Source organism: Diceros bicornis, chromosome 31, assembly GCF_020826845.1.
Source record: "Diceros bicornis minor isolate mBicDic1 chromosome 31, mDicBic1.mat.cur, whole genome shotgun sequence".
In the NCBI taxonomy this organism is placed as follows: Eukaryota; Metazoa; Chordata; class Mammalia; order Perissodactyla; family Rhinocerotidae; genus Diceros; species Diceros bicornis.
This window is the reverse complement of record NC_080770.1, coordinates 7,909,970-8,021,685: the sequence shown is the minus strand read 5'-3', so window position 1 is coordinate 8,021,685 and position 111,716 is coordinate 7,909,970. Positions and strand designations below refer to the sequence as shown.

At 47.4% G+C, this 111,716-nt stretch overlaps 3 protein-coding genes across 5 annotated transcripts; all 3 read left to right on the top strand.

Moving 5' to 3' along the window:
- Positions 1-38,018: 38,018 nt before the first annotated feature.
- SPDYC (speedy/RINGO cell cycle regulator family member C) lies at positions 38,019-41,364 on the top strand. Of its 2 annotated transcripts, XM_058527366.1 has the most exons (6): positions 38,019-38,160; positions 38,431-38,489; positions 38,746-38,831; positions 38,937-39,108; positions 39,199-39,541; positions 39,734-41,364. In XM_058527366.1, the coding sequence occupies exons 1-6, from the start codon at positions 38,019-38,021 to the stop codon at positions 39,766-39,768; spliced, it is 837 nt and encodes a 278-aa protein (XP_058383349.1). In that variant the 3' UTR covers positions 39,769-41,364. The 2 variants fall into 2 exon arrangements, with proteins under 2 accessions (XP_058383349.1, XP_058383347.1); XM_058527364.1 differs by having other exon boundaries at positions 39,199-41,364.
- Positions 41,365-43,400: 2,036 nt separating this feature from the next.
- CAPN1 (calpain 1) lies at positions 43,401-68,642 on the top strand. Of its 2 annotated transcripts, none has more exons than XM_058526444.1 (22): positions 43,401-43,631; positions 45,387-45,654; positions 45,814-45,883; positions 46,136-46,254; positions 47,738-47,871; positions 47,960-48,128; positions 49,024-49,107; positions 49,447-49,532; positions 49,874-49,948; positions 50,082-50,242; positions 61,666-61,844; positions 62,742-62,753; positions 63,499-63,710; positions 63,799-63,838; positions 64,426-64,491; positions 64,573-64,630; positions 65,480-65,544; positions 65,987-66,055; positions 66,303-66,381; positions 66,991-67,107; positions 67,450-67,508; positions 67,862-68,642. In XM_058526444.1, the coding sequence occupies exons 2-22, from the start codon at positions 45,388-45,390 to the stop codon at positions 67,886-67,888; spliced, it is 2,148 nt and encodes a 715-aa protein (XP_058382427.1). In that variant the 5' UTR covers positions 43,401-43,631; position 45,387; the 3' UTR covers positions 67,889-68,642. The 2 variants fall into 2 exon arrangements, with proteins under 2 accessions (XP_058382427.1, XP_058382426.1); XM_058526443.1 differs by lacking the exon at positions 43,401-43,631 and adding an exon at positions 44,606-44,707.
- Positions 68,643-70,470: 1,828 nt separating this feature from the next.
- Positions 70,471-87,028, top strand: LOC131395502 (solute carrier family 22 member 20). Its single transcript, XM_058527363.1, has 10 exons — positions 70,471-70,845; positions 70,919-71,022; positions 72,514-72,668; positions 75,207-75,375; positions 75,968-76,091; positions 76,975-77,090; positions 81,427-81,641; positions 83,322-83,430; positions 83,593-83,796; positions 86,870-87,028. The coding sequence occupies exons 1-10, from the start codon at positions 70,471-70,473 to the stop codon at positions 86,964-86,966; spliced, it is 1,668 nt and encodes a 555-aa protein (XP_058383346.1). The 3' UTR covers positions 86,967-87,028.
- The last annotated feature ends 24,688 nt before the right edge of the window (positions 87,029-111,716 follow it).

The following is a 111,716-nucleotide window of genomic DNA, read 5'->3' as shown; positions in this document are numbered from 1 at the left end:
AATGTTTAACTTTTTAAGTTATTTAATATTTGAACTTATTTAATATTTAACAAAAATATTAAATGTTTTTATTAAATTATAAAATTTAGTAAAAAATACGCAAGACTTGTACACTGAAAAGTACAAAACATTGCTAAGAGAAATTAAATAGCTAAATAAATGGAGAGATATACCACGTTCATGGATCAGACCACTTAATACTTCTATGATGTCAGTTTTCCCTAAATTGATCTATAGATTCAATGCCATCCCAATCAAAATCCCCATAGGCATTTTGTGGAAATTGACAACTGATTCCAAAATATATATGAAAATTCAAAAGACCTAGAATAGCCAAAGCAACCTTGGAAAGGTTGAACAAAGTTGGAGGACTTATGCTACCTGATTTCAAGATTCACTATAAGGCTACAGTAATTAAGACTGTGGCATTGGTGTAAAGATGGCCATATAGATCAGTGAAACAGGATATAATCCAGATATAGGATGATATATTTACATTGATTTTAAATAGAGGTACCCAGGCATTTCAGTGGTGAAAGATAATCTTTTCAAAAGATGGTGCTAGAATGACTGGATATCCACATGTGCAAAAACAAAACAAAACCGAAACCTCATCTGCTGCCTTGTATCCTATAAAAAATTTAACTTGAAATGTGTCACAGGCCTAAATATAAAACCTAAAACTATAAAACTTCTAGAAGAAAGCGTAGGAAAAAATCTTAGTGATGTTGAGTTAGGCAAAAAATTCTTAAATAGACACAAATAGCATGAACTATCAAAGGAAATAAACTGATAAATTGGACTTAATCCAAATTACACTTTGGCTCTTCAAAAGCCACTATTAAGAGAAAAGGTGGGGGCCAGCCCGGTGGCACAAGCAGTTAAGTGCGCGCGCTCCGCTGCGGTGGCCCCGGGTTCGCCGGTTCAGATCTCAGGCGCACACAGACGCACCACTTGTCAAACCATGCTGCAGTGGCATCCCACATAAAGTGGAGGAAGATGGGCACGGATGTTAGTCCAGGGCCAGTCTTCCTCAGCTAAAAAAAAAAGGGGGGTGGATTGGCATGGATGTTAGGTCAGGGCTGATCTTCCTCATAAAAAAAAAAGAAAATGAAAAGGTAAGAGCACAGTTTGGGAGAAAATATTTGCAAAATATATCTGGCAAAAGACTTGTATCTAGAATACATAAAGAATTCTTACAATTCAGTATTAAGACATAAGATATAAAGCTAAGAAGCTATAAAAGGGATAAAGGCTAGTACAGAAGTGGGCAAAAATTTTGTACAGACATTTTACCAAAAAAGTATCAAGATGGCCGATAATCCCATGAAAAGATGCTCAACACCATTAATCATTAGATAAATGCAAATGAAAGCAATGAGATCCTACTACCACTAGAATGGCTAAAATTAAAAAGACCGACCACACCAAGTAGTGGTGAGGATGTGGAGCATTTAGATCTCTTGTACACTGATGGTGGGAATGCAAAATAGTACAGCTATGTTGGAAAAACAGTTCAGCAGTTTCTTATAAAGTTAAACATACATTTACCATGTGACCCAGCAATTCCATTTTAGGTAACCCGAGAGAAATGAATATATATATATATGTTTGCAAAACTAGTGATGGAGAGCGTCTCAGGTGGTTGCTAGAGGCAGGAGGTGAAGGAGGCGGATGGATTGCACAGTGGCACAAGCAAAATTTTGGGGTGATGGAAGCATTATATGTCATGATAGTGTTGGTAACTACATAACTATACACATTTGTCAAGTACGCCAAACTGTATATTTAAAACTGGTAAATCTTATTGTATGTTAATTATACCTCAATGAAGTTGATGCACAAAATTGTTGTGAAGTGAATATATGTTTTGACCTAGACCTTTCATTTTCGGGAGTCTATCCTGCTTAAGAGCATGTACATGGGCCCAAAGATGTAAGCCTAATGATGATTGCTACAGCGTTGTTTGAAATAGTAAAATAAAACAATAAAACCGCATGTCCAGTAGGAAGAGAATGCTTAGAACCATTTTATCCAATAATATCCCATCCTTTAAAAAGGCAGATTTAAAAGAATATCAGACCCTTTCATGATAAAAATAACCAGGACTAGGAATATATTGGAACTTCCTGATAAAATGGCATCTATGAAAAACACAGAGCTAACGTCATACTTAAAGGTGAAAGACTGAATGCTTTCCCTCTAAGATCAGATACAAGAAAAGAATGTCCACTCTTGCCACTTCTATTCAACATTATACCGGAAGTTCTAGACAGGGCAATTAGGCAAGAGAAGAAATAAGAGGTCTCTAATTGGAAAGGAAGAAATAAAACTATCTCTATTTGCAAATGTGAGGATCTTGTATATAGCAAATCTTAAGGAATCCATACCACCCACCAACAAAAAAACTATTAGAGTTAATAAAGGAGTTCAGCAGGGTTGCAGGATAGAAGATCAGTATGCAAAAATCAATTGTATTTTGGGGCCTGGCCTGGTGGTGTAGTGGTTAGGTTCGTGTGCTCTGCTTCGGCGGCCTGGTGTTTGCAGGTTCGGATCCCAGGCATGGACATATGCACCACTTGTCAAGCCATGCTGTGGTGGCATACCAAATAAAGTAGAGGAAGATGGGCACGGATGTTAGCCCAGGGCCAACCTTCCTCAGCAAAAAGAGGAGGATTGGCAACGGACGTTAGCTCAGGGCTAATCTTCCTCACACACACACAAAAAAGCAATTGTATTTTTATACACTAACAATGAACAATCCAAAAATGAAATCAAGAAAACAATTCCATTTACAATGCACAAAAAAATTCTTAGGAATAAATTTAACAAAAGAAGTATAAGACTGGTACAGGGAATATTACAAAACATCGTTGAAAAAAATTGAAGATCTAAATAAATGGAAAGATATCTCGTATGTATGGATTCAAAGACTTAATATTGTTAGATGGCAATACTCCCCAAAATTAATCTAAAGATTCAACAGTCCCTATCAAAATCCCAGCTGCCTGTGTTGCAGAAATTGAAAAGGTGATCCTAAACTTCATGTGGAAATGCATGAGACCCAGAATAGAGAAAGCAGTCTTGAAAAGGAAGAACAAAGTTGGAGTACTCACACTTCCTGATTTTAAAACTTACTACAAAGCCACAATAATCAAGATTATGTAGTATTGACATAAGGATAGACAAATAAATCAGTGGACTAGAAGTAAGAGTCCAGAAATAAACCCATACATTTATGGTCAACTCATTATCAACAAGGGTACCAAGACAATGCAATCGGGGAAAGAATAGTCTTGTCAACAAATGATGCTGGGGCGCCTACCTTACACTGTACACAAAAAATTAACTCAAAAGGGATCAAAGACCTAAATGTAAGACCTAAAACTATTAAAGTCTTAGAAGAAAACTTGGGCATACATTGTCATGACCTTGGGTTAGATAATGGTTTCTTGGATATGACACCAAAAGGACAACCAAAGAAAAACTAGATAAATTGGACTTCATCAAAATGTAAAACTTTTGTGCTTCAAAGGACACCATCAAGAAATTGAAAAGAAAACCCACAAAATGGGAGAAAATATTTGCAAATCACATGTTTGATAAGGGATTTGTATTTAGAATATATAAAGAACTCTTACAACTCAATAATAAAAAGACAAATAACCCAACTTAAAAATGGGCAAAGGATTTGAATAGAAACTTTTTCAAAGAAGATATAAAAATGGCCAATATGCACATTAGGGATATGCAAATCAAAACCACAATGAGTGCCACTTCACACCCACCAGGATCGTTATCATAAAAAAAGACCAACAATAATAACTCAGTAAGTTAAACATAGAGTTATCATATGACCTAGAAATTGCACTCCTAGGTACATACCCAAGAGAATTGAAAACATCTGTTCACACAAACACTCATGCACGAATGTTCATAGCAGCATTATTCATAAAAGCCAAAAAGTGGAAACAACCCAAATGTCCATGAATGGATAAACAAAAGGTAATATATCCATACAATGGAATATTATTCAGCTATAAACAGGAATTAAGTACGGATACACGATACAACATTGTCAGACCTTGAAAACATTATGCTCAGTGAAAGAAGCCAGACACAAAAGGCCACATGTTATTCCATTTATGTTAAATATCCAGCATAGTCAAATCCATATAGACAGAAAATAGTTAGTGGGTGCCAGAGGCTGGTTGAGGGGGCTGGGGAGTGACTGCTAATGAGCATGGAGTTTCTTTCTGGAGTGATGGAGATGTGCTGGAATAGACGGTGGTGAGGATTGCACCACTTTGTGAATATACTTAAAATCACTGAATTGTACACTTAAAAATGGTGAATATTATGGTATATGAATTGTATCCATAAAAAAGACAAGGAAATAACAAAGACAAAATAGAAATTAATAAAATAGGTAAAGCTAAGATAGAGAAGACTAACAAGGTTGAAAGCTGGCCCTTTGAATAAGCTAATAAGATAGACAAACCTCTGGCAAGACTGATCAAAAAAAATTAAGTTAAGGTGCAAATAAACAATATAATGAATGAAAAAAGGAAATAACCCCAGACACAGCAGAGATTTTTAAGTAATAAGTATGTAATAGGTGCAATTTTATGGCAATAAATTTGAAAACTTAGGTGAAATGGACAATTTCCTAGAAAATAAAAGATGTGCTAAAACTGATCCAACATGAAATAGAAAACATGAATAGACCAATAAATATTTTTAAGATGACTCAGTAGGTAACTATCTCCATCCCTCCCTCCTATATACAGACAACAAAAGACTTCATCAGGCCCAGACCGTTAACACACTCAGGATTGTAAGAATCTGAATTCCCCCCCAAATTGACCTAAAATCTCAATCTAGATCAAAAAAGTTTTTCATGGAACTTAAGAGTTTATTTTTAAATGTATATAAAAGATCAAAGAATCAAAACAATTTTTAAGAAGAAACGCAGGATGGAGGACTTCTCCTCCATAGCAAGTATAATCATATCTATTGTACCTAAGACATTCTAATATTGTCCTGGTGATATATAATTCAATCCATGAATAACATAGAATACTCAGAAATTGACCCAGGCTGATGTAGAAAGCAGATATATGACAGAGATAGTAATGCAGATCACTGGGGAAAAGATGGACTGCTCAATAAATGGTGCATGGGCGATTGATTATCCATATGGAAATAACTGGGTTCCATTTCACACCATGCACGAAAATCAATTCTGGGAAGAACTGATTCACTTAAATGCTAAAAAGCAAAATTTAAAACTTTCAGAAGAAAATCGGAGAATATAGGGTAGGGAAGGATTTCTTTAAAAAGACACACAAAAAGCACAAACCATAAAGGAAAAGATGGGTAAATTTGACTACATTAAAATAGAAAATTTCTGTGCAATGAAGATTCCATAAACAGGATTATGTTAGTGGACATGAAGGATCACATTGGGATGATGGAAACGTTCTCAAACTGATTTATGGTGATGGTTGCACAACTTGGTAAGTTTACTAAAAATTCATTGAATTGTACACTTGAAGTGGACAAATGATATATGTACACTATGCCTCAAAAAAGTTATATATTTAGGGGCTGGCCTGGTGGCACAAGTGGTTAAGTGTGCGCGCTCTGCTTTGGTGGCCCAGGGTTCGCTCGTTTGGATCCCAGGCACGCACCGACACACCACTTGTCAGGCCATGCTGTGGTGGCATCCCATGTAAAGTGGAGGAAGATGGGCATAGATGTTAGCCAGGGGCCAGTCTTCCTCAGCAAAAAACAAACAAACAGGAGGATTGGCGTGGATGTTAGCTCAGGGCCGATCTTCCTCACACACACACACAAAAGTTATATATATATATATATTTTTTAATAATTTTATTTATTTACTTTTTTCCCCCAAAGCCCCAGTAGGTAGTTGTATGTCATAGGTGCACATCTCTCTAGTTGCTGTATGTGGGACGCGGCCTCAGCATGGCCAGAGAAGCGGTGTGTTGGTGCGCGCCCGGGATCCGAACCCCGGGCCGCCAGTAGCAGAGCGCGCGCACTTAACTGCTAAGCCACCGGGCCGGCCCCAAAAAAGTTATATATTTAAAAAAAAATTATAAGATTCCATAAACAAAGCAAAACAACAAGTGACAGACTGGGAGAAGACTAAGGATTAGTATCCAGAATACAAAAAGAACTCCTCCAAATCATGAGAAAAGATAACCCAAAAGAAAAGTGGTCAAAGGCTATACACAGGTAAATAGGAACTTGTACGGCAAAAAAACTTGAAAAGATGCTCAACCTCACCAATAATTAGGGAAATGAATATTCAAACAAGAATGAGATATAATTTTTCATTCATAGAGTTGGCAGAAAGTAAAAAGTCTTTTTTGTGTGTGTGTGTGAGGAAGATCAGCCCTGAGCTAACATCCATGCTAATCCTCTTCTTTTTGCTGAGGAAGACCGGCTCTGAGCTAACATCTATTGCCAATCCTCCTCCTTTTTTTTTTCCCCCAAAGCCCCAGTAGATAGTTGTGTGTCATAGTTCCACATCCTTCTAGCTGCTGTATGTGGGACGTGGCCTCAGCATGGCCGGAGAAGTGGTGCGTTGGTGCGCGCCCGGGATCCGAACCCGGGCCGCCAGTAGCGGAGCGTGAGTACCGCTAAGCCACGGGGCCGGCCCAAAGGTAAGTCTTAACATCCCGATATGTTAAGAATGTGAAGCAAGGGCCGGCCCGGTGGCGTAGCGGTTAAGTGCGTGCATGCCGCTGCAGTGGCCCAGGGTTCGCAGGTTTGGATCCTGGGTGTGCACTGACGCACCTCTTGTCAGGCCATGCTGTGGCAGCGTCCCATGTAAAGTGGAGGAAGATGGACACGGATGTTAGCCCAGGGCCAGTCTTCCTCAGCAAAAAAAAAAAAAAAAAAGAGGAGGATTGGCGACAGATGTTAGCTCAGAGCTAATCTTCCTCACAAAAGAAAAAAAAAAGAATGTGAAGCAAAATAACTCTTAACGGAGGCAGGGTAAAGGAGAGTGATTTAAAAATATCTAGTAAATTTGAACATGTGTGTACCCTTCAACCTAGCAATTTCACTCCTAGACAAATTCCCCACATGTACCGAAGGAACACACACAGAGAATATTCTTTGCAGCACCGTTCATAAGCAGAGGAGAATTGTAAACACCTAAATATGCATCCTTAGAAGAGAATACATAAATAAGTTGTGATTTAATCATGCAATGGAATACTGTATAGTGAAAATGAATGAAGAGATTCAACATGGAGAAATCTCTAGAACATAATGTCAATCAAAATAACAAGTTGTGGGCCAGCCCCATGGCATAGCGGTTAAGTGCACGGGCTCTGCTGCTGGCAACCCAGGTTCGGATCCGGGGCGCACACCGATGCACCCCTTGTCAAGCCATGCTGTGGCGGTGTCCCATGTAAATTAGAGGAAGATGGGCATGGATGTTAGCTCTGGGCCAGTCTTCCTCAGCAAAAAGAGGAGGATTGGCATGAATGTTAGCTCAGGGCTGATCTTCCTCACAAAAATAAATAAGTAAAAATAACAGGTTGCTAGAAGAATACATATGGTATGATACCATTTACTCTATTTTGTTTACGTATAGAGATATACTAGTAAAACTATAAAGAAATACACCAAATTTACGATGGGGGGTGGTGAGGCATAAGAAAAACAATCTGATGGAGATGCAGGAGGGATTCAGCTGTATTATAATGTTTCCTTTCCTAAACTGGGTAGGGAGTACATAGATGTGTCTATATTTTTCTCTTGTTATAATCTGAAATATTTCTTTAAGTAATAACAATGAGGTAGATCTGGGCCAGCCCCAGTGGCATAGTGGTTAAATTCGGCGTGCACCACTTCAGTGGCCCGCGTTAGGATCCTGGGCATGGACCTACACCACTTGTCTGTCACTGGCTATGCTGTGGCGGCAGCTCCCATATAAAAAGAGGAAGATTGGCAGCGGATGTTAGCTCAGGGCAAATCTTCCTCAGCAAAAAAATAAATTAAAAAAATAAAAATAAATAAAAAGAATGAGGTAAATCTATATGTCCTGATGTAGAAAGATTTCTAAGACAGTTTGTTAAGTTAAAAAAGTAATTTCAGAATAATGTTATAGGGGCTAGCCCGGTGGCGCAGTGGTTAAGTGTGTGTGCTCCACTGCAGCGTCCAGGGTTCGCAGGTTCGGATCCCGGGCGCGCACCGACACACCGCTTGAATAGAGGAAGATGGGCACGGATGTTAGCCCAGGGCCAATCTTCCTTGGCAAAAAGAGGAGGATTGGCATTGGATGTTAGCTCAGGGCTGATCTTCCTCACACACACAAAAAAGAAGAATGTTATAAGTATGATCTCATTCATGTAAAGAAAAATGACTGTGTGTGTATATTTAACACATATTATGCATTATATGCACCTATTAAGAAAGAATACACTGTTAACCGTGGACATCTGTAGGGAAAAGAGAAAGGTGGAGGAGTGTTGTGAAGGGAGACTGCTGTGTTTTACCCTGTATACTTCTGAGCAGCTTAAAACCATAAGAAAGAGAATGTATTCATCTATTACTTGTGTGATAATTTATAAAATGATTTTGAAGATTTCAATGAGTCGGAAAGTGCAGATACCCCACGACGGAGCAATTTCAGTTCTACGAATCTGACAAAGAATTCATTGAAGCACAGTTCCTAATAGAGAAAATTTAGAAACCATCTATATGCCCATAATAGGCAAATGGTGAAATTATATATCCATATGGTGGAATGCTATAATAATAACTAAAGTTTATTAAATGCTTAGTATGTGCTAGACTCTACACTCATGTGTTCGTTTAATCTTTACAACGAGGTAGACACCATTATTTCTCTCATTTTACAGAGGAGGAAACTGAGGCTCAGAGAGGTTGAGCATCTGGCCAAAGTCACTCAGAATGTAAGCGGCAGACACAGGATTTGAACCCCGGTCTATCTGATTCCACAATCACCCTGGTTCACCACCATGCCTCCTAAACTCAGGCATTAAAAAGGATGAGTTGTGTTCTAACTGCCATGGAAAGTTGTCCATGCTATGTTATTATGAAAAAAAAATTGTGAAATGGTTATACTGTAAGATTCCAATTTTGTGAACTGAAAACAAAAGTTTTAAAAGTAAATAGCTGGAGGAATATTCAACCACGTTACTGTGGTTATATGGGTGGAACAGGGTAGAGATAGGATTAGGTGTATGTTTATGGGTTATATTAGAAATTTCTGTAAGGTTTGAATTTTTCGCCAAGAAAGGGAATTCCTTTCATAAACAGAAAAAGAAATAAGGATTTAGAAATAAAGGCAGCAACAATTCTGGCTTGCTGGGAGCCATGGCAGGGTAAGCGTGAAGCTTCATGGAGAGGGGCGCCATTGACATTCTGGAGGACAAGCAGCCTTCTGATCAGAGACGTGAGCTGCCTGCCCAGGGGCACATCTGACTCATGGTTGAGTTTTGTTTGACCTGCACAGTGTTTACAGTTTTTATAAATTAGTTGCCATTGCTTAAAATGGATAAGATTTCACATAAGAAGTGAGGATTTCTGGCTTCTCCGGCAGACTTGGCCGTCTGGCCCCACTGGGCCCACCTTCCTGAGTAGAGACGTTTGGATGGGGCCAGTGCTCTCCGGTCCCCTCTGGCCCAGGTCACTCTTGCACATTACCTATCCCAGCTCTGTGGGCCCTGGCTTTGCTACCTGCTTGGGGAGGGCAATGAAATGGAGACATGCTTGTCACTCCTTGACCAGCAATGCCCACTCCTCAACCTAGCTGAATATCACCTCCAGGGGCACACACACCAGGGATCTCTTTCATCATTCATTAAACACACATTTATTAAATTCTGTTTCTTCTCTAGACTGAGCCCATGCTGGGCACACTGGAGACAGAGACAAGAACACACAGTCCTCGCTTTCCAGAAGGGCACAGTCTAGAAGGGGAGACAGCTAGAAACGACTACATTCTTTTTTGTGTGTGTGAGGAAGATCAGCCCTGAGCTATCATCTGATGCCAATCCTCCTCTTTTTTTGCCAAGGAAGATTGGCCCTGGGCTAACATCCGTGCCCATCTTCCTCTACTTTATACGGGATGCCGCCACAGCATGGCTTGACAAGCAGTGCGTTGGTGCGCACCCAGGATCCGGACCTGCGAACCCTGGGCTGCTGAAGCAGAGCGTGCGCACTTAACCACTGCGCCACCGGGCCGGCCCCAGAGAAACGACTACATTCAAGTGTGATGAATGTGGTGGCAGAATTGCAGATAAAGTATAGTGTGTGTGGTGAGAGCGTGCCCCTGAAGGATGTGTGTGTGTGTGTGGTTGGTGAGGATGGGGAACAGTACCTCAGTGGAGACAAGCCCAGGATGCCTGGGAAGTGGCTGTCCCTTGACAATCATCTCTGGATTCTCACATTCTCTTCCATGAAAGAGAAAAGAGGATCCCTCCTTCTACTTCCTTGATGGAATGCTCCCAGGTACTCCCAGCCCCTCTGGCTTTTCCAGAATGACTGCCAAGAACTGCATCATGTGTGGGACTGACCACACATGAGAGCTAGCCTGTGTGCAGCCTGTGTGCAGGGCCCATGCCAGGTGCTAGGGACACTGTGGAGAGCAATACACAGCCCCCAACTTCATGGAGCTTTCGATCTCATGGTGGAGAGATGTACTAAACAATCGCAGGGTATCTGACCATCTGGTCCTGTGGCTGGTACATAGGATGTTCTCAGCAAACATCTGTGGAATGAATGAATGAATGAGTAAATGCAACATGGTACAAATTCCTATCCTGTCAGAATTAATGTCAACATTCTTTTAATTGACATTCAACACATTTTTATTGAGCACCAACTATGTATAGGCTTAGAGCTGGGGTCTTTGGAGGACTCATGACATAACACCCCATCCCTCCCTGCTCAAGTTCAAGTTCAGAACCAACTGAGAAAGAGATGCAGAGGACAGAGATCAAAATGTTACTTTTGTTACCAATAAAGTAGTTGGGAAAATGCCACTTCAGGTCTGTCCACACCTCCTTGAGTTGGACAGACTTACCCACTCTGCTCCTCCAAGTTTCCCCTCCTTTGGGCCTCTTACTCTGTGACAAAAGGCAGAGCAGAACACACGTAGCCTGCAGGCAGGCAGGTCCCAAGAAGGAAGAAAGAGGAAAGGGCTGCACAGAGCATGCCCAGTTTCTTCTACCAACCTCACCAACTGGCGAGTCTCTCCCCTTCTTGGGAGGAGTGAGTGAGGGCAAGTGGGACAAGGCCAGGAGTGTTAGTTACTCTGGAAAAGGCCCCCATGTGGCAACAAGAGGAATGGGAGATAATCTTTAAGGCCTATCAATCAAACCAAAACAATCAATTATCCAACCAGTCAGTCCACTGATCAGTCTCAGTGTTTAACGTAATCTAAGCAGCAAAAGACTGTGCACTCCATATAGGCTTGTGCATTACAGATGGTCATAAGTTCTTTATCACTTTTCCCAGAGAGGTAGGGTTATTTCTCCACCCCTTTTGTAAATGAACATATGTGAGGCCATCTTGTTACACTAAAATAACCCTTTCCTAGTTGAAACCTTTCTCGCATGTGATCGTTATAAATTGCTGCACACTGTCATGATTTTCTGGCCCTGATCCTGTGCACATACCCCTGCTGAGGTATTCTGATAGCTTTATGCTTAACAATTTTATTTTTTTATTTTTTTTAATTTATTTATTTTTCCCCCAAAGCCGCAGTAGATAGTTGCATGTCACAGTTGCACATCCTTCCAGCTGCTGTATGTGGGACGCGGTCTCAGCATGGCCGGAGAAGCGGTGTGTCGGTGTGCACCCGGGATCCGAACCCGGGCCGCCAGCAGCAGAGCGCGCACACCCAACTGCCAAGCCATGGGGCCGGCCCTATGCTTAACAATTTTAATGAATTTTCCCAAGGAGTAAGAACGCCTCCAGGAAGAAAGAACACCTGTAGAATATTCATCATCATTGACAGAAGAAAAGAACAATGAGAGATCCTAGCGTCCATCATGTACATTTCTGAACCCCCTCCTTACTGCCCATTTTCCCTATAGAACTGCCTCAAGATTCTGTAATCCTTGAAGATGGGTTTTTTGAGACATTAGTCACCCCTCTTCCAATTTGCTGGCTAATCTAATCTAATTAAACTTCCTTTCTTGATCCCTAACTTGTGATTGATTGGCTCAGATCGCAGCGAGCAGAGCGAGCCCATTGCTCGGTATCACTTTGATTCTGCCTTGGCCTGTGACTTGCTTTGAACTGATAGAACATGGTAGAAATGATGCCATGCCAACTCTGGGCTTACCCTTTAAGAGAACTGGCAGGGGCCGGCCCGTGGCTTAGCGGTTAAGTGCGTGCGCTCCACTACTGGCGACCAGGGTTCGGATCCCGGTGCGCACAGACGCATGGCTCCTCCGGCTGTGCTGAGGCCGTGTCCCACGTACAACAACTAGAAGGATGTGCAGCTATGACAGACAACTATCTACTGGGACTTTGGGGGAAAATAAATAAATAAAATCTTTAAAAAAAAAAAGAGAACTGGCAGCTTCCATTTCCTTTTCTTGGAACCCAGCCACCACGCTGTAAGGAAGCCCAAGCAGTCCTGTGGGGAGGTCCATGTAGAGGAGAATCGAGGCCCCAGCCAACAGCCAGCACCAACTTACCAGCTGTGTGAGTGAGCCACCTTGGAAGTGGATACTCCAGTGCCCGTTGAGCTATTCCAGATGACGCCACAAGGAGGAGACAAGGCATTGCCTAAATTGCAAAATGGTAAGGAAATAAATGATTGTTATTGTTGCAAGCCTCTAAGTTTTAGAGTGGTTTGTTTCACAGCAATAAATAACCAAAACAATGGGCATCATATCTGGTTTGTCTTCCTGTTCCCAGCCCCAGGTCCAGGGCCTGGTACAAAATAAGAGCTCAGAGAGTATTGAAAGAGTGAATAAACAAAGGGACGGACAGATGGATGGATGGATAAGTGCTTTGTCTTGGGCCTGACAGCCCTGGGGTGGTAGGTTCTGGCAGAATCAGGGACCCAGAGGGCAGCAGCTTCATGGAGGGGACAGTCTCTGCTGGGATTGTTATAAATCATTTTCTGGGCAGGGTCCCTGTCAGATCTACTTGAGGTGGGATATCACCTGCAGTGCATCCACAGCTGTTCAAGAGAGATGATGACTGCAATCCAGGGACCCAGAAGCCTCCACAGTGCAGTGGTTCCAGAGCCACAGCATACCTGCTGAAACCACATCCGCAGGAGGGGTGCCTCAAGTGCCGCCATTTCACGCCCCCCCCCATTTCACTCAGTTCCAAATTTACATGTCACATGATTGCAACTGTGGAGGAACACCTGGAACACATGGTTTTTACGTTCCAGCCTCTGTAGTCCAGGAAGGCAGCAGGGAGGAGGCTGGAACAGATGCTGAGCGAGCCAGTCGGCTACCCCTGCTTCCACTCACTGCTCTGCCCAAGGCCTTCCTAACTGGGCCTGTGGATTCCTGCATCATCTGCTTCCAGCCTCTCCCCACCACTCCCCATCAGGCACATTGTCTTGTGGCCACACTTAACTTGTCCCCATTCCTAGGACTCTGCTTGTCTCTTCTACCTAACTTTTTCCTCCTTTGCTCCTCCTTTGTGCAAGATGCTTTCTCTCTCCTGTTTGCTGGGAAAATCCTTAGCGCACACGCAAAGACTCTTCCAAGCATCAGCCATGAACCTGAGTGAGTCTCCCCTCCTCTTGGTGCCCATGGCATTTGACCCAATGCAAACACAGCCTCCTATGACCCTATGTTGTAATTGCTCCTGTGTCTGTGACCTCCATCCAGGCAGGCTTCAGAATAATAGAACTACTACATACGTGCTGTAAATTGTAAGGATAATCACACAGCCCTTGTGTAATGAGCTCTGACAGTATGCCAGGCATGGTTTTAATCCTCACAACAATCCTAAGAGCCCGGTACTATTATCATGCCTGTTTCACGGATGAGGAAACTGAGGCACAGAAAGCTGAAGTTACTTGCCTGAGGTTTGCACAGCTTTGGGAAAGGCAAAGTCAGGATTTAAACCAGGCAGCATGACCCCACAGCCCCACTCCCACCCTCTGTACTTTGCAACATGTCCATTTTCTCAATCCCTATGACAACTTGCCGTTTTATTGATGAGAAAGCAGAGGCTCAGAGAGGCTCTGGAACTTAGCCTGAGTCACCCTGCTGGAGAGTGACCAAGCCTGGACTCCAACTGGTTCCCCAAAACACCACAGCATTTCTCATAAGCCACCAGGTCCCACCTTCTGGACTCAGTTCCCCCAGGGCCCATGGTGGGTTGTATCCCCAGCCTAAGCAGTGTCTGGGGGCTAAGTCATTCCCAAAAGTCTCTGGAAAAAGCCAGGGAACAGCCCCCACTAGGCTAAACAGCCTGAGTGTCCTCAGAGACCCTAGAGCAGGGACAGGAAGCCCAAGCCTCTGTCCACTGCAGGGGCAGGCAGCCAGATGTGAGGCCGTGTTAGGACTCTTAACTGAGGCCAGTGTGGGCATCTGTGAAAGGGACATGAATAAGGGGCAAGCTGAAGACAGGTCCAGGGACAGCACCTATCACGCAGGTCTGGCACAGACAAAGAAAGGTGTTGGGGGCAATAGGCGTGGGCTTGGGCAATCAGCTGGCACCCAGCCAATCAACACCATTTTACGGGACCTGTTATGTGCCAGGCATGGGGCTGGGTGCTGGGGACTCAGTGGTGAGCAAAAAGACACCTTCTTCCTCATGAACCTTCTTGCCCAGTGCAAGAAATTCGAGGCACACACCTTTCCTCCTATCTCTTGCACTAGCTTCTGCCTCCTTCCCATTAGAATGGATGGAGTTTCCCTCTTCCCACTGATTCAGTTGTTCATTCATCCAACACGTATTTCCTGAGCGCCCACCAGAAGCCAGGCCTTGTTCTAAGTGTAGAGAACTCAGCCGTGAGTGAAATAGGCAAAAACGCCTGCCCTGGTGGAGCTTACAGTCACTAAAAGACAACAAACAAACGAGGAAACACATAGAGAAGTGATGACTCTGGGAAATCCAGAAGAGAGGGGAGGTGGAGCAGATGAGGAGGGCCCAGAGGGTTTGCAGGGAGGAGAGATGGTTCTTCCATCCTAGCAGGAGCCAAGGCAGAGAAGGTGTGCACAGATGTGCATTCAGGTGGGTACAGGAGAGGAAAAGGGACAGAGTGTGGGAGGTTTGAGGAGTGAGAGGAAGTTGTGATTAGCTGTCTCCAGAAGAGGGAATGGGAACTTACTGGAGAACCGCAGTAGGACTGCTGGGAAGCGTCCTAGGAGTTCTGTGGCCCTGAGTTCAAGGTGAAACAACCATGGTTATCTGATTTGCTTTCTCCTCTGGTGCAGGTACCAAGTGGGTGGAGGGATGGGTTCAGCCAGGGTTGGAGTCTCCCAGGGGTAGTGGTTTTAGGATATGTTCATACATTCTTGATACTCCTCTTCCCAAGGGGTAGACGCTAGTCCCCCTCCCCTTGAGTATAAGCAGAACTCAGTGATTCATTTTAACTGAGTAGAATAAAACAAAAGTGATGGCGTGAGACTTCGGAGGCCTGGTCACAAAAGGCACGTTGGCTTCCTGCTTGCTCTCTGTCTTGGACCAATCGCCCCGCGGGAAGCCAGCTGCCACGGCATGCAGACATTCCAGCAGCCCGGTGGGCAGGTCCACACAGTGAGGCACTGAGGCCCCACGGCCAACAGCATGTGCCTGGCCCCCATGGGAAGGGATCCTCCCCCCCCAGCCGAGCCTTCAGATGACTGCGCCCTGGCCAACGTCATGACTGCTAACTTCATGAGAGACTGAGTCAGAGCCTTCCAGCTGTTCCACCTCCTGAGTTCCTGACCTGCAGAACTGTGAGATAGCAAGTTGTTTTTTTGATTTAAACTACAAAGTTCTGGGGTAATTTTTACACAACAGATAACTAATACACCAGGTGCTTTTGATAGAGAGAGGCGCAATGGCAGGGCAGGCTTCTAGAACCCAGGCTCCTTCTATCTGTGGCTCTGCCATCCCGTAGGGGCCCTTGGAGTTCCCTGCAGATCTTCGGCATATGGCTGGAAGTTAGGGATACAGAAAGTGAGACAGATGGTCAGAGAGGGAGGTTTTCAAAGGCCACGCCTGGTAATGAATGGTAAAAAGTAATGAAAAACGGGATGAGGAAGTTACATTTAAGATGAAACCGAAAGATGATTAGAGGGTAAGGTGGGTGGAAGGGAGAAAGGAATAAGGAACTGCGGGAAGACCCTCTGGCCTGAAAGTCTGGGTGTATCTTAGGAAACAAAGACAATCCCGGCGTGACTGGAGCTTGGGGTGTGACGTTGAGAATGGCCAAAAATGAGTCTGAAGAGGTGGGCGGAGCCAGATCACACAGGGCCTTGTAAACAGCCTCTTAGTGACTTTGGAGTTTATACTAGCGTCAGTGGGAAGATGCTGCAGGGTTTAAGCAAGAGATAGGGAGCAGATCTGCATTGGGAAATATCGTCATGGCCAAGGCAGAGCGAGGGAGGAGGGAACGACTGCAGGGGGGAGGGGAGCGCCAGTTGTAGCAGGAAGAGCGGCAGGAAGCAGAGGCAGCGGCTCAGGGAGAGAGAGAGACAGGCTGCTCTGGGCTGGGCAGGGTGGACCGAGATGCTGAAGGTGTGGGAGGGCCAGGATACAGTATTTGATTGAACGTGGGGGAGAGGGAAAGGGAGAAGCCGAGTGGCCCAGGCTTCCATGTGAAAGGTAGAATTATTCTCTAAGATGGAGAATCCCAGAGACAGCAAGTTTAGAGGCAGCATGTTGAGTTCGTTTTTTAAAATTATGAAATATTTGAAGGGCCCGCCTGGTGGCGCAAGCGGTTAAGTGCACGCGCTCCACTGCCGTGGCCCGGGTCTCCCCGGTTCGGATCCCAGGCGCCCACCGACGCACTGCTTGTCAAGCCATGCTGTGGCGGTGTCCCATATAAAGTGGAGGAAGATGGGCACGGATGTTAGCCCAGGGCCAGTCTTCCTCAGCAAAAACAGGAGGATTGGCAGATGTTAGCTCAGGGCTGATCTCCCTCACACAAAAAAAGAAAATTATGAAATATTTGATATGTATAAAATAATTGATTTCAAATGTACATAAGCAATGGAGTGAAATAATAAAATAAACATCCAACTTGAGAAACAGAACATTAGCAACATCGCTAAATTTCCCTGTTTCCTCCTCCCATCACATCTCCCTGTCTTTGCCCCAAGAGACCACATCCCCAATTTTATCATTTTTAAAGCATGACCTTGCTTTTATTTTTCTCATAAACTCAAGCGGTTATTTTATTATAACCGCTTACAAAAATGTTCCAGTTACGAATGGAAAGGATTTGCTTTTTCAGTGCAAAACTGACTGCACTCCAGATAAAGCTCCCAATATCTAGATCCCATCTCAACAACTGGCTGGAACTTTCTGCCCAGCCACTGCCTCTCCTGTTGCTCTTAGCCAAGTGTCCCCTGCTGTTGTGGTGTGCCCTGTGGGGTCTGTTTCACTGGGCATGGCAAGATGCACTCTCTGCTTTCATTGAGATGGTGCAATTTTTCTCCTCGAATGTATTAAAGGGGTGAATTACATTAATTACATTTCTCATCTCTAACCTTGCGTTTTTAGAATAAATCCGACTTGGGCACGGTATGTTATCTTTTCCGTACGTTACTAGATTCAGGTTACTGATAATTTGCTTAGGATTTTTACATCTATGTTTACGAGCCTGCAGTATTGCTTTCTTACGCAGTCCCTATTAGCTCTTGGTATCAAGTGTGCTACCGTTACCACACGTGTAGGGGAAAATCCCTCTTTTTTGTGTGTGTGAGGAAGATCAGCCCTAAGCTAACATCGGTTGCCAATCCTCCTCTTTTGGCTGAGGAAGATTGGCCCTGGGATAACACTAACATCCGTGCCCATCTTCCTCTACTTTACATCGGACGCTGCCCCAGCATGGCTTGACAAGCAGTGCATTGGTCCATGCCTGGGATCCAAACCTGCGAACCCTGGGCCGCCAAAGCGGAGCACGCGAACTTAACGGCTACGCCACTGGGCTGGCCCCCCCCAAAAAATCCCTCTTTTTTTAATACTCTAGAAGGATTTGTACATGATAGAATTATTTGATCTTTGAATGTTTCGTTAATCTCACTGGTATAGCCATATAGGCCTGGAGTTTTCTTTGTGATAAGATTTTGTCTACTGATTTACTTTGTTTAATGTTATAAGACTAGTCAGGATTTCTATTTCTACTTGTTTTAGTTTTGCTGAGTTATATTTTTTTATAGGGACTTGTCTATTTCCATATAAAATTAAATATAAATATATAAAATAAATATGTATTTCATATATAAAATATAAATATAAAAGTTGGCATAACATTGTTCATAATATCCTCATATTTTTATCTTCTAACATCTTTAGTTATATCTCCCTTTTCATTCCTGTTATTGTGTATTTGAGCCTTCTTTTTTAAAAATTATTCTGAATCAGGAGTGGCCTGGTGGCATACAGGTTAAGTTTGCACGCACTCTGCTTTGGCGGCCCGGAGTTTGCAGGTTCAGATCCTGGGCACGGACATATGCATGGCTTATCAAGCCATGCTGTGGCAGGCGTCCCACATATAAAGTAGAGGAAGATGGGCATGGATGTTAGCCCAGGGCTAATCTTCCTCAGCAAAAAGAAGAGGCTTGGCAACAGATGTTAGCTCAGGGCTAATCTTCCTCACACACACAAAAAATTATCCTGAGTCAATCTTGCTAGAGGTTTGTCAATTTTATTGGTATTATCAAAGAACCAAATTTTGACATTTCTGATTTTTTTCATTATATGTTTCCTATTTTATTAATTTCTGCTCTTAACTTTATGATTTTATGCCTTCTACTTTCATTAGGTATATTTTTTTGTTCTTTTTTTGTAAAGCTGTTTATTTTGAAATAATTTTAGGCTTACAAAAAATTGCAAAAACAGTACAGAGAGTTTCTATATACCCTTCACCAAACTTCTCTTAATGCTAACATCTTACACAACCATAGGACAGTTATTGAAACCAGGAAATTAACAGTGATATAATACTATTAGCTAATCTATAGGCCTTATTTTAATTATGCTAATAGTCCCACTAATGTCCTTTTCCTGGTCCAGGATCCAATCCAGGATTCCAAATGGCATATAATTGCTGTATTATTCATTGTTATATAAATTACCCTAAAAGCAGCTTGAAACAACGAACATTTATTATCTCATAGTTTCTGTGGGTCAGGAATTTGGGAGCCGCTTAGCTGGGTAGTTCTTGCTCATGGTCTCTGACAACATTGCCTTGATGATGCCAGCCAGGACTGAGGTCATCTGACATCTTAACCAGGACTGGGGGTCTGCTCTCAAGATGGTATAATCACATCACAGCAGGAGGCCTCAGATCCTGCCCATGTGGGTCTCTCCACAGTGCTGCTTGAGTGGCCTCATGACATGGCAGCTGGCTTCTCCCAGAGATAGTAACGTTGAAGTTGCAAAGTCTTTCATCACCTAGCTTTGAAATCACTGGTCATTTCCACAATATCCTATTGGTACACAGGTCAGCCCTCTTCCATGAATACCAGCATCACTTGGAGGCCATGTTGGAGGCTGGCCACCATGTTTTTCACTCTCCTTGGTCTCCTCCAATCTGGGACAATTTCTCAGATTTTTTTCTTCCATGAACTTGACACTTTTGAAGAGTACTGGCCAGTTATTTTGTAGAACATCCCTCAATTTGGATTTATCTGATGTTTTGTAATGATTACTTTGAGGTTATTCATTTTGGGCAAGAATACTGCAGAAGCAATGTGCCCTTCTCAGTGCATCATATTAGATGGTACCTGATGTTGGTACATCTTATTACTGGTCATGTTAACTTTGACCACTTGGTTAAGGTGGTGTCTGCCAGGTTTATCCACTGTAAAGTTACTCTTTTTCCCTTAGTGATTAGTAAATGTCTTGTGGGGAGATACTTTGAGTTTATGCAAATATCTTGTTCTCATGATACCTTTACTTATTAATGTTAGCATCCACCAGTGATTTATGCCTGCAACAATTATTATTATTGTGGTGTTTGCCTAATGGTGACTTGCTATTTCCATCATTCCTTCCACATTTACTTATTGGAATCCTACTACAAGGAAGAGCTGTCACTTCTCCCCCATGTATTATTTATTTATAGCAGTATAGACTTGTGGATATTTATTTTATTCCATGGGTAATAATCCATTACTATGTGTGATGGTTAATTTTATGTGTCAACTTGACTGGATCAACGAGTACCCAGATATTTGGCTAAATATTATTTCTGGGTGTGTCGGTGAGGGTGTTTCCAGATGAAACTAACATTTGAATCAGTGGAGTGAAGCAAATTGCCCTCCCTAATGTGAGTGGGCACTGTCCAATCTTTTGAGGGCCTGAATAGAACAACAGGGTGGAAGAAGGAAGAAGTCACCCCTTCCTGCCTGATTGCTTGAGCTGGACATTGATCTGCCCTTGGTGCTGCTGCTTCTCAGGCCTTCCGACTGAGACAGAATCACACCACTGGCTTTCCTGGGTCTCCAGCTTGCAGATGGCAGATTGTGGGACCTTTCAGTCTCCATAATTGCCTGACCCAATTCCTTTTAATGAATCTCTTCGTTTATATATCCTATTGGTTCTGTTTCTCCGGAGAACCCTAATACACTATCGTTATTTAATTGCTCAAATTGTCCCAGATTTGGCCCTTGGGAGCTCCTTCATGTTGACTCTTGTGTCCTTCTGAAATGCCCCCATCATGTTTTGAGCACTTCCTTACTTTCTGTCACTGCATGATGTTCCAGACTCATCTTGTGTTATCTCTGCCCCAGCCCTGAAATGAACCATTTCTCCAAAGAGCCCTGATTCCTTTTTATTGGAGAATGGAATTTAAGAACCAAGATCTGGGTATTGGCTGTGCTCACTGCTACTAGGGCATCATTGCCTCTAGGCCCTCTCAGTGGGTGGAGTAGGAAACATACGTATGCAAACACACATCTATTTATTTCTAGATCTTTCCACCTGTATATATATATTAAAACCATGAGTTTATACTAATGCCTTTGATTCCAATCCAACCTACAGGGCTCCTCTAGCCTTCCCCTTTTCCTTATTTGTAACTCCTTTCTCTGATGGTGAGAAATCTGGTTCTCATTATCCATGATATATTACTTATCTACTCAGTACAAGTACTGAGCACATTCAATAGTTTCAGAATTTCTAACCCATACTGCCTGAAAAACAAATTCACTAATCAGAGTGCAATACTTATGTTGTTCAGTTCTTTCTGTCTTGTGCCTTACAGTGTATAGTCAAAATACTGTTTTCCAAAGTGACTTAGGTGAGGTTTTTACGTCCCCACTCCCTTCAATGTGGTTATGTTCCTATTTTTAATACAGTTAGCTTCATTTCTTACTGTTTATTTTCATTTTTGTGTCCCCCTCCCAAGCCCGTTCTGGTTGGCTTTATTTATTTATTGTTTTTGGGGGTAGGTAAGACATTAACATGGGCCTAAGAGTCAGAACTATACAAAAACTATACTGAGAGAACTGTCACTCTTCCCTCACCCTGTCTGGGCCAGTCCCATTCCCAGATTCTTTCTATCCCAGTCCCACCTACTCCATATAGGCAACAAATGTCATTAGTTCTGGTTTATCCTTCCTGTATTTATTTTTGCGCAAATGAACAGATGTATGTATATTTTCTTATAATCTCTTTCTTCTTACATAAAAGATAGCATAAGATAGGCTCCTAGAAATGACTCCCTGGTGGTTCATAGAGATCGTCCTCATTCTTTTTTACAGTTGCATCCATTGTCTGGATGTACCAAATGTATTCACCCGTCTCCTATGTATGGTATAGTATGTAAAGGGTGTTTCAGTTATTTGCAATGATAAACAATGCTTCAATAAATAATCTTGTGCTTATGTATTTTCATATTATTGGAGGAATATCTTCAGGGTGAATTCCTAGAAGTGGCATTGCTGTTCCAAAAGGTAAATACATATGTAGCTTTGTTTGACATTGCCAAATTTCCCAACAGAAGGGTTGTACCAGTTTGCATTTCCATTGGCAACATATGAGAGGGTCTGTTTCCCCACAGCCTTGCCAATAGAATGTGTTGTCATGTTGTTTCATTTTTGACTGTCTGATAGGTGAGAAATGGTATTTCGGTATTGATTTAATTTGCATTTACGTAATTTTGTGTCTGAACATTTTTTCGTACATTTATTTATTTATTTATTTATTGTGAGGAAGATCAGCCCTGAGCTAACATCCATGCTAATCCTCCTCTTTTTGCTGAGGAAGACCGGCTCTGAGCTAACATCTATTGCTAATCCTCCTCCTTTTTTTTTCCCCCCAAAGCCCCAGTAGATAGTTGTATGTCATAGTTGCACATCCTTCTAGTTGCTGTATGTGGGACGCGGCCTCAGCATGGCCGGAGAAGCAGTGCGTCGGTGCGCGCCCGGGATCCGAACCCAGGCTACCAGTAGCAGAGCGCGTGCACTTAACCGCTAAGCCACGGGGCCGGCCCTTTTCATACATTTAAAGCAGCTTTTTATGTCTTATTTTCTGTGAATTTTCTGTTCATATCTTTTCTCCATTTTTTAAAATCAGAGTTTTGGTCCTTGGTCCCTCAATTTGTAATAGTTCTTTCTATATTAAGGATATATGTTGAAAAATTTTCTCCTAGTTTGTCAGATGTCTTTGTGTGTTTGTTTATTTATTTAGAAGTTGTGGGGAGCTTTTACTTTGTATTTTATATATAATGTTTCTATCTTTGGAGTGTTTTATAGTGATCAAATATTACATGGGATAATTTCAACTGCAAATAAAATGCTCCTCTTCTAAAGGCTTTAAAATAAAGGGCATTTATTATTTCATATAACAAGAAGTTCCGGTTGGTGGAGAATTCCTCTGATAATTAAATGGTTTAGTAATGTCATCAAAGACCTAGCATTTTCTTATCTTTCTTCTCTGACATTCTCTAGTGTTTCTGTTTTTAGTAAGATACTGGCATTAGGACTAAGATACACGTGTATAAGACTAAGATATATATATAAAACATATATGTTATATATAATATTGATATATTATATATACATATTAATTATATGATTATATATATAATCTTCCTCTATTTTGTATGTAGGTCGCTGCCACAGCATGGCCGACGAGTGGTAAAGGTCCACGCCCAGGATCCTAACTTGCAAACTCAGGCCACCAAAGTGGAGCACACTGAACTTAACTACTACACCATGGAGCTGGCCCTCTTTGCTGTTTTAATTTGCATTTCCCTGATGACATATGATGTGGAGCAACTTTTCATATGCTTATGTACCATCTATAGATCTTCTTTCACGAGATGTCTGTTAAGGTCTTTGGCCCATTTTTTTTTTTTTTTTTTTTTGTGAGGAGATCAGCCCTGAGCTAACATCCGCCAATTCTCCTCTTTTTTTGCTGAGGAAGACGGCCCTGGGCTAACATCTGTGCCTATCTTCCTCCACTTTATATGGGACGCCGCCACAGCATGGCTTACCAAGCAGTGCGTCGGTGCGCGCCCGGGATCCGAACCAGCGAACCCCGGGCCGCCGCAGCGGAGCGCGCGCACTTAACCGCTTGCGCCACCGGGCCGGCCCCGTGGCCCATTTTTTAATTGGGTTTTTTTGTTTTCTTATTGTTGAGTTTTAAGAGTTCTTTGTATATTTTGGATAACAATCCTTTATCAGGTGTGTCTTTTGCAAATATTTTCTTCCAGTCTGTGGCTTGTCTTCTCATTCTCTTGATATTGTCTTTTACAGAGCAGAAGATTTTCATTTTAATTAAGTCCAGCTTATCAATTCTTTCTTTCATGAGTCATGCCTTTGGCGTGATATTTAAAAAGTCACAGCCTTACTGCTTAAGTGAATACAATGTTATATGTCAATTATATCTCAATAAAAGTGGAGGAAAAAAAGTCATAGCCAAACCCAAGGTCATCTAGATTTTCTCTAATGTTATCTTCTAGGAGGTTTATAGTTTTGTGTTTTCATTTAGGTCTGTGATCCATTTTCAGTTAATTTTTTTGTGAAAAGTGTAAGGTCTGTGTCTAGATTCTTTTTTTTGCATGTGTGCAATATTTTGTTTCTTTGGATTCATGGTTGTTTTTTCCAGGGGGAATTTTCCTCAGTTGATATCCAGTTGTTCCAGCACCATTTGTTGAAAAGACTATCTTTTCTCCACTGTATTGCCTTTGTTCCTTTATTGAAAATCAGTTGACTATCTGTAGGTGTATTTCTAGGCTCTCTATTCTGTTTCATTGATCTATTTGTCTATTCTTTTGCCAATACTACACTGTCTTGATTACTTTTTAGTGAGTCCTGAAATCGGGTAGTGTCAGTCCTCCAACTTTGTTCTTGTCCTTCAATATTATATTGGCTATTCCGGGTCTTTTGCCTCTCCATATAAACTTTAGAATCAGCTTGTTGATATCCACAAAATAACTTGCTGCAATTTTGAATGGAATTGCACTGAATCTATAGATCAAGTTGAGGAAGAACTGATATCTTGACAATATTGAGTATTCCTATCCATGAACATGGAATCTCTCATTTATGTAGTTCTTTAATTTCTTTTATAAGAGTTTTATAGTTTTCCTTATATAGATCTTGTACATATTGTGTTAGATTTATACCTAAGTATTTCATTTCGGGGGATGCTAATGTAAATGATTTTGTGTTTTTAATTTCAAATTCCACTTGTTCATTGCTGGCATATAGGAAAGCAATTGACTTTTGTATATTAACTTTGTATCCTACAATCTTGCTATAATCACTTATTAGTTCCAGGATTTTTTTGTGAATTCTTTCAGATTTTCCTCATAGATGATCATAATCATTTGCAAACAAAGATGGTTTTATTTCTTCCTTCCAAATCTGTATCCTTATTTCCCTTTCTTGTCTTATTGCATTAGCTAGGACTTCCGGTACAGTGGTGAAAAGCAGTGGTGAGAGGGAACATCCTCGCCTTGTTCCTGATTATAATAGGAAAGCTTTGAGTTTCTCACCATTAAGTATGATGTTAGCTAGTTTTTTTGTGGATATTCTTTGTCAAGTGGAGGAAGTTTCCTTCTATTCCTAGTTTACTGAGAGTTTTAACCATGAATGGGTGTCGGATTTTGTCAAATGCTTTCTCTGCATCTACATGTGATTTTATTTTTAAGCCTGGCTTCCCAGGCGTTGCCCCTAAGTCAGGGGAGCCTATTGTTCAGCCACTGTTTGGTCAGAGGTTGTGTTTAGCCCCTGTGTTGGTGAGGCTCCTGCCCTGTGTTGATGGGTCTGTATGTGGTTTGAGGAATGTTTTCAAATCTGCCCCGTGTCCTGCTCTGACTGTTCTGAGTGGGTGCAGCTTAGCACCTGTGCACAGCCTTCCCAACCTCCAGGGTGGTCTGTGATCCAAGGAAGTTCTCTTCTTGGCTGTCTCCTTCTGATTCTCTCTGTTAAATTTCTGGTTACCCTGCCATTTTATTTGTTGCTACTAGTGTCAAGGAGTTGTGAATACCTTCTTAATTGCTCTCCACCAAGATCTCCACTGCGCTCAATAATGCTAAAAGATATTGTTCCAAATAAAGTTAATTCCTTCAGGCAGAGCTATGGAGCTCTTCACCCTCATGGCCTGCCTTTCCACCTGGGCAGAACCTCTGCCCCACCCTATAGAAACTGGAGGTGGGGAAAGCAGCTGATCATCTATGAGTAAGACCCCTGCTCTACAAGCTGGTAGGGGTGGGAGAACAGCCTCTGATCTTCTTGACTTTTCCTTTCTGGCATAGAATCTATGTCCTAAGAAAGAGGTGGCATATGAGCCATGGGAATCTGGTATTTTAGGCCTGTCTTGCCTGGAGTAGAGATTCTTCCCTACAGCTGTGGGTCACATGGGGGAAAAGATGACCAGTCTTCCTTTGCTGCACCTGCCTGGAATAGAGCTTCCAGGATGAGGGGCTGAGAAACATGGATAGCCTGCCCCTCCTGGGGTGAAACCTTAGCTCTACACTGGGAAATGGGAATTGGGGTGGGAGAGGGAAACCCCTGTTTTCTTGGCTGCACAGCCTGGAGTACAGTGCTTGGAGTGGAGCTTCTGTGAGACAGAAGGGGGAGTGGGAGGGAGGAGAAAGGAGTGGGTTGAGGCTCAAATGCCACAGACTCTCACTGTTCTTACCAAGCTTTCCTTGAATAAATGCTTCTGCATTTGCTGGATCTGCCTTTAGAATAATTTCCGGACTTTAAATAATTGTTTTTGGTTTTTTTGTGTGTGTGTGTGAGGAAGATCAGCCCTGAGCTAACATCTGTGCTAATCCTCCTCTTTTTGCTGAGGAAGACCGGCTCTGAGCCAACATCTACTGCCAATCCTCCTCCTTTTTTTTTTCCCCCAAAGCCCCGGTAGATAGTTGTATGTCATAGTTGCACATCCTTCTAGTTACTGTATGTGGGACGCGGCCTCAGCATGGCCGGAGAAGCGGTGCGTCGGTGCGCACCTGGGATCCGAACCCGGACTGCCAGTAGCGGAGCGTGCGCACTCAACTGCTAAGCCATGGGGCCGGCCCAATAATTGGGTTTTAAAAAATAATTTTTTCCAGTTAAATGGTTATTTTGTTGGAGATAGGTTCTACTGAGCTCCTCACTCTGTCATCTGAAAATTGAGCTTAAGATTTAAGAAAATATCTTTTTCCACTGGTTATTTTCCTCTTGCCATTTCTTATTTTTCTCTTGCCATTTCTTATTTGTTATATTTGTGCTTTCCTCCTTTTTTCTTGAACAAGTTAGCTAGTGGTTTGTCTATTTGTTAATTTTTCCAAAAATACAGGTCTAATTTCTATTCTCTACTGCATTAATCTTTGCTTTTAGCTTTATTCTTTCTCTCTTTGTACTTTCTTTTGGTTTATTTTATTCTTTTTCTAGTTTTATTTGAGCTGGGAATTAAATTCATTTCTTTTTATTCTTTTATTTTTAATGATAAGTGTTTAGTGCTATGAATTTTCCTCTGATCACTGCTTTAAATGTATCTCATAGAGTCTGATATGTAGTATTTTCACTATTATTATTTTTTAGAAATTTTGTATTCCAGTTTGTTTTCTTTTTCTTCTCTTTCTTTCTTTTTTTAAATTTTTTTAAAAATTTTATTTATTTATTTTTTCTCCCAAAGCCCCAGTAGATAGTTGTATGTCATAGCTGCACATCCTTCTAGTTGCTGTATGTGGGACGCGGCCTCAGCATGGAGAAGCAGTGCGTCGGTGTGCGCTGGGGATCCAAACACCGGCCACCAGCAGCGGAGTGTGCGCACTTAACCGCTAAGCCACAGGCCGGCCCTTTCTTTCTTTCTTTCTTTCTTTTTCTTTTTTTGTGAGGAAGATCAGCCCTGAGCTAACATCCAATGTCAATCCTCCTCCTTTTTTTTTTTTTTTTTTGCTGAGGAAGATTGGCCCTGGGCTAACATCTGTGCCCATCTTCCTCTACTTTGTGTGGGACACCGCCACAGCATGGCTTCACAAGTGGTGCGTCTGTGCGGCCCGGGATCCAAACCTGCTAACCCTGGGGCCACCGAAGGGGAGCACGTGCACTTAAACGCTGCACCACTGGCTGGCTCCCTCCAGTTGGTTTTCACCTAATTAATTTTGTTTTTGTCTCTGCTAATAATTTCTCATTTCATTACACTGTGCTCAGAGAATATCATTTATAATATTTCTACTTTATTGAACTTGCTGATCATTTCTTTGTGACCTCAGATATGATTAATTTTTTGTGGATATTTTGTTTCCTTGGATTCATGGTTGTTTTTTCCAGGGGGAATTTTCCTCAGTAGATGTATGTTGGATTTTATTTTCTGATTCTTTGTTCTTTAATAGTCGCTCCATATGGATCCATTAATCTTGTTCATTTTTGTGGTATTGGGATGTTTTACAAGATTCCTAGTTCAAGAGCACACTCTTACGTCAATATAGCAAAGTCCAGATATTTTAGTGGATTTTTATTTGTTTTTTTGGTGGAGGGGGCGGGGTTTGTGGCCTCCGATTTTCTTGTTTCTTTTTAGTCTTGCAAGACCCTAAATTATTCCCTTTTGCTTTTTCCCCCTTCATCAGTCAATTGCCAGGACGCCTCTCACTAATTTCGGCCCCCCCCCCCTCCCAGAATCTATGCATTTTAAAGACTGACCCTTCAAATCCCAGATACTTTCAAGTTCCTTCCTTGTACTCTAAGCTCTGCTCTCCAAGGGCCTTTTCCCAGGATTTTCAGACTGTGGAAGGACTTGGTCTTTCAGAGGGAGGTTCTAAATCAACCTTGGGCCCCACTGCCAAGTCCCCTCTTCCCTCTTCCCGGGTTTTCTCGGCACAGAGCCCGTGCAGGGCGGGGTGAGGCGGGGGCGAGGGAGGTCCGCGCTGTAATTCGGTGTGTTTTCTTTTTATTTACAGTTATTCTAAAGTTTGCAGTCTCTACTTTCAAGTTTTGTTGACGCTGTGGTTTTGGCAGAGTTATTTCCCAGTCTTGTTGTTCTGATTTGTTTTGGGGTGAAACCTCGGGAGATGGGGAACTAGGCAGCCGCTGTGGCCCTCGGTACCCGGAAGTCCCTCTACTCTTCCTTTGTAAGGTTTTAAGACGGAGCTTAGCTCGTCAGCTTGTATCCTTTCTTATTTTTAATACACGCATTGGAGGTCACAAATCCTCTCTAAGAATTATCAGCTGTCCTCAACTTTGACATATAATATTTTCATTATGATTGCAATCTAAAACAACAGTAATCTATCATGGATTTTCTAATTTCCGTCAAGGTATTTTACCTTGACCCATAAGTTTCAGAAAATGTTTCTTAATTTTAAAATACGTAGGATTTTTTTCTATTTATCTGTTTGTAGGCAATGTTTAACTTAATTGTATTGGGATCAAAAAACAGACTGAATGATTTTCATTTTTTGAAATTAGTTGAGTTGCCTTATGGTCTAGAATTTGATCAATTTATCGGAAAATGTTGTGTATGCTAGTCTGCATTTGTTAGGTGCAATGCTTCATAATTGTCCACTAGGTCAAATTTGTTAACTATATTCTTCGTATCTTTTATATCTTTGTCAATTTTTTTGCCTGCATGTGCCATCGAGTCTACAAATACAATTGTGATTTGTCTGTTTTTCTTTGTGGTTCTATCCACTTATATATATATTAATATATCTTTATTGCTTATTGATTTTATTTTTTCAGAGTAAATAACTTTAAATTGCTGTATAGTTTAAAAATCACCATGTAAGCACCCTGTTTCTCTCTAGTGATGCTTGTAGCCTGAAATTTATTTTTTCTAATACTAATATGGCTACTCCAGTTTTCTTTTAGTATTTGCCTGATATTTTTTCTATCCTTGTACTTCTAAACTTTTTATATCCTTTTGTTTTGTATGTATCTTTTATAAATAGCATGCGGTGCTAATACTATTTTACAAATAGTATTATTAGTTAGCATAGTATAAATTATGCTGTGATGAATGTGGTAGGCAGAATAATGACCTCCCAAAGATGTCTACATCTCAGTTCCTGGGACTTGGGAACATATTATCTCATGTGGCAAAAGGGACTTTGCAGATGTGATTAAATTAAGGATCCTGAGATGGGGAGATTATCCTGGATTATCTAGATGAGCCCAGTGTATTCTCAAGGGTCCTTAAACATAGAAGAGGGGTCAGAGGCAGAGATGTGAAGATGCTGTACTGCTGTCTTTGAAGATGGAGGAAGGAGGCCACGAGCCAAGGAATGCAGGTGCCCCCACATGGAGTGAAACCTTGCTGACACCTTGATTTTAGCAGAATGAGACCCATTTTGGATTTCTGACCTCCAGAACTGTAAGATAATAGATTTGTATTATTTTAAGCTGCTAAATTTGTGAGAATTTGTTATAGCAGCAAATAGAGATCCAATACAATAATAAACAACTCCCAAATTTCAGTGGCTTTCAAAAACCAGTTTATTTCTTGTTCATATTACATGCTCTTTACAGTTTCGCTTTGGATCTGCTCTATGTCTTCTTTATTCCAGACCCCTGGGGCACACCAGGCCCGGGGCAGATAGAAGAGAAGGGCAGAATGCCCTGGGAGCTCGGAAAGCTTCTGTGGCATAAACCATTCCTGCTCAAATTCCACTGACTGAAGCAACCACACGGGTAAACATAACACAGGGTAGGAAGTAGAATCATCCTAGAAGGAGGACCCCTTGTTTTATGCGGAGGGGCCAGCATGTATAAAGGCCTGGGGGAAGGGGGCGGGGTTGACAGAAGAACTGAAAGAAGCTGGTCTAGCTGGAGGGCAGTGTGGGAGAGTCAGGGCCAGGGATGTGGTTGGAGAGATGAGCAAGGGCAGCTGGTGCAGGGCCTTGTAAGCCATTTATTCATCCAGCACATGTGGCCAACATGACCTTACCGCTTACACAGGAGGCTCTGAGTCAGGGCTGGGGGTCTGGGGACAGACAAGGCTGATGAGGTCCCTGTTCTGAAGGCACTGACCTCGTGGGAAGAATGCAGGAGAAGTAAGGAAACAAGGAAGCAGGATGACTGCAGACAGTGATCAAATAAGTACCGCAGTTGAGGAGTCTGTATTTTATCAAAAGGACTATTTTTAAAAGATCATTGCAGCTCCAGCGAGGGCCAAGAGCCCAGGAACTTGGGAGACTGTTTAGGGGACCATTGAGGTAGACAGGCAGGAGATAATGCCGCCTTGGCCCAGGGAGGAGGCAGTGGGAGGAGAGGCGGGCATGGATTAGGGAGATAATTTTGAGCTAGAATCCACAAGATTTAGTGGATGTTAGGGGTGAGAAAGAAGGTAGAAATGCTTCCAGATATGCATCCAAGAGAACACTGCCCAGCAAGGGGAATGAAGGAGCAGCATGGCAGAATCTCACCTAAAAGGAGACCTACTGCAGGCTTCTATTTACATAAAGTCTAAAGCCAGGCAAAACTAACCTATGATGATAGAGTCCGGAACAGTGATTAACCTTGCAGGGAGAGGGCATGAGGGCCGCTGGTAACGTGCTGTTTCTTGACCTGGCTGTTGGCTACACGGGTGTGTTCTGAAAATTCATCCAGCTACTCATTTCTGATCTGTGCACTTTTCTGTCTAGCTGCTGTGCTACAATAAAAAGTTTACTTAAAAACAGTGACTCTCAGTTTTTTGTTGTTATTTTTGAGCAACTCTTGGTCAGTAGATGGGGAAACAGAGGAAGGAACAGGTTGGTGGGGGCAGATAATGAGGTGTCTGGAGAAAACAAGAGGAGATGTCCAAGAGGCAGCCAGAGGGATAAGTGTGGACTTGGAGCATCAGGGCTGGGAGGAACCTTTAGAGTCCCTGGAGGGATTTGAAGCCAGTGGAATAGACGAGGCAATGAAGGGAGCATGGCAGAGGAAAGGGGCCCAAAACAGGCCTGGAAGGTTGGCTGCCCTCGGGCTCCTGGATCCATGTTCTATGGCAACTTCTGGCCATGCCCACTCAGGGATCATCGCTATCTTTTCCATCCTCCCATCTCCTGCCCACCCCACTCCCCTCTGGACGTGGCCTCATACACATCCAGCCAGGGCAGCTTGGAAGCCCCAAGCCTCTGGCTCCTTCTTCTACTGTGGCCTGCCCTTGGCTGCGTCTCTCTGCTCTCGGTTTTGTCCACTCTCTGGGGCTTCTTGAGGCCTTCAGGGATGGGAGAATCCCTGCCTTTGAAATCCTTCCCACAATCCATACAAAAAAAATTTGATAATTGCACATCATCAAAATGCAAGACTGCTCTGTGAAAGACAATGTTAAGAGAATGAAAAGATGGGCTATCATTTGGGAGAAAATATTCACAAATCATACATCTGACAAAGGCTTCTATCTCGAATATGTAAAGAACTCTCTAAAACTCAACAGTAAAAAAACAAACATCCAGTTAACAAATAGGCAACAGGTTTGAAAAGACATATCGTTAGAGAAGATGCATGGATGGAAAATGTATGAGTGTCCTAGGGCTGCCATATAACAAAGTACCACAAACTGGGGGGCTTAAAACATCAGAAAGTTATTATCTCTCACAGTTCTGGAGACCAGAAGTTCAAAGTCAAGGTGTCAGTGGGGCCATGCCCTCTCTCTGGGAATCCTTGGCTTGCAGCTGCATCACTCCAGTCTCTGCCTCTGTTGTCACAGGCTGTCTTCACCTGGTGTTCTCCTCTCCGTATGTGTCTGTCTCTGGCTCTCCTCTCTTCTAAGGACACCAGTCATATTGGATTAGGACCCACCCTAATGGAGTATGACCTCATCTTCACTTGATAACATCTGCAAAGATCTTATTTCCAAGTAACATCACATTCACAGGTCACAGATGGGGGTGGGGAGGAGTGAATTCAACATCTTTTGGGGGGAAACAATTCAACCCACACGGAAAATAAGCATGTGGAAAGATATTCAATATCATTAGCTATTAGGGAATGCAAATTAAAGCCACTATTACAATGACTAAAATAAAGAATACTGACAATACCAAAATTACCACTCTGAAAAACAGTTTGGCAATCTCTTATAAAGTTAAACATACATTTACCGTAGGACCCCTCCTAGGTATTTACCCTAGAGAAATAAAAACTGATATAAAAACCATACACAAACATTCATAGCAGCTTTATTGGTAACAATCCATAATGGAAACAATCCATTCCATACCATGGAAAACTACTTGGTAATGAAAAGAAATGAACTATTGACACATGCAATAACGTGGATTGATCTCCAGGGCACTATGTTGAGTGAAAAAACCAACCTCAGAAGGTCACATACTGTATGATTCCACTTATATAACATTCTTAATGTGACAAAATTATAGAGATGGAGAATAGGTTAACGGTTGCCAGAGGCAGGGGTGGGGAGGAGACTGTGATACTCTAAAGGGATAACGTGAGGGAGGTCCTCTGGGGTGATGGAACTGCTCTGTGTCCTGACCGAGGTGGTGGATACACCAATCTATGCATACGATAAAAGTTATAGAACTAGACACACACAAAAATTTAAAAAGTGAGAGCTGGGCTGGCCTGTGGCTTGCGGTTAAGTGCGCACGCTCTGCTGCTGGCGGCCCGGGTTCGGATCCTGGGTGCGCACCAACGCACTGCTTCTCCAGCCATGCTGAGGCTGCGTCCCACATACAGCAACTAGAAGGATGTGCAGCTATGACACACAACTATCTACTGGGGCTTTGGGGAGAAAAAAGGAGGAGGATTGGCAATAGATGTTAGCTCAGAGCCGGTCTTCCTCAGCAAAAAGAGGAGGATTAGCATGGATGTTAGCTCAGGGCTGATCTTCCTCACACACACACAAAAAAGTGAGAGCTTGTAAAAACTGATGAAATCTGAATGATTCATCCCTGATGAATCCAATGTCAATTTCCTGGTTCTAACTGCACGATGGTTATGTAAGATGTTACCATTGGGGGAAGCTGGGTGAAGGGGACACAACAACTTTCCATACTGTTTTAGCAACATCTGTGAGCCTAAATTCTTTCAAAATAAAAAGTTAAAAAAACAGTTCTCCCCGATGTAGAGTGTCAGATCCCCAAGGCTGGCACTGAAGGGAATGAGCCTGAAGCCCAGCTGGGTTAAGGCGCTTAGCCCACTTGCAGGCTTCTTTTTGTACCCCCTTACTGGTCTCTAGCCTTATTTATGGTGGGGAGAGAGAGATGGAAAACACAGCTAGTCTGGGGGATTCATTCGCAGTGTTGCTGAACACCTTCTCTGTGTCAGGCCCTGTCCAGAAACAGCACTGGACCAGACAGCCAGGCCCTCCAGCTTATGCCTCAACGTGGGGCCTGGGCCAGGCAGCCAGGTTGAAATGTGGCTCTCCACCAGCTGTGTGGCTGGCAGTAAGTCACTTAACCTCTCAGAAACAACCCGAACTCTGTGTTTTAGTTGCTGTTGTTTTCATTCGTAAAACGAGGCTGCCAATATACCCACTTCATGGAGTGGCTGGGAAAAACATGAGCTGATTCAATTATAGTTTCTTTCTCTTTTTTTTTTTTTTTTTTTTTGTGAGTAAGACCAGCCCTGAGCTAACATCCGATGCCAATCCTCCTCTTTTTGGTGAGGAAGATTAGCCCTGGGCTAACATCTGTGCCCATCTTCCTCTACTTTACATGGGAGGCCACCACTGCACGGCTTGACAAGCAGTGCCTCTGTGCACACCTGTGATCCGGGCCTGCGAACCTGGGGCCCCCTAAGTAGAGCCAGCGCACTTAACCGCTGCGCTAACTGGGCCAGCCCCTCAATTATAGTTTCTTTAGTAACATGTTTAGGGGGCTTGCTATGGAGGCCGCGGGGTTCACAGTTTCCTTTCTGGGAGAGGCCGACAACAAGTACACGAGGGGAACCACACACACACACATGCAACAGGGTGGAGACCAGGTAGTCAGGGAAGGCCTCACAGGCCTCAGGGAGCATGGGAGGTGGCGATGGAGAGACCATGAAACCCAGAGAGACTAGAGAGACAAAGATACAAGACCCAAGGAAAGACTCAGACAAGAGAGGTTGAGAGACCAAGAGACCCAAAGAGACCAAGAGACTCAGAGACACCCATAGAGACTCAGAAACCCAGAGATTCCAAGATGCCCAGAGACCTACAGAGACCCAGACAAAGAGACCAAGAGATTCAGAGACCCAGAGAAACCAAGAGATCTAGGGGCCGGCCCTGTGGCATAGCGGTTAAGTGCTCGCGCTTCGCTGCTGGCCGCCCAGGTTCGGATCCTGGGCATGCACAGACGCACCGCTTGTCAGGCCATGCTGCGTTGGTGTCCCATATAAAGTGGAGGAGGATGGGCACAGATGTTAGCCCAGGGCCAGTCTTCCTCAGCAAAAAGAGGAGGATTGGCATGGATGTTAGCTCAGGGCTAATCTTCCTCACAAAAAAAAAAACAAGAGATCCAGAGATCAAAAGAGACCAAGAGATTCAGAGGACGCACATAGAGACTCAGAGACTGAGAGAGAGCCAGAGAGAGCCAAAAAGACCTAGAGACCCAAAGAGACACACAGACCCAAAGAGGCCAAAAGATTCAGGGATATCAGAGACCTGGAGACCCAAAGAGATCCAGAGAGACCCAGAGACACCGAAAGACTCTGAGACACAGAGACACCAAGAGACCCAAAGATACCAGAAACTCAGAGAGATTGAGAGTTCAGAGAGACCCAGAAACCAAGAGAAACCGAGGGACACAGAGAGACACAGAAAAGGAGGGGCAATCCCCAGCAGTGAAAACACACTGGCAGCCTGGGTCAAAGCCTGAGGCTGGGAGCAAAGCAGAGACGGGTGCTGGATGTCCACCAGTGAAGAGCAGTTGTCTTGCAGGAAGGAGCCTGCATCTAGGGTCCGGGGACCTGGGCTCCAGACCTGGCCCTGTGCTCACCACCCGCCTGGCCACATTTCCTTCATTTTTCATTCAAATGTCAATAGGTTGGGCCCCTGAGCCTCAGTTTCCCATCTGAAAAATGGCCATGAGAACCACAAAACCTACTTCATAGGGCCAAATGCACATTGTGTTGGTCAGGTGACTTGAGCCCACTTGTGTGGTTATTAGTGGTGGGACTTTAAGCATAAGTGATTCAACTTGTTTCTGGGCCTCCATTTCAATTAAATACGTATTTAAAAAGTCACTTATTGCCACCTCACACTCATTAGGATGGCTATCAACAAAACAGAAAATAACAAGCGTTAGCAAGAATGGGAGAAATTAGAACCCTTGTGCACTGTTTGTGGGAATGTAAAATCGTGCAACCGCTGTGGGAAAGTTTGACATTTCCTCAAAAAATTAAAAATAGAATTACCCTATGATCTAGCAATTCCACTTCTGGGTATATATCTCCAAGAATTGAAAGCAGAGTCTCGAGATATTTGTACACCGATGTTCATGGCAGCATTATTCACAATAACCAAGCTATGGAAACAACCTAGTGTCCATCAATGGATGAATGGATAAACAAAATGTGATATATACATAAAATGAATATTATTCAGCCTTAAAAAGTGAGGAAATCCTGACATATGCTACAGCATGGATGAACCTCATTATGCTAAGTGAAATAAGCCTGTCAAAAAAGACAAATACTGTATGATTCCATTTATATGAGGTACCTAGAGGAGTTGAATTCATAGAGATAGAAAGTAGAATGGTGGTTGCCAGGGGCCAGGCGAGGGGAAATGGGGAGTTATTGTTTAATAGGTATAGAGATGCAGTTTTGCAAAATGAGTTCTGGAGATGGATGGTGGTGATGGTTGCACAACAATATGAATGTACTTAAAACCACTGACTTTAAAAATGGTTAAGGTAGTAAATTTTATGTTATGTTTTACCACAATAAAAAAATTTAAGGAAAAAAAGTCACCTGTCAAATGTGGAAAGGAATGCAGGTGCTAACTGTCCCACAGGATTGGTAGAGAGAGTAAACGAGCCAGTGAAGACGAAAAGGCTTAAGGTCTGCTGGCTCGGGGGCGGGGGATGGGGGGGTGGGGGGGTGGGGGGGTGGGAGGGAAGCTTGGTGGTCCTGGGCAAAGACCTCCTTTCCCAGCTTGGAGCCACTGGCCCGTCTCTCCCTACTCCAAAGGATCTTGGGAAGGAGATGCGGCCTTTGGGAATTCTCACGCCAGGATCATCCCGTCTCTGGCTCCCAGGTTTTGGGATTCCTGGATCTGAAACAAACACAGACACATCCAGCGACCCTGCCCCAGCAAGGCACAATCAGTGAGCTGTAACTTACCAATCAGCCACTCGCCGCAGCCCAGGCCTCATTTCCAGGCCCCTCACCTTGGCTCCGCATCTCTATAGAGGTGGGGAGAGGGTCCTGCCACCTTTCAGGCCCTGGGGTCCAGCTGGCCTGCCTTCACCCGTCTCGTAGGTGATAAAGGTGTGGAGAAGCTTTCACCGTGGGGAGCCACAGCTGGGAGGGGAGCTACAGAGACTGGATTCTCTCCGCGCAGAGGTGGGCGGTGATGGCGAAAGCCCACCTCCTCCCCAGGAAGGGGCCTGATTGGTGGAGGGCCACAGGGCGGGGCAGTGCTGGGGCTATATAAACGCACGAGCAGCGGGAACAGAGTTATGCTGTAGGTCATCCATGAGCTCAGGTAAGGCTTCTTCGGGGAGGAGGCTGGGCTGCTTGTGGGAACCTAGATGGAGGCCCCCCCCAGGTTGGCCACGGGGTGGTGGTCGGCACCTTCTCCTGAACCCGTTAGTTGGCGTCTCTCTCTCCGTAGCTTGAAATGTTTGAGGTGGCCCCACCTCAACTTGGCTCGAAACCCAAGCGTTCATGTAGCATCATTCCTCTCTCTGGGCCTTGGTTTCCCCTTCATGAAGTTGTTGGTCCTTTCAAGCCTGCCGCTTTGGTGCGGGGTGAGGGGGTGGTTGAGAGTTGAGGGCAAGAGGAGCAATTAAGATCTTCAGCTTTGGGGTTCAGACAAGCTCCGCCTTCAAGTGGTGGTGAGACCTCTGTGCTTCAGTTTCCGTGTTTGCAAAATGGGGCTTAAATTGTACCTACCTACCAGGATGAAGAAAGATAATGCCCTTAAAGCATTTAGCACAGCTCCAGGCACTTAGGAGGCCCTCAGCGGTGCCTGCTGCTGCGGTTCTCGCTCTCTGGCCTTGCCTGGGGTGCCAGGAAGAGGGTGGGGTGCTGCAGCCTCCAAAAACTCTGCTTCTTTTCTGGCTCCCCACCCCACCCGAATCCCAGTTTCCTTCTGTTCCCAGCCCCCACGTCTCCACCCCCGTCCCTCCACCTTCTGGAGGTCCTCTGTCAGGCCAGCCCTGTCAATCCTCTTGACTTGTGGGGTCGAGGGGGTAGCTGCTGAGTCCTGGGGCTGCTTTCTCTACAGGTCACCCTGCCCCACCCCACCCCGCCTGCCCCCCAGCCCCCTATGAGATGAGTGACACCCAAGACCCTGCCACTGCCCCTGCGGTTGCCACCCAGGTAAAGCTGGGGGGCTGGAGCCGTCAAGGCGTGGGCAGTGGGTCTCTCCGTTCCCCCCAGCACCAGGAGCTCCAGGCCTTCCTCAGCCTTCTGGGTGAGTCCATGAGGGGGCTGGCACGGGAGGGGCTGTGGGGACCAAATGTGAAACGGATGTGAGTGGTGGAATCTTAACCCTCCCGTGCAAGCGCCTGAAGTCTCCGTCTCTTCCCTTCTCAGGAGACCCCGGTTTTGGGCGGGGCGGGGGGGGGGGTTGTGTCAGAAAGCGAGTTCTGTGGAGGCTTGACCTTTGAAACTTCTGATGCCACTCTTGTCTTGTGGGGGCGGGTGGTGACCCCAGTCCACCATTCCTCCTCTCTACCCCCAGAGCACAGTTTCCTCCAGGAATTCCTCTCCAAAGATCCCTGTTTCCAGATTTCGGATAAGGTGAGGGGGCACAGTGGGGGTAGAGGCGGGGGTCACTGGGGAAGGTTGAATTAGTGGGGCTTGAGTGCTGCTCATTCATTGGCTCCCCTGGGCTGGTGGAGGGAGCGCCTCCCTTTTAAACCCTTGTCTTTCAGGCCCCTCCCCACCATGTTACTGAGGTTTTTCTAACCCCCACCAGAACTTCCTTGGGTGCACACAGGCTGGTGCAGCCCCCCACCCAGGGCCTCCCTAACCTCTCCGTGTCCCATCTTTGCAGTACCTCCTGGCTATGGTGCTGGTCTACTTCCAGCGTGCCAACCTGAAGCTCTGCGAGTACACCCACAGCAACCTGTTCTTAGCTCTGTGAGTGGCCCCAGTGGGTGGTGGAGACGCTTGGAGCTGTAGGATGGGTCAGGGCAGATGCTTCTTATGGCAGATGCTTATTATGGCCCCCGCCTCTGCGGCCAGGTACCTTGCAAATGACATGGAGGAGGATCTGGAGGACCCCAAATGTGTGATTTTTCCATGGGCCCTGGGCAAAGATTGGCGTCGTCGCATGTCAGACTTTCTGCACCAGAGGGACAAGCTGTGGGCACGGATGGGCTTCCGGGCCGTCGTGAGCCGCCAGTGCTGTGAGGAGGTGAGGACCAGCCAGCCAGCTGGCATCCTGGGGTCGGGGAAAGAGGCTGGACCTCCCATCCCCATTTACCATCCACTCTACTCATGCCAGGTCATGGCCAAGGAGCCGTCCCACTGGGCCTGGACTCGGGATCGGCGCCCCCACCACGGCAGGGCTCAGAGGAGCTGTCCAAAGGCCCAGGTTCCCCTCCCCCGAGGCCCCGGCCTCTCGCCACCCCACTGTTCCCTCTGTGGCTTGCCCCCTCACCGCAGCCACTGCTGCCACTACCCCTGCCCCTTGCCTGTCTTATCCAAGTGCCCTTCCCCAGACCCCGAGTGGCATCGTGCTGCCTGCCAAGCCTGTGTCTCAGTGCCTGAAGACCCCTGGGGTGGGGGCTTCCTCATCGTCCTGCCGCTCCGGCTGCAGCTGGAGCCAGGCACCTATACCCTCCACCGTGAGTTGGGGACAGGAGCTGAGGGTGGCCTTGGGAGCCCAGGAGGCGGGTATGGGGCCCAACAGAATGAGAAGGAGGGGCACGGGGCCTGGGGTCCAGCAGGCCTGGGCACCATCCCAGCTCTGCCACCTCCTGGCTGGGTGAGCTTGACAAGTTTCCTCTCTGAGCTGCTCTCTGTCCTTCTCCCCCTAGTTTTCCCAAAGCCTCGGCAGTGCCCTGGGCGCTGACACTCACTTGCAGGGTGAACAGCAGCCTGCTGGCTTGCCCGCTGACCCAGCGCTCTACTGGCTGCGCCCCTGTGGCCTCCTGTCTATGGACCTCAGGCTGGCAGTGCTGCCCCTGCCCCCTGCCCCCTCCTCCCAACTTGCAACTGTACCCACTCTGACCGGGGTCCCCTCTAATAAACTCGTGTCCACAGGACACCAACTGTGCTCAGGCCCCAGCCTGGCTCCTTGACCCAGGGTGGGAGTGGGAAGGGAGTTGGGGGGAGAGGGGGATCTGCCAGGTTGAGGTGCCAGTTGTTGAGACCCATGAGCACAGGCTCTGGAACAGATCTTCCCCTTCCCATTGGTGGCCAGTCGTCCTGAGCCTCAGTTTCCCCTCTGTGACATCACCTATGGATGATGAGATCTACACAGTGTAGAGGGGATTGAAGGGGACAAGGTGTGTGTGTAGTCCTTAGAAGAGGGCCTGGAACCTAACCTATTGGACTAAAAAGCTCAAATGGAAACAGCTCTATAGTCAGTCTAGAAATGCCTGCAGGGCCCGGGCTGTTTAGAAATAAGACTTAGTCCTTGCCCTGGGCTGCAATCAAACATAATGTAATTATTATAATACAACCCCCCACAAAAGTAAATTTGTTAATGAGGGAGCATGGAAGGCTTTCCAGAGGGTGGCATTTGAACTGGGCCTGAACAATGTCAATTTTGCCCATGGGGGGGCAAGGGGGAAGTTGTGAGGAAGGATATTTTTGGAAAGACAGTCTAGACTAGTGACTAAGACTTAGTCTCTGGTGCCAGACAGCTTAAGTTCACATTCCAGGTTCCTGTGTGATCTTGGTGTGTAATTTAATCTCCTCCATTGCCGCATCTGTGAAATGGGTCTATACTAAAATGGGTGTTATGAGATTTGAATGAGTTAATCCCTAGAAGAGTTTAGAACAGTGCTGCTGGAATAGAGCTCAGTGAACCAGGGTGTAGAGGGAACTGCTGCCTAGAGGGGAGGGTGTGTTGGGGAGAGGTAGAAGGAAGACGGAGAAGGCTGGAGAAGTAGCTACAAGGGTCAGATGGCAGAGGAATCCCCTGCATACTCAACGAGTGGCTCCCAAGGAGCGAGGTGGTAAGAAAGCCTGGAGATTGCGGACATTAGAAGCCAAGACAAGGGCTAGGAAGTATTTTTAATTTGTTTTTCAAATAGGTAATATCTTCACATGTACATTTTGCATTTTGAACTGAGTCACCTCCTACCCCTGACTCCTGGCCACCTGGTTCCCCTCCCTGGAAGCAGTGAAAGTAACAATTTATGTCCTTCCAGAGAAAGAATCTAAACATACATAACCAAATGTGGTGTAATAAAATATATATATATATTTGGTCTTTGTTCCTGGTTTCTGGCACAGAGCTCTTAAAACCCTTGGAATCTCCTAAGTGATAGGAGTGTCTTTTGTTATTCATGATGAGCCCCTTTCAGCCACATCTGAGTTTCTGCTAATGAGGTGACTCAGGGTAGGGCCCCTACAGGGCTTCAAGGTGGGGGCTGGTCACCAGTAAAACCAATCTAGTGGGTGCAGAACTTTGAGCTCCCCCACCACCTCCGGGGAGGGGAGAGGAAAGGGGCGGGGCTGGAGATTCAGAGCGTTTCTGGGTTGGTGAACAGAGATATGCTGGGAGGGTGGCTCCCCGGAGAGGGCACTCCGCCCCCCCCCGCCCCCCTTGCCCTATGCATCTCTGCTATATGGCTGATCCTGAATTGCATCCTTTATCCTAAACTGGTAATAGTAAATAGAGCACTTTCCTGAGTTCTGTGAGCCTTCTACCAAATTATCAAACCTGAGGAGGGAGTCATGAGCACCCCCAAATTTGTAGTTGGCCAGACAGGAGTGTGGGTCACCTGGGGGTCCCATTTGTGGCTGGTGTCTTGTGGGACTGAGCCATTAACCTAGGGGTCTGGGAATTAGTGTCAAAACTGAATTGAATTTTAGGCACCTAATTGGTGTTGGAAAGTTGGAGAATTGATGTAGAAAAATCACCTGTATTTGGTATCTGGGAAAAAACACATTTGGTGTGAGAAGTGGTGTCAGAAAAAAGACCACACCAGATATGTATATATGTCCCATCTCCTTTTTTCAAAACTGAAATGGAAGAATTCCATGCATCCTGTTGTGTGCTTAACATATTTTGAAGATGGTTCCTTATGCATACATTCCTTTTGACAGCTGTATAGTATTCCTCTTTATGGATGTACCACAATGTAACTTGTTCCTTCTGATGACATTTAAGTTTCTAGACTTCTGCTATTCCAAACAGTGCCACAGAGTGTCACTAAGACCTTGTAAGGAAATCATTATGCAAATGTGGAAAGATATCTGTAGAATGAATGCCTAGAAGAATTGCTCAGCCAAAAGCCAAGTGAGAATTGTCATTTTGATGATTTTTGCCAAATGTCTGTCTATAGAGGCTATGTCCATACCACACCCCCTCCCCCCAGAAGTGCATGTAAAGGTGCTTTTATCAGTGAGGTACCAGAATTTTTATCTTTGTCAAATTGATAAGTAGAAAATAGTGTCTTGGTGAAGTTTTAATTTGTTTTTCTTTTGGATGAACTTAAGCATTGTTTCATGTTTAAGAGCCGTTTGTCTTCTTTTCTGTGAACTGTACTTGTCTTTGCCTGTTTCCCTACCGTTTTTGGTTTCTGATTGACATATAAGGGTTTGAAGGAATAAAAAGCCCTTCAAGATGTAAATTGTAAGTATTTGCTTCAGTTTATCATTTTGACTTTGCTGGATAGGCTTTTTAATGTAAGAAGATAAATTTTTTGTGGCTTCTGGGTTTTGTGTCATAGTATAAAAGACCTTTTCCACACTGAGATGACTAAAAAATCTTCTCCCTCAGCTCCTGGCTGTATTTTTGGTTTCATTTTTTACATTTAACTCTTGAGTTCATCTGGAATTTATTATATACAAAATTCCCTCCTATTTTCCTAATGCCTTTTATTGAAAAACTCATCTTTTTGCAACAAATTCGAAACTCTATTTATATTATATACTAAATTTTTGTATGCATTTGGACCTATTTCTAGATTTTTCTATCTTCCAATGATCTATGTCTGTTTCTTTAATTATTACATTTAATTATTATAGATCTGTCTTTGCTACCTCTCCAGAGCATCTTCCCTCCCCCAGGCCCCTGCTCCCTGTGATCCAGTCACAAGAAACACTTGGCAGTTCCCCTCATTGGTGTATTCCCCCAGCCTCTGGATCTTTGCTCATGCTGTTCTTTCTCCTAGGCACACCCTCACCAGCACCTCATTGCCTAGTTAACTCCTACTTGTCCAACAGGACTCAACTTCCTTAATCCCCAAAATTGGACCAGGAGAGCCCCCTCTCTGCCAGCAGGGGCTGGTCTGCCTTACTCATGGGTCTCTGCTGTTCAAAGACCTGCCAGAAGGGTTAGTCAAGATTGGACACATAAATGCTGAATGGTGAGGAGCAAAGGGCTCACGCGCTGGTTCCAGCCCTGACTCGCCAGGTGAGGGAGCTGAGCAAGTCCTCTGTTTTCCGCATCTATTAACTGGGAGTGAGAATGGCGTCAGATCAGATCAGTGGCTCTTAACCTTCTTGGGGTCGCGGGCCCTAAAATCCTAGGAGAGCCATGCACTGTTTCCAGCAAAATGCTAGTGTATACATCCTGTAAGAGCTGCAGCAGCTGCTGGCCGCGGCCCCCAGGCTCGGTGAAAAGACCTGAGCAGGAGGACCGCCGCAGCCCCCCTCTCCGATTCCTGGCTCTCCAGCTCCTTGCAGTCGCGGAGGCAGGATCTCCGGGTCCTGGGTGGGCCTGCCGTCCTGCTCGAAGCCTCTGCCGCCCCCTCCTGGGTAAGGCGGCACAGGGTGCTCCCAGTGGGTGGGCCGAGGCCTTGGGGAGAGGGCAGGGATGGCCACCTCTCGCAGTTTCCCGGTTCAAGAGACCCCAGAGCGCGAGAGAAAGATGGGCTCCCACAGTCGCTCATCTCCATCCTACTCGCTGCGTGAACCGGCAAACCGAGGCCGAGAGAGGCAGGGACTCAGCCAGGGTCACGCGGCCAGCCTCGGCCTGGGGGACTGATCCCCGCGCCCCGCCCGGCGCACGGAGCCGCCAAGGCCGAGTGGCGCGCCCCGAGCGTGCGCCCCAGGGCGCGGGAGTGGGAGGGGGAGCCGGCCCTGCCCAGGAGCCAGGAGGGCTGCGGCGAGGCCCCGGCGGGTGCGGCTGCCGTTCGCCCAGCGACCGGCAGAGATCCGCTCGCCGCCAGCCCTGCCGGCCCTCCGAGCAGCTGCCGCAGCCCGAGGTAATCTCGGCCCCGCGCTGGCGCTGCGCTGGCGGGGGCGGAGGGTGGGGACAGCTGCGGCCCCGCGGAGGAGGGCCCGGGGGACGGGCCGGGGGCTGCAGGAGGCGGCGCCGCCGCGGACAGAGCGCCGGGGAATGCCCTCCGGGGGCGCCGCGTGGGGTGGGGCCGCCCGGCCCTGCAACTCGAGCTGCTGCCCCTGGTTAAAAATACCCCTGCCCTGCCCTGCCCCTCCCCCGCGGTGCCCTTCCGTCCCGGCCCCAGGCCTCCCACCCCGACAGGCGCTGGCCCCTCCCCGGGGACGACTCTGCCTTTTACTAATTTGTCCTCTCCTGGAGTTGCCCACGGGCCTGCGGAGGGAGGGGCGGGGAGACACCGAGAGTAAGACAGAGAGCCAGAGAAGGTGCCCGAGAGATAAAGGAGAGCCGAGAGGAAGCAGGGTAGCAGCCCGAGGAGGAGGAGGAGGACGGAAGGAGGGAGGGGGGAGGGAGGGGGGAGGGAGGGGGGAGGGCGGAGGGGCCCGAGGAGGGCGGGGAGGAGCGCTCTTCCTGGTTGGGCCCTGCCCTGAGCTGCCACCAAGGAAGCCAGCCGCAGGGACAGCAGCGACCCTCCCAGACACTCCTCCCCCAGGTAAGGAGCTGGGTGGCCGGGCCAGGATTCTCCGACTCCGGCCACTGGTCCGGGGCTGAGGGGCTGCCCCGTCCCCCTGCCCTCTGAGTGCCTGGGACAGGGACAGGGGCGGGGGTTCGGGAAGCCGCACAGCCCAGGCACCCGCCCCAGCCTGCGCTCAGCACTGTCTCCAGGGGCTGGGCTGGGGGAAGGCCGGAGGGGAAGGCTCTGAGGCCCTGGTCACCTCGTCTGTCTCCGAGGCTTGGGGAGGGGGATCCTGACTGCCTGGAGTTCTCAGTCCCCAAGCCAGGAAAAGGGGCCAGCGTGTAGGATCTTGGCTAGTTTGGGGAGGGGTTACAGGCAGCAGGCAAACAAGGTCAGACGCCTTCCCTGGGGTCTCTACTTTCCCGGTTCCCTGTGTTATTATCTCGGGGCTCCGCCCTGCTCCACCTGCCTAGCTGGCTGACCACAGGACTGCAGGCCCAGGACAATGGGAGTGTTGGAGAGGAGAGGTGGTGGCATTGTGTGGGGGTAGGGAGGTGGTGGCCAGCACATCTGGGGGCTGGGGAACTCCTCTCCTGGATTCTGGGAGCCTAGGGAGGTGGGCAGGTTTGGGGAGGAAGTGTGGGCAGAGACAGGCAGGAGCCCCAATTCTAGTCTGGGAAGGCCTGTGTTCTGAGCAGGCGCATCTGCCCTGCAGGATGGCTGAGGAGATCATCACTCCGGTATACTGCACTGGGGTGTCTGCACAAGTGCAGAAGCTTCGGGCCAAGGAGCTGGGCCTGGGCAGCCATGAAAACGCCATCAAGTACCTGGGCCAGAATTATGAGCAGCTGCAGACTCAATGCCTGCAGAAGGGGGTCCTCTTTCGTGATGAGGCTTTCCCCCCAGTGCCCCAGAGCTTGGGCTATAAGGACCTGGGCCCCAACTCCTCCAAAACCTATGGCATCAAGTGGAAGCGTCCCACGGTGAGAGGGGCCACCCGGGGTGGGACTCAGTTTACCCTTGATCCTGGGTGAGGACTGGGTCCGAGACTCCAGGTCTTAGTGGGCAGTGGGGTCTGGGGTGGCTGGGTTTCAGTGTCTGGGAGGGGCCAGCCCAGAGACAGGACTCTAGGTCTCTTGCAGGAGCTGTTCTCAAACCCCCAGTTCATCGTGGATGGAGCCACCCGCACAGACATCTGCCAGGGAGCCCTGGGTAGGCCCTGGGGGATTCTGAATGTTTTTTCCTTAGTAGCTCCCCATGCCCATTCCTTCCAGCTCTGCCCAAGCCCCTCCCTCCTGCAAGCTCAGACAGGCTCTGGCTGTCAGTGCTGGGGCTGGTTTGCCCAGATTCCTGGGTCTTTTCTGTAAGTCGAGGGAACCTCAGTTTCTCCCCAGCATGGGCACTCATGTGCACCACTGGGGGCAGATCGTAGAGCAGGCCTGACATGGGTCCCTCCCATCCCAGGGGACTGCTGGCTCCTGGCTGCCATCGCCTCCCTCACCCTCAATGACACCCTCCTGCACCGGGTGGTTCCTCACGGCCAAAGCTTCCAGAATGGCTATGCCGGCATCTTCCATTTCCAGGTAAGGGGCGCCGCACCCACCTGGGGCCAGGGGGTGGGGGACAGAGGGGTACAAGCACTGGAGGAGGTGAGGACTGATGAGGCACAGCAGTCTGAACTTAGGGTGACTCAGGGCCACACCCTGCGGGGGCCACCCTCCTATAAGGTATTTGACCTCTCCTTGCCTCTTGGATCTGTCATGTGTGAAATGGTTGGGCAGGTATTTCTCTGCTGGCAGATTTCCCGGGTCGTTGTGCGGATGCAGGAGAAAGTGCTTGGAAGAGTAGAAAGATCTCTGTTGTATCCTGTGGGACAAATCCTTTTCCTCCCCAGGTTCTGTTTCCCCCATCTGAAAAAGAAGGAGTGTTCTGCTGGGGAAAACAGACCAGCACATGTGGCATCTCCACCCTTGGCATCAGTCTCCCCCTCGCCCCCCACCCCTAAGTCCTCCTGTGCTTGGGCAACCTCCAGCCTCTGACAGAGCCCTGCAGAAAAGAAAGACTTGCGATTAAGTCTATTTAAACAAGCTTTTCCTGACCTTATTTGCGCACAGCGCCCATTTTTGAAGTCACACTAATGAATTCTCAGTGAGCTGGTGTTTTGGGAGAGACACACCCCCAGGAACCTGAGATGAGCCCCTCTGGCCCCGGTGGCCCCAGCCCTGCCCCCGGGACTCCTGGGTGTCCTCTCCTTCAGCCTAGGCAGGCAGCCGTTTACCCTGCTCCATCCTCACCCGCCTTAGGGCGGAGGAGACGGCCTACAGGACCCACAGGACCACTGGGCGGCCTTTGGCCAAGTGCCCCACCTGCCCGCGCTGGCCCGCGGGGGTGTGGCCTCTCCGCCCTTTCCCCGCCCCCTTCCCGCACTCCTCCAATCCGCTCCTCCCTGGTTTCTGATTGGCCCGCTCAACACTCCCCCACAACCCGCGCTACTTGGGCCCATCTCCTCCCTTTAGCCCATTGTTCTGCACCATCTCTGCCCCCCGCCCCACCCCACCCCCCAGCAGCACTTGGTCGCTTCTGGCTTCAGGCGCCCGACTCCTCCCACCCTGGGCAGTCGACCCATCACAGCATCTCTGAAGCAAACCCCATGATTGCGGGAACTCCGCCCGCCCATTTTGTAGGTTTTGTTCCACACCTGATTTACATATGTATCCCCCCCACCCCGACCCCCTCCACACACTCACCCTGGCCTAGAATGGGGAGAAGAGAGGTAGGGGGCTGGTTCCCCATACCTGGGGAGACATCTTGGTCTGTTTCAGAAATACCGATAGCGCTGTCCTAAAAGCTGTGCTTTTGTGATCTTCTTTAGTTTAACGGTGAGGAAGGCGCTGCTGTTCCCTTTTATGGGTCGGGAAACTGAGGCTCGGAGAGGATAACCTGCTCAGGGTTCTGTGTCTGGGATACATGATCTAGGATCAGGTATCTAGTAAGTGGCAGAGCTGAGATGTGAGCCCAGGCTTGGGGGACCCCAAAGGAGGGACTCACTGTGATTCCCCCCCACAGCTGTGGCAGTTTGGGGAGTGGGTGGATGTGGTCGTGGATGACCTGCTGCCCACCAAGGACGGGAAGCTGCTGTTCGTGCACTCTGCCCAAGGCAACGAGTTCTGGAGCGCCCTGCTGGAGAAGGCCTATGCCAAGTGAGTAGGGGCCCCAGGGACAGCTGCAGGCCACCCTGGGTGTGGGGTCCTGCTTGGTGCCAGAGCGCTGACCTGGGGCCTCCCGCAGGGTGAACGGCAGCTATGAGGCCCTGTCGGGGGGCAGCACCTCAGAGGGCTTTGAGGACTTCACAGGTGGGGTCACCGAGTGGTACGAGCTGCGCAAGGCGCCCAGCGACCTCTACCAAATCATCCTCAAGGCGCTGGAGCGAGGCTCCCTGCTGGGCTGCTCCATTGACGTGAGTGCACCCAGCCCGGACCCGTGTGCCCCGACCCTCACACCCTGATCCGTGACCTGAGTCTCCTCTTCCAGCAGTTCCCTCTCCCACCCCAGGCCAGCCTCATCCTTGCCCCAGGCTTGGCTCCAGACCCCACCCTTCACCTCACACCATCTCTGGATCTTCACCCAGCCTCATCCATCACTTCAGTCCCATCCTCCACCTCCACGCCTGGTGTCATTCCTGTCCCCGAAACCTCAGGCCTCAGCTTGTTTCCCGAGCTTCTGCTCCTCGGTCTTGGCATCTAACACCATGCCCATCTGCTGTCCAGTTGACCGGCCTCAGACCTCAGCTCTTCCCTGGTCCCAGCTCCTGTGGGCCCCAGCCTCATCCTGTACTCACTCTATTCACTTCTTCTGCTCTTCTGTGCCCACAATTCATGCCCAGACCTCCCTCACCCTTGATCTCAGGCTCCACCCCCAACAGCACTACATCCTCAATTCTGACCCCATTCCCACCCTCTTCCCAGTCCTAGCTGACTCTAGCCTGTCCTCACCCCTCTTCTCCGCCTCACTGTGTCTGCACACGAGGCCTTCTGAGGGCCTGTGGCTCTGGGGTGGCTACACATGGCTGTGTGTGTGCACGTGTATGTTCGCATAGGGAGTGGCCAGCTCTGGCCAAAGCAGTGTCAGTGGGGTGCCCAGGCCCCCCACCAGTGGTAGTGATGGTGGAGTACCTTTCTAGGAGCAGTGTCTATCTGTGGGGGTGATGGGCTAGATTGGGTCGAGGTCCCTGCCTGCCACTCCCAATAGCTGTTGTGTGTGTACAGGGGAATGTTCGAGACCCATGAGTGCTCGGGGCTCATCTCCTGACTGGGGGTGGGGACGCTGACCACAGCACATGTGTCTTTCTGCAGATCTCCAGCGTTCTGGACATGGAGGCGGTTACCTTCAAAAAGCTGGTGAAGGGCCACGCCTACTCTGTGACCGGGGCCAAGCAGGTACTGTCCCACGTGGCCCACCCTGCAGGGTGGTTCCTTCTTCCTTGTCTTTTTGGCCTGTGATCAGGGCTGTGGGAGGAGCTGGCTCTTCCTGGACCTCCTGCAGCACCTTATCTATCTCCTGGGGACTCTTATCCTGAGATGTTTATCTTATCCTGTCCTGGTTTATTGCACTTTGTGTGCACAGCTGCCTCCCTCCTGTTGTAAATTCCTAGAGGACAAGCTGCATTTCCCATGTGTGGTGTTGGGTGCTGAGCATGGCTTCGAGAGGGTGGGGTGGCGGGAAGGGGTGTTAAAGTGCATGCCAGAGCAGGCACTGACGGGACCTCTGGGGAGCAGGTAAACTACCGGGGCCAGATGGTGAACCTGATCCGGATGCGGAACCCCTGGGGCGAGGTGGAGTGGACAGGAGCCTGGAGTGACAGGTGAGGGACAGTGGCCACTGGCTGGGGAGGCTTGAGGAGGCTGTTCAGTGCCACTGGCATTTCTGCTTGGGGCTCTGCCAGCCAGGGGTGGGCTCAGGATTGAGCAGAGGGGCCCATCTTCATGTTACTGGGTCTGGGGACTGCCCTGACAAAGCATAGGCTGTGCGGGCCCCTGTGCCCAGCCTGGGAGCATCCTCAGCATCTGACCCGGCCCTGACAAGGCAACCCCTGGAACTGGGATCTTGGGGCTTAACCTTGAGGGGGCTCCTGACCTAGGCTAGGGGAGGACAGGCCCCAGGGACCGTGTCCACCAGCCCCTGGCAGTGACCTTCTCCCCACAGCTCCTCGGAGTGGAACAATGTAGACCCTTATGAACGGGAGCAGCTCCGGGTCAAGATGGAGGACGGGGAGTTCTGGTGAGCAGCCTTCCCAGTCTGGCCCCTCTCAGGCCTTGCACCCCAGCTCCCAATCCCCACAAACCCAGCCTGTGCCTCATCCCTCTGTGCCCTGGCTGGGGGCCACGGCTCACCTCTGCCCCTTGACCCCTAGGATGTCATTCCGAGACTTCTTGCGTGAGTTCACCCGCCTGGAGATCTGCAACCTGACGCCTGACGCGCTCCAGAGCAGGAGGTTCCGAAAATGGAACACCATGCTCTATGAGGGCACCTGGCGGCGGGGGAGCACCGCAGGGGGCTGCCGGAACTACCCAGGTGACCTGACTGCATGGGCACAAAGGGCGTGCAGGGTGGGGTCTGGGGTGTGCTGCCTCCTGGCTCGAGGGCCTCAGGCAAGGCAGGTCTTCGCACTGAGCCTCAGTTTCCTCACTTGTAAGATAGGGATAGTTGTGCTGACCTCTCGAAGTTGCTTTAAGGAGTAACATATTGAATGTCCTCGTAAGGAGGCCATTCTAAAGAGCCACACTTGGCACAGCATCCTAGGGGCTGAGCCCAGGGTGCTAATACGGGGAGAAGACTTTGTTGCCATCCAGCCACCTTCCTGTCACTCTTTAGGCTGAGACCTTCCTCTTGGCCCACTGTCTTCCTCCCTGATCCTTCTGTCACCTTTCCCTGGGTTTCTAGATCTATGACTTGGTCCACAGCCTGGCCTCCCAGTTCTTTGCCATCCTCACCTGCAGCAACCTTTTCCTTCACCTTAGTTCAGCCACCACCCTGAGGACACACCCTTCCAAAGGTGCCACTCTGACCTCCACCCTTGACCTTTAGCTTCCTTTTTTTTTTGAGGAAGATTAGCCCTGAGCTAACATCTATTGCCAATCCTCTTTTTTTTCTTTGCTGAGGAAGACTGGCCCTGGGCCAACATCCACGCTCATCTTCCTCTACTTTACATGGGACGCTGCCACAGCATGGCTTGACAAGTGGTGCGAAGGTCCGCACCCAGGCTCTGAACCTGTGGACCCCGGGCCGCTAAAGTGGAGCGCGGGAACTTAACCGCTATGCCACCGGGCTGCCCTGACACTTTAGCTTCCTTACTCTGCAGTCCTCAGCCTGTTGAACTATCTAACTGTTGAACTCACTATTGCACCATCCTTCATCTCCCTTCTTGTCTTCTCTCCTTACCCGGTTTAATCTTGTCCCTGCAAACACTCTCAGTTTCCTGGCTCCTGTCTCCCTCTGTTCCTCTCACCTGGCACAAACACAATCCTAGTTGAACCCTCTCCACCGGCTCTGGAACCATTGAATGTGGCTGGAGAGAAAGCACACAACCAGGGCAGGGTAAATTCATAGCCACAAACCTCAAATGACTGCCTGGCATGGTCCATAGCAATTCCACTACTAGTTAGTAATGTCCCCACTCTCTTCTCAAACGGCCCTTTGCTATTACTCTCATCTGCGGACCTGGCCTTGTACTTCATTGAAAGATAGACCTCATCACGCAGGACCCCCCCTCATATTCCCACCTCCAAATCCCCCAGCCTGTCTGGACCTGTACCCATCTTTACTGCTTTCCTGCCTGTGACAGTGGTAGAACTGTCTCTGCTCACGGGGACCCCCGCACCTCTGCTCTGGATCCCATTCTCCCTCACCTTCATCCATCACCTCTCACTCCTGTCATCATGGAGAATCACCTGTCTTAAAGCAGCCCTCTCTTGACCCCACTTCCCCACCCATTTCTCTGCTCCCCTGCAAGGCAAAGTATCTCAGGAATTGCCACACTCCAGGAATTGCCACACTCCGTTTCCTTTCTCACTTCCGGTTCAGTTTTTAACCCCCTCCAATCCAGCCTCCATCCTCACCACGCTGCTGAAATTGTTCTTTTGAAGGGGACTCTCAGCTTTGGCTTTGCCAAATACTCCACCGCTCTGTTCTCGGGTCCTGCATCCTCCAGCTGTTCTCGACACGGCTCACAGCCTTCTGTTTTGAAGAATTCTTCTCCCTCATAGGGATCCAATTTCAGTTTTTCTCCAAATAGATAACCACTGTTTCCTGTACTATTTATTGAGAAATCTGTCCTTGCTCCATCGTATAGCTTCCATATATGTATGGATCTGTTTCTGGGCTTGTCATTCTGTCGCTTGATTTCTCCCTCTGCCAATAGCACATTGATTTCATTACTATAGATTTATAAGAAGTCTTACTATTGGACAGGGTAAATTCCTTCTTCAAGAGTCTCTTAGCTATTCTTGCCCTTTGTTTTTCCATATGAATTTTAGAATCAGCTTACCAAGTCCTACGAAAAACCATTTGAGATTTTAATTTGGAATTACATTGAATCTATAGACCAATTTGGGGAGGACTGGCATCTTTACAATTTTGAGTCTTATCCAAGAATGTGGTATATTTCTATTTATTTTGGCCTTCTTTAATGTCTTTCAATAAAATTGTATAATTTCCATCATAAAGGGCTTATACATCTTTTGAGATTTATTCCTAGACACTCTATCATCTTGTTGCTATTCTAAGTGGTAGCTCTTTTAAAATTGCATCTCCTTAGTAATAGTTGCTGATACAGTAACATGCCTTTTAAATTTATTGTTGACCTTTTAAATTTATTTGTATCTGGCAAACTTGTTAAACTGTAATTAATTTTACTGATTTCTCTGTAGATTCTTTTCGGTTTTCTAATTGACAATATAGTATCTGTAAATATGATAAATTTGTTTCTTCTTTTCCAATTCTTCTAACTTCTGTTACGTTTTCTTGTTTAATATGATGGCCAGGACTGTAGAGGGTTGAATAGGAGTGTGATGATTAACTTTTGATATTAAATATTTTCAGTGGTGATAGGAGTATTAGGTTGTCTATTTCCTGTTGAGCTTATTTTGATGAGTTATATTTTCTAGGAGTTTATCCTTTGCATCTGTTTTCAAAATTGTTAGTGTAACGTTATCTTTAATATAGTCTGATACTTCATCTGTGAAGATATATCTTCTCTTTTATTCATAGTGTTGCTTATTTGCATGCCTCTTTTGTCTTTATTAATCCTGTTTGAGATTTGTCAATATTAGACTTTACAAAGAAAGAACTTTTGACTTTGTTAATCCCTTGTATAGTATTTTTTTCTATATCATTAATCTTTGCTTTTCTGTTCATTATCTCATTCCTCTGCTTTCTTTGGATTTCTTTTTAGACTTTATTTTATGACCTTAAATTAGATGCTTATCTCATTAATTCGAGTTATTTTTTTTTTCTATGTAAGCACCTAAAACAGTAAATTTCCCTCCAAGTATATCTTAATTCCAGAACATTTTCACTACCCCAAAAGAAACCCTTCATTAGCGGTCACTCCCTTCCCTGTCCCCTCAACCACTGGCAACCACTCATCTAATTTTTGCCTCTATAGATTTGCCTCTTTTGGACATTTCATATAAATGGAATCATATAATATGTGGCCTTTTGTGCCTGGCTTCTTTCCCTTAGCATAATGTTTTCAAAGTTCATCTGTGTTGTAGTGTGTATCAGTACTTCATTTCCTTTGTATGGCTGAATGATATTCTATGGTATGGATATATCACATTTTGCTTATTCATTCATCAGTTGACAAGTTGTTTCCAGTTTTCGGCTATTACGAGTAAAATGCTGCTGTGAACATTCATGTACACGTGTTTCTGTGAGCGTATGTTCTCTTGGTCTATAAGTAAGAGTGGAATTGTTAGGTTGTATGGTAACTCCATGTTTAACTTTTTGAGGAACTGCCAACTGTTTTCCAAAGTGGCAGCACATTTTACATTCCCACTAGCAATGTATGAGGGTTCCAACTTCTCCACATTCTCATCAACACTTGTTATCGTTCATCTTTTTTGTTACAGCCATCCTAGTGGGTGTAAAGTGGTATCTCATTGAAGTTCTGATTTGTTTTTCCATAGCGACTAATGATGTTGAGGGTCTTTTCATGTGTTTATCTGCCACTTGTATATCTTTTGTGGAGTGTCTATTCAAATAGTTTGCTGAGTTTTAGATTGGATTATTTGTCTTTTTATTGTTGAGTTGTAAGTGTTCTTTATATATTCTGGATACGACTCTTATGAGATAGATGATGTGCATATATTTTCTCCCATTCTGTGGTTGTCTTTTTATTTTCTTGACAGTATCCTTTGAGGCACAGAAGTTTTAAATTTTGATGATGCCCTATTTTCTATTTTTTCTTTTCTTGCTTATATGCTTTTGTGTCATATGTAAGAATCCATTGCCAAATCAAAGGTCACGAAGATTTATCCCTGTTTTCTTCTAAGAGTGTTATGGTTTTAGCTCTTACATTTAGGTCCTTGATCCATTTTGAGTTAATTTTTGTACATGGTGTGAGGTAGGTGCCATCTTAATTCTTTTGCATGTGGATATCCAGTTGTCCTAGCACCATCTGTTGAAAAGACTGTTCTTTTCTCTATTGAATGGTTTTGACACCATTCAATGTCAAAAATCAATTGGCCATCAATGTATGGATTTATTTTTGGACTCTCAGTCCTATTCTTTTAGTCTATATCTCTATTCTTATGCCAGTACCACACTGTTTTGATTACTGTAGCTTTGTACTACGTTTTGAAATCAGGAAATGTAAGTCCTCCAACTTTGTTCTTTTTCAAAGTTGTTTTGGGTTCTGGATCCCTTCCAATTCTGTATGAATTTGAGAATCTGCTTTTCCACTTCTGTGAAAAAGGATGTAAATGAATTGTTTTCTTAATTTCCTTTTTGGATTGTTCATTGCTGATGTATAGAAACACAACTGATTTTTGCATCTTGATCTTGTAAGTTGCAACTTTGCTGAATTTGTTATTAGCTTAGTAACTTTGTTACTAAGAATCATTTTCTTCTTCCTTTCCAATTTGGATGCCTTTTATTTCTTTTTCTTGACTAACTGCTCTAGCTAGAACTTCCCGTACAATGTTGAATAGCAGTGGTGTAAGTGGGCATCTTGTTCCTATCTTAGGGGGAAAACTTTCAGTCTTTCACCACTGAGTATGATGTTAGCTGTGGGTTTTCCATAAATGCCCTTTATTATATTGAGGAAGTTTCCTTTTATTCCTAATTTTCTGAATGTTTTTATCATGAATGTGTGTTGGATGTTGTCAGATGCCTTTTCTGCATCAACCAAGATGATCATGTGTTTTTTCCCTTTGTTCTCTTAATGTGGTGTATTACATTGATTGATTTTCTTATGTTGAACTCGTTGAACTATCCTTGCATTCCTAGGATAAATCCTATTTCATGGTGTGTAATTTTTTTAAACATATTGTTGGATTTGGTTTGCTAGTATTCTGTTGAGGATTTTTATATCAATATTCATAAGTGATATTAGTCTGTAATTTTCTTGTGATGTCTTTATCTGGCTTTGGTATCAAGGTAATGTTGGCCTCATAGAATGAGTTAGTTTATCAAAAAGAAATGATAATGTAAATGAGAAATCACACAGAAAGGTAATTAAAACACTATGTACCTATGTTAAAAAAGAAAGATCTCAAATCAATAACCTAATCTTCCATCTTAAGAAACTAGTAAAAGGGCAAAATAAACCCAAAGCAAGCAGAAGAAAGGAAATAATAAAATCCACGTAAATGAAATAGAGAATAGAGAAACAATAGAGCAAAATCAATGAAACCAACAGTTGGTTATTTTAAAAGCTCGGCAAAATTGACAAACCTTTAGCCTAACTGAACAGGAATAAGGAACCCACTACAGTCCCTCTCCGGGCGCCTGCGCGTGTCCTGGAGGTCTCGCGAGACGTCGGGCGGGAGGGCCTCACAGTGGGTTTCCGGGCGTGGGGTCGGGACGGGGGTGGGGGCGTGAGCAAGAAGCTGCGCTTCTCGGAGGCGGGAGCGGGGAGCGGGCGGCGGGCTGGGTGGGACCCGTCGTCGCCCACCGCTATGGACCCGTTCGTGGTGCTGCTGCACTCGGTATCGGCAGACCTGTCGAGCAGCGAGTTGACCGAGCTCAAGTTCCTGCCAGGGCCTCGTGGGCAAGAGGAAGCTGGGGCGCCAGCAGAGCGGCCTGGACCTCTTCTCCGTGCTGCTCGAGCAGAACGAGCTGGACCCTGAGCACGTGGCTCTGCCACTGCCGCGCGAGCTCCTCGCCTCCCTGCGGCGCCACGACCTGCTGCGCCGCCTGGACGCCTACGAGGCGGGACTGGTGGGCGGGGCCGCGCCGGAGGAGCAAGGTGGGGTTGAGGGGTCAAGGCTGGGGACGAGGGGTCTGCGGGGAGGGGTGGGGGGGTGCAGATTAGGTCGAGGACAGAGGCTGGGGGCGAGGGATCCGCGGGGGGAGGAGGTGGTGGTGGGAGGGATTATGTCGAGGACGGAGGCTGGGGAAGAGGGATCTGCGGGGGAATGGGGGGCAGATTAAAAACAAAAGGAAAAAGAAAAGTCAAATTACTAAAGTCAGGAATTAAAGAGAGAACATCACTACCAACCTAACAGAAATAAATGGATTATAAGGAATTACTGTGAATAATTGTATGCCAACAAATTCAATAACCTCAATGAAATGGACAAATTCCTAGAAAGAAACTACCAAAATTGACTCAAGAAAAATAGAAAATCTAAATAGACCTATAACAATACAGAGATTCAGTCAATAATCAAAACCTCTGTGTTATAACCTCCTAGTTATTTTATTATTTATATCTAACCTAATTTATGTCACTTTGAAATAAACTGTTATTCCCTATTTTACAGATAAGGAAAGTGAGTTACAGAGACATAAGCAATTTATCAAAGACACTAATCTAATTAGTGGCAGAGCTGGGATTTGAATCCAGGGAGTGGGAACCTGGAATCTATTCTTTTGACCGGTACACTATTCTCTGAGTGTTAGAGGGCATGTTCTGTAATGGTTCATTATGTCAAACTTATTGATTCTTTTGTCCACTTAATCTATCAATTAACCAAAGAGGGATGATAAAATCTCACACCGTCCTGGTGGCTTTGCCAATTTCTCTATTTCTTTCAATTATTTTTCTTTACATATTTTGAGCTATGATATTAGGCACATCAAGTTTAGAATTTTTATAAGTTCCTAGTGAATTAAACCTTTTTTTTTTTAATTGTTATCTAGTGACCACCTTCATCTCTAATATTCTTTTTACTTTCAAATCTATTTCAGTGTGGCGCGGGCCCAGTGGCGTAGCCGTTAAGTAAGTGCGCCCAATCCACTTTGGGGGCCCGGGGTTCGCAGGTTCGGATCCCAGGCACGCATGGACGCAACGCTTGTCAAGCCATGCTGTGGCGGCGGCCCATATAAAGTGGAGGAAGGTGGGCACGGATGTTAGCCCAGCGCCAATCTTCCTCAGCAAAAAGAGGAGGATTGGCATCAGATGTTAGCTCAGGGCTAATCTTTATCACATAAGAAAAAAAAAAATCTATTTCAGTGGATGTTCCTATAACTATTCCAGTTTTCTTTTGGTTAGTGTTTTTGTGGTGTGTCTTGTTATACTCTTTGATGTCTGATCTTTTTACACCTCAGTGTTTTAGTAGTTATCTCTTGTTAACAGCATATAGCTAGCTTTTTTTAATAATACACTTTGAAAACTTTTGTCCTTTGGTTGGAAAGTTTAATGCATTTACACTCAATGTGATCACTGGTATATTTGTATTTATTTCAGCAAACTCCCTATGCATTTTCTGTTTGTCCCTCCTGCTATGCCTTCTTTTGGATTGAGTTTTTCTTTTCTCTCTACTAGTTTTTCCCTCTCTGAGTTTGGAAAACTTAAGAGCTTGTTAAGTAAATTCTAAAGTTAGTTGATCAGTAACTTTACCCTCCTCTGAACAATGCAAAGACCTTAGAATATTTAACTTGAATCACTCCCTCCTTTTATTTAATATGCTGTTTTTAACTAGTATTTTAATTCTCAGTAGCTTTTTTTTTTTTGAGGAAGATTGGCCCTGCACTAACATCTCTTGTCAATCTTCCTCTTTTTCTTTTTCTTTTTTCTCCCCAAAACCCCAGTACATAGTTGTGTATCATAGTTGTAGAGTTGTGGCTCCTCTATGTGGGATGCTGCCTCAGCATGGCTTGATAAGTGGTGAGTAGGTCCACGCCCAGGATCTGAACCAGTGAACCCCAGGCCACTGTGGCAGAACGTGCAAACTTAACCACAATGCCACCTGGCCGGCCCCTAAACAGTTTTCTTTCTGCCATTAGTTAAACATCATCATCATCATCACTATTTGATATAGGCCATATTTATTTGGATTGCCCACATAACAACAGTATTTTGCTCACCATTCTCAGACCTTTCATCTGAGATCATTTTCCACCTGCCTGATAATACATCGTTTGGTATTTCTTTTAGTGAGGGTCTTTTGGTAATAAACTTTCTCAGGATTTGTGTAAAATGCCTTTATAATATGCTTGTTTTTGACAATTCCCTGGATGTAGAATTCTGTATTGACGTTACTTTCAGCCCAGTGAAGATGCTTACTCTTTATTCTGCTTCCATTGTTGCTGTGCAAGTCAGGAGTCTGTCTAGCATATCTTCTGAAATGGTTTGTCTTTTCTCTCTTTTAAGGTTATTTTTCTTTGATATTCTGCAATTTGACCATATGTGGAAGTAGATTTCTTTTTATTCTGTTGTGGATTTGTTAAGCTTCCTGGGTGTGAAGATTAATGTCTTTGAACAATTCTAGAAAATTCTTAGCCCTGATCTTTTGGAATATCACCTCCTTCTACTCTATTTTCTCCTTTTGGCATTCCAGTCAGTTGTAAGCTGGATCACCTCACTCAATCCTCTGTATCTCTTAACATCTCTTAAATTTTGCATCTCTTAATCTCCTAATCTCCTTGGATCGCATTCTGGGTAGTTGCTTCAGATCCATTCTCACTTCACTAATTTTCTCTTTTGCTGTGTCAAATCTGTTGGTTAATCTTTCCAACAAGTACTTAATTTCAATTGAAAAATTTATTTCTGGGAGCTGGCCGGGTTGTGTGGTGGTTAAGTTTGCACGCTCCACTTTAGTGGCCTGGGGTTCGCAGATTCGGATCCCAGGCGCAGACCTACATGCCGCTCATCAGGACGTGCCGTGGCGGCTTCCCACATACAAAATAGAGGACAGTTGCCGCAGATGTTAGTTAGCTCAGCCGTAGTCTTCCTCAAGCAAAAAAAAAAAGTTTTGGAAGTTTTAATGGCTGTATTTCAAATATATTCATTCTTGCTCAGATTTTCAAGCGTCTCATTTATTTCTTTAAATATAGAAAGCATAGTCTTTTATATTCTGCATCTGATAATTTCACTATCTGAAGTCTTGGTGGGTTGGCTTTTGTCCATTGTGGCTGCTGGTTCTCAGTCGTCATGCCTTGATTCTTTGTGAGGTTTTTGTCTCATTTGGCCTAGAAGTTCATCTGTGGGAGTTCTTTGAGTCCTTGGTTGAACTTAAGTTCCTCCAGAGTGTTTCTGCCAGTCACCTGGTATACTACCAACCCAAAATTTTTTTTTTTTTCCTTTTTGCTAAGGCAGATTAGCCCTGAGCTAACATCTGTTGTCAATCCTCATGTTTTGCTTGAGGAAGATTATCCCTGAGCTAACATCTGTGGCCAGTCTTCCTCTACTTTATATGTGGGTTGCCGCCACAGCATGGCTGATGAGTGGTGCAGGTCCATGTCTGGGATCCGAACCGGTGCGAACCCAGGCCGCTGAAGCGGAGTGTGCCAAACTTAACCACTACACCATGGGGCCGGCCCCCAGAACTCTTTTAAAAATAAATTCTTTCCGTAAGGTTACCTTAACCTCACAGGCAGCATGAATTAAAACTGCAAGCTCGGGTGAAGACTGGCTTGTGGTTATAAATTCCCAGGGAGGGCCGGCCCCGTGGCTTAGCGGTTGAGTGCGCACACTCCACTGCTGGCGGCCCGGGTTCGGATCCCGGGCGCGCACCGACACACTGCTTCTCCGGCCATGCTGATGCTGTGTCCCACATACAGCAACTATAAGGATTTGCAGCTATGACATACAACTATCTGCTGGGGCTTTGGGGGAAAAATAAATTAATAAAATTATAAAAAATGAATTCCCAGGGAGAATTCTTTTTCCTTCCTCCCAGTTTTTGCTTCTCACACTTGTACTGCTGGCATTCCTGGTGGAGGTCCCACTTTTATTGAAGGACTCTCCTGTTGGACTTTTTCTCTTGTCGCTGGGCTTAGGGTCTCCAGGAGTCAACAGAAGTCCTTTGGCATTATTTACCTCGCAGAGCTCGTAGTTTCCATTTTTTAAAACTGCTTTATTAAGATATAATTCACATACTCTATCATTCACCCATTTGAAATGTAAAATCCATTGTGGCTTTTAGTATTTTCACAGAGTTGTGCATTCATCACCACATCAATTTTAGAACATTTTCATTACCCCAAAGAGAAACCCTGTACCTCCTAGCTGTCACTCCTGAGTCCCACTTCCCCCTCATTCCCAGGCAACCACTAATCTACTTTCTGTCTCCTTGGATTTGCCTGTTCTGGACATTTAATATAAAGGGAATCGTACAATATGTGGTCCGTTGTGTCTGGCTTCTTTCACTTAGCATGATGTTTTCAAGGTTCACCTGTGTTGTAGTGTTGATCGGTATTCCATTCTTTTTTATTGCTGAATAATATTCCATTGTTCAGTTATACCACATTTTGTTTATCCATTCATCAGTTGATGGAAAATTGGGTTGTTTCTACCTTTTAGCTATTATAAGTAATGCTACTATAAATATTCACATACAAGTTTTTGTGTGGACGTATGTTTTCATTTATCTTGGGTGTATACCTAGGAGTGGAGTGGCTAGGTCCCATGGTAATTCCATGTTTAAGCATTTGGGGAACTGCCAGACTATTCAAAGTGGCTGTGCCATTTTATATTCCCACCAGCAGTGTGTGAGATTCTGTTTCTCTGCATCCTTGCCAACACGTTATTATCTTTTTGATTAATGTAAATTTTGGTGGGAGGGGGGATGCTGTGGCTTATTAGTGCCTTTAAAAAGAAGATTTTGCTTATTCTGTCCAGCACTTGGTCATTTTAGTCAGGGGGGTTGTTCAGGCAGCTGAATCATGAAACGGCCAGAAATGCAGGTCCTTGTCACCCTTTGCAGCTCTGTGGCCTCATAGCAGACCCTGCTCTCTCTCGCCTCTTCTTGGTCATTGTCCACACGGCAGCTTCAGCCCCGTTTTAAATCCTAATCCAGTCTTGCCTCTCCTGGTGCAAGCCCGTAAAGAGGACTTTTTGCTCTTTGATTCAGTCTATACTCCTTACCACCAACCCAGCTCCCGCCAACCTCTGCCACCTCCCTGGTCCCCTGTACTCACTGGAGCCCCGAGCCTCAGTAGACACTGGCTGTCCCCCTGTGTGTTTGGCTCTTGGTTGTCCCTCTGCCTGGCTCCTGCTTCCCAGTGTCGTCCCAGGGCTTCCCCTTCAGGTCTCAGCTCAAATGTCACCTCCTCAAAGATGTCTTCCCTGACCAACTCCAGCTTCCTTATTCTTAGTAATTGTTCTGTTAAGTAACCTAACTTGCTTATACTTTGCTTCCCCTTCTGGAATGTGAGCCCATGAGGGCAGGGACCATGTGTTTCCCCACTGCAGGTCTGTCACATGGCCCACAGTGGACACTTGGTAATATTTGTTGAATGAATAAATGAATGAATGGACAGACACATGGGGAAGGGGAAGGCTGCTCTGCTCTACCCCTGGTCTGATCCTGCCTCCCCACCTCCTGCAGCCACTTTCTGGGTGAACCCTCAGTTCAAGATCCGGCTGGAGGAGACTGATGACACGGATGATGACTATGGGGGTCGCGAGTCAGGCTGCAGCTTCGTGCTCGCCCTCATGCAGAAGAACCGCCGCCGCGAGCGCCGCTACGGCCGCGATATGGAGACCATTGGCTTCGCGGTCTATGAGGTGAGATGGGGGAGCCACGTGGAGCCCTGCAGGGAAGGCCGGCCTCCTGCCCCAATACAGGCAAGCTCTGCTAGGGGGCGCCAGAGGGCACCACTGCCACCTGCCCACCTGCCCATCCTGAGCGGACTGGGGCCAGTCACACCCGTGAGATGGGTGGCCCTAGACAGAGCCCCTGGGAGGCACCTGCTGAGGCACTCTGCCAGGCTTAGGGCCTAAAATTCATCCTGTGAGGCGAGTGGAGGGGGAGGAAGATGTTTGACTAGGAAAGGGGAAGATTCTAAGATTCTTCCCCATCCTTGGAAGCCAGAAGGCTGCTCTTGGGAAGAGGGATCTGGCTTAGCTGACACCTGGGAGGCAGCTTCTGGGGGACAGATTTGGGCTAGCTTCAGAAAGAAGTGGGCAAGTAGGCTGCCCTGGAGGAGTAGTGAGTTCTCTGTCTTGGAAGTTTGTAAGCAGAGGCTGGCTGTGGAGGGCCCTGCTTCACGCACTGTGTTTTAAGACAGACAGAAACTTCTGGACCTCCCTGGTTGGGGTAAAGGACAGCCCCAGCCTCGGCCCAGGCCCGGAGCCCCTGACAGCAGATGGGTATGGACCTCTGATAGGCCTGGGCTTTAGGACATGGCAGCTGGCCACCTCAGGGGCTCTAATTCAGAGCTGAGGCCCAGGGCATTCCAGGGACAAAGAGGACCCTGCCTGGGGCCCCCTCCTGGGGTCCTGAGGTCACTCTCTGGTGTGAAGGCAGGTCTGGGTCACCACTGGCCCCAGGCCCGGGACCCTGCCTCCTGGTCCCCACATCCCTTAGTCTCGTCTTACAAACTCAGGGCCCCTCCCAGCACGCACCGTGCCCCCTCCCCCAGGCCAAGCACACTTCTCTAACGTCCTTTGTCTCTCCTGCAGGTCCCTCGGGAGGTAGGTGTGGCACCTGACTCACCTGGATTTACAGGCCACTGAGCACACATGGCCTGGTGGTGCCCAGAGGGCTCCCCCGCCTCCGCCTGCTGTTCAATGGGCGGAGCAAACAGTGATCTCCTGGGGGTCAGAGAAGGTAATAAGTGAGGGAGCTGGATATGAACCCTGGCCCTCAGAGCCCCACCCGACACGCACACAAGGCTCTTCCCGTGTTACTGCTCTGCCCAGTAGGTGCTGGCTCAGGCATCTGGGGCACTGGAGGGGAGCAGGGGAGTAGACCAGCTGAGGGCTCTGCACCTTTGAGCAAGTTGCTTAATCTCTAGGCCTCAGTATCGGTGTCTGTAAAATGGGCGCGAGAGCGCCCCACAGCGGGCTGTCGTGGATCCGTAAATGAGGTGCCACGTGTAAAGTGCCCTGCAGTGTCTGATGGGGAAGAAGCTCCGAGTAATGATAACGAGTATGTTACTTCATGGTGTCATAGTATCTACATTCACCTCCACATCTTCTCACCTCCACCCTATGTTGTAGGCGGGGTTGTTACCCCATTTTACAGATGAGGAAACTGAGGCAACATGACTTGTCAGGGTCACACAGCCTGTGGATGACTGAGTCATGGCCCCGCTCTCCAGCCCTTCAGCCAGGACTTGGAGCATGGGGTCTGGGTCTGGGTCTTGGCAGCTCCTAGGGGTGTAGAGGTGGGCTGAGCGGACAGCTGCAGCCCCGCTCCCTCCTTCCCTGCCGCCAGCTGGTGGGCCAGCCGGCCGTGCACCTGAAGCGTGAATTCTTCCTGGCCAACTCGTCCCGGGCCCGGTCGGAGCAGTTCATCAACCTGCGGGAGGTCAGCACGCGCTTCCGCCTGCCGCCCGGGGAGTACGTGGTGGTGCCCTCCACCTTCGAGCCCAACAAGGAGGGCGACTTCGTGCTGCGCTTCTTCTCAGAGAAGAAAGCCGGGACCCAGTGAGTCAAAGGCCCCCTCCCTGCCCTCCCCCACAGCACCCCCCCCCACTTCCCCCCACTGACCCCTCTTTCTCCCCACCCTCTGCAGGGAGCTGGACGACCAGATCCAGGCCAATCTCCCTGACGAGGTGCGTGCCCTGCCCCCGCCAGGCGCCTTCCTCCTCCCCCTCATCCCGGGTGTGTGATGAGGACTAGATATCCTGTCCCCTAGGCTCCAGCTGGCAGGGCAGAGCCCCTCCTGGCAGGAGCCATAAGAGTAATACTGATCCCTCATTTGCCCAGCACTTCAAAGTTCGCAAAGGACTTTGTGATGATAATGGCACGGGGTCCCTGTGCTCTGGCTCTCTGCTGGGTCTGTGCTGAGCTCTTTACCTGGGTCACCCCGTTTCCTCCACAACAGCCCTCTTGGGGTGCCATGATTGTCTCCCTTCTCAGCAGGAAACTCAAGTTCACAGAGGTTAAGGAGCTTGGCCAAGGTCACGCAGCAGGGATATGAGGCCTCATCCCTCATCACTGAGCTGAACTGCCCCCTCGTTTAGGCCACAAGAGCCCCGGGCAGGGGAGTAGAGTGGGGCCTAGATTCCCATTTTATAGAGGAGAAGAGTGAGGCTCAGAGAGTTGAAGTGACACGTAGCTAATGAGTGGTCCCAGCCTTGCCTCCATGCAGGGGCTGGGCTGGGGCACCCCTGACCTGCTCTCCTCCGTCTCCATCCAGCAAGTGCTCTCAGAAGAGGAGATAGACGAGAGCTTCAAGAGCCTCTTCAGACAACTGGCAGGGGCGGTAGGTGTTGGGGGCCGGTGCTCTGGGACACCGAGGGGCAGCCCTTCCCCAAGGCTGGTGCCATCCTCTCTCTTCCCCCAGGACATGGAGATCAGTGTCAAGGAGCTGCGGACAATTCTCAACAGGATCATCAGCAAACGTGAGCATCCCTGAGCGGCGGCTCTGCACCCGTGTCCTGCCCCCCATTTCCTCCAAACTCCAGAATCTAGGCTTCTGCTCCCACGTTGAGTTAAACCCGATCCCTTGGTTTGCATGGGTGGGGGGACCCAACACTGCCTTTCTGAGCCCTGCTCCCCCGTTTTCCTCCCAAACTCCTGACACCACCCGCTGGACCCCGTTCTCTGTGCCTGAGTGCTGTGCCCTGGTGTGATAGAAGCTTAGCTGGCTGACAGCGCCTTAGTGCCAAGGAACAGGCCCCCCTTCCTCCCAGAAGATGCACCTCCAGGGCCAGGCCCAGTGGCTTGTGAGCAGAAGCCTGGCTGGCTTCACTCCCCAACGTGCACACCTGATGCGGCTGCCCCCGACCTTTCCTTTGCCCTTGGCTTTGGCCACACACGGCAGCTCTGCATTCCCAGCACTGCCCTGAGGTTTGCTGCCTCTGACCTCTAACCTCCATCCATGCTGCTCCCTTGGCCCAGAACTCCTCCCCTTCTCTTCTCACTCTTCGGGGCCTGCAGCAGCCTCACCCCTGCCGTGACCACCTTTGCTGCGTGTTCTGCTGCATTTCTTGCACTGCTTTTAGGACTTGTTGCATTTTACTTTGCTCTAATCATGGTGTTGACATAGCTGTTGGGACACCAGCTTGATTGCTAAAATACATAATCTCTTTTCTGATGATAGAAACAATCTTACACACCTGCTCTGCTAGATTTTACACACCAGGGGACAGGACCCGTACCTCCCTGAAGCTGCCCACTCAGAACCCCCAGCACAGAGCAGGCCCCGGAAGCTCGCTGGGTTGAGGTGTTGGGCCCGGTTTTTCTTGCAGACAAAGACCTGCGGACCAAGGGCTTCAGCCTGGAGTCGTGCCGCAGCATGGTGAACCTCATGGACGTATCCTCCCGTTTGCTGTGGTTCCCTGAGCGCTGCTTTGGGTTGGGTGTTGGCGTGGGAAGAGCGCTGGGTGACCTGTCCCGGGAGCAGTGCAGAGAAAGGGACAAACTCTGTGGAGTTGGAGGGACCAGTGCCTTCCTGGGCATCTTCCCATTGATTGGGAGGGGGAAACTGAGGCACAGGCCTTGTGTCAAGTGAGAGGTGGAGCAGGGCCTGGCCTCCCAAATGACCCGAAAGCTGGTGGTCTTTTGCACCCTTCCCAGCCCACCCCAGTTCACAGAAGGAGGCAGGCCTGGCTCCGGGCTGGCTGCTCGCCGGCTATTCCGCTTCTCCCCGCCCCTCGTCTTGCTCTCTCTGCGGCCAGTCTCCCCCTTTCCCTGCCGCACCCTCTCACTCCGTGCCTGGTTTAAGCCGTGGAGTTTCCTACTTAACGGCCGCTCAGCGGGACGGCAACGGGAAGCTGGGCCTGGTGGAGTTCAACATCCTATGGAACCGCATCCGGAACTACCTGGTAGGCGGGCCCCGCTGGGCGCCCTCCTCCTCTGCGGCCTCCATCAGGGCGGGCAGGCCGGGCCGCAGGCTCCCAGGCCGGCCGTGTGGGCTGGGCCCTCACCCTGGGTCTGCCTCTCGGAGCCCACGTATCCCAGCCACTGACCCACCTCTGGGCCTCTCCCCTCCACCCACGATAACCCTGCACGCCGGGGCGGACGGGAGGGCTGATGCCTCAGCCTGGCCCTCTCCCTCCTCTCCCGCCCCAGGCCATCTTCCGGAAGTTTGACTTGGACAAGTCAGGCAGCATGAGCGCCTATGAGATGAGGATGGCCATCGAGTCTGCAGGTGAGGCTTAGCGCTGGCGGAACTGTGGAGCCCCAGACAGATGGCCCCAGGCTGCTTCCCTGACAGCTACCCAGGGCGGTGCCCATCCCACTGGCCCTTGTCCCTGGGATGATGGTGGCCACGGTGGTGATGTGGTAACAGCCATCTTTTGCCTTTTACTCGTGGTTCCTGAGCTAAGTGCTTTATCAGCATTTCCGTTTGTCCTCACTGCAGCCTAATGAGGTTAGGGTCATTTATTATTCCCATTGCTCACAGAGGAAACTGCGGCTCAGAGAGGGAAAGTGACGGGCCTGAGGCCACACAGCCGGGGGGTGGAGCGAGCTCCAGAGCCTCCAGTGAGACAGGCGCAGGGCTCATCCTCAGTCCCCCGTCAGGATGAAGCTGGACCCCGGGGCCCTCGTTGGCCAGCCCGGTTCCTGGCGGCAGTCCGGGCCCTCGAGCTCCCTCTGGGACACGCACTTGCTTGCCAGCCCTTCCCAGCCCCTGGCCCTGCCCAGGAGGTCTTCATGCCCCTGAGCCTTGGGGCTCACCCTCTGCAGCCCCAGTTCCCCTCCCTGTCCCCTCGGGCCGTGCAGTGTCTCCCTGACCTCCCCCGCTCTCCCGGGCCAGGCTTCAAGCTCAACAAGAAACTGTATGAGCTCATTATCACCCGCTACTCGGAGCCCGACCTGGCCGTGGACTTCGACAACTTCGTGTGCTGCCTGGTGCGGCTGGAGACCATGTTCCGTGAGTGTCCCGTCCGGCTCCCGCCTCTGGCTCTGTCTCAGGCTCATCCCCCATGAGCTGGTGGGAAGGACAGACGCAGGCCTGTGCCATGGCGTGTGCCAGAGAGGCGAAGGTGTCTGGGGTTGGGGTCCAGACAGGCTGAGTGCCAGGAGACTGGGGGTGGGGAGGGGTATCTGGGGGCTCTCAGGCAGCAGGAAGAGCTGCTTCCCGGCTGTGACCAGTGAGAGAGCTTGGGAAGCTGTGGGGAGGTAGGGGGTGAGGCAGGAGGGGGGCCGGTCCTGGCCCCGCGTGAATGTCCCACTGAGTTCTCAGCCCCGTATCATCTTTTTTTTGAACACACAGGGTTTTTCAAAACTCTGGACACAGATCTGGATGGAGTCGTGACCTTTGACTTGTTTAAGGTGGGAACCTCCCTTGGCCAGTGGGTGAATGCGCTTGAGGCCGGGGAGTTTTCTTACCTTCCTGGGGCAGGAGCCTGTGGCCTCAAAACCAGCCGTACAGGCTGGGCCACCTGAGTCCTGGAAGGACGGGGTGAGGGTGTCTGTCTGGGTTCTGGGAGGGCGGCAGGAAAGGAGGGCCAAGCCTGGAGGTCTCTGCTGGAGCCAGTACCCTCCCACCCCCAAGAGTGTCCCTCTCCCACCTGCCCTCAGAGTGGGTGAAGAGATGGTGGCTCCTGAGTCATGGGGCTGGGAGGTGGACTTGGGGTTTCTGCGTGCCTGGCTGACCTCTCTCCTCTCTCCTCTCCACCCGGCAGTGGTTACAGCTGACCATGTTTGCATGAGGCGGGGGCTCGGGCCCCCTTGCCGTGCCCCTCTCCCTTTCTCATCTGCCAAGCCATGCCTTCCCGCCACGCCACGCCAGGCCACACCAGCTGCAAGTGCCTTTCTCGGAGCAGGAAGCGGCCTCATCCTCTTGTCCCCTCACCTCCCAGCCACCACGGTTCATCTGCTCTGGGTAGAGCTGTGTGGCCCTCCCTGCCTCCACCAGCCATGGGCTCAGGACGGACTCCTCCGTTCCCTCCCGTGCCATCGCTAAGCCAGGAAGGCAGCTTCTGCTTGTTCCTGCCTCAGGGTGGGGCTCCAGGCGGAGCTGACAGCCCCAGGCTGCTTGGCATCCTGATGTGTCCCCTCCCCCCACTCCCAAGGCCACCCACCCAGCCCACCCCGCTGGCCTCACCTGCGGACTTTAAACATAACCACTAGGTCTGCACAGTCTGAGTCTAGATGTGCGGAGCCCCTTCCCAGCTGAGGCTTCCTCTCCAGGGCTGGGAACACCTGTTCCTTCCTGTGCAGAAGCCAATGCCCCCCTCTGCCTGCCAGCCTGCCCTGCCTGCCGACCAGGAGCGACTGGCCTGGAGGATGGTCCGATGTTCATGCCCTCCCTCCCTCCTTTTTTATATTGGTGATTTTAAAGGGGACTCTTCAGGGACTGATGTACCAGTTATCGGGGTGCCAGAGGCCCCTGGGCGTGGGGTGGGGGGAGAGGTCTCATGTTTCCATGCAGAGAAACTCCAAATAATAAAGGAAAAGGCTCCACATCTGTCTCTAGAGTGTTTCTGCCCAAACCTGCTGCCCAGGGTGGGCACCAGCAAGCCTTGGCCTGCAGAGACAGCTTGGGGCCTCCACAGCTGTCCTGCCTCCACATCCCCATCTCCTTCCCTGTCACCACGGAGGCTCGAACCCCTGCTGGAGTACTGGGCATCAGGGAGGATGGGGCTGGGGCTGAGGGCTCGGGGCAACACTTGTGGTCCTACACGCCCTCTTCACAGCCCCGGTGGCCCAACCCCTGCCTGCCCTGCGCACTCCAGCCTATGAGGTGCTGGCTGAAACCCAAACTCCTACTTAGCACAAACCTGACACCCTAGGAAGCGCTGCAGAGCACAAAGCCTCCTTCAGGTCCTCTGGGGGTGGGTTGCTCTTGTGACCCAGACACCTGCAGCTTATGTAAGCTCTTCCAGGCCCCTCTGGGATCCTGGCTTTTCTTACCAGAGATAAGAGTGGGTTGAGGTAGGGTAGAGAGGGGGATAGGATGTTCGGGTGAGCCACAAACTAGGACAGCATCAGCAGGGCAAAGGCGTACGGAGCCCAGATTGAGGGGCTGGGGGCTGCTCTCGGCTGCTGGGAGCCTCGGGCGAAGCCCCAAGTGGAGCCCCGAGGGGCAGACTGCCTGGACACTACCTGTCACAGGCTGGCACAGGGCCCAGAGCAGGCCGTCCTGAACCTGCATTTTGCCTTGGGAGTCCCTGGGCTGGGTCCTGCTGGGCCTCGGCGTCCTCATCAGTCAGGGCATCACTTCCTGGGAGCCTGGGCTGATTTGTGAGAGGGGCCTGGTGGAGGGGTCGGGGGCAGGCCCACCAGGTCCTGCCCTGTTAATTCTCTGCACTGGGTTTTTTGGGTGGTTTTTTTTTTGGTGAGAAAGATTAGCCCTGAGCTAACATCTGTTGTCAATCCTCCTCTTTTGCTGAGGAAGATTGGCCTTGGGCTAACATTCGTGCCCATCTTCCTCTACTTTATATGTGGGATGCCACCACAGCATGGCTTGATAAGCTGTGCGTAGGTCCGTGCCCAGGATCTGAACCTGCAAACCCTGGGCCACCAAAGCAGAATGCACGAACTTAATCGCTACACAACTGGGCTGGCCCCTGCACTGGGTTTTTTTTGATGAAAGGGTTGGAACACTGTGGATCTGGATGATCTGGGGGCCCTACCTCCTCATGAACCCCCACTATGAGGCTGAGGGTGCCTGGGGTGGGGAGCAGGGGGAGCAGGCCTTCCTCTTGGCTGCCTTTTTGGGCATTTTAGAGGACTTTCTTCCCCCGAGTGTCTCCTGTGCAGCCCCTGACTTCTCGGGGAGTGGGGGTGGGGCAAACAGCCGTAATCACTGGTACCCCTTATCTGACTGCCGAGCATTTAAGGCTCCGGCCTCGATGGAGCCCAGTGACAGGGACCGGAGCCCACGTGCTGAGGCTAGAATTGGGCTCTTGAAGGTGACTCACGGGGGCCTCCAGAGAAAAGGGGAAGGTGGTGATGGCGCTGCATTTACTGCTGGGGTCCCGGTGAGGGCAGCGGCCCGGGCGGCTGGGCCTGCGGAGCTGGGCAGTGGGCCCTCTGGGACCCCTCGCTTCTCTACCTCAGGAGGTGAGAGATTGAGCGAAATGAGGAGAAAGGGCCTGGAGGGAGGGGAATCCTGCAGACGTGGGGACACCCGAGGCTTCCCGTGAGGTGTAACCGGACCCGTCTGAGCTGCCGGACGCGGGGCATCTGCGGTCCTAACCCCAGGCCCGTTCCTCCACCTCCCAGGGCCCCGTCCCAGCCCCTTTACATAAGGCCCCGGCAGGCTGGGCCTCGGGTCAGGCCCGTGGCCATGGCCTTCACAGACCTGCTGGATGCGCTGGGCGGCGTGGGTCGCTTCCAGCTCGTCTACACGGCCCTGCTGCTGCTGCCCTGCAGCCTGCTGGCCTGCCACAACTTCCTGCAGAACTTCACGGCCGCCGTGCCCCCCCACCACTGCCGAGGCCCCGCCAACCACGCTGCGGCCACCACCAACGCCTCGAGGGCCTGGCTGAGGGCCACCGTGCCCCTGGACCAGCTTGGGGCCCCCGAGCCATGCCGGCGCTTCACGGAGCCTCAGTGGGCCCTCCTGAGCCCCAACACCTCCAGCCAGGGGGCGGCCACCGAGGGCTGCAAGGACGGCTGGGTCTACGACCGCAGCGTTTTCCCGTCCACCATCGTGATGGAGGTCAGAGGGGGCCGGGGCAGCGTGGGGGCTGCTGTCTGAGGCCGAGGCTGGAGCGCCCCTCTCTCCCCCGCAGTGGGACCTGGTGTGTGAGGCCCGCACCCTCCGTGACCTGGCCCAGTCCGTCTACATGGCCGGGGTGCTGGTGGGCGCTGCGGTGTTTGGCAGCGTTGCAGACAGGTGAGCCTTTGGGGACGAGGGCTCTTTATTAATTTTCTTTATTAAAGTTTATTCAGGTACTTTCAACCAGATAATCCCTATAATACATAATACATGGTTAAAATTCCAGAAGGTACAAGAGAGTATGCAGGAAGCGTCCCTTTCCCACTCCCACCCCTGCCCCGCAGTAATTGCTAGAGGGCAGCCCACTTTCTCTGCATCTCACCAGGGATGTTTTATGATCTTATGCAATCCAAGCAAACGTGTACATATGCTCTGTCCCCCCGTTTTTATACAAATGCTGGCATGCTCCACATGTACTTCTGTATCTGGCTTTTTCTTCACTTGAAGACCTCTGAATATTCCTTCAGAAGGAGCTTTCCTATTCTCCCCACTGTCCTGTATGAATGAGCCAGAATTAACGATGATCGACCCCACTGAGGGACTGGGCCCCTCTAGAGAGACAACCGGGAAACACGACATGGCTCGTGGCTCTGACAGAGATGGGAGTAGAGTAGGAGACTCCTCTGTCCTCTTTCCCCTTCCTTCCCGGCTCTTCCTCCCCTTCTCTGTCTCCCTCTCCTCTCCCCTCCCCGCTGTTGCCAGTTCAGGTTCTGCAGGACCATCTCGGACTCCAGACCCCACACCCTGGAGTGTAGACTGCTCCCTGGGCTGCACGCTTCGGGCACCTTATGGCTGACCCGGTCACAGCCCTCTCGCACCGTGTCATGACACATCCTGGTCTTTCTTCGTTTGAGCTTGTTTCTTATCCATAGTGTCTTCCATGTCACCAGCCCCCAGCTCAGGCCTGTCATTTAGAGGTAATCAATGAACATTTGTGTAACAGAATGAATGAGTGAATGAATGAATGAATGAATGAGTGCTGCCCTCCTGGCTAAGCTGGGGCTCCGACCCTGGACCCTCACTTACAAATGGGGCAGTGCCAAGGCCAGAGTGGAATAAATCTGCTACCCTGGCCTTAGACTCCTCTGAGGCATGACAAGCCCTCTTCCCACCCTGACCTCCCCACCGTGAGCAGTTCCATGACGACTTGACCCCGGAGTCCTGCTCCCCTCAGCCGAGGCCCCGCCAAGTGCTCACTCCCTGTGAGTTCTGGTTTGAGGCCTCCCTCCAGCCAGAAAGCCACTCAGGGGACCCCATCTCCACCTACTGCACCTGTCTCTGGGCCTTTGCAGAATCCCTGCCTTTCCCCGACCCTGGAAGATTGGGCTTGGTAGGGGGCCAGAAATACTCCTTGAGTGAAGGAACGAAGGAGGGAATATATCTCTTCATCTCCAGTTTTCTTCCACACCACGCTTCTCCCTCCATGACCAACCTCTGCCACCAGTGCCTGGTCCCAGGGATGTCCTGTTATGGAGGAGCGGCTATGGGGCAGTGGGAGGTGGGGTGGGGAGGAGGAGAGCAGCTTCTTCTCGCCCTCCCTGACAACTCCCACGGGAGATGATGCTGGCGCCTCCGGAACCCTAAACCGGTGCCCATGGCCCGGCTCAGGCTGGGCCGCAAGGTCCCCCTGGTCTGGTCCTACCTGCAGCTGGCAGTTTCGGGGTCCGCCACGGCATACTTCGGCTCCTTTGGTGCCTACTGCGTCTTCCGGTTCCTGATAGGCATGACCTTCTCTGGCATCATCCTCAACTCCCTCTCTCTGGGTGAGTCCAGCCAAGGAGGGGCCTGGGGGGGAGGGGGCTCGTGGAACAGGGGGACGGCAGCCCCATCATTGGATGTCTTTCCCGTTTCGTTGTGTTGGGATTCTCGTCCAGTGACCTGGACTCATAACCTCCCAGGGTTCTTGGGAGACCCAGGCTTTCAGCAGTGGCCCTGCCAGCAGTGAGCCGCGGACTCTGGGTTGCAACTCCCCCATCTGTGAGCTGAGAGGGTTGCGTTTACTTACTGTGTGACTTAGTCAACAGTAACCACTTACTCAGCACCAACTGTGTGCCAGGCTCAGTGTGGGGACGCAGAAGTGAGTGAGACACAGCGGTCCCCAGAGCTGCAGGCAGCCCTGAGATTACGTGGCTCCAAAAAGGGCGAGGTTCACCCGGGCTGCAAAGGTGGCGACACCGTAGCACCATGGTGGAGACCTGCCTTCCTGGATGCCATGTGGGAATGTCCCCACCCCAAAGTGAGCGAGTCAGTCCTCACTCCAGTCTGGTTCCAGGCAGCGCTGGGGTGGCTCTGGCAGAGAGCACTGTGGGGCAGTAGGAAGCCCATCTGGAGACAGGCCTGCCCCTTGCTGCACTTCCCTCTAATCACTCAGCTTGCCAGGCCTCACGGAGGATCTGAGGGATTTGGAAACTGCTGCCAAAGCGGACTGGGTCTTTCCCATCTCGAGGTGGGCGTCCAGCCACGCCTCGTGGAATCTGAAGGCAGAAACAGATGTCCAAGGTCCATCTCATTCCAGAATCGCCTCTATAGCACACACACCCTCTATACACACATATTCACCTCAACACACACACACACACACCCCTACGTGTACATACACACCCTATAGACACACACACACACACACACACACACACACACACACACACACACACTACTCCGTGCCAGATGTGGTTCTAAACACTGGAGATGCAGCCATGAACAAAACAGACACTGCTCCTGTGGGTCTGTGTTCTGGACACATAAGTGAATTACATAGTATATTAAAGGGTGCTAAGTGCTACAGAGACAAACTAAAGCCTGGAAAGGGACCGAGAACAGTGGGGTGGAGGGAGAGGCTGCAGGTTTTCTTGGTGTGGTCAGGGAAAGGCCTCACTGAGAGGGGGTCACTCTGGCAAAGCTTGGAGGAGGTGAGGGAGGGCGCCCTGGCTCTCTGGGGGAAGAACATTCCAGCAAAGGCCCTGAGTAGGGAGTGTGCCTAGTGGGCCCAAGAGGAGGGAGTCCTTGTGGCTGGAGCAGAGCTGGGGGATGGGGGACAGAGGAGGTTGAGGAGACCCTTAGAGCTTGTGGCCATTTAAGGACTTGACTCTTCGTGAGACGGGAGCCCCTGGAGGGCCCTGAGCTGAGGAGAGGCCTGACTTGATCTGACTCAGTGTTTGCCGGGATCCCTCTGGAAGCTAGTTCTGAGGCTCCCGCGGTCACTCCGCCAGAGGCGAGGCTGGCTTCGGCCAGGGTGTAGTGGCAGAGGAGGCAGGGAGGGCTCTGCTCAATTCTGCAGGTAGAAGCCACAGGATTTGCTGATGGACTGGACACGTGAGCTGGCTGCTCATTGGAAAGAAGCGTCCTCATCAATTTATGTGGTTGTCTTGTTAGAGTGTGCGTGATTTATTTAACCAGTCCCCCGTGGATGGACAGTTAGATTGTTTCCAAGTTTTGCCATGAAAAATCATGAAATTAAGAGTCATTGACAGTTAGATTGTTTCCAAGTTTTGCCATGAAAAATCATGAAATTAAGAGTCATTGTATTTCCTTTTCTACCAACTGTTCACTTCCTTTGCCCGTTTTTCCTTTGGCTTGTTGGTTGTTTTCCTATTGATTTGTAAGAACTCTTCCCATATTAGAGAAATTCGCCCTTTATCTGTTACTTAAGCAGCAAATTTTTTTTTTTGCAGTTTTTTTTTTTTGGCTGACATGACTTTGCTTATGGTGTTTTCGGGTTTTTTTTGTGCAGACACTTTTTATTTTTATAAAGTCAAGTTGGTTGATCTTTCCTTTCATTGCTTCTGGGTTTTGTGCCATTCTTGGAAAAGCCTTTCTTAACTCTAAGATTGAAACAAAAGTCTACCACGATTTCTTCTCATATTTTTACGGTTTTATTGGTTATATTTAGTTCTTTGGTCCGCTTGGAATTTACCTGGGTGTAAGGAGAGAGGCTGGCATGCCTTTGCCTGTGTCTCAGTGGATCTCTGGAAAGATTTCAAGTGGGATGGGCCGGCCCCGTGGCTTAGCGGTTAAGTGCACGCGCTCCGCTGCTGGCGGCCCAGGGTCGGATCCCGGGTGCGCACCGACGCACTGCTTCTCCCGCCATGCTGAGGCCGCGTCCCACATACAGCAACTAGAAGGATGTGCAGCTATGACATACAACTATCTACTGGGGCTTTGGGGGAAAAAATAAATAAATAAAATTAAAAAAAAAAAAAGATTTCAAGTGGGCACATAGTCATTTAAAGGGTGGGGGAGGGGGAAGTAAACAACCACGTGGGTGTTGGGTCCCATGGAGCCTGTTGTGGTTTTCTCTGCAGTCGTGGAGTGGATGCCCACCCGGGGCCGGACGGTGGCGGGGGTCTTGCTGGGGTACTCCTTCACCCTGGGTCAGCTCATCCTGGCTGGAGTGGCATACCTGATCCGCCCCTGGCGGTGGCTGCAGTTTGCCGTGTCTGTTCCTTTCCTCATCTTTTTCCTGTATTCTTGGTATGTCCTGAGCAAAGGGGGCAGGGGAGGGGGCACCTGTGTGGTGGAGCCTCACCTGTTCCTGTGAGAGGCTTGGGGTGTGCAGTGGCTGGGACCTTCTGGACGTGGTGGGGACACGAAGGAGGGCAGGTGCTCAGAGGACCATGGGCTCACGAGTCCTGCACATGGCTGTCGGGACACTCCAGTAAATTCCCTTACTGTGAGGCTCGAGAACATAGTGAGTGCTTTGCCTTCATCAACTCCTTTGTGCCTCAGGACAACCCCGTGGCATTTTATAGGCAGGAAACTGAGGCACAGCCCAGGGAGGGTCCATGACTTATTCAAGGCCACCCACTGGGATCAGAACCAGACTCAAAATTGGATCTGTTGAAATCCGAAGTCCCATGTGGTCTCTAAGTAGCCTAGTGATTCCCTGAATGATGTGCTACAAAAAAGGGAAGCTGGCGTGTCCCCCAGTCTTCCTGATTCTGCAGACAGCAAGGCATTTCCCCTTTTCTTCGTTCTAGAACACAAACGAAGGCATACTTGGGTTTGGGAATGGACTGAGCTCCAATCAGCCCTGGGTCATCCTTTGTCCTTCTCTTGGTCCCAGGTGGCTGCCAGAGTCATCGCGATGGCTCCTCCTTCATGGCAAGTCCCAGCTCGCTGTGCAGAACCTGCGGAAGGTGGCTGCCATGAACGGGAGAAAGGAGGAAGGGGAAAGGCTGACCAAGGAGGTAGGGGGGATGGGTGGAGGGAAGTTTTCAGTCTTGCTAGTGGCCTCAAGATGTGCTGGGGTTTAGTAACTTCCCAGGACTCACCTGCCAACTGGGTGAAGACGCTGGGAATAAACAGTGGGAAGAGTTCCTGTGTGGCACGTTTAACCACTGAATGGCTGTGCAATCTGGAATAAATAATTTAACTGCTTTGTTCATCAGTTTACCCATCTGTGCAATGGGGAAATAACCCACGCCCATTGACATCCAGCCAAAATTTAAATAAAATGATAAAATAAAATAAAAATTATAAAATGAAACTATCAAAGAATCAATAATAAAAGTACTATTTGTTACAAATACTATTTATGATAACAGAGTTACCACTTATTATATATAAGAACCATTTATTGAGCCCCACACCAGGCACTGTGCTAAGGGCTTTATGTGCACAATCTCATTTTAATGCCTCCCTTTTGCCGATGAGGAAACTGAAGTTTGGATTACCAAGTTACTCAACACTTGTGGTCCAGAAGGGGACAGACAGGGAAACAATAACTTAGGTAATCTGCCGAAGAACACACAGTGGGAAGTGGCAGAACCACTCCGAACCCCTGCTCTTAATCATCGGCTGAGACGATCTCAGTCTACACCAGGAGTGGGGCGTGAGGGTCCCGCTGGAACCCCAGGTGGCTATTCAGCCTAATCAGCAGGCAGGGGCTCATGTTGGAGCCTCTGCTTCATCCCAAAGCCCTGGAGACAGCTCGTGGAGGGCCATCAGTCCCAGGATGAGGAGGAGACTAGGGCCAGCCATCTTGCTGGAGACCTCGACCATGGCCCTCCTCTCCACGGATAAAGGGATACCCAGCAGGGTATCCTCCCCTGACACGCTTTCCTTGCCCAGGTGGTGAGGTCCTACATCCAGAGTGAGTTTACAAGTGTCCGCGCCTCCAACTCGGTCTTGGACCTCTTCCGAACCCCGGCCATCCGCAAGGTCACTTGCTGTCTCATGGTGGTCTGGTAGGTGAGGGGCTCACGCCCAAGTCTTTGACCCAAGGCAAGGAGACACCTTTTGTCCCCACTGACAGACTCTTAAATGCGCTTAATGCAACGAGCAAGTGAGCCTTGTGAATTCTGTCCTGCCCCATACACTTTCTCCAGTGTCCTCTGGGCGTCCTGGGCCCTCTGGCCCTCTGTTGGATGCTGGGATGTGGCCATGGATGAGACATCCATGCTGACCTAGGGACCCCACATCTGGGCAGTGGGTCTCACCTGGGTGGGGGCACCTATAGGAATCACTCAGGCAGCTTTTCCAAAATGCACCTTGTCTCATCCTGATATGCCCTTGGGGCTTTCCAGGGGATTCTAGGAAGTGTTCCATTGTGGAAAAACACTTGTGGGTCCAGAAGGGGACAGACAGGGAAACAATAATTTCCATGAGGTATGACAAGTGTCACAATAGCCTTTCTCCTTGTTGGGGTTAATGAGGGCTTCACACAGGAGATGGAATTTAAGTGAGTTTTCTTTTAATTATTTTATTGAGGTCATATTGGTTTATAACATTATGTAATTTCAGGTGTACATTATTACATATCAGTCTCTGTATAGACTGCATCTTGCTCACCTCCAATAGTCTAGTTTTTATCCGTTGCCATACTTGAGTGGGTTTTAAAAGATGGTTAGTAGAGTTTGCCAGATGAGCAGGCTGGAATTCCTAACAGGGACATAGACAGGCATGAAGATGGGAAATGAATAAAAATACAAAGGCAACCTCTATCCATTAGCACATACTGGAAGCTGGCAAATCCTAAGGTAAAGGGCTGATTAAAAAAAAAAAAAAAAGACCATTTCGCTTGACAGGATGCCCTGGACATTTGGATAATAGAGATTGGCATTTATGAGGCAGGGAACGCAGGCTCTGCATGACCTGTTCTCTGGAGCAGACCCAGCACCCTCTTTAGTGGTAACCAGCTGGGCTCTCGTGGACCAGACTACCTGGGTGACCTACAGCAAGTCAGCGAGCCTCACCACGTGTCTCCTACTCATACACCTGCTCCTAAGGTCCTTCTGAGGACTAAAAGTTAAGACATGTCACCCTGCACCTGGCCCGGGAAAGCGCTTGGGGAAAGAGTCTGTTCTCTGATTTGAGTTTGAGTCTGTGTCCCCTGTGCACTGGAAACGTGCGATCATCCCTCACTCTGGGCCTTCAGGGGGCTTCTGCTCCAACAGTGTTGCCTGCCAGGCAGTTTAGGCCCTGGGCAGCTGGAGAGCCTCCTCAGAAGCCCCTGGTGTCCCCTTGGAGTCACTACCCTCCCCTAAGGTAATCGCTACCCTTATTCTAATGCCTTAGATTACTTTAGCTTATTTTTCTAACTTTATATAAATTAATCACAGTGTGTACTCTTTTGTAACTAGTTTCTCTTGTTCAATGTTACGTTTGTGAGATGCATCCATGTTGTAGTATATAATTTAGTTTATTCTTGTTGAATTGCATCCCACTGTATGAATATACTACTTGTGGTACAGAATAATGGTCCCCCAAAGATGTCCTAATCTAACTTTTGAACTTTTCTGTGAATATAAATTTGTTCCAAAATAAAAAATATGTATATATATCTCTAGTCAATGAGTAGTATTGATCCCTGTCCTAACCCCAGGAACTTGTGACTATGTTACCTTACCTGCTGTGAGATCATAGAAAGTATAGATATTGGTTTCTACCCCAGTTCCTGGCACAGAGCTCCTAGAACTCCCATAATTTCTAAGTGATAAGAGCACTGGGAGGCAAGTAAGAATTTTGTCTTTGTTTTGGGAGCCTCGTCTTCCTGCTGACATCACAGCTCCGTGTGGCCCGGACACGATTTTTCTAGGTTTCATCTTTGATGAGGCAGGACATGGTGGTCCCAGGAGCCACGAGGAGAAACATATCATTTTGGATTATTGCAGACTCTGCTGGGTTAACATAACCGAGTAGGGATGGGGCCTTTCTCTTCCTGACCCTTGGACAGGCATCCTTACCTAGAGATGAAAGTAGGGCACAGAGCAAAAAGGAAATGTTTTTGGATTGAGGTGGAGAGACGTAGTAAGCTGCTAATCAGGCCATGATCCCTTCTGGAAATAACAGAAGCCTTTCTGAAATGCCGAGATGCAGGGGCGTGGCTGTGCTGCGGCTCCCTTGGCAGAGGGGGGAGATGAGGGGGAGGAGGGGCCGTGAGAGTCCCGGGCTTTTCCTCGTGAGCTCTCCATCCTCATCCGAGCCCCTTCTCCGCTGCCCTTGGGATCCAGGTCGCTCCACATCCTGCCAAAACTATGCCAAATTGTTGAGAAAGAAGATCAGAGGCTCGGGAGGGTTCAAGAGGAAGGGAGTCGCCGTGTGCATTCAGGAAACATCAAGGCAGGGAAACAGTAAGGATATTTTTGTTGCATTTTTAATGATGTGACAAAGGTTTTTCAGTGGTGGGGAGAAGAACAGGGATTTGCTTCCAGGAACGGCTGTCTCCACACCAGAGTGGAAGCCCGAGAGGCAGGGGCCTTGTGCATTTCGTTCACCGTTGTAGAGCATGTCCATGGTGTGAGGAGACAAATCAAAGAGCAGATGAACTCGGGAAGGAAAGAAAGGCAGGAACATCTGCAGCTGAGAGAAGGAGGGGGAAGAAGACAGAGAAATACCAGAGAGGACACGGAGGGACAAGAGGAAACTCGGGAAGGGAGCAGTCAGCGGAGGACGAGGGTAGGGAGAGGAGGAGGTCGAACGGTGGTCCGTACAGCGCCCATCTTGTCCAGGCTGGCTGAGGGGACGGATGAAGCAGAATTGGTCTTTCCAAGGTCAAATTATCCGCTCTCAAGCATAACAACTCCAGACCAAACGAAGCCCACCTCCCCCGGCCTTCCCTGCGGCATTAAGGGCCACAAGATGTTTTACTTGGTTTTGTTTGTTTTCCAGAGTGTTCAAAATAATATGTTGGAGGCCTGGCCTCTGATCTCCACCTGGGAGAAGAAGTGGAGAAATCAGACTCGGATTTTCCCTTGCCTCCCTCAGACCTGGGCCAACAAGAATTACTGTCACCTTTTCCAGAAATTTCTTCTCTTTTTCTCCATCTCCAGTGACTCACATAGCTGGGGGATAGTTGGGAGGGATGCGAGGAATTTCTCAGTAAGTGGTTTGGAGGCAGCAGCTGGGTCCTCCTAGAGAGAGCCCACTGCCAAATTCTATTTTTCCGCCTCCCCTCCCCGTATGTTCCTGGGCCTGTGCCAGCATGTGGTCTGCAGAGAAACAAAGCCTGGCCCACCCACAGGGTGCATGAGGGCCAATCCCAAGTCCTCTTCCTCGGGGACCTTTTTTTATTTCATTTTTATTGTTATTAATTGTGGTAAAATACATATAACATAAAATTTACCGTCTTAACCATTTGTAACTGTGCAGTTCAGTACTGTAGTGTTAAGTACATTCACACTGTTGTGCAATCAATCACCAGGACTCTTTTCATCTTACAAAATGGAAACTCTGTCCCCATTCAACAACAACTCCCCATTCCCTCTCCCCAGCCCCTGACAACCACCATTCTACTACTCTACAATAGAGTCCCCCTACTCTAGGGACCTCCTATAAGTGGAATCGTACAGTATTTATCTTTTTATGAAAGGCTTATTTCACTTAGTGTAATGTCCTCAAGGTTCATCCATGTTGTAGCATGGTCAGAATTTCTTCCTTTTTAAGGCTGAGTAATATTCCATTGTATGGATAGACCACAGGTTGTTCATCCATTCATCCATCGATGGACACTTGGGTTGCTTCCACCTTTTGGCTATTGTGAATAATGCTGCTATGAACATGGATGTACACATCTCTTTGAGACACTGCCTCGGGGTCCTCTGAAATTTCTGAGCAGACCCCAAGTGTGGGAACCCCAGACCCTTGTGGTCAGTTTGACCGTAAACCCTCTTGGCAGACACAGCTGTCCTCAGGTGCAGATTTCTTAGTAAACGTTGGGAGGCGCAGTGAGGGGCCTGTGGAGCCTTCGCCTCATTGAAAGGCTCCTGTTTTCTCCCGCTAACTCTTAGACGTGATGCTCAGATCAGCCACTGGAGGAGGAGGGGCTGGGGAGGTGCTGACAAGGAAAAGTGCTCACACTCTGGAGCCCGAGGACTGGACTCAGGGAAGGGACGTGGAGGGAGGGGCCTGGGCTCCAAGGCCAAAGTCAGAGACTTAGGAGACCGGGAGGGGTGTCGTGCAAGTCAGGGGATATTAACTCCCCGAGGAGAAGAGTCCTGTGTCATTTATCCTTGTGTGCCTCCCCGCCCTGGTCTGGAACAGTGGACCCGGGGTGAAACAGGCCCATTCTGCCGCCTCTCCCAGGTTCTCCAACTCCATGGCTTACTACGGCCTGGCCATGGACCTGCAGAAGTTTGGGCTCAGCGTGTACCTGGTGCAGGTCCTGTTCGGGGTCATAGACATCCCGGCCATGCTGGTGGCCACCACCACCATGATTTACGTGGGCCGCCGGGCCACAGTGGCCTCCTTCCTCATCCTGGCTGGGCTCATGGTGATCGCGAACATGTTTGTGCCGGAAGGTGAGCCATCCGCCTCTGCAGTGACCGCCTGGGAGCCCCTGGGGTCTGGGGTCTGGGGGGAAACAAGTACAACAAGAGAACAAGGCTGAGGATCTGGAAAGAAAGTGACTGTCGATTAGTAGAGTTTTTATTAAGCACTAGTGCCCAGTATCAGCGTCACAGTGGAGAATCTACGAAGGACACGGGTCTTTGCCCTCAAAGCATTTACTGTCTTGTCAGAGAGATTATTAGACTGACGCGTAAAAACAGCTGGAGGGCCAACGGGCTGACTGCTGTGTGTCCACCTGGGGCCTGCCAGGCAGTATCTCAAGGGTTGAGAAGTCAGGGTGTGAACCTCTGCTGGTCCTGGAGCAGTGGTTTGCAAACCTGGCAGTAACTGTCACCACCTGGAGACCTTTGAGACCTCCCAACGCCTGGGGGATCCAGGCCAGTGCACTTAGTCTCAAGGAGTGGGACCAACCCTCAGTATTTAAAAAACTGCCCGGTGATTCCAGCAAGAAGCCAGGGTTGAGTGTCAGAGTCCTAGAGCGTGTGCTAAGCCGAGGGCCCAGCTGAGACCCCAGCTCTGCCCCCACAGCCTCGGGCACGCTGTCTGAACTCTCTGTGCTTCAGTCCTCCCCTGTAAGATGGGTAGATTATCACTATTGATATGTTGACGTATTTCCTTCTGATCCTTTTTCCCATTTATAGATTTTGCATTTGACATAATTAAGATATATTTTATATGTGTATATATATAATACTATAAATAAGATTATATATGTGTATGTGTGTGTATATATATATATAAAACGTATCCTTTTTCACTATATGTTGTAACATAAACATGCTTTTCTATGTTAGTACAAATGTTTCATGACCCTAATTTTTTTATTACTATATAATATTTCATCTAGATTGGTGTTATTCAGGTCTGGCTGCACACTGGACTCTCCTGGGGACCTTTAAAAAAATACCCAAACTTGAGCCCGTCCCCAAGAGGCTTTGCTCTAGTGGAGACGGGGTAGGGCCCAAGTGTGGGTGTTTTATAAAATCTCCTCTCCTGATTCCATGTGCCACCGGAGCTGCCACCAGATCCAGAGGACAGGCCATCCGTAGTTTCCTTGACCTTTGCCCCCACGTTCGACACGCACATTGGAGTTTTGTTATTTAGGACCATGCTGAGCGTATTCACAGTGATGGTAACAGCTAACATTTAGTGAGCTCTGAGCACTTTGCCAACCTTATGACGAGCCTGGGAAGCAGTGCTGGTATTTTCCTCATTTTACAGATAAGGATAGAGAGGCTCAGAGAGGTTAAGTAACAGTAACCGAGGTCACCCAGCTGGGTCAGAGCTGGGATTTGAACCCAGGCCTAACTCCGAATCTTGTCTGCCTCCCCAGCTGGACTTGATGACAGATGGAAATCAGGGAGGAAGGAGGCAGAGGTCAGAGAAGGGCACCATGGGGGCTTCTGGGTCCCAGCTGGGAACAGCGAGGTGGTGGAAATCTGGATTCTCCCCCACCATGACTCTGCCTCCTTCCTCCCCCTTAGGGCTCTAAGCCTCCCCCCTGCCTCCTCCCCCGCCCCTGTCCCCTCCTGAGTCCCTGCCACTGCCACCACTACCCCCCTCTGCCTCCCTGCCCCCCGTTCTGGCTCTGAGCTCTCCACCCCCCACAGCTCTGCCTCCCCCGTCCCCAGATATGCAGACCCTGCGCACGGCCCAGGCGGCGCTGGGCAAAGGCTGCCTGGCCAGCTCCTTCATCTGCGTGTACCTGTTCACAGGAGAGCTGTACCCCACGGAGATCAGGTGGGTGCATGGGGGGAGGCAGAGGGGCGCCTGCCCCAGACCGGGAGGCCCTGGGGCTCCAGGCTGACACCTGCTCTCCCCGCTCACACCCAGGCCCTAGCACTCTCTGCCCTCTGGGGGGTCCAGGCCACAGCTGCTGACCTGTCCCCACTCCTCGGACAGGCAGAAGGGGATGGGCTTCACCTCGGTCAACGCCCGCCTCGGGGGCCTGGCAGCTCCCCTGGTCACCATGCTCGGGGAGTTCAGCACGGTCCTGCCGCCCGTGGGCTTCGGGGCCGCCTCCATCCTGGCTGGGCTGGCCGTCTGCTTCCTGGCTGAGACCCGCAACGTGCCCCTGGTGGAGACCATCGAGGCAATGGAGAGGAGGTGAGGGGCCTCCAGGCACAGCAGGGTGGGGGGTGGCCAAACAGGCTGTGGGTTCCTGTGAAACAACTTCGGGGCAAAGAGTATCCTCCAGCTGCTGCTAAAACATCCTAGCTGGACCAGTGAGAACTGTGCAGAAAGACCAGCCATGCTTACCCGCCTCCATCCACAGAGGCTTAGCTTTCCAAAGGACAGACCCAACAACGAAGGGTGAAATAGAAACAAGAATAAACTGTAGACTGGGAAAAATAGGAACATGAGTTGAAGTGAATCTTGGCAGAGCAGTGGGATGATGGTTTGGGGGAGGAGAGGTGCCGGATTTGAAGCAAAGACAGCCCCCTGTGGCTGCTGCCTATGGCTTTGCCTTTGGCTCAGAGCTTCCCGGCTACAGAAAGGGAGACCCCGTGAATGACTTTTGTTTATTGTCAGAGAGGAAAAGGAATACAGTGCCTTGGGGAAAATGAAGCTTTTCTTAGCAATTAGCACTAGAAGAAATTTCTCTCGTCAGTCTCTTTAGAGCGGTCACTGAGTAAGGTGATAGCAATGTCCTTGACAATGTTCCTAAAACAAGTGCCAGAGGGGACTTGGGATGGCTTCTTGAAGCATTCCTCAGCAACAGTGGGTTCAGTGAAGACCCTGAGTTTTGGGGTGCAGGCGCAGGGAAGGTAACAGAGCTCAAGTCTGTAGCGCTCTCTGAGAGTCCAGCTCGATCCCACAGCTGAACCCATCTATGTCCAGAGGCCTATGTGGGTTGACTGTGATTGCAACCCTTAAAAATACGCCCCCCATGAACATCCCATGTCTCACCTGAACCGTGGACAAAGGCTCGACTCATAGATCAAGGGTATAGCCCTTGGCAAGTCCTGTTCGTTCCGCCTCCAAAACGTGTTTTGGATCTGTCCATCTCTGTCCATCCTGTGGCCATCCCTGTCCTCCTAGCCACTGTCATCTCTTGTCATTTTTTTCCTGGATGCTTTAAATTTTTTAAATTATCTCCAAATTATCTATATTGAGCAGATTATCTTGGGTCATCAGGGGGAAGAGGCACGCAATGAAAAAATTATAGGAGTCCAATTAAGTCATTTCCCAGACACAGGGCAGCCTTTCTTCAGGCCTGGAAACTAGGGGAGGGATCTGGGGAGATGCTGATGCTCCCTAAAGTCTGCCAAGATGGCAGAAAGATCCAGAAGAGAGGCAAATTGGCCTGGAGAAAGGTCAAGGCTCCAACCAGTAACCTTCCATGGAGCTCCTCCCACTGAGAGGGGGGACATGGAAAGGCGAGGATAGGGGGATAGGTTTTCAACCTTTCAGTGGTCCAGCTTTCCACCAAGGCCAAAGCCCAGGTCCTTGGTCAGCTGGGACCTCCTGCCACCCTCCCACCCATGGTGAGCACCAGTTGCACAGCTGACCCAGCATGTTTTTAATGTTAACTTTATTATATTTCAGACATTAAAAAATAAGATCATGGATTTCAGGTCACACAACTGGCTGGCTTTAGTCATCTTTGCTCATTTGATGAGTTTAAAAAGTAGCGTTGAGCAAGCCTAACTAGTGCAGCCATTGAATCTGGAGAATATCTGCTTCTGGAATTTTGGAATCATCTTTGAAAGGGATGGGGAATCTATTAAGTGAAACTGGGGAGAAACAAGCCAGCGAGGGAGGCTCCCGCTTGTCCGCCCCCACCCACAGGCACACAACACGTAAAACCAAGAAGCTGAATGAACACAAGGGATAGAGTCAGAAAGACCGGGAGGCTTAAAGCGCAGAAAAGAGAGATGTAGGCCAGTAGAACAAGAAGAAAGAAATGTTTCTTTTTTTTTTCTTTTTGGCGAGGAAGATTGGCTCTGAGCTAACATCCGTTGCCAATCATCCTCTATTTTGTATGTGGGACGCTGCCACAGCATGGCTTGATGAGTGGTGTGTAGGTCCGAGCCCGGGATCCAAACCCACAAACCCTGGGCCACTGAAGCGGAGTGCGTGAACTTAACCACTACGTCTCTGAGCCAGCCCCAAGAAATATTTCTTTATGATTATGTTAGGAAATAATCACCCCCACAAAAAATGGCTTAAACCATTGAACTAAAAGATTAGAAATAGAAGAGTTAAAAGGTAAGGATGAAAACACTAATAAAATGTTTTGAACATTGAAAAAGTTCTAAAAATGGAACCAGCTAAAGTAGACAGGAGAGATTGGCAAGATATGTAAATGATTAAAACAGGAAAATATGAAAACTAAGACTGTTAGGTAGGAGAACAAATAATTCTCAGCCTGTGCGCTACGATAAAATAAACTAGAAGAGACTGAAGATGAGTCATTTCAAAGACGAGAGGGTTTGGGGCCAGCCCCATGGCCTAGTGGTTAAGTTCAGCGTGCTCCGTTTTGGCGGCCCAGGTTTGGTTCCCAGGCACAGACTTACACCACTCATTGGCAGCCATGCTGTGGCAGCAACCCCCATACAAAATAGAAGAAGATGGGCACAGATGTTAGCTCAGGGCGAATCTAGAGGGTTAAAAGAGAAAAAGGCTAAATTGGATTTGGTGAAAGGGCAGAAAGCCTAGGGGGCAGCCTTCGGGCTCTGTGGGAGGCTATTCCAAGTGACTTGCCTGACTCTGGCCCTCCCTGCCTCCCGGGGCTGGCTCTACCTGAGGCAGGGGGAGAAGGACAGTGCCCAGTCCCCAGGGCCTCTGCTGATGCCCTGGTCTGCAGGCAAGCCAGACCCCACTGGGTGACCTTGGGTGTGTGTCTGGCCTCAGGGCCTCATTGGAAAACTCTTCGACCCTGAAGCCTTTCCAAGTCTAGCTCTTAAACCAAGCCAGCCTCTGCCAGCTGTGAGACCTCAGGAATGGGGCAAGGAGGGAGTGGAAGGGACAGCAGGAGGGCACCCGCTGAGTATCCCATGAGAACTAGAGGAAGAGCCGCTGCGGCTTCTGCCTTCCTTGGGGGCTTTGAGACAGTGGAGACACACACCTTGCGCGTGGCACAAACACCCTTGAACACCACGCACACACCACCTGCCCCTCCACCTCCCTTCTACATTCCCATGTCATTTTTCCAATTGTCTTTTCCTTTCGATAGAGTCAAAGAAGGCCTTTCCAAGAAGGATGCAGAAGAGAAGAGTGAAGAAATCTCTCTTCAGCAGCTGGGAGCTTCTCCCCTCAAAGAAACCATCTAAGCAGTGGAGAGCCTTGTGCTTGCCTGCGGCGCCTCGGCTGGGGTCCAGACAGCCCCGGGGTTTTCTCCCCACACTGACGGGGGCGAGGTTGGCCAAGGACCATTGGTTCTGCAAGCCCATGCCGAAGAGCCGCCCACGAACCAGGGCGGAGGCTGCTGGAAGGAAACTGACCAGCAGCAGCCAGTTGACATTACAAATGAATAGAAAGTCAGGAGATACAGCGCCCAGGGACCAAAGGGGGGACTCTTCCTTTCCCATCCTCTAATCTGTCCCTTAATACCTCTCTGTTCGTTCCTGTTCCACCTGAAAACGCTGTCTTTGCAGAGTTAGGGTGACATTTCTGCCCCTGTTGGCCCTGGAACAGCCCCGCCCCACGTGTCCTTGAGGAACCTTCCAAAACTCAGTGTGCTCCACTCATTTGACAGTTACTCCTCCCTGCCTTATCTGATTAAAGCTCTCTTCACCTGTGTGTGTGACTTACCTCTTCCACTGACAAACGCCTCCACGGCAGAGCCTTCTTGCCCCTCGAAGTGGGCCTGGAAGATGGTACATGCTCCATAAATAGTTGGTGAATAAATGACGAAGCCAGACTCAGACAATGGATAGAGACCTCTACCCGTTATTTGCATTCCTGGCAATATCGCTTTGCAGAAATGGGATGTGGTTCGGTTCCCCAGAAGTCATCCAGAGGGGTGAATCCCTGGAGTGGAGCAGCGTGCCTGACCTCGTGGACACGTGCCTGCATCCCTCACCTTGACCTTCTCCAGAATTCAGATTAGATTCATGAGGGATTCAAATCCTGCCACTGGACGCCCTTGGGCAAGTTTCCTTGTCTAATCCTTTCCTCCTGGAGTTGCCAGAGAATCAAAGGAGAGCCATGCTCAGTCCCCTCAGCCCAAAGAAAAGCACAACCTAGGAAAGAGGTAGGAATACCACAGGTTGGGCAGGAACCACTGCAACCTGCCCTTTCGCCAAGGTCGGTCTCTCAGCAGCGTAGCCCTTGGACCAGAGCTTGAATCAGACTCCTCCCAAAGGCTGTCCCACGGCCCTGGCCTTGATGCCCTGAATCTTCAGTCCCTCCCTTGGATTTAAACTCTCATTCAATGATGGTCTCCGTGAGCTTTCTTATTTGAGATGTTCTCATCCCACAGCCCTCAGCAGAGCAGTAAATTTGACAGGCAGAGGGCTGCCATGCCGGTCACACTTTAAGATTCACCTTGGGAGTCACCTTCTCCAGGCAGCACTCCCTGACCTCCCCTGCCTGCTCCTGGGCTCACATGATGCCCTCTACATGTTCTCCCCACTGGGTTGTAACGGATCCTTGTATATGCTGGTCTCTCCTGGGGGCTCCTTGAAGGCAAGGTTAGGTCATCTTTGCCTGGTACCATGGCCCACACATAGCAAGAGCGCAGGTCACATTGCTGGAACCAATGAAATAGTCACAAGGATAAAAAAAGAAAAAGTGACCTGTCATTGCTGGATGCTGAGAGAGGAGGCAGAAAAACTAAATGGAAGATCCTGGTAGAAGAACAAGATTTGTATGTGTTTTAGAAACCAATCTGTTATAAACACCATTTTATTTTTATTTTTGAAGGAAACGTAAAGTAGTGATTCACGATCCTGAAATCAGCTATGAGCTTTTTAAAAATACCAGTGCCGGGGCCCACTTCCAGGGATTCTGACATCATTAGCTGGGGTTGAGAACTACTGGTCTAGAAATGGTTTTCCTAGCCAGCAAGAGAATTTATACAACCTAACCCAGTAGATAGGATTAATTATAACAATACTGTGAAGTGTGAGGTTAGTAAGCTAACTTGATTTCCCAGGACAAAGATAAGACATTCCTTCAAGGGAACAGAGCCGATTTTCTGTAACATTCTAACAATGAGGTTTCCTAGGACAAGCATAAAGAATCTTGAGGGTACAGTCCATGGGAAAAACCACAAAAGCTTTGACTACTCTGGTCCTTAGCAAACAGCACTGGTCAGAAACTGTTAAGGGAAGACAAGTTCCCCGTGATGGTGTGTAACCTGAACTGCTCAAACAGGACTCCGCTTGGCTGGTGTCCTTATAATGATCTTCATGGTAACTGGCGAATGGCCTCCAGACTTCTTTACCTTTACATCCTGAGGCACTGACCAGCACTGCCTTCGTTTTCAAAAGGCTTGACAACAATCTGGGCATCTCTAAGTTTCTCATTAAGCATCGATGGGCTGGTGGCTGCAGGGAGACGGCTTGCCAAGGCCCCCGGGGGCTTCCGTGCATCAAGGATTGCCTGGGCCGGGTAAGACCAGGTAAGATCAGCAAAGGTGAATGGTAATGCTGATGGCGTCGCGGGCCGCCGCTGCTGACAAGTGAGCGTGGAAAAGAGAACTCTGCTGCATGGGCAGAGCTGCGGGCTGTGGTGCTTGCCCCGGGACGCACCTGGTTACATTTTCACTGACCCCTGAGCAGTGTGGCCTGGTGCCTGGCAGCGGGAGGACTGAAAGGCTGCACAACGCCCACAACCCCCAACTCGTGTCCCTTGTGCCACATCAATGGAATCAACACACTGATCAGACCTGTGCTGCTAGGCAGCAGGTGTCACCAAAAGATGGACTCTAAAGGAGAAACTGAAAAAGACAACTGGACGGCTGGAGCTCAGTGCCCAGGGCAGCACACATTGCCAGTTTGGGCTCTAAATTCGGGATTTTCCCCAAAAGCGTACCCCCACTTACATAGAATGTTTAGTTATGAGGTTGGGGAGGGGCAAGGAGGCCCAGGCAGGCTGTAAGAGACCAAACCACGTAATTAACCCATCTCACTCTCTGTTTTCCTTCCCATGCCTACCCATGGGCAACCTGGCTACTGGAATTTGAAAGTAGCAAAAAAGAAGGTGGGGGTGGGGGACTCAAACCTGGTACTTCTTTTGCAATTGCTATGCTTGCTGGGTTTGGGCACTTATGAATGTTGGCGATGATGATCCTGAACAAGAGGCGACAATTCCTAAGGTGGACCTGGCCTGGGAGATGCGTTAGGATGGTGCAAGGTGTGTAAGGAAGAAACTGCAGAACGCCCCCCCAGGGGCAAGTCTGGGCAAATGGTGTGAGTGAGACGTGGGGAAAACTGGGAAAGGGGGAAGTGATTGCTGCAGGGACCAGTCATGGGGATCGCAGGGCTGTGGAGGGAAGGGAACCGCTTAGACCACAGTGGAGACCAGGACCAGCAATTCTCTCAGCTCTTGTTCACGGGACATCTGGCCAGTTTAGCACAGACATCCGCCACCACCCTTGACTTGACCACTGACCAATGAAGAATCTTAATCAGACCCCTCCCAAGAGCTACTGAATCCAGGCGGGAGGAGCTACCTCTCAGGCTGACAGAACAAGATGAACTTTCTGGGCACTGATTTGGTCGCTTTAGTTTCATCTCATTACTGTTGGGCAGGTTTGTACGTTTTTCACAGACTGATTGTTCTAAACTCTCCAGCACGGGTGGCAACGGACAATATTGCCCTGGGCTTCCTGCCGGCCGGGGCACATGCGGCTGCCATCACCTCTTGCTGTACTATATGTTTAATGACCTATTTTGCTCGCTTGGCTGTGGATGAGGAGCCTGGCTGTGTGAGCCTGACACACAACAACAAAAAACAAACAACCCCACTCAAAAATGGGCAAAGACCTTGAACAGATATTTCTCCAAAGATGATATACAAATGGCCGATAAATAACAGCATGAAAAGACGCTCAACATCACTGATCATTAGGGAAATGCAAATCAAAACTACAATGAGATACCACCTCATATCCATTAGGGTGATTACTATAAAAAAAATAACAAGTATTGGACAGGATGCAGAGAAATTGGAACCATTGTGCACCGTTGGTGGGAATGTAAAATGGTGCAGCCACTACGGAAAGAAGTGCGGTGGTTCCTCAAAAGATTCAAAATAGAATTACCTTCTGATCCAATAATTCCACTTCTGGGTATACACCCAAAAGAATTGAAAGCAGGGTCTCCAAGAGATATTTGTACACCCGTGTTTATAGCAGTGTTATTCACAATAGCTAAAATTTGGAAGCAACCCAAGCGTCCATCAATGGATGAATGGATAAACAAAATGTGTTTCATATATACAAAGCAATACTATTCAATCTTAAAAAGGAAGGAAATTCTGACAGATGCTACAACATGGATGAACCTAGAGGATGTTATGGTAAGTGAAATAAGCCAGTCACAAAAAGACAAATGCTGTATGATTCCACTTGTATGAAGTACCTAGAGTAGTCAAATTCATAGAGACAGAAGGTAGAATGGTGGTTGTCAGGGGCTAAGGGTAGAGAGGGATGGGGGGTTGTTGTTTAATGGGGACAGAGTTTCAGTTCTGCAAGATGAAAAAAGTTCCGTGGATGGATGGCGATAATGGTTACACAACAGTATGAATGTACTTAATGCCACTGAACTGTACACTTAAAAATGGTTTAAATGGTAAATTTTTATATTACGTATGTTTTGCTATAATTTTTAAAATAAATAATTAAAAACAAAACGAAAAGCTAAAGGACAAACAAGTTTTCTTAAATTGGTAGCTTTATGTGGTTGTTTTTAATAACAGCTTTATTGAGAGAGAATTCACATACTATAAAATTCACCTTTTGAAGTTCATAATTCTGTGGGTTTTAGTATATTCCCAGAGTTGTACCATCACCACTGTCTACTTTTAGCACATTTTCATCACCCCCAAAAGAAACCCAGCGCTTGTTAGTAGTCATTCTCCACTCCTCCTTCCCCCCAATACCTGGCAATCGTGGACCTACTTTCTGTCTCTGTAGATTTGCCTATTTTGAATATTTCATATAAATGGAATTATATAGTATATGATATTTTGTGTCTGGTTTCTTTGTGTGTGTGTGTGTGTGAGGAAGATCAGCCCTAAGCTAACATCCATGCCAATCCTCCTCTTTTTGTTGAGGAAGACTGGCCCTGAGCTAATACCTGCGCCCATCTTCCTCCACTTTATGTGGAACGCCGCCACAGCATGGCCTGCCAAGCGGTGTGTTGGTGCGCGCCCGGGACACGAACCCAGGCCGCCAGCAGCAGAGTGTGCGCACTTAACCACTATGCCACGGGGCCGGCCTGTGTGTCTGGTTTCTTTCGCTTAGCGTAACGCCTTCAAGGTTCATCCACATTGTAGTGTGTATCAGTGCTTTACTCCTTTTTATGCCTAAATAATATTGTATATATGAATAGACCACACTTCATTTATCCATTCATCAGCTAATGGTCATTTGAATTGTTTGCACTGTGGGGCTATTTTAAATAGTGCTGCTGAGAACATTTATGTACAAGTAGTTGTTTGAATACTTGTCTTGAATTCTTTTGGTTATATGCCAAGGAGAGGAATTACTGGGTCATATGGTAACAGTTTAACTTTTTGAGGAACTGCCACACTATTTTCCACAGCAGCTGCACCATTTCACATTCCCACCAGCAAAGCAACGTATGAGAGTTTCAGTTTCTCCACATTCTTGCCAATATTTGTTATTTTCCATTTTTTCAATTATAGTCATTCTAGTGGGTGTGAAGTGGTATCTCATTGTGGTTTTGATTTGCATTTCCCTAATGACTAATCTGTTGAGCATCTGTTGCAAGACTGGTTAATTTTGATTAATTTTCAGAGTTCTGAAAAAGTTGATTTTAACATTTTTTGCAAGTGTTCACATTGTTTTTCTAGGGGAGAAAATTTTTGGAGGCCTTTACTCCACTTCAAAAGTGCCACCATCCTTACAGACTTCCTGGTGGATACCATTGATGACATTACCATTATCATCATGTTTCAGGGTTGTTTCTACAACAGATAGAGTCTCACAGCACAATCAGAAAAGGACTAAATAGGGGTGATGTCAGCATCACGGCAGAGTAAGTTGTTCCCTTAGTCTCTCCCCTCTAGGTTACAACTAAACGGACATTCATTAACCAACAGAGGATTCCCTACACAGCACAATAGGATATCAGGAGAGACCCATGCAACCATACATCTGAAGGTGGGGGGACTGGATCCCCAGGAAGCAGCGGAACTAGGTGAAAAGACACCTCCCCCTCCCTGGTGGCAGTGATCTAGGTTGCAGGTCCTCACACAGCGGCCGGCACAACTGTAAGAGGAGGCAGGGGCAGCCTGGCCCATGCAAACACTCTCAGAGTGATAGCCCAGCCAGCAGGAGTGCCCTCCCTGCTGCGGCGGCCCCATCCATGGGAATGCTCCCCACCAAGTGGTGTGGCTCAGCCCCCATGAAGGAGCCCCCCACCAAATGCAGCAGCTGAGCTGAACTGCCCACGAGCACAGAGCTGGCCTGCACACAAGAAAGAAAGCACCTCTCTCCTCCCACCTAGTGCACCAGCTCAGCTGGTCCCCTGTGGAGCACAGTAGTCCCACACAAGAGCAACCTGCCAGTGGAGCACAGGGGCCCTGCCTGCGCATGTGTACATGACCTGCCAAGAGGCTGTAGCCAGTGCACAAATGCAGAGCATTCCTGCTGGCACAACTTCCAGTAGATGGGGCAGGATCAGAAAATACAGCTCCTGCCCTCCCCAAGCAGTGGCAGGTGGAATCTGCAACCTGGTACTACCACAAATGCACCGGGCAAAGGATCAAGTCATCAAACACCATGAAGAACTACAGTAATACTTCAGAGCAGAAGGAAAATGACAAGTCTCCAGGAACCAATCCTGAAGTAACAGAAATTTACAATCTAAATGACAGAGAATTCAAAATAGTTGTCATAAAGAAACTCAATGAGTCACAAGAAAACTCAGAAAGACAGTTCAATGAGCTCAGGAATAAAATTAATGAAAAGGAATACTTCAACAAAGAGACTGAAACTCTAAAAAAAAACAAACAGAAATTCCAGATATAAAGAACACAATTAATGAGATAAAAGATAATCTAGAACGCATAAAAAATAGAGCTGACTTTATGGAGGACAGAATTAGTGGTTTAGAGGATAGAAATATAGAAATGCTTCAGGTGGAGGAAGCGAGAGAACTAAGATTTTTTAAAAATAAAGAAATTCTTCAAGAAATATCTGACTCAATTAGAGAAAGCAACATAAGGATTATAGGTATTCCAGAGGGAGAAAAGAGGGAGAAAGGAGCAGAGAACTTGTTCAAAGAAATAATAGCTGAGAACTTCCCAAACCCGGGGAAGTAAGTGGACTTACTAGTACATGAAGCCAATAGAAATCCTAATTACATCAATGCAAAAAGAACTTCTCCGAGGCATATAATATTAAAACTGGCAAAAGTCAACGACAAAGAAAAAATATTAAGGGCAGCAAGGCAGAAGAAAATAACCTGCAAAGGAACGCCTATCTGGCTTTCAACGGATTTCTCAGCAGAAACCTTACAGGCTAGGAGAAAATGGAATGATATATTCAAAATACTGAAAGACAAAAATTTTCAGCCAAGAATACTCTATCCAGTGAAACTATCCCTCAGATATGATGGAGAAATAAAAGCTTTCCCAGATAAACAAAATCTGAGGGAGTTTATCGCCACTAGGCCTGCCTTACAAGAAACATTGAAAGGAGCCCTCCCATCTGAAACTAAAAAGCAAAGGTTTATAAAACCCTGAGCAAGGAGATAAACAGGCAGATAGAATCAGAAAATTGAAGCTCTATATCAGAATAGGTTAGTAAACACTTAACTATAACATAAAAGACAAAAGGAAGGAAAGCATCAAAAATAACTATAAACATTTCAATTTAGTCACAAACTCACAACACAGAAAAGAGCAATTTGTGAAAATAATAACTCAGAAAATGAAGAGAAAAGGGATGGAACCTGCTTAGGCTAATGGAGATAAGAGGCTATCAGAAAACGGACTACCTCATCTATGAGATCTTCTATACAAACCTCACAATAAACCCTAAACAAAAAATCAGAGCAGGGCCACAAATCATAAATAAAGAGAAAACTGTCACAGAAAACCACTAAACTGAAACGGCAGTCAGAAATACAAGGGAAAATTATCAATGGAAATACAGAACAACTGGAAAACAAGAGATAAAATGGCAGTATTAAGCTCTCATATACCAATAATCACTCTAAATGTAAATGGATTGAATTCTCCAATCAAAAGACATAGAGTTACCTGAAATTTATACAATGTTATAAACCAATGTTACTGCAATAAACAAAAATTTTAAAAATAAATAAATAAATAAAAGACATAGAGTGGCTGGATGGACTAAAAAACAAGACTGAACAATATGCCGCCTCCAGGAAACATATCTCCACTCTAAAGACAAACATAAGTTCAGAGTGAAGGGATGGAACACGGCACTCCAAGCAAATGGCAAGCAAAAGAAAGCAGGTCCTGGGGCCATAATGGTTAAGTTCGCTCGCTCTGTTTCGGCAGCCCAGGGTTCACAGGTTCAGATCTCGGATGCAGACCTATGCACCGCTCATCAAGCCATGCTGTGGTGGCATCCCATATACAAACTAGAGGAAGATTGGCCCAGATGTTAGCTCAGGGACCATCTTCCTCAAGCAAAAAGAGGAAGATTGGCAACAGATGTTAGCTCAGGGCCAATCTTGCTCACCAAAAAAGAAAGAAAGAAAGAAAGCAGGTGTTGCCATACTTATATCAGACAAAGCAGACTTCAAGATAAAAAAGACAATGAGAAGCAAAGAGGGGCAGTGTATAATGATAAAAGGGACATTCCAGGGGCTGGCCCGGTGGCGCAAGCGGTTAAGTGCGCGCGCTCCGCTGCGGCGGCCCGGGGTTCGCTGGTTCGGATCCCGGGCGCGCACCGACGCACTGCTTGGCAAGCCATGCTGTGGCGGCGTCCCATATAAAGTGGAGGAAGATGGGCACAGATGTTAGCCCAGGGCCGTCTTCCTCAGCAAAAAAAGAGGAGGATTGGCAGATGTTAGCACAGGGCTGATCTCCTCACAAAAAAAAAAAAAAAAAAAAAAGGGACATTCCACCAAGAGGACATAACACTTATGAATATATCCACACCTAACACAGGAGCACCACAGTATATAAAGAAACTATTAACATACCCAAAGGGAGAAATTGACAGCAACACAATAATAGCAGGGGACCACAACACCCCACTTACATAAATGGATAGATCATCCACACAGGAAGTCAACCAGGAAACAACGGCCTCAAAGGAAATACTAGACCAGATGGACTTAACAGATGTGTATAGAACATTCCATCCAAAAACAGCAGAACACACATTCCTCTCAAGTGCACATGGAATATTCTCAAAGATAGACCACATGTTGGGAAACAAGGCAAGCCTCAATAAATTAAAAAGATTGTAATCATATTAAGCATCTTTTCTGACCACAATGCTATGAAACTAGAAATCAACTACAAGAAAAAGGCTGGGAAAGTGACAAATATGTGGAGACTAAACAACACACTACTGAACAATCATTGGATCAATAAAGAAATCAAAGGAGAAATCAAAAAATACCTGGACACAAATGAAAATGAAAACACAACATACCAACTCTTATGGGATGCAGCAAAAGCTGTGCTAAGAGGGAAATTTATAGCAATACAGGCCTACCTCAACAAACAAGAAGTCTCAAATAAGTAATCTTAAACTATATCTAACAGAACTAAAAAAAGAAGAAGAAACAAAACACAAAGTCAGCAGAAGGAGAGAAATAATAAAAATTAGAGCAGAAATAAATTAAATAGAGACTAAAAAAACAATGGACAGGATCAATGAAAATAAGAGAAGATAAACAAAATTGACAGACCCCTAGCCAGACTCACCAAGAAAAAATGAGAGAAGGCTCAAATAAATAAAATTAGAAATGAAAGAGGAGAAATTACAACGGATACCACAGAAATACAAAGGATTATAAGAGAATACTATGAAAAACTATATGTCAACAAATTGGATCAACTAGAAGAGATGGAGAAATTCTTAGACTCATACAACCTCCCAAAATTAAATCAAGAATAAATAAAGAATCTTAATAGACCAATCACAAGTAAACAGATTGAAACAGTAATCCAAAACCTCCCCAAAAAACAAAAGTCCAGGACCAGATGGCTTCTCTGGAGAATTCTATCAAACATTCAAAGAAGATTTAATACCTATCCTTCTCAAACTATTCCAAAAAATTGAAGAAGACGGAATGCTTCCTAACTCATTCTATGAGGTCAATATTATGCTGATACCAAAACCAGACAAGGACAACACAAAGAAGGAAAATTACAGGCCAATATCACTGATGAACATAGATGCATAAATCCTCAACAAAATATTGGCAAACCAAATACAGCAATACATTTAAAGGATCATACACCATGATCAAGTGGGATTTATATCAGGGACACAGGGATGATTCAACATCTGCAAATCAATCAATGTGATATACCACATTAACAAAATGAGGAATAAAAATCACATGATCATCTCAATAGATGCAGAGAAAGCATTTGACAAGATCCGATGTCCATTTATAATAAAAACTCTCAATAAAATGGGTATAGAAGGAAAGTACCTCAATATAATAAAGGCCATATGTGACAAACCCACAGCCAACATCATACTTAATGGTGAAAAACTGAAAGCCATCCCTCTGAGAACAGGAACAAGACAAGTGTGCCCACTCGCACCACTCCTATTCAACATACTACTGGAGGTTTTGGCCAGAGCAATTAGGCAAGAAAAAGAAGTAAAAGGTATCCAAATTGGAAAGGAAGAAGTAAAACTCTCACTGTTTGCGGATAACATGATTTTATTTATAGAAAACCCTAAAGAATCCAACAGAAAACTATTTGAAATAATCAACAACTGCAGCAAAATTGCAGAGTACAAAATTAGCCTACAAAAATCAGTTGCATTTCTATACACTAATAACAAACTAGCAGAAAGAGAACTCCAGAATACAATCCCATTTACAATCACAACAAAAAGAATAAACTATCTAGGAATAAACTTAACCAAGGAGGTGAAAGACCTATACACTGAAAACTATAAGACGTTATTGAAAGAAATCAAAGAAGACATAAAGAAACAGAAAGATACTCCATGCTCGTGGATCGGAAGAATAAACATAGTTAAAATGTCCATGTTACCTAAAGCAATCCATAGATTCAGTTCAATCCCAATCAGAACCCCAATGACATTCTTCACAGAAATAGAACAAAGAATCCTAAAATTTATATGGAACAAGAAAAACCCCGAATAGCCAAAGCAATCCTGAGAAAAAAGAACAAAGCTGGAGGCATCACAATTCCTGTCTTCAAAATATACTACAAAGCTGCAGTAATCAAAACAGCATGGTACTGGCACAAAAACAGACACACAGATCAATGGAACAGAATTGAAAGCCAAGAAACAAAACCACATGTCTACGGACAGCTAATCTTTGACAACGGTGCCAAGAACATACAATGGAGAAAGGAAAGTCTCTTCAATAAATGGTGTTGGGAAAACTGGACAGCTACATGCAAAAGAATGAAAGTAGACCATTATCTTTCAGCATACACAAAAATTAACTCAAAATGAGTTAAAGACTTGAATGTAAAACCTGAAACCATAAAACTCCTAAAGAAAGTATAGGCAGTACACTTTTTGACATTGGTTTTAGCAGCATCTTTTCAAATACCATGTCTACTCAGGCAAGGGAAACAAAGAAAAAATAAACAAATGGGACTATATCAGACTAAAAATCTTCTGCAAGGCAAAGGAAACCATCAACAAAACAAAGAGACAACCCACCAACTGGGAGAAAATGTTTGCAAATCGTGTATCTGACAAGGGATTAATTTCCAAAATATATAAAGAACTCATTTAAGTCAACAACAAAAAAACAAGCAACCCTATCAAAAAGTGAGCAGAGGATATGAACAGACATTTTTCCAGAGAAGATACACAGATGGCCAACAGGCACACGAAGAAATGTTCATCACTAATTATAAAGGAATTGCAAATCAAAACTACAAGGAGATACCACCTCACACCTGTCAGAATGGCTATAATTAACAAAACGAGCAATGATAAGTGTTGGAGAGGATGTGAAGAAAAGGGAACCCTCATACACTGCTGGTGGGAATGCAAACTGGTGCAGCCACCATGGAAAACAGTATGGAGATTTCTCAAAAAATTAAAAATAGAAATATTATAGGATCCAGCTATCACACTACTAGGTATTTATCCAAAGCACATGAAATCAACAAGACAAAGAGATCTATGCACCCCTATGTTCATTGCAGCATTAATCACAATAGCCAAGATGCGGAAGCAACCCAAGTGCCCATCAACTGACGAATGGATAAAGAAGATGTGGTGTATATATACATATATATACACACACACACAATGGAATACCACTCAGCCATTAAAAAAAGACAAAATCGTCCCATTTGCAACAACAGGGATGGACCTTGAGGGTATCATGTTAAGCGAAATAAGCCAGACAGAGAAAGACAAACAGTGTATCATTTCACTTATATGTGGAAGATAAACCAACCTGGATAAAGAGAACAGATTAGTGGTTACCAGAGGGGGGGGGTGTGTGTGGAAGGGGTAAAGGGTACATACGTATAGTGACAGATGAAAACTAGATTATTGGTGGTGAGCACGATGCAGTCTATACAGAAACTGATATATAATAATGTACACCTGAAATTACACAATGTTATAAACCAATATGACCTCAATAAAGTAATAAAAAAAAAAAGAAAAGGACTAAATAAGCTTTAGGTCTTATCAGCTTGTAGATTCTATAATTCTTACATCTTAATGTTCTATATCCTGTCTCCTCGTCAGTAGAAACTTCTGGAAGCAGGAACAGGTGGGATGCTTTGCAGCCTTCCCCATGGTTCCCAGCACTGTGCTTTGCCTGTACTAGCACACTCAGTGGAACCACTTTTTGATATTATTTGGGTTTTTACAAATATTTTAAAGTTGTTTGGGGTTACAGTGTTCTGAATCTAGACTGTAGATTTAGTCTGTGCTATCCAGTGAGATTACTGAGATTGAAATTGAAGTTAATAAAAACTAAATAAAATTTAAAATTCAGCTCCTCAGTTTCACTAGCCACATTCCAAGTGCTCAGTAGCCACATGTGGTCAGCGGCTCCTGTACCGGGCAGCACAGATCTAGAACATTTCCACCATCGCCCTAGATGCTTCCTCTCTGGATGGCCTGGAGCGTGATCATCACTGTTGGGATGTTAGAGCCCAGTTGTTGAAGAGGCACTGGGCATACAGTGTCCTTCTTTTGCAAGGGGCATCTCTCCTAATGAGTCCTAATTACTTTTAACAAATAAGGTAATGTATGAAGAATACAACTTTTCTGGGGGATTTCCTACTACTTCTAGATGGAAGTTTCAAGAGCAGTTCTATGCAACAGAGGATGACTATGCAAAAAAAAAAAAAAAAAAGGCTTAAATAATGCTACCACTGTTATCTCTTCAGGTCAGACTTTCATCGGCTTCCAGGCGCCAGGGCCATTTCTCTCTTTAGCAAGCACTCACTCAAGAGCAACCCAAGGTCGGTTGTCATATAATCCCAGCCCATACCCACCACTACCTGGAGAGGGAAGCCAGCCAGGTTTCCTTGTTCCCTAGCCAAGGCTGTTCCTAGCACACCCCTCCCCGATCACAGGCCAGCAGCAGGTCTCAGAAGGACTTGGTGATAATTATAATACAGACCCATTGAGCAGGAACAGAACAGGTGGGAAGCCCAAGTCAAGAGAAGGGCAGCCAGCCCCCGTGGTCGTGGCTTCAAGCAGAAGGACCCTCTGGCATCAGCTGGCTATGACTGTGAACACAGCCGACATCATGTGTGGGCAACCTGTGCAACTGCACAAAACCTCACGCTCAGAAGGGTCTCACATTTGATTTAATGCTCTGCTGCTGCCACCTTGAAATTCTTAATCGCTTTTGAACAAGGAGCCCTGCATTTTTGTTTTTCACTGGGCCTCTTGAATTATGTAGCTGGCCCTGTCTGCATAAAGCCAAGCCTTTTCCATGGAAGGCGTCCACCTGTGAGCAAAGACAGAAGGGGCGAGGAGAAGGCACACGGAGAGACACTGAGGGAAGAGAGTGAAGGGCTGGAGAGCAGCCACGGAGAGCCAAGGGACGGGCCAGGCGACCGCAGAGCCACCTAAGGGGCCCCTGGAGTTCAGGCATTTAAGGGGTAAATGCTCGCTTGTTGCAGAAACAAGACTATTCAGAGAAACTCAGATGACACACAACAAGGGTTTCTGTGTCATAACTCTGTTTTACCATAATGTTGATAGTTTATTCTCTCCCCAAACTTTTGCCTAACTTTATGTAAATGGGCAAAAACCAAGAACGGACAGATTCCTTAACGTCCATTTAAAGCAAAAATTTCAATGTTTGAACGTAAATTCAATTGGCAAACTTGTAATGACAATTTTTCATTCAATATGCCAAACAAGATACTGTTATTTATCAGCAGGCTGTACTACATGCGATACATATTTGATGTTTAAAAAGCAACAAAGTGACTTTAGAACATAAAGGGATCTTAAATATTACACACAGAAGTAGCAATAGCTAAATTTCCTTTTATCTGAAAAAGGCTCAAAATGTTCTAGTTTTGTTTTATTGCCTGATCAGGACAGGAGACATAACTAATAAACTATTTAAATACATTAATCAAAAGAAAACAAGGTAAAGAATCATAAAAGAATGGCATATCATAGTCATATCATAGAAAGAACATATCAGAGTCAGCCTGATAATTACGAAAAATAGGATGTCAGAGGAAGCTCACTGTGACTACTAAGACATATTAAATATCTGCTGTTTACTAAAAGCAAGAGATGTAGACCAACTGTAGCTTTAATTCCATATAAATGGGGCTGAAAATGCACTACAGCCTTGTGGTCATATGCTAGCTACCTGCTTATATTTAAGGTACGTGCTTGGTTCAGTAATAAAAATCAGCTAATTCTAAAAAACAAAACAAAACAGAAAAAATATGCCTCCTTGATATCTCCGTCTTCTGAGCCTACCATACACACCATCTCATCTTCCTGAAATTTTCTGTTCCCAGAATCAGCCAGAAGAAGATTTGGATTTATTAAACTTGCCCACGCCTCTAGCCCAAAAAAGCTAGAGCCGACAGCACACATCTGACTGGATCTTAGGGGGAAACACTTCGAAAGGGGAACAGCACCCCTCCACCACCGCCGTTCCCACACTCCAGGGAGGGGCCAGGGAGGAGCCGCTCTTCTTTGATAAATAGGGCGGGGGGGGGGGTGGAGAGGCAGTGGGAACACAGCGAACACGATTCACCTTGGATTGCCCTTGAGTGAGTGAGTGCTAAAGAGAGAAACAGAGTTCATCTGGCATGTTCCTTGGAGCCCCAACTGAACTCCCACGGTGTCACCTGTGAGGACAAGATAAACAGCCAAAACCAGGGGCCCAGCTCAGTCCAATCCTGGTTCTAGAAGGACAGTGAACATCACATCTTAAGGAAGAATGTCTAGAGGGTGAGAATCATCCACCATGAGAGCGGGGCTGGGAAAGTGAGGGGAAAAATGGTTGATGGCATTTCCATCTTTTCCCTTTCGAATACAATACTCCTAAAATAAACAAGTCCCTTTTCTTCCTAAATTCCGACAGTAGAGAGTGCTTAATTCATTTAAAACTTGCAAGTAGGATGACCACAAATCAAGGGCCACCTAGCCAATACACCACCCTTGAGTAATCTTGAAAAAGTACCCTCTCCAGGCAGATGCAGCTCCCTGGGCACCCCGCTTGGTGAGTGAATGGTGCCTTTGTGCAAGTTAGAAAGAGTCCCCCCCTCACTCCTGGGGAGATACAGCTTCACAGCAGGATGTGCAGCTTGGCCAGCACCCCATGGACTTCAGCACCCCATCTCCACCCATTTGGCCAGCCACCCTTGCTCAGTAAACAGCCTGCACAACTGCACCTGGAGATTCTGCTTGATCACCAAACATTAAGCCATTCTGCAATAGGAGGTAAGCAGTTTGCCTGGCCTAATTCATATCATGTGAAATTTACTGATAATTCTTAAAACCTCACAGCGATAATTGCTTTTTTTTTAAGAGGAGACTTGTTAACTCAAGAGAATCTCAGGAAAATTTCAGGTTATATAAAAGTGAAAAAATTTGGACAAGACTTACAAAGATATTTGGGCAAAGGTACAACAGAGGGATAGAGGATGTGTTGTGTAGAGTCAGCTGGAGATGAGTTTAGACTGGCTACAGGATCTTGGTTAAGTCATTTAGCCTCAGTTTCCCCATCTGGAACATGGAGATGATAATGTGTACCTTACAGGCTGTTCTGAAGATTAAAGGAAGTAACATTCACTCATTCAGTCATTCAATTGATATCAGCACTTCTTACATGCCAGGCACTGAAACACGACTGTGAATATGTAGTTCTGCCTGTGTGTGTCTAATGTGGGGTCAAAAACAATACAAAATTTCCACGAAGATAGTGTTATGAGAGGATATGATGGAGGGTAATTGACCTGGTCAGGTGAGTTGGGGATAGTTTCTCATTGGTCTGTGACCTAAAGAAAGAGTGGGAGCTACCAGGCAATGAGAGGGGCAACAAGAGACCCAAGCAGAGGGGAAAGCATGAGCAAATGTCCTGTGGCAGGAGGAAGCTTGGCTCATTCATGGAAGCAAGGCCACTGGAGCTGAAGCAAAGAAATCAAGGGGAAGAGTAATATCAGAAGAGGCTAGAGAGAGGTAGCTGGGGACAGACTGGGCAGAGTCTTGAGGCCTCCATAACAATGTGAGTCTTCATCCTATGAGCAACGGGAAGTGAAGGATCGGTCTTATGCAAGATGGGGAGAGAGGGGAGAGGAGGGAGGTGTGGCAGGATTACATTGCTTTTTTAAAAGATTGCTCTGGCTATGGAGTAGAAAATAGATTGGAAGGGAGTCAGAGTGGTGTAGGGACCAACTGGTAGGTCATTCCAGCCATATGGGTGAGATAGGATGGAAGCCTGGACTAGGACGGCGGTGATGGAGGAAGGAAAAGGGGTTTCACTGGGGAGAGAAGAGGGAAATAAAGTGGATAAGCAATGTGGCGGGAGGGGCTGAGAGCTTTGTCCAGGTGACTTCTAGACTGACGTGTGGACCTAGATAGACATTGGTGTCATTTGCTGGGACAGGCAACTCCAAGAGAGGACCAGGTTGTAGGGGAAGACCGTCGTTTCATTTAGGGAATACTGACTTCAAGACACTTCATCTCCAAAAGAGACACCAAGAAAGCAGTTGTGCCTGCACTTCCGGCCTCAGAGGAAAGGTCTGGGCTAGAGATGAAAATCCATGAGTTATAAACCAATATGAACGCAATAAAATAAAAAAATTAATTAATTTTAAAAATCCATGAGTCATCTGTGTAGAGGTGGCACCTGAAGCCATAGCTGTGGATCCGGCTGCCCCCACACCCCTTGGATCATTGGGGTTTTTTGTTTTTTTATTATTATTATGTGTGTGAGGAGATCAGCCCTGTGCTAACATCCGCCAATCCTCCTCTTTTTTTTGCTGAGGAAGACTGGCCCTGGGCTAACATCTGTGCCCATCTTCCTCCACTTTATATGGGACGCCGCCACAGCATGGCTTGCCAAGCAGTGTGTCGGTGCACGCCCGGGATCCAAACCAGCGAACCCCGGGCCGCCACAGCAGAACACGCGCACTTAACCGCTTGTGCCACTGGGCCGGCCCCTGGATCATTGTTAAACTTAAAAAAATTGTATACCTGCTTGTATAATATAATCAAATCACCAAATAAATGTTTTAAACTTTTTATTCTGTTCCTAAAGATTTTATATTTCCGGAAGTACAGCAAGAAATCCTCCAGGGGTAAAGGGGCACATATGTATGGTGATAGATAAAAACTAGACTGTTGGCGGTGAGCACAATGCAGACTACACAGAAATTGATATATAATAATATACACCTGCAATTATACAGTGCTGTAAACCAATATGACCTCAATAAAATAATTAAAAAAAAAAAAGAAGTCATCCAGCCATGGAGGACACAAGTTCAAAAGAAGCTTCCGCCCAGAGAAGTCTCTGGAAACCTGAATGTACTAATCTCAGACGCCACACCTGGTCTCTTTCGCCACATTCTATTAATTAAAAATGAGTTGCTAAGTCTGGGCCAATCACGAGGTGAGGGGAATTAGGCTTCACCCTTTGAAGGCAGGAGTATCAAAGGATTTCTGGACATATTTTAAACCTCTATACTGAAATTACATAGTCAAATTCTTCGGCATGAAACAGCTCCTTCCTCTAGGTTTCTCCGTGGCCTTCCACATTCAGAGGGAGTGGGCATCGTGCCCATGTCCACTGATTTCCCCGGCTCTTCAGTGACTGTTGTTAACCCAGGGCTTTCAGTTCATCCTTTTGAGAACACAAAAGGTGAGATTTGAGTTAGGAACTGACACTCAGGAAGGCCTGACTCTTTACGCTGGTTCTCCACAGGTTCCTTTATCTTCATCCTCCAGATCTGGTCCTCAGCTCTGCACATCTGGAAACAATATGTCGTTACATCCTCAGGGATGACCAGGCTCTGGGAGAGTGGGCCCCACTAAACTCGTTTTTGAGAGAGTAGTTTATAAACACCTAGACTAATTCATAAAGCAGAACATCTACGTGCTTGTGGTCACCCAGGAATCCTTCCAGCCTGAGGAACACAGGTCCGTTCAGAGCCGTACCGGGCCACTCTGGGCAGCTCCAAGAGGACCTGGCCAGCCATCAGGGGCTAGCTGCATGCAAATACCTAGTCTGCGTGGAGGGCTTCTGTCTTGACATGAGTACAGCCATGTTTGGCCACTCCATTGACCTACAGCCACCAGCACAAAAAGAAATACAAAGCTGCTTTCTGTGTGGTGGGAACTGGCCTTTTCCCGGGAACTGGCCTTTCTCCCACGGAGAGAGTTGCAAGTTGTAACATTTCAAGGCTCTTGGAGCGTCGTAGCCCGGAATGGACTGGCCATCTGTGCCGGGCTGAGACGATAACCAAAGAGAACAATGCACGTACACAACTACTGGGCTGGGACGTTAGCCAGGGGGCTCAGTGCACGTACGCCACTGATAACCATTTGTGCATGGAAACACTAAATGCTTGCTCTGCAAACTCTGTAATTGCTTACTCTGAAAATTACTGATGGTATAAAAACTGCTGGAAACTGAGCCCCGGTGAGAGTTCCACCTGTGGAAGGGACACCTTGCCCAGGACGTGTGATCCTTGCCCAGCCGCGTTGATTGACAGGACTCTCCCGGCAGTGGGGCGTGGATGTTGTAAGTAATTGATTTGATATGAAGTAATTGATTTGATATGAAGTAATTGATTTGATGTGTTCTCTTTTCAGTCAACCTGGTGTTTCTCTTTCCGGTTGATTTGTGTCATTTCTCTTCAGCCAATGTGGGTGTTTTCCCTTTCCAGTCGGGCTGATGTTTTTTCCCTCTTAATATTTGACCTATTTGGATCTGTTTGCAGACAGATATATATATCCTCTATATAATAAAATATACCTTCAGTCCATTTGTTTGGAGTGGAAAGTGTCTTTTACGTCTCCAATCGAATCCCCGAACCTCTCATAACAGCTTCTCCCTGGGGAAACAGGACAAAAGAGTAGAGATGAATGCCCTTAGAGAAGCCATGATGCCCACGTCCATCTTCCTCCAGCCGCACCGCAGGACCTCAACACACAAACTCAGTCCTGCCTGGTTCCGGACCGATCCAGACCAAGGCAAGCAGATTATTATACCCTTCAGGGTCTGGAATTCATCTAGCCATAGGAATCCTGGTATCCAAGGTGCCAGCTTGGGCAACCTCTGGGCACCAGGGCTGCATTAGTTAGAGTTTACAGAAAGCCAAAATATCAGTGGCTTTTAAAAAGCTAATTTTTCTTTCCTGTAACAGGCCAGAAACAAGCTATCCGGGTTGGAAGGAATAGAGTAAGATTGTTCTCTTCAAGCTCTGTCATCCCTTGAGCAATGCCTTCGTCCTCACAATCCAAGATGGCTACCACCATGTCCCCATTCCAGCCACTGGGAAGGGAGATTCCAGCCACTGGGAAGGGAGAGAAGAGGAAGTGGGGGCACGCCCCTCCTTCCCGTTAAAGACACAGCCCAGAGAGGGCCTGCTTCTCTTGGACTCATGTGCTGTTAGCCAGAACCTGGTCACATGGCCACACCTGGCTGCAAGGGAGGCTGGGAGATGTAGTCTTGATTCCCGGCAGCCATGGGTGCAGCTAAAAGGCAGGAGTGTCTCGGTATAAAAGAGAAATATGGTTAGGCGGCAACCAGCAGTTTCCACCATCAGAGTTCTGTGTACTCTCTGCCATGTTCACAATAAGGATAATTTCCATTTAACAAGGGCATTCTAGGTGCCAGGCACTGTGCCAGGGTTTGACTTGCACTATCACACAATGTTCACAAGCCTATTACTGTTACAGAGGAGTAAAATGAGATGCAGAAATATGGGCAACTTTTCCCAGTTCACCCAACAGTACAAGTCAAAGCCTGCATTTGGACCACCCAGCTGATTCCACACCTAAACCACAACCTAGAGCAGGGTTGTCAAGTAGAACTATAATCTGAGACACATACATGATTTTAAATTTCCTAGTGGCCACATTACAAAAAGTAAAAAGAAATTAATTTATAATATACATTATAATAAAATATAACATTTTATTTAACCCAATATATTCAAAATATTACCATTTCAACATGCAATCAATATAAAACATTATTAATGAGATATTTTACATTTCTTTGTTGGTCTGTACCCAACACTCCAGGGCCTCGATGCCTCGCATGCGTCAATTCAGTTCATTTTGACAGCCGCCCTGGGCTCCAACTGTCCTTCCGGATGGTTTTATGCCCATTCGACAAACAAGGAGACTGAAGTGCAAAGGTCAGGTAACCTGCCCAAGGTCACAAAGGGCTCAAAGCCAAATTGAGTGGACGGAGCGGAATCTGCACCCGGTCGAGGCCGGGATCTCTGCCGGCTGAGGGGCCTAAGCAGGTCCCTCCAACTCTGGCTTCCTCTTTCCTTCCTTCAGTCAATAAGCATGCTCTGAGAGCCTGCCATCTGTCAGGCACCAGGAAACAAGAGCAGGCATGTTGTCCGCCCCCGGAGTTTACAGGAAGATGAGCTGGAGAGAGATTAACCCAAGAATGACAGAACGGAATGTGAAACTAAAGCTGTGATGAGGGCTGTGAAGGAGAGATCCTGAAGGGCTGAGGGAAGTCGGCCCTGAGATGCAATTTGAAAGAGGAGGCGCAGTCAGTTCCGTGAGGAGGGGAGGCAGGAGCATTCCAGGCCGGGCCACAGCGGGGACCAGAGCTCCGTGGCAGATGGACCAGTGTGGCAGGAGAAAGGAGAACAAAGGCTGGGCCTCGGGGGCCTCGGGGTCAGGTTGACAGGCTTCATCTTCATCCTAAAAGTGAGAGGAGCCCCCAAAAAGGGTTCTAAGCAGGGGCTGGGGCTGACATGACCGGATCTGAATTTCAAACAGATCACAGATACGGGGAGTGGAGGAGGGCAGCAGTCACGCCACGCAGGGCGGCCTTAGGAGTAAGGAGGACACCGGAGAGGCAGCCAGCACGGCACCTGCCCGGTGAGTGGCAGTAGATCCCAGCTGCTGTTATTATGCCCCGGGCGCTGCCAGGGGTCACTGTCTTGTGACCCCCCTCCGCCCACCATCTCTCCACCTCAGGTCCAACCCAGTGCCTCTGACATGATAGTAACTCAATAAACAGTAGGTAATGGTTCAAGGTTCATGGCTTTGTTTATTATAACCTTGCCTCCCCCTATCCAGAAAACCTAGTATCATAGCAACGCGAATCTGAGAAGGAAGGACAAGAGTTTGAATAACAAGCTCTGTCCCTGGGACTGTGCCACACTGCCGCCACCTGGCGGCAAGGTGCCTACAGTGCAGAGCAGTGCCTCCAGGCAACATCAGTGTCAAAAATAAGTAAAAGATAACACTAATGAACTGCAGACTGAAAAATGGTTAAGATGGTAAATTTTATGTTATATGTTTTTACCACAATAAAAATAAATAGAGGCCAGCCGGGTGGCATAGTGGTTAAGTTCACAGGCTCCGCTTTGGTGGCCCGGGGATGGTGGGTTCAGATCCTGGGTGTGGACCTACACACCGCTCATCAAGCCATGCTGTGGCAGGTGTCCCACATACAAAATAGAGGAAGGTGGGCACAGATCTTAGCTCAGGGACAATCTGCCTCACCAAAAAGTAAATAAATAATAAAAGTGTAAAATAAAATTAGAAGTGTAAAATAAGTCCTTTCTCACTTGACTTAGGATATGAGGATGCTTATCTTGGGATTATGTTGTAACACTCTCAAATTTTACTTGTTATTTATACAAATTACATTATTACATTACACTTCAAAGTATTTCTGTGCTATCTCTACACTTCCCTCAAGCCCTTTAAAATTTCCCTTTGGCATCCTTGGGGGGTGTGTGTGAGTAGTTATATACTATTATACATATATTATTAATTATGTTATATATTGCATAAAATAATATATCTTATATTTATATATACTGCTGCTATTTGATTCAATTCTCTTCACTCTCTTTTTATTAAGTTTGCAGTTTTGAAACACGTGAATTCTCAGCACCGTGTTCCCTCTGATTTCCACTTTGCGTCTGCTCCTACTGGGGGACAGAATACAGGTGATCTATCCACCCTGTGTGTGCCCACAGCAGGGTACAACTGGTCCAGCCTTAACCCTTTCTACCATTTCTAACAAATGTGAGGTCCATGAGGTCCCCATTTGCAATCAGAGACAGGAGCTGGTTTTCAATCTCCCCTCCCTGTTCTCTGAGAGTCAGCACAACCGTTTCCTGAAGCCTCCTCACAGCTGTGATACAAAGGAACTGGTCCACAATGGCCTCACTTCCTTACCAGCTGTGTGACCTGCAGCAAATTATCTCACCTGTCTGAGTTTCTATAATCCCTATCAGTAAAATGGGATTAACAATGTCTTTCCCAAAATGACAAAGTATAGAAAAGCTTTGTAAGTTGTAAAGCACTACGCAAACGTTGTAGTCCTAGTTAAGATGGTAGGGGTTTTTGGAGGGGTGTTTGTTTGTTTGGCTACAATTAAAACATGGACTTGGGGTGGAGACCTGGGCTGGACTGGATCTGCCTGGGCCATTTAGCGGAGAACTCTCCCCAGACACACTACGTCACTCTCGGAGCTTCCATACTCGCACGTGGGAAATAGAGGTAACACCACCAATAACTCAGGGATTGTGCCATCATGACATGACATGGCAAAGGTCAGAAAGCTGTCCCAGAGCAGGCGCTGGTCTGGAAGCCTCCCCGGGGAGTGGCCACCTGGACCCAGAGCTGCCCCTCCCTCCCCCATAGGTAGCCTGGGGTTTTGGGAAAACAGGATGTCACCACACGTGACATTGCTTGTATTTTATTCCCCCACCAAACCATTCCTTTGAGATGACAAGTCACTCAAAAAAATCATGACAAACCCTCCCCACCCCAGGCCCGCAAGATAATAAGGTTATTCACGGTTTAATAGGAATTATATTAATTATATAATATCTCATTAACGAAAAATAATGAACATCTATATTGGACTATATTGCATACAAAACAGCTACATGATCTTTTTTTAAAATAAAAGCTTTATTGAGATAATTCACCCTTTTGAAGTGTACAGTTCAGTGGTTTTTAGCATATTCACAACGTTGTATATTCACACTGTTGTGCAACTGTCACCACTGTCAAATTCTAGAACATTTTCATCACCCCAAAAAGAAACCCCATACCCATTAGCCGTCACTCCCCATTCTTCCCTCCCCTAGCCCCTGGCAACCACAAATCTATTCTCTGTCTCTATGGATTTGCCTATTCTGGACATTTCAAATAAATGGAATCATATATGTGGCCTTTTGTGTCTGCCTTCTTTCACTTAACATAGTGTTTTCAAGGTTCAGCCATGTTGTAGCATGTATCAGTAACTTTATTCCCTTTTATGCCTGAATAATATCCCATTGTATGGATACACTATATTTTATTTATCCGTTTATCAGTTGATGGACATTTGGGTTGTTTCCACTCTTTGGCTGTTATAAATAGCGCCTCTATGAACATTCTCATAGAAGTATTTTTGAATACATATGCTTTCAATTCTCTTGGGTACATACCTAGGAGTGGAATTGCTGGATTATACGGTAATTCTATGTTTAACTGTTTGAAGAACCACCAGACTGTTTTCCACAGTGGCTGCACCACTTTACATTCCCATCAGCATGTTTGAGGGTTCCAATATCTCCACATCCTCAACAACATTTGTTATTGTTCATCTTTTTTATTACAGCCATCCTAGTAGGTACGAAGTGATATGATTTGCATTTTCCTAATGACTAATGAGGTTAAGCATGTTTTCATGTGCTTATTGGCTATTTGTATATCTTTTTCGGGAAAATGTTTATTCAAGTCCTTTGCCCATTTCTAAACTGGGCTGTTTGTCTTTCTGTTGTTGAGTTGTAAGAGTTCTTTATATATTCTGGCTACTAGACCCTTATCAGATACATGATTTGCAAATACTTTCTCCTATTCTATGGATTATCTTTTCACTTTCTTGATAGTGTTCTTTGAATCACAGATGTTTTTAATACAGGATCTTTCAAATTAAAGTGAAGGTTTATTTTATCATTATAAAAGTGACACATTTTATTACACCCATGAGTTAAAAGAGGAAATCCTT

Coding starts and splice junctions, on each gene's coding strand:
- SPDYC (XM_058527364.1), top strand. CDS start 38,019: ATGAGTGACACCCAAGACCCTGCCACTGCCCCTGCGGTTGCCACCCAG. Junction 38,161..38,430: donor GGCCTTCCTCAGCCTTCTGG/GTGAGTCCATGA, acceptor CTCTACCCCCAG/AGCACAGTTTCCTCCAGGAA. Junction 38,490..38,745: donor GTTTCCAGATTTCGGATAAG/GTGAGGGGGCAC, acceptor CCATCTTTGCAG/TACCTCCTGGCTATGGTGCT.
- CAPN1 (XM_058526444.1), top strand. CDS start 45,388: ATGGCTGAGGAGATCATCACTCCGGTATACTGCACTGGGGTGTCTGCA. Junction 49,108..49,446: donor CTGTGACCGGGGCCAAGCAG/GTACTGTCCCAC, acceptor TCTGGGGAGCAG/GTAAACTACCGGGGCCAGAT. Junction 66,382..66,990: donor GATGGCCATCGAGTCTGCAG/GTGAGGCTTAGC, acceptor CTCCCGGGCCAG/GCTTCAAGCTCAACAAGAAA.
- LOC131395502 (XM_058527363.1), top strand. CDS start 70,471: ATGGCCTTCACAGACCTGCTGGATGCGCTGGGCGGCGTGGGTCGCTTC. Junction 72,669..75,206: donor CCTCAACTCCCTCTCTCTGG/GTGAGTCCAGCC, acceptor TTTTCTCTGCAG/TCGTGGAGTGGATGCCCACC. Junction 83,431..83,592: donor CTGTACCCCACGGAGATCAG/GTGGGTGCATGG, acceptor CTCCTCGGACAG/GCAGAAGGGGATGGGCTTCA.